Below are 130,633 nucleotides of genomic sequence, written 5' to 3'. Positions count from 1 at the left end.
AGGCTGCTGTGGCTGCATGCCTCTCTGGGTGTCTCTCTGGCAGAGATAAACAGCCTACATCCAGCCATTCTTGGTTTTAGTGTTCTTGAGTCAGTGAGAGTCAAAGGCTCCTCGAAGCCTTGCTTAGGCAATTGTAGCCTGGCGACTGGGGGGAAAACAGAGGGGCGGGTAACTTAGCATGCTGAGGCTTTATTACTTCCTCTTGATGGGGAGAGGAGGTTAGGTCACCTGCTTCAAGAGCTGTGGCGTAGTTATTTACATGAAGTGTCTAGCATAGGACCTGACAATCAATATGTGCTAAGTTCTGTTTCCACCTCTTGTTTTTCATCAGAGGTGCTCTGACAGCTGTGAAATTGTCCTTGGATAGGAATTAGGACAGTGCAGTGCAGATGCATTGATCTAGCTTCTTTTATGTCATATTAATGGCAGGCAGCCCTGGTCCTGTAGAGATGCTTTGTATCGCACTTTCAGTTGCTTGGCCCATACTGAATGACTGTATCTCCATCTCACCATTTGGAAGCTTCCTTATACATACCCTCTGTAAACCTAGGTAATGGCTGGGAATGATGCTGCATACCTTTAATCCCAGCAATTGGGAGGCAGGGGCTCTCTGTGAGTTCAAGGGCAGCCTGGTCTTCAAGTTCTAGGGCTACATTGTAAGACCCTGTCTCAAAACAAAAACTCATAGTGCTGTCGCTCTAACGTTTTGCGCGTAACTCTGTGTAGTATGTATGTGTGTGCATGTCTGTCCACGTGTGTGTCCACATGTATGACATAGCACACATATGTGTTGCCATGTGTAAAGACTAGAAGCCAAGGTCAGGAGTCTTCCTTGGTTGTTTTCCACCTTATACATTGAGTCAGAGTTTCTTGACTCTGGCTTAAACCCAGGGTTCACAGAAAGAGTGCGTCTACCTAGCCGGCTTGCTCTCGGGATGCCCTGTCTTTGCCTTTTGAGGGTTGGAATTATGGTGAGCCACTGGGCAACATTTACAGGAATGCTGGTGACTCCCAATCACAGTCCTTACACTTACACTGCAAAAAGCACTTGACACACTGAGCCTTCTCCCCTTGTCCCTGCTCTCCCCTGGCATGACTTCCTTTGTTTCCCATGTTCTTTTCTGACCTCTTGTTGTAAATCGTCCTACTGCTTCCTCCTGTTCTACTTACTGGCCCTGGAATCTTGTTCCCATGATCCTCCTTCCCCTCCCCACTAACTATCCCTTGGTGATCTCACTGAGATCTATAGTAAAAGTCTGGAGCCCTGCGCCCACCTCCAATTTCCAGATCCCACCACCCATTTATCTACTAGCTATTTCTGCACAGGTCTCCCATCACACTGAAGTCAATGTTAATATTTTCAAAGATGAATTAGTCGTCTTTTCTATTAATCTGAATTCTCTCTCCCTCTCCCTCTCCCTCTCCCTCTCCCTCTCCCTCTCCCTCTCCCTCTCCCATTCCCTTTCTCTCTCTCTCTCTCTCTCTCTCTCTCTCTCTCTCTCTCTCTCTCTCTCTCTCTCTCTCTCTCTCTCTCTCTCTCTCTCTTTTCAAGACAGGGTTTCTCTGTGTAGCCCTGGCTGTCCTGGAACTCACTCTATACACCAGGCTGGCCTTGAACTCAGAAATCCACCTGCCTCTGCTTCCTAAGTGCTGGGATTAAAGGCCTGCACCACCACTGCCCAGCTTGGATTCTCTTACTACATTTCCCATGCCAACCAACACTAAGTATCTGTACATTCACATAGGTCAGAGACCCAGGAGTTATATTTGTCTCCCTGTAGCTTGTCTGTGCTCTACACTCCATGGTCCCCAAGTCTCTGCTAAAATGTCTTCCCAGATCCTCACCTTCTCTGCAGACACTGCCCTGGTTAAGGTCTTGATCCACTCTTAGTTGACTTATGACCGCTCCAACAGGTCGATCTGCAGCCTCCTCCACTCCCTCTGTTTCACATCACAAATCCACTCTCTGCCTCCTGCCCGAGTCTTCTTTCTAATGTGAGAATCTACTTCAGTTCTCTGAAGTGTTCCACTTCTCCTTCAGGATGAAGCCAGGACAGAATCTGCCACTAGATTGCCTGTTGGGATTCAGCTCACATATGTCTTACAAGCTGGTGGTTGTCCCTCCAATCTAAAATACCAATGCTTTGCCTCATTTTTCAACTTTGGCCCAAAATGGATCTTTTTCTCTGGATGCTTTCCCTGCCCCCACCTTTACCTATGCCATTCTATATTGATGATCCCCACTGAGCCTTCAAGTCTGAAGTCAAGGGGAGCCTTCTTGAAGCTGTTCCGACCATCTAGGCTTAGCATCTGCTCTTCCATCGCATTCTCCTGCTATATTCCATTAGGCTAGTCATGGATCGCACTGCATGCCCGCCCATTTCCATAATAAATACAAGGGAAAGAAATATCTCAAATCTTTGGTCTTCAAGAAGTTCTTGGCATGTGGGTGTCATTGTGAGCTTGTTTCTGAAATGAGGGAAAAATACCTTGAAGACATGAATGAAAACCTGGTATCATCTCAAAGGGAGCATTTGTTGAAAGACCATTAAGAGAACTGAGAAGACAAGAATCGAGAGACCAGACTATCCCCTAATCCATTAGCATATACTGACGTCTTCAATAATGACAGCATAGAAAAGGACATATCTTGGGGCAGACGTAAGACCTTCACACCACCCCATTTATGAAGAACCCCTCTCCCATTTTTCAGAGTTCAGCCTGAACAAAGCAAAATTAAGACTATAATAATCTTATTACTGATTTAACTATTACAATGCTGAAATAGAAAGATTCATACTCTTCGAAGAGTATCTGCTTTTTAAGGTGATTTAGCACAGATATGGAGAATTAGTTGCATTCTCCACGAATACTCTCATGGCACATCAGAACAAACTGATACTACCTCGTGAGATGAAAGTTGTGTCCAACCAACCCAACCAGAGGACCAGAAAGAATGTGGGACTTTGGGGATCTATGGTACCTTTTCAGCCACACAGGCAATTAGGGTCCTGTCACATTTAATTCATGAAGCTGAGATCCCTGAATTATAATAATCCCAACCCAGGAGGTTTGGGAAGGTACAGGAACGATGGTGTCTCCCATACTAAGACATCTCTCTTTGGAAATTACCTTCATGCCTGTCACTCTGGCTCTTCTTCAGTTTTCCTGGAGGCCGCTGCTTGGCAAAGGTCTTAAATCCTGTGTTACAGCCAAGAGGCAGACCCTCCTAGGAGGTTAATAACCAGTGCTCACACAGTGACTTGGAAAGCTGGCCAGGACTTGAGCTTAGCTACAATAACTTAGGAAAGGCTATTTGACCAAGTTCCCTATGAGGCCTCATCTGTTCTTTATTGAAGTCTGGGGTAAAATTAAATTTAGGTGAAAAAGAATAGAAATACAATTAAAGGATCTGGCAGGAGAATATAAAACCCTAGGGGAATAAGTCATTCCATTGTGCCTTTTTCTTTTCTTATTTTTGCAGCTGCTTGAACATGCATGTGATTTCCCTTGTATATATTTCTGTATTCCCAGATGTTCCTTTTCCTTTCAAAAGTTACTTCTTAAAGCACTAAAGTTCAAGCTTTTCATCCCCTGGCTGTCACGGGCCTGACCTCTCCTTGTTGCAGTCTGTAGGAGCTGACCAAGTGACTCCACTTTGCTCTTTTAAAATGTTTTAAAGTTTGCATTATAAGAAAACATCATGTGTATACAAGGAGTTTGCAACAACTCAAGTTTAAAGAGAAAACCTAGCCTGGAGAGATTATGAACCTATTAGTATCTCAAGACACTCTCCCATTTTCCAGCTACACTGAGAAAGAATGAACTCAAGGCTGGAAGAAGGGTGTCTCCACCCAGCTTTCCCCGCTTCGACCTGGGTGGGTTGGGAAAGGCACATGGAGGCTTGTTGTTACAGCTTAAGGAACCTTTAGAAAAGCTGACAGCCACATAATAAAGAGATATTGAAGACTGTGCTCAGTAAGTTATACAATGCTCTTACTTTTGTTTGTTTGTTTGTTGTTCATTTGTGGTTTTTTTGGTTGTTTGTTTGTTTGTTTGTGTGTGTGTGGTTTTTTTTTTTTTTTTTTTTTTTTTTTTTTTTGAGACAGGGTTTCTCTGTGTAGGCCTGGCTGTCCTGGAACTCACTCTGTAGACAAGGTTGGCCCCAAACTCAGAAATCTGCCTGCCTCTGCCTCCCAAGTGCTGGGATAAAAGCATGTGCTACCACTGCCTGGCCTACAATGCTATTAAAATCTGAAGGACTAATAATACTCTAAGAATTCGGAGTTCTTGGAGCCTCAACATGCAAAGGTGCTCAAGAATTTACACAGTAGGTGTTTCCCAGTGCATACCTTCCAGTCAGCTGTCTTAAAAAACAATCTTGCCAACAAGCTTCTTTTTCCACTCTACCCAGGCTCCTCCAGTCACGGGTCTTGGTTTTGATACCCAGACAATACCAACCCATAGTGGGTTTGGCTAGACCTTCTCCAAAGAACACCTAACTTTTTCTTATTCAGGAATACTCCTGATTGGCAAAACCCCATATTAGCAGGGAGAAGCCAAACAAGAAGCAACGAGAGCATATGAAGAACAGAGGAGAGAGAGTCCTCATAAAAGGTGCAAATTCTGTCCTGAGGGCTACAGAGAGACACAGTCTCCTTATGAGAGGATTTAAGGACCAACAGTGACCAAGATAGAACACAAGACCTCATGGAATATTACTGTCCAGAGGGAGAGATGATCAGGAACAAGAAAAGATAAGACTGATAATAAATAAAATAAATGATAAATATTTCAGATGGAAACAATCCAAAGTTAGGGTCAGACAGGAGACTTGGACTACAGGGTAATTAATTCAGTGTGGTTACGGTCAAGGGTTGTGGCCTGAGCTTTGGAGGTAGCCATCTAATTACATCCACTGGGACCAAGGATGGATGCTTGCTCTTGGCAGCCATCCCAGCACTCTGGGGAAGTTAAACACAAGGCAAACCATCAGTGTAGATAACAAAATGCTTTTGAGTTGGTTCCTTGATGCTATGATTGAGACAATGACTTATTGAACCTTAAAGCACACTGATATTGAGGCCTTTCCATTGGCTGGGTTAACAGTTTCTTTAGGCCATTTTGATTTGGGTTTTCAGTCCCTAGCAGCCACAGGCACTGCTGCTAATTTAGATCTCTCATGAGCTACTATTCCCTCCCCAAAGCACTTGACCCATCTAGCCGCTTAGCGTTCTTGCCATGAGAATCTTAAAAAGACCGAATTTGTCTTCTTATAGTTCCAGGGATGCCATTTAACTGTCTGAGGCACTTCTTAATGTACCTAGCGTCTCAGCAACACTTGTCAGGTGTCTGACAGACTGAACTGAACGAACAAGTCATAGGGCTGCTTAAAAGGCGACAAACTGAAGGAGCTCCTCATCTCCCCCAAGACGTTCCGAAATAAGATTTCCAAGTCCTTTCTAGGTCACAGAAAGCTTTCACAAATCTTGTATAACTTAACCTTAACCTTGTACTACTGTGGGGAGCATTTTATCTTCACTTTATGGGTGAAGAAATTGAATAAGAAAGGTTTAGGTTGTCAAGATTAAGTTAGCATGGCACGCTGAAAGATATGCCTTCCATATACTTTCTGGATGCTGTAAATAAATGGGATGATACAGTTGATATTCAGCATATCTATTTCTAGATATGCCTGAAAAAAAATAACCCATGTGCTTATTGATCTAGAAAAATGAAGCTAAATGACTGGAAATGTCTCTGGAATCCTCCAGGCACTGTGAGGTCACATATATGTTTCAAGACCCAGGGTCACATTAGTTCCACCAAAGCTGTTTGCAAATCCAAAAGACTCATAGAACACTAGGTTAAAGACTTGGATAGCACTCTGAGAACATGACACAGTGCTAGTCATGCAAGCAAGAGGATCTGAGTTCAGATCCATAGAACCCTTGTAAGGCTGGCTGCAGAGCTTATGTCTCTAAGCTCAGTTCTCCTAAAGGGAGATGGGAGATGAAGATTAGGGAATGCAGAGATTTGGAAGTCGCTATCCTGACATGGTCAACAAAAACCAACAACAGACTCTTTCTCAAATGAGGTGAAAGCCAAGAACCAACAGTCCACCAAGGTATCCTCAGGTCTCCCCACTGGCATACATATGTCCATACTCACACACATGAACATGCACAAACATACATGTGTTTGTCAGAGTTCTCCAGGAGAGAAAAACCAACAGGGTAAAAGCTACGTGTGACAATAGAATGGAGAGTTGACAAGCTAGTGGTTACTCAATCTGTCAGGCTGGGGAGGCCTTAGCAGTTTCGACATGGTACCAGAAGCCAGGAAGTTTCTTGGAAGCCTGGTGGTCTCTAGTCCACAAAGGAAGCTTGAAAATGCTGGTCTGATCACAGCTAAGGGATCAATGGCAGCCATAAGAGGACAGATTAGCTCAGTAGCAAGCGGGAAGCCCGTGGGAGGAGAAGGCAAGATGCTCTTCCTTTTGCCAAACTCTCATCTGAATGGGTCATCTCCCAGCAAACAGGGCAGTCAAGACACTTCTAATTCGTAGTAAATTGACAATAAAACCAACCATAGCAGTGAATATACACATCCATACCACACACATGGTTTGTGTGTTTGTTCTTATAAAGACTCCTGCCATCTAATGCTAGCAAATTTTGAGCTTTTTCCATTTTGTAATTCACTTTGCCTTTAAATTTGGTTCTATTTTTGGAATTTTTTTTTTTTAGATTTACAGAGAAGCTGTGATGATAATATGAAGTTCCCACATCCTCCCATGTGCAGTTTGCCCTATTACTGATTTCTTAGCCCACAGGATGGTGTATTAGTCATGGTTACTGCACCCAAGTCAATAGATTGTTAGTAAGTAAAGATAATGCCTGTTCAAATTTCCTTATATTTTATGTGATTCCTTTATGGGCTCCAGGATCCTATGTTACATTTAGTCTTTGTAACTTCTTCATTCTTCTTGGCTATGATAATTTTTTAGTTTTGTTGCTGCTGCTGCTGGTGATGGTGGCGGTTGTGTGTGTGCATGTGTGTATGTGTGTGTTGTGTATGTGTGATGTGTGTGTATGTGTGGTGTGGGTATGTGTGTTGTGTGCATGTGTGGTACCTATGTGTGTGTGTGTGTGTATGTGTGTGTGCTATGTATGTATGATGTGTATGTATGTGTGTATGTGTAGTGTGGGTATGTGTGGTATGTATGTATGTGTGGTTTGTGTATGTATTTATGTGTGGTGTGTATTGTGAATCTGTGGTATATTTGTATGTGTGTATGGTGCAGGTATATTTATATGATGTGTATATGTGTGTATGTGTGATTCTGTGGTGTGTGTGTATGTGTGTGTATATGTGGTATGTGTTTGCATGTGTGTGTGGTGTGTATGTGTATGATGTATGCATATTGTGTGTGGTATGTGTGTGTGTGTGGTGTGTGTGGGGTGTGTGTGTATGTGGTGTGTATGTGTGTGTGTGTTTTGAATAGTGCTGGTCGGCTGTACTATAAGGTGCATTCATTTGGATTAGTCTGACATTTTTCTCACCATTAGCCAGTGGTTCTGGGTTTTTGATGAAGACTATAAAGTCCCACTGGTATTCTTCTACCGTGACTCATCATGGATGATGTTGATCTTTGTGTTCTTCTCCCCGTTTCCACAATAAGTCCTTAGGTGCGACATCACAGTGCTCAGCCCACAGTTAAGGAATGGGGAGTTATCCTCTGCATCCTTGAACACAGAGTATGTACATGAAATTACCTGGAATTCTTCTCCAGGCAGTTGGCCATTCTCCTTCGTGGGCTTGCTTTTCCCATCGCCTGTTTCTATCCACATACAGCCACTGGTTTTACTTTATTTTCTGGATCATGCTACTCAATTTGTTAGAGCTGCTCAAATTTCTCGGGCTTTGGCCTCAGGGTGCTCTATCCTTTGGCTGACTGACTTTTTAAACCATGGAGATGTTCTAATGTCTCTGTGGAGCAGAGACTGAAAGGGCATTGCTGTCCCCTGAAACTCTTCCATATCCTTTTGTGTCACATTGGTCACGTCTCAGCCTATCCCTCCTGTTCACTACCTGTGCAGTCAGGTTGACACCTTCTGCTTATCTTCACTTCCGCTGTGACAGTGACCCCTCCCGGACAGTCTAAGCAAGAAAAGGACTCAGGAAAGTGGAGCACACCCAGGAGAATCCTAGGCACCATTTAAAGTCACTTCAGGTCCCCTCACACGTGATGCTTGAGCTTCGTGGTTTAAAATTTGTATGTGAGCGAGTATTTTCATATTCTCAGACTGAGCTGGCGAATGAGCAAGCCCCCTAAAATTTGGCGGGTGAACAAAGAACAGGGGTGGGATACACAGCAGGGATTGGAGGTGGGGTGCACAGCATAGGTGTGCCAGAAAACAACTGTCTCCAACTTGATCTGTTTTCAACAACAGCTTCATGAACTTAAGCTGGGCTTCAGGTGTGAAAACATTGGCCTTTGAGAAACAAGAAAGCTTAAGATCGAAGACTTGCCATTGAGGAATTTATAGCCGAGAAGGATGAGCAACCGGTCTCATTGGGTGTCATGTGCCTCTCTAGGGAGCAGGGCTCAATCTGTTCTGTCCACCTGATTGAAGACTTAGGTGAGCCTCTTCCAGGCTGAGGCTCTCCTGTTTTTTTCTTTTAGGTCCATGTCTCTCTTGAGAACCTGTAGGACTGTCTGAGTCTAAACTTTGTGCACTGACTAAGCATTCAACACCTTAACTCATGAATAAGCAATTTGATCATACAATACTATCCAAGATTCTGGGTTGCCTGACTCTCTTGATCAGCCCACACTTTCTCCTGGTATCTTCTTTCACTCAGAAATAAACTGCCTCCGACTTACTTTGTCTCATCTCTAAATCCTATCTCTGATGGTGGCAAAATCTGTAGAAACTGGGTAGAGCTCTCCATCTGGTCTCTCTGCCTTTGAGATCTCTCCAGCCATCACCTACCTGCAACAATTTCACTTATTTCCCGTTACTTTTAGACTGTATGTCTTAACCATATCCTATTCCTTAGGAATAGTCCTAACTATCTATATGATAGGGCAACATAAGTTTCCTGTAAGAATTAAGGCATGATCAGATATTTGGGGACAGTAACCTGGAGAGTTGTAAAGCTGGAGAAGGACATACTAGTTGTTGAGGTGGGCGGGAGGGGGGGGAGAGTGTGTGTGCATGAGCACTCATGCACACATGCACACCTGTAGGAGGCAGGGAGCTCACGACACACTTAAGTTGAGAAGTAATTGTAGCAGTTCTGATGTGAAGCAGTGAATGTATGTCCAAACAGCAGCCCCTGGGACAGGATATTTAAAGTCATGTCAAGGAAGGTGAATTTAGAGCATGTGCCAGAATCACCTGGAGTATTTATTAAAATATAAATCTCAGGGTTCTGTACCCAGAGATTTTGATCAAGAGAATCAGCATTGAGAATCGAGTACTTTGATTTCTGATGACCTTCCTAATGCTGCTGCCCGTGGCCATCAGGAGACTCTGGGAACAATCCTTTATGGAACTTGGTGACCAATAGACTCTATCAAGAAAAGCAGAAGAAAAAGTCTGAAGATTTCCAGGCCCCTGCTCTTGCTGCTTAGGAAGAGACGGACAATGAAGTTTGTCTGGGACAAAAGGAGATGAAGTGAGTTCCAGATATCTGTAGCTTAGATTGCTTTTAGAACCTCTGAGAGAATGTGTCTAATGGGCAATTGGACGGATATGGTTTTAACTCTGAAAAGAGATTGAAGAGTGATTAACAATTCCCGAGGTCACCAGGGTATCATTGGTCATTACAGCCAACTTGAATGCCAAAGGAAGTACCCAGAGAGAGAGAGTGGGAAACAGGAAGAGAATGAATCAAAGGATGAGTTCTCACAGTTAAAGAAGCTTCATTTGTGCCCAGGGAGATGGCTCAGTGGGTAAAAAAAAAAAGCTTGCTATACACAGGGTAAGGATGCACGTTCAACTCCCTGCATTCACATATGAGCCTGGGCACAGCCACATATGCTTGCAACTTCAGTGTTGGAGGATAAAGATGATGGATGCTGGGAGCTTGCTGGTCAGCCAGCCTTGCCAAAACAGCCAGCTTTGGGTCCAATTTCTCAAGAGAATAAGAGAATAATCATTAGAGGAGAACACTCAGCAGCAGCATGAAGCCACACTCGCAGGCACACATCCCCACCCCACCCCCTGCACACACAGATAAATAGCATGGCATCTCAGTTTTATTAAAGATCTTCAACATCCAATAAAAATAAAATAGGCATGAATTTATACTTGGTGGCTTTAATGGAATGCCGCTCGTGTTTGATGACATGACAATATGAGTTAGTCATTTTGCAAGGATTCAAACTCCTTGTTAGGAATCAACCAACAGTGGCCTATGCTTTGTCGATGCCTCAAAGTGACTTTCCTTGATGATATTGATCACTAATAAAGTAGTCTTGGCTAAGTATCAGAGGCCTCCTATGCTCCAAGTCTATACATTTAGGGCCTGTAACTGTCACAGAGGCATGTTGGGAAACTGGAGAAAACGTGTCTCATGCATGGCACAAGACTGACCAACAGAACCACCCCAAGAATAATTGTTATTATTGCTATGAGGTCAGTTTGTAGATGAAGAGATGAAGGTAACTGCTTTTACGGTAACTGTTTCATGGTTACCATAGAAAAATATGATAACTTAACTAGAAAGAAAATAGCCTTCCTTCTTGCTAGAATAGATGCATCATCTCACTTAAATTACTAATGTAATACCTTTAACTAAGGCTTCAGTAAATGGCCTTGTAAGTGTTCCTTAGGATGAGCTCGGTCCCTCTTAGCTCAACAGATCAAAAGCTGGGCCCAGGGCCAGGGGGATGGCTCAGTTGGCAAAGTTCTTGCTGCACAAGGACAGGGACCTGAGTTTCATTCCTCAGGACCCATATAAAAATCCTGATAGGGCAGTGTATGTCTGCAGTCTCAGTGCTACGGAGGCAGAGACAGGAGGACCCCTGGGGCTCATGGGCCATCCTGTCTAGCCAAATTGGTCAACTATAGTTTCAGTGGGAGATTTTGTGTCAAAATATAAGATGGAGAGGGACTGAAGAGGTGGCTCAGGAGATTAAAAACATTAGGCCAGAGTTCAAACACTCAGGACGCAGACCACATGTGCCTATAGCCCCAGCATTGGGGTCTGGAGCTGGGCACATCCCAAGAGCCTGCTGACCTGCCAGTCTCCCTGAGAAGGCCAACTTCCAGTTCAGTGACAGAGCTTGCCTCAAAATAATAAGACGGAGAGTGATGGAAGAGGACACCCAAAGTCATGCTCTGACCTTCGTATGGGGGCCATACTGTCACACTCATTTGCATTTACCAAACACAAAGAGGGGAGGGAGGGGAGGGAGAGAGATCACACATAGAGACAAGTACATGCACATATCATATCACATATCTACATACAACACACACACACACACATATCCCTACACAAATAAAATGGAGAGTGGTTGAGGAAATTGAAGAAGACACTGGATGTGAAATTCAGGCCTCTCATTCAATTGCACATATGTAAATATGTATCCCCCATGTAAATACCCACAAAAAAATGTACACACACACACACACACACACAAATACACACAACTCCAGGCTATCACACATGATGGCTGGACCAGTTCTGACTCCACCCATGGCAGCTAGACCCGGGTGGACAGGCACAGCTTCTGTCACTTTTCTCTACAGCCGGGGGGTCTCAACCTTTCTAATGCTTTGACCCCTTAATACAGTTCCTCATGTTGTGATGACCCCCAACCCTAAAATTATTTTTTGTTGCTTCTCCACAAGTGCAATTGTGCTACTGTTATAAATCATAACATAAATATTCTTGGAGACTGGTTTGCCTAAAGAGTGGCAACCCACAGGTGGGGAGCCACGACTCTATGCTCTTCTATGCTCATTTTCTTTGGGAGCCACAACACTGCCTTTGTTTCATGTGCTATTTTGCACCAAACAAAACCCTTTCCCACCGAAAGAAGATCCCTCTCCTGCTGCCTTTATCTGTACATCCACCTCAGCATGCCGACTACCTTATCTAGTCCAGCAGCTTTGATTTCTGGGAGATCTGGATAAAAAAGCAAAATTAAATTCGTGAGGCTTGCCTGACATCTCTCCTAGACATTCGTGTTTCATTTCTAGATATTTCTCACTTCTCTCCGAGTCCTGGTGTGCTAATGAAATCCATATTCTTTTTGGGTTGCTGCTGGGCACACAGTGAGGCCCAAATGCATTTCCTAATGGTTTATTTTCCAGCTGAGCTGAACAGAATCAAAGCCACAAACCACCAAGGAGGACCCAACATATCTGAAAGAACAAAGGAAGCCATTTAAAAAGGCTAAAAATAAAACCAAATCAGATACCAGTGGGATTCTCTGCACTTGTTTTATTAAAGGATGAAAAGATTGTTTTATTATGCATATAAATGTATGGCCGCAACAAATTTTCTTATATTAAGTTATATAGCGACCACCCAGGTATTTTGGTGCTATTTTGGAGATGGCTCTGTTGGGAAAGGGCTTGCTGTACAAGCAGGAGTTTGGCAGACATGCAAAACCAGTAATTGATGTTTAGAACCCCAGCTCCAGGGGGCAGAAGCAAGCAGATTACCAGAGTCCACTCTCCAGCTAATTTAGTCCAATCTATGAGTTCTAGGCTTGCTGAAAACCCTGTCTCTAAAGATAAGGTGGAGACTGAGAACAAGGCATCTAATATTGACCTCTAGTCTCTACACAAAACAAGCACTCACATTCAGTTCACATACATACACTACATACATACATACATACATACATACACACAAATAAATATCTACAGAATATTCCCCTCATCTAACTAGTTCTTGCTTTTGCCTTCCCTTCAGCCCACACCACTTTGTCCCCAAGAACCAACTAAAAGACTAGTAAACTCATCTACATTCCCAGACATACCTTGAGCATCTGCTGTACCTCTTTCCTTTGATGAAACTCAAGATAACTGTGTCATCTGCCGTGACCCGAGGGTTTGTGGCCTGTCATTCATGTGCTGAATCCTAGCTTCTATGATGACAGTATTGAGAGGAAAGGACCTTTGGGAATTCATTAAATCTTAACAGCAGTGTCCACATGAATGGATTTCCGAGGCCTACAGGATGAGATTGGAAGGCGATTGTCCTTTGCCCTGAGCACAGGCAGAGAGAAGTCACCACTTGTGAGGAGTAGACCCTCAGCTAAGACCAGAATCCACCAGCATCATGAACTTGCATTTCCCAACCTCTAGAACTTGGAGGATTACATTTCTGTTGTTTGTAAGGCACTGGTTTGTGATATTTTGTGATAGCAGCTCAAGGGTTTCAGGATTCTCTTACTCTCCCACAGTTCAGGATTATGTGGTGGGATAGGTAGCCCCTCTGTACCCCACTGCTGCTTCCAGACAGTTTTTCCTGTCAAAACCAAGTTGAAACAACATTACACAGAGCCATTACAAACACAACTTCTTCCAGTCTGGTTTAGGGCACCTTTCTCTCCCATCACCTGTCACTTCCACTCTTTGAGTGAAGAATTTAGGACCTGCTGTGTGATCTTTGTCTCTCTGATAGCCTTGAAGCATACCAGCTGCATACCCAATAATTGGGCAATGGACTCACTGGTCTCCTTACTCCTACCCAGCTCATCTACACACACACACACACACACACACACACACACACACACATACACAGAGAGAGAGAGAGAGAGAGAGAGAGAGAGAGAGAGGAGAGAGAGACACAGACACACACAGACACAAACACACACAGATACACAGACACACACACAACATACACACACATACACACACACACATACACACACACACAAGAGAGACACAGACACATACAGACACAGACATACACGCAGACAAACACAGACACAGATACAGACACACACACCACACACACACACACACACAAACACACACACTGGGTGTTCCCTCCTCACAAATCCATACTCCTTTCCAAGCCATGATTTTGTAGTTCTCATTTTTAGACCCATCTTACCAGCAATTGCTCAACTCCAAAGACACCTTCAATCAGTGAGTTGAGCTACCCACTTGTCTTTGGTCTGAGTCCTATGAAGTTATCCATATTCTATGCTGATCTGTCAGGATCTAGCGAGACCAGCCTCTGTCTTGCCTCTGCTTCTATTTTCTCTTTCTTACTTCCCTCACAAATTGAACAGTGTCCTCGTTGCCCCAAAGCCTCTTTCTCTGAACTGGTCTCAGTGCAGACCCTAAGGATGTTTTTCAATTCAATGTACAATCCACTCTCAATTAAGAGAGGACTGTGCTCTGAGAGTTTATCGGGAGCTTGGAATTCCTAATGCTTAATACTTCCCCTGGAGAAATCATGCTGGTTTCTGCCTTGATTTCTAGTCTAATTCACAAAGACTGCTGAAGGCATGCTGTTCTTGGAAACTTCCCAAGGGCCAAAAGCCTGTCTAATTCATCCTAAAAATTTAGCTTCATAGAGATAGGACTCAAGCGCCACACAACTCCTTCACCACAATGTAACTCCAAGGCATTTGTTTCCCCCAAAACAAATCCCATGTCCTTTAGCAACCATTGCTCCAGCCTATATCACTTTCCCCTAGGCAACCACTAACCTCTTTCCAGTCTCTATAGAGTTACCTATTCTGGGCATTTTCTGTAATAGATTTGTGCACTTTGTAACATCTTATGAATGGATTCCTTTCATTTAACATCTTTTTACATTTTGTGTGTGTGTGTGTGTGTGAGTGTGTGTGTGTGTGTGTGTGTGTGTGTGTGTGTGAGATAGGGGGTGGGGCACACATTCCAAGGAGCACCTCCAAGGTCAAAGGACAGTGTACTGGCTAGTTTTGTGTCAACTTGACACAGCTGGAGTTATCACAGAGAAAGGAGCTTCAGTTGGGGAAATGCCTCCATGAGATCCAACTGTAAGGCATTTTCTCAATTAGTGATCAAGGAGGAAAGACCTCTTGTGGGTGGGACCATCTCGGGGCTGGTAGTCTTGGGTTCTATAAGAGAGCAGGCTGAGCAAGCCAGGGGAAGCAAGCCAGTAAATTAGAACATCCCTCCATGGCCTGTGCATCAGCTCCTGCTTCCTGACCTGCTTGAGTTCCAGTCCTGACTTCCTTTGGTTATGAACAGCGGTATGGAAGTGTAAGCTGAATAAACCCTTTCCTCCCCAACTTGCTTCTTGGTCATGATGTTTGTACAGGAATAGAAACCCTGACTAAGACAGATGCTTGCCAGAGTTGGTTCTTCAACCAAGTGGGTTCTGGGGATCGAACTAGGTCTTCAGGATAGTCAACAGGAGCCTGTACCCATTGAGCCATCCCAGCACCCAGAATAATTGGTTTTGTTTGTTTTTAGTTTCTTCCATCCATGTTGTATCATGTATCTTTGGTATAACTGAATCATGTATAAGGACATTTCAGACAAGAGACTTCATGTAAATCAGTAGTTCCAGAAGATAACAATGGGATTGAACAATTCCTTCCAACTAGTGGTGTAGTTGTAGTGGTACATCATGTTGCTGGTGTGTCTGTGATAATACTGATGAACTCAGAGCCACTGTGCTATCAAGTATATGCAAATACAGCCCATGGAGTTAACAACCATACAATAATATTTGGTTGATAATAAGCGACCATGCTCCTGCTTATGAACTTGTGCTATGCTTTTGTCATGATTCTAGAGTGCACTCCTGTGAGTTTTATTTATTTTTAATGTTTGGTATAAAGGAGTATGCCGTGATACACCAACATAAGCCCTATACATCTCATGATTGCTGAATCTCTTGACTACAGAAAGAGGCCACGACAACAGCTTCATCGGTATAAGCACATTCTATGATGCTTATGTCGCGATGAAATCACCCAGGATGCAGTTCTTACAATACATCCAAACATGACCGTACTCCATTACTTTTCATTACCAAATACTATTCCATGTGTATGTTGTTTATTCATTCATGCAGCAATGGACATTTGCAGCATCTCTGCTTCTTAGCTACATAAACCATGATGCTGTAAACATCAGGATGTACATTTTTGTGTCAACTTAAATTTGAGTTTTCCTAGGAGTAGAGTTACTGAGTCGTGTGGTAATATACTGTGTTTAGCTTTTTGGGCATCTGCCAAGGTGGACTTTCCCAAATAAGTGTATCTTTTTGTAGTCTTGGTAATTTATTTGTAATACTTTGTAATTTTTTGTAACACTCTGAATGTGTTGAGTGTGTTTTCTTCCCGAATTCTAACCTCCATTACTTCCCCTGAGAATTTTACCTTTAGTGTGTTTTCCCTTCTTGGTTCGGAGTTCTCCTTCATTTCTTTGAGATTTGAACAGGGTGTGCCTGAGTGTGGGTCTGCGTGCATTTCCATGTCTTGGCCTTCACTGATATCTGGCATGCGTAGATTAATGCTTGTATCAAATGTTGACATTTTATCTATTCTTTCTTCCAGTGTCTCCCTGTCTCTTTCTCTCCATACCTTCTGTTGCTCCCATTGGTGTACTTAATTGCCCTACCTGCCACCAGAGGATCTGGTGACTTTATTTGCTTTCTTCTACCTCACTGCATAATTACTCTCTATCAATCAGTCTATTAACTCACTAATTCTTTCTCCTACCAGCTCTCTTCTGCTATGGAGCCTCTCTCCAGAAGGACTCATGGTTGGGTTCTTAGAGTTTTCAGTTACAGATTTTTTCTCCTTGCTTCTTTAGGAAATGCTCTCTGTCTCTTTACTGACATTATGTTGCCGCTGCGATGTTCATCACACTTCCCCCTCTTCTGTGAGCAAGTTTGCCTTCAGGTTTTGAACATCAAAGCAGCTACTGTGAAATTTTTGTCTCTTAAGTGAACCATCTTGGCCCTCCCTGAGCCAGTTCTGGGCATCTGCTTTTCTTTGCTTTTCTTTGTTTGTTTGTTTCTTTGTTTGTTTGTTTTTGTACATTCAGGTCACGTTTCTGTTCTGTGAATGTCTCACAATCCTTTCTTGTGAGCAGGACAAACCTGAGAACCCACTGTAGCAACTCTGGGCCCTGGTGTCCCAGGGGTGGTTGTTTCCTTGGTCATTGGTTTGGTTAGCAGCTAGGCTGAAGTGCTTCTGCAGCCTATCTTAGCAGTGGAAAACCTTTGAAGCTGCCACTTGGATTTCTTTTTTCTCCTTAATTTTGACTTTTAACCAATCTAACTAGCCAAAGGCCTTATGTTTGATAATCCTAGGCCATATAATATGAAGGCTATTATCATAATTCAGAGAGCCCTACTACTTTTCTGCCATATACAACCAAGAAACCATTGTTTGGTGGCTCCCTCTGACTCCCCCTATCAGGGTGCAGCCTCAGACATGCACATGGTTTTCCAAGCTGTGAGGGGTGGCTGTGGTTTCCCAGTCTAGCTTTCTCGTATTATTCTTGACTCAGAACAGTTGATTGTCCAGGCCACTTGGGATCAGATGTTGTGATTAAGCCCTTTGTGCCATCAAGTGTGCACTCCACATTGCTGAATCTGTGGGGGCAAAGAGGAACAGCTGACACCTGTCTCACACCCTGCACTGGTTGTTCCTAGTGAGTAAGGCTCAACAGTGATCTCAGGGTCACACAGCTCATGAGCTTTTTCTGTTATTGGAAGTCCCTGTCCTGCCTGTATAGACTAGGATTCCTGCAGATGGAGGCTTTAGATTTGGTGGGAAATGTGATCTGCCTCCCCAGAGGTGAGTCCATAGCTTCAGACTGGGGAGAGGCTGCACCTCATCTGATTTGTAATACAGAATATCATGATTCGAATGTCCTTATTATTGAGACGCCATCTATTGTCTGGAGTAAATGTCCTACCTTCTGTGTCTAATATATGGCAGTAGTTCTCAGCCTTCCCAATGCTGTGACCCTTTAATACAGTCAGTTCCTCATGTTGTGGTGACCTCAACCATAAAATTATTTCATTGACACTTCATAACTGTAATTTGACTGCTGTTATGAATGTAATGAAATGAATGTAATAATGTAGATATCTGATATATAACCCCAAATGGGTAGCAACCCACAGGTTGGGAACCACCAGTTGAACGCTTTCTGGATACATAAATAATTATGTCTAACTCAGTTGTTTTTCTTAGAGGACAAGAAACCTTTATGTGCCATAATTCCAAAGATAGTGCCTCTAAAGTCATCCTATACCATAGGAGATGATCTGTGAGTCACAGGCACAAACCCCAGCCTAACCTGCCTGGACTGGGGGCGCCTCTTTTGCGGCTCACTATCTATGCTGCTTGATGAGTTATTAACCTAATAGCAGCTAGCTCACCTGTTATTGGATTGGGTGAGAATGGATGAGCTAAACTATGGAAAATGGCAAGCTCGGACCTCAGAATTAGGCACTACTATCGTGGTCATCTTGGAAACATCTGCATGGCTACAGATGACCACAAGGGGGCACCCAGCCCCATGTGTAATGTTAAAGGGCACAGGGTTTCCAAGCCATCCCAACCATGAAATTACTAGCTTAATAATCAGAGGGAAGTCGGGACAACAGAAGGTGAACAGTGACGTCACTTTCTAATGATTTCCTTCCAATTTTACACTCAGAAAAATAGGAGATCATGACCCTTCCCAACATCACTAGGCAATGCTCCCAAACTAGAATGTGAGCTAGCATGTGAAGGACCACATCTTCTCAGTTTGTGAGGTGCTATTCTCAAATACAAAGTTTCGTGAGCCAGAGAAAGCCAACAATTCCCTTAAGGAGGAATAGGCTCTACTATGTCGCTGTTCACTCGTCAAAGGGCAGTCCGCGCACTACCGAGATGCTTAACAGCCTAACACCTTGGCCTGTTTCTTTCCTTCTGCCTGAAGTGGACCCTGAGAAGGAAGGCTTTGACCTGTGGCCAAAAGATGATTAAAGAAGGACAGCAAGATATGCTTGGGCAGAGAGAGGTAAGCTCAATGGGGGAGATGTTTGAAATGGCTTACGTAGAACAGGGGACAGGACAGAAGGCTGCCCTGAGCTGAGGGCTGCCCCTGGAAAGGTTGCTATGGACAAGTACAAACACTGTCAAAGCAGACACTCTTTTTTTTTTTTTTAATTTGAAAATATGTCAGTGTTCTTTTTTTTTCAATCTTTTTATTAGATATTTTCTTCATTTACATTTCAAGTGCTATCCTGAAAGTCCCCTATACCTTCCCCCAGCCCTGCTCCCCTACCCACCCACTCCCACTTCTTGGCCTTGGTGTTCCCCTGTATTGGTGCATATAAAGTTTGCAAGACCAAGGGGCCTCTCTTCCCAGTGATGACCGACTAGGCCATCTTCCAAAGCAGACACTCACAATGCATCTAAACTGTAGAAACCTGTGACCGTTAAGAGAATTGGAAATGAAGCTTTCGTTCTAGCTGAAACTGTAGCGAGAAACCCGACTCTCCACCCATCATGCCTCCTGTTGCCTTCTAACATGCTAGAACATGGTGGCTTTGATAAAAACGGAATCAAATGTTAGAAAAAAATGCTTGGCGGCATCTCCATGTGACACAGTTTTAAAAACAATACAGTAACCCAAAGGTCCCATGGATGCTGAAGACCTAAGGAAAGGATGGCTGTGGGGAAGGAAAATGGAGCAGCTTGTGCCAGAGTACCTGCACCCCGATGTCACAAGTGCCATTGATCAGTCACGGCCCCTTCCTATACTCTTTTTATCCCTCCCTTTCTTTAGGTTCTGTTCATTTCTGGTGCTAGAGTGACCTTGGAACTTAAATCTGATCTGTGGCATTCATCTCACCTCTTATCATTGATTCTGATCACATCTGCCTCTCACTCTCTAAGGTCCAGCTTGGCTGACCCTGCTCTATATGTGAGATCACTAGCTGGCATGTGCCTGGAAGGCAACTGTCTTAGACAGAGTTTATATTCCTGCACAAACATCATGACCAAGAAGCAAGTTGGGGAGGAAAAGGTTTGTTCCACTTACACTTCCACATTGCTGTTCATCTCCAAAGGAAGTCAGAACTGGAACTCACGCAGGGCAGGAACTTGGAGGCAGGAGATGATGCAGAGGCCATGGAGGGTTATTACTTACTGGCTTGTTTCCCCTGGCTTGCTCAGCTTGCCTTCTTATAGAACCCAGGACTACCAGCCCAGGGATGGCACCACCCACAAGGGGCTGGACCCTGCCCCCTTGATCACTAATTGAGAAAAGGTTCTACAGCTGGATCTCTTGAAGGTATTTCCTTAAGGGAGGCTCCTTCCTTTGTGATAACTCCAGCTTGTGTTAAGTTGACACACAAAACCAGCCAGGACAGCGACTCATTCTGCAAGGGTACTCTAGCTTCTGTGAGAATGAGGAGGGGTGGATGACAAGTGTCTAGAGGCTGCCTATGCCGAGTTAGGACAAAGGGAGAAAGGAATGAAGGACGGGAGCATCGTTGACAAGCTAACAGTAAATGATGGTTTGTGTGTTGGATGCATTGCTAAGATATACACATCCCTAAAGTGGAAGTTTCTGAATATGTCAGGTGGCCCAGACTCACATGGTGTTTTGCTAAGATAGACTCAATGGTGTTTTTGCTGAGACAAGACCCAGGGGGGACATGTGATGTTTGGAGAGAGTATAAATAGGATTCAATGGACAGTGATGCTGCACTTACATAGCTAGCTTTGCAACACTTCATTGGCCTTAAATTTTCGTCTTCACTGATCTTCACTTTGTTGAGAGAGGCACAGAAGAAAACGTCTCCTGGCTCCCCGGCTGCTCCTGTTCATTCCCGCCAACTTATGCCATTTCGGAGGAGGTCTGGCTGTTTCTGCTCGATCATGCCCCCGCTGTTGATTCCTGTTTGCAGTCCCGACATTATTGAACTGGACTGCTGGTATCCTGACAAACAGAGATTTGAATCACCCCCAAGAAAGTACTTCTAAACAGGTCCATATCCCCGTATCCTATTTACCATCTTTTTTCTTCTACCTTTGGACAGTAGAAGGGGAGGTCAAAGCATTTGAGAACCATTATTAAAAGTGGGTTTCAAGTCTAAGCCTACACATGCCCACACATACATACACACATGCACATGCATATGCATGCATGCATGCCTCAAATAGGAGCATGCATGCACACACACACACACACACACACACACACTTGCATGCATGTGCAGTAAAGTGAGAGTCAAACTCACACCAGACTTCTAACCTCTTAGACTTGGTACTCTGTAGATTCTGAACTTCTTTGCCCACTTGGCAAATCACCCCTATTTAATCCCACTCCAAAAATCCTAGAGCGTTTCCCAGGCTTAGCCAAAAGGCATCCACTAACATGAACGCAGAAAGGCTTTTGGTACACTAACACCACTGTGCATTATTATCCCAATATCTCAAATTAGAAATTCCAGTTTATTTAGTTATGTTCAATAAATGCTTACTTAGTGATAGCTATGTCTATCAGAGACTGGATAAAAGAAAAGTATACGGGCATTGAATGTTTCAAATCACCGTCATAACCTGTCTCCTTATACCTGCATAGTGCCATATGGCAGATGTGACATGCATGGTTATCCCTCTCCTACTGATGACAAAGCCAACATCTAGTTTGACTAAACAAACCTTTCCAGTTCATCAAGGTCCAATGAAGCCCATCTCCTTCCTTAAGTTTTCTCTAAAAATTAAAAATTACTTCATGATTATGGCTATCGGTTGTCAACATCCTGTTTGCTTTGTTTGCTTTCTATCAGTATCCCCTGTAGTTCCCTGGTCCTGACAGAAACAGTGATTTTATGGACTTTTGTTTTGGTTTTGGTTGGTTGGTTTCTACAAATGTAGACAGAAAGCCAATCTTTAAGCTTTTCTCACTATTAGTAATCTACAGAGAATTCAGGACTAAATATTTGGCTTTTGAAACCATTTGGTGTCTGCTAGGATGACTCGGTAGGCAAGTGGGCTTGCCTCTAAGTCTCGGGTCCTGAGTTCAGTCCTCAGGCCCCACGTGGTAGGTTGAGAGAACTGACAGGTTACTCCCCGGCTTACAGATGTGAGGCCAGATGGAGTGTGATGGGGGATAAGATCCCTGTAGTCAGCCCCTGATTGGGCAAGATGTGAGGTAGCAGGGAAGACCATAGAAATGCCATGGAACGGCTGCTGAAGGGGCAGGCAGTGAGCAGAGCCACTGAGAGCCATGCAGTCAGGCAAGATAAAGCATCCTTCCTTTTAAGTTGTTTTGTGAGGTAGGTCGGGGTTATGACGGGAGTAGAGGACTTGTGTTGCATACACAAGGCCCTAAATTCAATCCCCAGTACTCCAAGGAAAGGACATCAATGCGTTATTAATTTTAGGTACTTTGCTACAACAGTGAGAAAAGTAACTAACATAGTAGCTTTCAGGTGGACATAAACACACATTTTACTGCCTTGGCCTCCTAAGTGCTGGAATTAGAGGCACATATCTCTGCACTCGGCTTTCAGTATGTTTTTTTAATTTGTTAATAAATTTTAGATGTTGCTCTATGACTGAGACACACCCTTAGTTCTCCATTAGAATTTCTTCAAAGTTTCCTTTGTCCTCCCCTCTCCTTTTAGATACATCATTATTCATATATGTAAATGTGTATGTGTGTGTGTATATACATATATATACACACACACACATATATATACATATATATATACATATATATGTATACATATATATATACATATATATGTATATCTCCTCACCTCTTCTTTTAGATATATCATTATACACACACACACACATGTATATATGTATGTATGTATGTATGTATACGTATATATTCATGCTGTGTGCTTGATGATGTCTCACGGGTCTCTGGTGCTCCCTGTTTATCTTAATTCATTATTTTCTTCCCCCCAGACTTCATAAGCATAATCAGCCCACTCTACAGCTCTTCTGTGCTGCAGGCTTCTCTGCCCAGCCGTTATTAGATTCTTTTTAACTCTGCAGCTTCTATTTGATCCTCCCTTCTGACTTCTGGCCCTGTATTGAGAGTCTTCCTGTGGCCGGGCTTGTTCTCAGGATTTCCCTTCTTTGAAGTTAGAGGTGATAACTGCTCTGGAGTCTGAGTTTCCTCAAATTCATTCTCTGAAAACAGGTTGTATGCTTTTCATTCCCATACCTAACAAATTGTTGATGTTGTTGTTGAAACCGGATGGTTTACCTGGTTCAATATGGCAACCATGGAAATCAGATGTGATCTGCTCTTGAGAGTTTGCTATTATTGAGTCATTGTTTGCTTCTATAGTGATGTTTCTGAACAAATTCTGAGACTTCTCCACTCAGTTTAGTGGTCAGCTAACGATTAAGTAGAGATGATCTTAAATCCAGTACACTAGCAAACTCATTAATTTAGTCAAGCATCTCTCTGTGGGGTTTTTAGTGTGCCTTCACTACCCTGCTGGAGAGTTCACAACTCTGCCTTGTTAGCCTTTACTTCCTGCTAAAGTAGGGCCTGGAGGTCAAGGTAAGAAGTTGGAACATTCTTAGACCTTTGCTGGGCACAGCCCTGCACATAAGCACAGCCTTTTGGATCTCTATAAAGATGGTGCAGTTTTTTCAAAGTCTACCATGAGCATCTTAGTCTTCAGTTTTTCCTATCAGAAGTCTTCTCAGCTTCTTCTTGTTCCCAAACGTGACCTCTACTTTAAGCAGCCCCAGTTTTAAACATTGCTCATGATTGTTTCCAACAAATGCCCCAACCTTTGCCTATCAACAGAGCTCCAAATAAGACAGGCGGATTTCTGAGTTCGAGGCCAGCCTGGTCTACAGACAGAGTGAGTTCCAGGACAGCCAGGGATACACAGAGAAACTCTGTCTTGAAAAACAAAAAACAAAAAACAAAAATCAAGTAATACGAGGATCCAGCTTCCCGAGACATGGGCATAAGGAAGAACTTTTTAGAAGGGATTTCCCTAATAGCTCATAGAATGGAAAACCAAAAACAAAACAAAACAAAACAAAACAAAACAAACCAAAAACAAAACAAAACAAACAAAAACAAAACAAAACAAACAAACAAAAAAACAGTCATCAGAGTGACGAGACAGCCTATGGAATGGGCTATAACATTAGCCAACTATTTATCTGACAGGGGGCTAATACATAGAATCTATAAAGACTTCAAATGAATCATCCAATCAGTAAGTGGGAAAATGAATGGAACCAACAGTTCTAGAAAGTACTACAAATTGCAAATAAATATTTGAAAAACTGTTCAGTACCCTTTGCTGTAAGGGAACTTCAAAATAAAGCAACAGAGGAAGGTCAAGGATCTTAGAGGAGAACCTGCTAGCGCCACTTTCCTGACCAGTGTGCTGCCTAAGCGCATTCTAAAACGTAGCCTCATACCTGCAGACAAGCACAGCTCTCACCTCTCACTAAAGAAAATTCTCTTTGCAGTGAATGAAGACCATTAAGAAAACCACAAGTGGTCATAATGCAAAGATCAGCTTATCAGAGGGTGCCAGACCCAACGGATACATCTCTAATACAATCCCTGCATCTTAGGATCAGGGGACATGGAGGAAGAGGGGACAGAAAGAATGTAAGAGCTAGAGAAAAAGAAAGTCTACAGTAAGATTGTCTCCTAGAAATGAGAGAGAAGCTACACCCACGCTACTGCAACGATATGGCTTCCTAAAAAAGACCTGAACCATGGCAACACCAATAGACATGCTAATGTGCAAGGGGGTAGGGAATATCACAAAGTCTCATCCCTAGACAACTGCAGGAAACTAAAAGCTTAGTTAGTCCCAAGGATGAGCCTTTTGATCGACTATTCAATTCCAGATGGCCAACCCTGAAATCATATACATACAAGCAACAATAAATGGACTTATTGGGTTTCATTTACATTCTTATACATATATTCTCTCTCTCAACCTCTCTCTTTCTGTGTGTGTGTGTGTGTGTGTGTGTGTGTGTGTGTGTGTGACACACACACACACCAAGAATTTGAGAGGGAAAAAGGAGAATACACAGAAAGGATTGGAGGGAGAAAAGAGAAGAAATGATGTGATTATGTCTTAATTTTAAAATGTATTTATAAAATTAAAACCCCACAAAACTATATCGAAGTTCTATTTCACATTAGCCTGAAAAGCAATCATCAAGAAAACAAACAGTAACAAACATCAGGGAGGATGTGTAGAAAGATGACTCTTCATACACTGTTAGTGGGTTTACAAACTGGTTCAGCCAGCCGTTATCAGTATGGAGGTTCATCCAACGCCTAAAAGTAGGGCTGCCACATGAACCACTCCCAAGTAAATACCCCAGTCAGCATCTCCAGAGATGCTTGTGCAGCCCAGTTTGTGGCTGCACAAGCTCTTCACAATAGTAAAGCCATGGGGCCAACCTAGATGTCCACCAACAGATGAATGAATAAAGAAAATTATGTCTATACACACTGTAAGGTTTCATTAAGAAGAATAAAAATCACACCATTTGTTTATAAAGAAATGAAGGATTTGGAGGTCGTGTTATTAAGTAGAATAGATCAGACTCAACAGATATTGCACGTTTTCTCTCATGTGTGAAATCTATACGTGAATACATATGACATGGCAATGCCCACCGGATCCACATATGGCATGAAGGTAAAGAAAAACTATGAAGAAGGAGAGGAGCAGGAAGAACAAGAGAGAGGAATGGGGGAAAGAAAGAGAAATATTATTTTCTCAGACATGGAATCTGGATTTACCTATATACACATATACACACATTCTATATCTACCCATATTTATGTTCCTATATCTATCTATCTCTATCTATCCATCCATCCATCCATCCACCCACCTACACATCATCCATCCATTCATCTATCCAATCATCCAATCATCCAACCATCTATCTACCTATGCATCTATCTATCCATCCATCCATCCATCCATCCATCCATCCATCCATCCATCCATCCATCTACCTACCCATCCATCCATCTGTCCATTCGCCCATCTGTCCAACCATCCAAACATCCATCCATCCATCTACCTATGCATCTATCTATCTATCTATCTATCTATCTATCTATCTATCTACCTACCTACCTACCTATCCATCTATTCATCCATACACTTATCCATCCATCTATCTATCTACCATAGAAGCAGAAGGAAAGGTACTATTTAGAAAAAGAAGAGGACCACCAGGAGTGAGGAGAAGGGACAGGCAAAGTGGTGGAAAGGTAAACATGAGCAAAGAACAAATGTTATATATATGATATATATATGATATACATATATCATATATAATATATACATATATATTATAATGAAACCCATTTATACACTAGAATTTCAACTAGATTTTATTTGAAAAACAATAATCTAGGCATACAGATCTTCAGGGAGCTCTCAGATAGGTCAAATAGCATCAGTCAGTTCTCTGCAGTTAAGAGTTTGGGCTGCAATGCAAATATGCTCTGCTTTCCCCAGGCTGCTAGGATACCGATCTTCAAAGCCACTGAGGTTTTGTGAGGCTTCTGTGTGGCTATTGTGATGTCAGAAGAAGAGGAACAGGGGTGAGGTCGATGTCCTAGTTGCTTTTCATGATGCTATGATTGAACACACTGAGAGAATCTACTTAAGAGAAATGGGATTGATTCTAGCCTGCAGTTCAAGGGTTCAACCCACCACGAGAGAGAAGCCATAGCAACAGGAGTTTGAAGTAGTTGGTCACGCCACATCCTCATACCTACATCCAAGAGGCACAGAGCGATGGATGCATGTTCCCCAATGCTCAGCCCCTTCCTCCCTGCTAACACAGGAAGCCATGCCACCTGAAGTGAATGGGTCTTTCCACCTTAATAATCTCAATCAAGATAATCCTGACACACATTCCCAGAGGTCCATCTCTCAGGTGATTCTAGATGCTGTCAAGTTGACTGATAGCACTAGTCATTACAGTAAGTTAACAATGCCACAAAGCTCACCAGAGCTCCCAGCCTCATTCAGAGTGCTCTACTGTGCTCCAGGGCAGCATCTAGTCAGAAAGGAATGGTCCTTATCTTAAGCAAGATCTGCCATTTTTCCATCCAGACATTTGAGCTTCTGCACTGCTACCTGAGCCAGGAGCCCTATGCCAAGAGTTGGGCAACACTGTGGGGGTGGAGAGCTCCAGCCTGTGGACACCCTCCCCACACACACACACTGCTGCTATGCTTTCTTCCAGTCTCAACAGAGTTTCGATGAAGTGTGGAGCATCCGTGAGTCCATATGCAAGAGGATGCAGAAGGCACAGGCTACCAAGAACTGGTAGTATAAATAAAGGTTCCAAGAACACAGTTTAGGGTCAAATTTGTTGGCAAGTTGGTTATGAACTCATATTTCTAATTCTTAAAATAAAGGCACTTTCCAGTTAGGATTTATAGGAAAGAAAAAGAGAACCAGGCAATAACACTTGACACCCAAGACTTCCAATAAGTTGTACTTGGGCAAGTTTCATTTTCTTTCTGTAAGCAATTACCAACATTTACTGATAGGTGGCGCCAACGAGCAGAGCCGCTGTTCACAAAGGCTTTTATTTTTTCACCCTAGATGCTGGGTGATCTTCCTCTCTGCCGGTGCTCAAGCTGGCATTTCAAAATCCAGTGCGGCACACAGACTTCTTCTTCTTCTTTATTTTTTTTTCAAATCCATCTGTTTCATGGAGAACTGTGAAACTCAGAAATACCTATTCCTAGCCAGAGAGCCATAGGAGTTTTTATACATGATAAAACTTGGTGATAGCTAGCTATGCAGTTGGGGATTTAAAAGAAGCCAGAGGACAGTTAATGAGACATTTGAGTCATGTGTCTGTAAGCATATTATACATTGGGAAGGCTTCAAAGAGTTTGGCGATTCAAGTCCTGGCCGTGTGGGTTTGCACGTCAGTATAGGCATTAGCTTGGGCAAAGGGTTCGGTCTTTCTGAACCTCAGTTTTGCAGCTTTGTTGTGATGTGATGTGATGATGACAAATGAGATAATCCACACGTGACACTCAGCACAAGCCCAGATTCTTACTAAGTAGCCCTGCCATATAAGTGCTAACGCCTACTGAAGTGAGCTTTGGGGTCTTAAAAATGTTAGGTCTTCAGTAGGGTTTCCATTGCTGTGATAATTGTGGCTTACACCTCCGCATCATATTCCATCATGGAGGAATGTCAGAACAGAAACTCAAACAGGGCAGGAACCTAAAGGCAAGAGCCGATGGAGAAGCTGTGGACCACTGCGGCTTACTAGCTGGCTCCCCAAGGCTTGCTCAGACTGCGCTCTAAAACACCCTAGAATCACCTGACAGAGTGGCCCCACCCACAATGGGCTGGGCTCTCCCACACCAATCACTAATTAAGAAGAAGGCCTACAGGCCAATCCTATGGAGACATATTCTCAATTAAGAGTACCTCTTCCCAGTGATGTCTAGGTTTGGGTCAATCTAACAAGACAACAAACAAAACGTTGCTTAATGCTGTTTACCTCTATCCAGGATTTGAGCTTTCTGGCCCAAAGACAAATCTACCCAATTATTAATTTCATTTAGTGGTCAGGATCGAGATGGAAGAAAAACAGAGACAAAATAAGGATTAGTAGAGGTTAGATTAGAATTTTGGATTGCATCACAGGATTCAGCAAAGATGCAAGGGTTGGATCCAGGGACACCCCTGCCCCTGGAGCGTCTGAGCATCCAAAGCAATGAAGAAAAGGAAACACGGTTTGTTGGATGACTCACGGTGCCGAGATAAAGGCAGAGAAGTTCCGAAGAAGAAGCCGAACTATTCCTGGTCCAGATACTTAACACACAGTAGCACATGGAACATGCACAAATGTTAGCTGTCCTCGTCTTCGAGCCGGGGGGGGGGGGTTGGGGGGGTGGGGGGGGTGGGGATCAATCTAAGAATAAAAGCAATGAAGAGGTAGCTACCTCGGAGCGGAATTCGGCTGAGTATGAGAGATTTCTAGAAGACTGGAGAGCAGGAGAAGGGAAGGAGTTTTTCCCCAAGAACCTAAGGTCCCACACATTAAGCAGGTTTCTTAACGTACAGGGCCCAACGCCATGGCGCTGAGGTTCCCTTCAGGCTCAAAGGCCCAGGAACTTGCGGTATGAGGCCCCGAGGGAAGGGAGGCCCAGGGAGCAGGGTCCAAACAGCTGCTTTGTTTCGTGGTCTTTTCCCTGCTGGACATCTGGTACTTAATGGCAATCCTCCGTGGAAAGTCAGTTGTCCTTTTATTGTTTTGTACAGCGTGTTTTCTTTTGTTCAGGAATGAGGACCGAGTGCCTCTTGAAAGAGGAAAATAACGAGAGGAAATACAGAGGATGGCATCTTTCCGTCCACGCTTTCTAATTGGTTCCAACCAGTAGAGATCTAGTCACGGCGCAAAAGGAAGCTTGGAAGCACTCAAAATGGTGGGGTGAGGGCGGGGACAACTCACATCACCTTAACAGGACACCCACATCTTTTTTTGTTCTGAGGCACCTCACAGAGGGGATTCTCAGGGTTCATTACATTACAAGTTCAGGTGGTGTAGGCCACCCAAGTAGCCTCTATCAGAGGGTGAGGGTCAATGCCTTTGGACCTCCAGGCTTTGGAAGAACACAGTTGTCCTAGAGCATGAGTTATGACCAGGAGAAGAGATATGAGGGGGAAAAAATTGGTCTCCTTCCACAGGACAACAAAACACATATAAAATAGCTATAGGGACCCACTCGGGGGCCTTTGCACAGTCTGATTGACTATGCGTATGACTCCTGGTGCTGCACAGGTCACAACCAGCTCTCACTGCTGGCCCACGATAGGAGATCTGCCTTGTCTTAACTAGGCCCGCTGTTTATGAGTAAATGTGCAGTCACATTTTAACTATCCTGTTGAAGCCAGGCAGTCCATCAACACTAGGGCTGGGACAGGGCCCCTCTATGAGCATCCTGGTATAATGAATAGACAAGGTGAGTGTAATAACAACAATACAGGAAACATCTATGTGAACATAGGAAAAAGAGCACTTACCCAGCCTGCAAGAGAGGAAGGAAGACATCGAAGTTCCAGCAAACCAAAGCTACTCAGGAGCCTAAGGGTGAAGGAGGCACTGATCTTGGGGCCTGGAGCACAGGAGATAGGGAGCCACTGGATAGGGAACCAAAGACATGTTCAGAAAAATACAGATGCTTTGTTTACTCTGAGTATAGTCTGTAGAGGAGATATTTAATACCACGTTCCTAGGAGTGGTATAATACAACGCTTCAACGGGTACCATAAAACAAGTGAAGCTCATATATTTTTTTTATAGATCAAAGTTTCAAAGCCGTCTTCTTTACTCTCTGAAGGTTTTAGGGAAAGCTCCTTCCTGGTCTCTTCCTGACTTCTGGTGGCTTTGCAGCAAGCCCTGGCATTCCATGGGCTGTCCCTGTGTCACTAGCCTCTGTCTCATCATCATCCGTGCATTCTCAACCCTGATCTCTTGGCGCTTTGTCTGTATACCCTCTCCTGTTCCTTCAGAGACAGCAGCCACTGAATTCAGGACCCACTCCAAATCAGTTCGACCTTTCCTTAACAAATCATATCTTAAGGGACCTCATTTCCATACAAGACAGGATTCTGGGCTTCTGGGTAGATTCCAGGGAGAAAAATCCATAGTTTCTATTAATTTTTAAAGAAAGATTCCCCGATGGGGAATAACTTGAATCGTTGCCTAGGTAGATTCTAATTTGGGAAAGGGACAGGGGTCATCTGTTTGTTTTAACCAACATGCTGTCACCCAGCTCCTAACCCCCACAAGCCAATGTAAGCAAGGGCTGCTATCACTTCCTAGATGATGGGTTTCTGAGTTTCCTAGGACCCTTCACCAAAATGTGCCCAGTCAGCAAGTGGAGACAGGAATTGGGAAATAGCTGCAAGTTGTCTCTTTGCGCCTCTGCCCAGCCCACCTGCTGGAGGACAAACGTTCATTCTAAGCAACTGAGGCTGTGTCTTTCAGGCTATAAAGATCTCACCACTGCAGGGAGTGATGCTCTTCCTGCCGTTCATACCGGCTGTCTGATTGCTTTCTCCTTCCATTTCAATTTTCAATCTTCAGTTCTTTGATATCTCTTTCTCTCTCCTCTCTCTCTTCTCTCCTCTTCTTCCTCTATCTCCCCCTTCCTCTCTTTCTTTCAGAAGCAGAAAGAGTGTGGAATAAACTTCACAGAATCTGCTTCCTTCTACTCTGGACACGGAAAGGCAGGGATGAAGGATCATTCAAGTCTTTCATCTGCTTGGGACCTTGTCCTAAACCAATTCCTTTGCAAGGACACAGAGCTGCCGCTTGGAGGTGTTCGTGTCCAGGGGGTTGAAATGAGCTAATTGGTAATCGCAATTAGGCCTGAATTCCTAAACACAACACTTAGGATTATGGCCTTGCTCCCAGGGACAGGGGAGCGAATAATCACCCATTTTCAGGACTTTACCATTCTTTGGGCTCATATACTGACTACCTAGGACTGACTTACAGGACAGGTTACAAAAGCCCAGGGTAGGAGCCCTTATCTCAGTCATTTCCTAAGAACTGGATCAATGACTGGTTCTTAGTATAGTTCTGACTGTTATCTTGGAATCCTCAGGGAGTGTGATGTGTGTAGTCTGACCAGGAGTCACAGAGGCGAGAAAGGATTGGAGAGTCTGGCTAGCTGAGTTCTGAAGATATATATATATCTTCATATATATATATATATATATATATATATATATATATATATACACACACACACACACATATATATATATATACATACACATATATGTGTGTGTGTATATATACACACACATATACATATATACATGTGGCTTTATATGTATACATATATATTCAAATGGCTTTGAATAAGTCATTTCTGGTTTTTGGTATTCAATTTTACCAGCTATGAAAAATTAAAAATATAATGTCCAGGTCTGAGATTTCAGCTGGTAAAATGCTTGGTATACTGGCTGGTTTTGTGTGTCAATGTGACATAAGCTGGGGTTGTCACAGAGAAAGGAGCCTCCCTTGAGGAAATGCCTCCATGAGATCCAGCTGTCAGGATTTTCTCAGTTAGTGATCAAGGAGGAAGGGCATTGTGGCTGGTGGTCTTGGGTTCTATAAGAGAGCAGGCTGAGCAAGCCAGGGGAAGCAAGCCAGTAATGAACATCCCTCCATAGCCTCTACATCAGCTCCTGCTTCCTGACCTGTCTGAGTTCCAGTCCTGACTTCCTTTGGTGATGAACAGCAGTGTGGAAGTGTAAGTTTAATAAACCCTTTCCTACCCAATTTGCTTCTTGGTCATGATGTTTTGTCCAGGAATAGAAACCCTGACTAAGACACTTGGTTTGTAAGCATGAAGATTTGAGTTCAATCCCAGAACTCATGCAAAAAAAAAAAAAAAAATCTGTAAGAATCTGGTGCTTGGGAGGTGGAGGCAGGAGGGCTCTGGGGCTCCCTCACTAACCACTCTACCCTTCATGGTGAGTTCAAGGCCAATGAGAAGCCTTCTCTCAAAATAAGATGGATGAAACTGGAGACACAGCACCCAAGGCTGTCCTCAGCATACAAGCGTATACATCTGCACTCCCCCACACAGGGACAGGTACTCACATAGAAATCCCGTGTGTTTGATTTTTTTGGGCATTTCATATTTTAATAATTTGACTTGTTAGCAAAAAGAAATATCCTAAGTATCACATTATTCTCTGAAGGAACTTGCCAAGTTCTGTTACAAGAGGAATTCAGTTATATGTGACTCATAATAGCAACAATTTAGAAAGAAATGATCCAAGAAGGCAACCAAACTCAATGATGTTGGGACAATAACTGAATAAATAGTCCACGCATGGGGAGACAGGGGCTTTACAAGATAAAATTATTTTTAAATACTATTTTACTGCCTCCTTGAGCATTTCAAACAGTATATTCTGATCATATTCAACTCTTCCCAGACCCTACACCTCCCTACCAACTTAACTTTTTATCCTTTCTTCTCTCCTACCATGTTTCTTTAAAACTTATCAAATCCAATTTGTGTTGCCCAAATAGTCTTGGGTATGGGGTCTGTCCTAAAGTCTGACGGACCAACCACAGGCCACAGCCTTTAAAGAAAATAGTCTCTCCTTCTCCCAGCAGCTATCACATGCTAATAGCTCCTCAGCTAGGGATGGGACTTGGTGACCACCTTCTCTCTCTATGTCGGAATTCTGTCTGGCTTGAGGTTGCAGTGGTCTTGTGTGTCCTGTCACAAGCATCTTGTGTTCCTATGTGCAACTGTCCTGTTGTATCTGGAAAGTACTCTTCCCTTATAGCCATCTACTGCCCTTGGTACTTTCATCCTTCCTGCCCCCTCTCCTGAGATGACCCTGAGCCTTGTGGATGTGTGTGTCGATGTTCCCATTTAGGGATCAGTACTCCACTGCCTCTTATTCTTTATGTCCTGATCAGTAACGGGTCTCTGTGTTAATTGCCATCCACCATGAGAGAGGCTCTTCATGTATGGGTTCTTCTTGAGGAAAGGATTTGTGACTATCATCAGAGTCATATTTCTTGAAAGCAGCAGTAAGCAACAGAGATTAATAACCAAGGACAATCTTTGGCTCTTCCGGAATGTCATACAGCTAACCGTTGAGCAGTACTTTGTGGGCTGACGATTGCAAGCAAGGTTCTTGGGTATGGCCCAAGGCTGCAAAAGCCAAGTAAGGCCCTTTTCAAGGAGGCCATTCTCCCATGGAGATGACGGACCTACAGAGAAAGCATTACAATAGGATGTAATACATAATATAACGTGATGTGTTAGTGATACCCTTGGCAGAAGGATGATGACGCTCACGGGACTTGTGGGGACTTCTAGACTTCTACAGGACTTCTAGAAATGCTTGGAAATCCTAGTCAAATTGTTGAAAAAAAGGGGGGGGGATTTTGAGGCCTTTGCTGCAGGGTCTCACTGCATAAAGCATGCTCCCCATGTCCCCCACTCTCTGGCCCTCCTCCCCCACTCTTCACCTCTGTCAAGTTCATCTGAAAGTCTAAGTCATTGGCCTTCTCCTTCCCAGCACCTTTTGCCCCCTACCTCTTTCCTTGTGCTTCCATCAACATTGTTGATCTTTGATGGAAATGGGCCTCTCCTTTCCTGTGTGCCTGTGTATTCCTCAGACTTCTGGGTCAGGTGCTCCACAGAAGGTGTTCGGAGTCACTCAGCTTTTTTGCCCCACCCTTGCCTGGTAGCCTGTTCTGTGACCAGCATTCCAGGAAAGAGAATACCAGCAATGCTGATATAAGATGATGGCCCATGACAAGTGACTCTAGTTCCTGTGGAAACATTAGTAATCCCCATTAACTAGGTCACCCTGCAGAAAGCAGTTTTGGTGGGGGAGGGGGATTGAGGCATAGTTACACTGGCACATAGTAGGCCTGGGACAGATGGTTCAGTGGACTTGAGCACCGGTTTCTATTCTCATCCTTACCCATCGGATCCAGGCCTTTCCAGAATGTCACCACCTGTAGTCCAGGCTACCATCACCTCCGTTGTGGAATATAACACTTAACTTGTACACATACCTCTTTATAACTCTTTCTCCATATGGCAGCCAGAGGGATGGTTTTAAAATGCAAACCAGAGCAAGCCTCCCCCTCTGTTAAAACTTTCCAAATGTTTTCATTGCTTTTAGAAGAAAACCCAAGCTTCATAGCATGCCCTGTAACCTCTTCCAAGCCTTCTTCAGTATCCCTGTGCTGGACCCATCTACATCCCACCAAGCCCTCTGCCCTGTCCATCCTCATCTCGAAGGTCTTTTCACTTGCCATCCTTGTTGCCATTTTCCCTCTTTCCTAGGATGTATACAGGACCTCTTCCCCATATTCATCAAGTCTCAGTTTACATCTCCACCCCTCCCCTTCCTGCCCCCACCCTGCCCATCTTCACCATTACAGCCTGTTAGCTCTGCTCTCTTTCAGTCTCTTCACCGTTTTTATTATAATCTGAAACAACCCTGTTCATCGCCTTACCTGTCTGTCCTGCCCAGTGGCTGCTGCATCCCTACCATCCAGAATACAGACTATTAGGCCAGAGATGATTAATAAATACTTGTTGGATGGTTATGCTAAAGCACATGTGACACATCTGAGGCCCCACAATTCTTTAGCAGAAAAACAGAGAAAGGAAAAAAAATGGCTGCATATAATAGTCTATGATCCCTGGAAAACTAAGTAGATACTGCTGCTATAGTCAATGGGCCAGTTAAATGCAAAGTTGGGGGCTACGAGAGAGTTCAGTTGGTAAGGTGTGCAGACCACAAATGTAAGGACCAGATTCCAATCTGTGGCACCCATTTAAAAGCTGGGTATGTGTCCCACACCTGCAGTTTCAACCCTGAGGCTGAGGAGACTGAAACAGAAAGATCCCTAGGATTTGTTGGCCAGCCAGTCTAGGTACTTCAGCAAGCTCCAGGTATTCAGTAGGAGACCCCTCTAAAAACATAATAACGTGAAGAGCAATTGAGGAAGACACCCGGTGTTGATCTCTACCTCCCACATATGTATGTACACACATGCACACAACGCATTGAACAAAGAATCAAAGGTACTGGTTTTAGTTTATAACTTATTCTCCTAAATGTGTTCTTAGAATCTAAAATGGAAAAGATGAGGCTTTTGAACTGGATGGAATTTTCAAATTAGTGCATTAAAATAAACCCTTGAAAGAGATGCTAAAAGCGCTTTGCTGAGACAAAGCAACCTGAACACACATGAACACACACGAACACACACACTCACACACACACACACACACACACACACACACGTACAAAGTCAGGTGGTTTAATTAATATTTTAATTAAAATCATAATTGCAGGTTGAAGACTTATTCTCATCAACATATCAGTCAAGATTTGGGAAAGAAAGGCAGGAGAAAGGAATTTGGAAAAAGTGTATTTCAGATTTTAAATCTGAGCAAAATGATAGCCGTTTATTGGCAAGTGGAACTGTACAGTATGAGGGGCTCAAAAGTGAAGTCTGTGGCTCAGAGTCTGGCACACATGTGCGCACACACACACTTCATATGCATCTGACTCTGTAAAGAGCTCCACCATGCTCACAATCCATTTAGTTACACATAGGCCCCGTTCCATCTGCATTGTTAACAGCCAGGCACCATAACAGATGCATCCTGGCTCCAGGGAAGAGTCAGATTCATCCTAATTCATCCTCTCCTGATATCTCCTAAAATGTTTAGTTCCCAACTAGATGGGTTGCTCAAACCCTCCTCTTAACTAAGTAAGATACTATGATGCCCTTAGCCAAGGTTCTGGCATGGAGTAGAGTAGTTTCCCAACCAGATCTATCCTATTAAAAAAATATAGCTCGCATGACTCCTGTGGTCTTTTCCTAATCCACAGCCTGTACAAACAACTGAAAGTAATAAACATAATTTAAGTGCTATGTCTTTCCTAATTAAAATTCACCCCAAAAGGGATTCCAAAGTTATTTTAGTCTGTGTGGCAGAAGAAGTTCCATTATACAAATCCAGGCTTCTAAACCCAGCCCAAGGGGAGGTGTGGCCGTGCATGTGTGTATCACATGAATGTAGCATAAGTTTGGGGGCAGGTGATACCAGGAATGAATAGCTGGCCCTGAACAGGTTAAAGGATGTGAATTTCCAAACAGCAACTGCTGACAGAGCCATTGGGAGTTGCTTTTGAGGTTCTTGTATCTGGTAATGTCTCCTGGAGTCTCTGACCTGGCCTTTTCTGTTGGTCCTGAAGAAATATACTTGAATGGTTTTTCCATGAGGGAATGCTGTCTGAGCTCTCTTGGGAGAGGCCCCACATGCTTGGCGAAACCTCCTTGGAAACACTGGTTGCCAGCACAGCTGTATCAGTCTGGCTTCCCCAGAAAAGATGGAAGGCAATCAGCAAGCCCTCTGCTCACCCAAGGGCTTCCTTCCAGGGACAATCCACACAGGAAACTAATCCAGAGAGTAGGCCAATAACATGGAATAAGGAGGGAAAGAAAAGAAAGGACAACTCAGAATATCAAGGCATTTTTCAAAGCTTAAGCCACATTCTCTCTGAGAGTGGGTTTGGCTTTTCAAGGGCAACATATTATTTCCGTGTGGGAGGACAGTTGTCGGAAGTCTAAAAATAATTTGGAACATGCATTTTATTTTCACAGAATTCTTCCCATTACCTGGCCATGAACCCTTGTTCTGACTCTATGAGTGTTTTTGAAATATTTTGATAAATTTGCTATCCCTTCCACCATATTGCCACTAGAAAGAAGGCAAAAGTTATATACATTAGATAAATGGCTAAGAGAGTGTCCTATTTAAAACTATAGGTGTCTACTTTACATAGCCTAGAGTCATCTAAGAGAGGAGTCTCAGCTAAAGAGGGAGTGCCCAGATTGGCCTGTAGAGGATTGTCTTGACTGTTTATTGGTGTAGGAGAGCCCAGCCCACTGTGGGCAGCACCATTCCTTAGGCATGTCATTTTGGGTTATATAAGAAAAACTAGCCAACAAGTGGGTAGCATGAGCCAGCAGTGTTTCTCCATGGCTTCTGCTTCAAGTTCCTGCTCAGGTTCTGCTTTGACTTTTCTCATTTGTGTACTGGGACCTAGAAGTATAAGCCAAATAAACTCTTTCTTTCCCTACATTGCTCTTGGTTAGAGTGTTTTATTACAACAAAAAGGAGACTAAAATAGTGAGAAAAACATGATGCTGCATGCCTGTATTTCCAGCGTTTGGGAGGTAAAGGCAGGAGCATCATGAGTTTAAGGATACCCAGGACTATACAGTGAGACCTCTAAGTAAAAAAGATAAAGGAATTCCCAATTCAACAGGGAAAAGGGTGGGAGTGGTGCTTGTCATTCTGAGGAGGTTTAGAACAACTTAGATCGTTTCAGTACCACATAGATAAGGTAATAGAATCACTTATACCTGAGCTAAAGAGAGTCCTTGGTCCACCCAGGATAGCTCCAAGGCAGCAGGCTAAGAGCTGGAAGGTGTCCAGATAAGTTGGCTTGAAGCCCTACATACTCATATGTACAGATTCCAGTTGATGTAGGGGAACACCAAAGCTGGAAGAAAAGAAGGACAAGAACAGGCTAGGTGATCAATATGGTGACTTCAGAATGCAGAGATCCTCTCACAGAGGCAGGAAGACACATGAAGCTCCAAGGAACCAATGAACACTAGGAACCCAGCCTCAAATATTCCAGAAATTAGCACAGACCTGAGGCCAACAAGCGCCTTGAAACTCCACCTCTCACTATTATAGGACTGATAAATTTCATCTGACCCCAACGCACAACCTTGAGAAAGAAGCTGAGGAGAGAGAGAGAGAGAGAGAGAGAGAGAGAGAGAGAGAGAGAGAGAGAGAGAGAATGAACGTGTGTCCTTTGAGTTGATCTTCAAAGGGATTGTGTTGATAGGAAAAGCCTATTTTAATTTAGAAAAGAAGAAATTACCTTTAATTGGACAATTAAGTTTTGAGAGACTGAAATAAAGGGGAAACCAAGCATAGATAGCTTGAGGAGATTCATTTACCCCCACATTTGAGTTGTTACATACAATTCTTGACCTAGATAGAGTCTGTCATACTAACCAGATGCAGCTGCAAACGTCATTTCCACGTGTGTTATCTTTTGTGAACTTTCTATCAAATCAAAATAGATGTTATTATTTCTATAGAGTTTTGGGGGGCTCTGGAGGAGAAGGAGGGGATAGAGAGAGGGAATTCTCAGCCACAGTAGGAATATTAGCCAACTTCAACAACATAGAAGAAAGCCATTTCAACCAAACAACGCCAGAGCTCAGTCTCCTATAGTTTCAACTGGGTGATTGCTGATGGGAAATCAATCCTATTGACACAGTCATGGGGAAGCACTACTGGTATGTAGTGGGTAAACACCAAGGATGCGGATGAACATACTCAAGGCAGTCTTCCTAATAAATTGTCTTGGCCTGAAATGACAATCGTGTCAACATGGAGACATCTTCTACCATGCGATAGGAAGTTCTGAGAATAGAAAATGGCTCTCTCATTTCAGACTTCGGGAACCAGATGAGGACCAGAGCTGGTGAACTTAAAATAATAAGAAGCCTCCAGCAATAACACCTCCTGGTCAGAGATATCGCCTTATTGGAATTTTGTTTCCAAACTTCTGTGGGGGTGTTGGAGATCTTGTCAAAGAATGGGTCCCCACAGCAGGGGAGTAGCCAGCACTGCATGGGGAGCAGCTAGCTCTTACCCTCCTCTCCTCTGTCTGGTGGAATTATTTCTAGTAATGATGCAACTTTTTAAACGTATTATTATTGGCTAGAAAGCCTTGATTTGCTTCTTCTATCCAATGTCACCTAAAAAAAATCAGGGCATTAAAATAAATAAATTTAATAAATCAGAAAAAAGAATAGTTATCACTGTGTTTTTAAATTTCTATTAATTTTTGTTTGTTCATTGTTTTTAAGGCAGTACTACCTCAGTGTGTAGCAGATGCTGGTTGGAACTCATTGTGATCCTTCTGCCTCAGACTCTCAGGGAACAGATTACAGGCATGTAACACTACCAGAGCTTTCTTGTTAGTGTATTTTGTATGTATGTGTGTTACTATGTTTGTAACATGTGGGTACATACGAATGTACTTGTGTGTAGAGGCCAGAGGCCAATCTTCAGTACCTTTCTCCAGGAACCTCTACTTCATCTTTAGAGACAGCCTCTCACTGGTACCCAAGGCTCACTGAGGAGGCTGACTGGCCATCGTGCCCAGGGATCCTCCTGTCTGCTTCTCCAGTGCTGAGATTACAAATGCCCACCCCCACACTTGCGCTTTCTATGGGCGCCAGAAAAGAACCCAGGTCCTGGCGTTTGCACAGCATGCACATTGCTATAGATTTGTGTTTATGCCTTAATATTGGTAAATTTGTTAACTGCTGGCTGTCAGAATCACACTTTTTAGGGTATTCAGTCAATGGCCAAGATTTCACAGTCACAGCAAGCTTTCCTCATGTGTGGGCAACTGGAGAACGTTCAACAATCGAAATTTCTAAAACTTTCTTTCACTAAAAGCAACAGGTTTACAAATAGGAATTTTCCAAAAAGAATTCGAATAATCATGTGTCTCTAAGATGGGCGGTGATTCATTTTTTAAAATCCCATTTCCCAATAGGTTCCTCCAAATTACAACACTCCTGGTGTCTTTGTTTTCCTTTGGGGTCTAGTCTAGCAGTGTTCCAAGTTTCAACAACTAAAATTTTCCACTAACATACCTTCAGCAGACATTGCATAATTCCGATTGTATTCTGCAAATACTTGGATAAATTTATTCTGAGAAAAGACGATGTGGTTGGATAATAAAGAATAGTAACATTATCTCATTTCGGATTACTTCCAGTTAGGCATCGTGACACAGTCCTTTACTCCCCGACACTTGGAACGTGGAGACAGGACTATGAAGACTTCAGTGTCATCATGAGCTACATAATTAATTAAGAGCCAGTCTGGGACATATGAAATCCTATTTCAACAAGACAGAACAAACCACAAATCACTTCTGAATAACAGGCCTCTGACTACCTAGACTTAAGGCTGACCCATCCTACCACCAGCCTTTGGTGTGTACCTACTAGGATGATCCTTGGTGTGCACCTACTAAGTGTGATCTCTTGAGGAGATGTTTTATTAGGGTTAGGCTATACATGCCAAGAAGGCATCAATAAATAACAGTGCTCCAAGATAAGATTCTTTTCCAAGTTTGTTGTTGTGTTTCGTGTGTGTGTGTGTGTGTTTGCATGTGTACAAACACATGTGTATGAATGGATTTAGCCATCAGTGAGCAACGTCAGCTGCTGATCCTTAAGTCTAATCTACTTTGTGTTTGTTTGTTTGTTTGTTTGTTTGGCTGGTTGGTTTTTGAGTCATGGTCTCTTGTTGATCTGGGACGTGTCATGTAGTCTAGGAGGCTGGCCAAAGCGTCATGGGGAGCTGCTTGTTTCTACTTCCCCAGGCCCTGAGATTGCAAGTACAGAATACCGCATCCAGCTTTTTAAATTTTTATTTATTGTTTATTTTATCTATTTTGTAGTATATTCTTGGGGAATCAAACGCAGGCCATCAGTCTTGCAAGAAAAACACTTTACTGTCTAAGCCACCCCCCACCCCATCCTTGGCTGTGTCTCCTTACTTAATCTTAGTCAAAAAAACAAGGGGATTTGTTGTGCATCTTTAAAAAAAAAAATCTTTGCAAATCAAATCTGTGAAAACACAGAAACACGGTTTTGTTGTTGTTATTGTTGGGGTTTTCCCTCCAAAATGATAGCACAATGAAGTAGTTAGGGTTAGATGTAATCATAGTCTCAGGCATGGAGGCTCTGTCATCAAAGATGCTTGGCATAGTTTGGGCCATGCTACACTGTGAATGGATGCACCTAACTCCATACTAGAGGAGGTTAGCGACCACAGGAGACCACCATAAACAGCCTTGAGCGGACATGGGGTGAAATTCTAAGGTGGGAGCAACTGCCGCCAACATGGGACACTTCAGGACAGTTCACAGAAAGTAATTTCAATTTATAATGAAGAGTGGGCAGGACTTAGATACTCAGAGCATACACTCCGTCCTAGAAGAGAGTAGACAGAGATGAAGGTCTTCCTGTGCTCATTTCTCAATCTGTAGGACAATAATCAGGTCACCTTGGTGCTTTGGGTCTAGTATGGGAAACCAGCCAAAGGAAAGAAAGGGTGCTGCATGAAACCCCGAGGGCTGAAAAGCCGGGCCTGTTGTAACTGTGATTGTGTGGAGCAGTGTGTAGCATTCTGCAGGTCGCCTTTCTTCACAAGCCCACAGACTTCTCATGCAGAGAGTGAGGAAAATTGTTAAGTGGAACACAAAAAGTGCACCTTCTGGTTCAAACATTATTTAACGATGCCAGGAGAGGTTTGGGATCAGTCTTTGAAACTGGGAAATGATACTGACTTTTCAGTGAATGGGTCTCAAAACCATGGCGCGTGTTTAAGATTACTGCCAGAGGGCCAGAAGGTCTCGGCTGCCATCTGGACTTTGCTCTTCCCCATCCTCTCTCTGCCTGGGGCCCTGAATCCCATCCTCACTTTCCCTGGGACCATCCCCACCTCTTGTCCCTGGGCAGTTATTCCCCTGCACACAGAGGGAAGGAAGTATGAAAGCCAGGGAGCAGAGGAGAAAGGAAAAAAAGAGAGATGAAAGACCATGATATTAAGAGGGAGAAGGACTCTCAGCCCACAAATATCTCAGATCCAAGGCTCCCACCGGGAGCTGGGAGGCCAAGGAATGGCTCCTCTTCTTTCTATACACCCACTTGTCTCCTCTTTCAAATTATATCCTGCTACTTCTAAGAGTCATCTTCATTCAAAAGGATGAAAAGGCTTTGGTCTTCTAAGAGCTCTTTCATGAGGCTCTTCTGTGTCTCCTCTTCGGCTTCGGTCCGTCTGTAGCTGTGGGAGAAGGTGACCTGGAAGAAGGGTCTCAGCGTTCTCCAGTGCTGCCCGGTGAAGAGGCAGGCAGCTGCAGACGCCAAGGGGTGTTGTCAGGAAGCTTTATCAAAGAACATTCATTTTGCCTGCAAAGTTCTGAGCAGAAAAAAATTAGGGAGAACTAGATGCCAGGTGAAGGAGGTTCATTTTGGGAAAGGTAGGCCTGTCTCAGATGGAGTCAGCCCCAAACTGACATCTCCTTGGCAAATCATACTCTCCCATTTCAGGGATAGTGGGTGGAAAAAGCTCTGGGGTGCAGGCTAGGGAACTGGCAAACTGCTTCAGGCATTCGTTCTGTAGATTATTTAGTTATGGCTGAGGACATCAGAGCATGTGCTCAGAGGGCTGGGAATGACAAGTGCCTTCCTTCAAGCCACAGGGGATGAGGCTGGATCAGGATGCACCCCTTTAGGAATAAAGAGATGTCAGGTCGCATTGCCACACAAATCCATCCCAGTCCTCAGACCTCCGGTCAAGGCTTGCCTGCCATCATGAAACCTCTTTCTTTGTTCTGCTCTGCTTACTGCCCAGGGGTCCTGGGAGGGCTGTGCAGAAAACCAGGTGAGAGATTGTTCATCATGCACAGGTCTGTTCAGACATGGTGGGGTCTTCACCATGGGGAAAGTAGCAAGCAATCTCCCTCCCCCTCCCCCCGCAGTGCTGCTTCCTTGCTAGAGGTTCATGGGAAGACCTTCTACTCCCCCTCTCTTCTCCCACCCTTTCCCAAGGCACGAGACCCTAAAAAGATAAAAGACAAACGATTTCTGGGGAATGAAACTGAATTGTATCTGTGCCTTGTGACTCATGCTCCGAGTCCACCCTCTACTTCCAAGGAAAACTGCACAGGTCCCAATTGGCTAGTAGGTTCAAGCATAGGGCGCTGGTACCCAGTCTTTTATAACTGGAAATGCTGCTCCAGTAGTGGTTTGGAGGGATCTTCCTAGAAGACGCTTTGGGGCCTGTACTCTGAATGGAGAGGTTACAGAGGTGAAATGAAGCTATGTTAGCAAAAATAAAATAAAACAAACAAACAAACAAACACCCCAAAAGCCAAAATCCACATTCTGCTTACTTGCACTATATAAATCGGGGTGCCTTTGTGGATGATGGGGTAGGAATTCCACAGTGCTTTCATTGCCACTTTGTCTTGGGGGAGGGGTGATGATCATTAGGAAGCCATCTTCATTGTTTTGCCAGTTATTACAACAAAATATTTGGTCAATAGCCACTTAGGCAGTGTCTTAGTCAGGGTTTCTATTCCTGCACAAACATCATGACCAAGAAGCAAGTTGGGGAGGAAAGGGTTTATTTGGCTTACACTTCCATGCTGCTGTTCATCACCAAAGGAAGTCAGGACTGGAACTCAGACAGGTCAGGGAGCAGGAGCTGATGCAGAGGCCATGGAGGGATGTTCTTTACTGGCTTGCCTCCCCTGGCTTGCTCAGCCTACTCTCTTATAGAACCCAAGACTACCAGCCCAGGGATGGTCCCACCCACAAGGGGCCTTTCCCCCTTGATCACTAATTGAGAAAATGCCTTACAGTTGGATCTCATGGAGGCATTTCCTCAACTGAAGCTCCTTTCTCTGTGATAACTCCAGCTGTGTCAAGTTGACACACAAAACCAGCCAGTACAATTGACCCCTTGTCAACTTGACACACAAACACATCACTAGTAAGCCTCAACCCTTACATTCTTATTCATCCCCAAGATCTAAAGAACTTTAAAAGTCCCACAGTCTTTACATATTCTTAAAATTTCAACCTCTTTAAAATATCCATCTCTTAAAATCCAGTCTTTTTACAATTAAAAGTCTCTTAACTGTGGGCTCCACTAAAACAGTTTCTTCCTTCAGGAGGGAAAATATCAGGGCACAGTCACAATCAAAGCAAAAATCAGTCTCCAACCGTCCAACGTCTGGGATCCAACTCACAATCTTCTGGGCTCCTCCAAGGGCTTGGGTCACTTCTCCAGCCATGCCCTTTGTAGCACACACGTCGTCCTCTGGGCTCCAGATGCCTGTACTCCACTGCTGCTGCTGCTCTTGGTGGTCATCTCGTGGTACTGGCATCTCCAAAACACTGCATGACCTCTTCAGTCCTGGGCCTTCAATTACAACTGAGGCTGCACCTTCACCAATGGCCTTCCATGGCCTCTCACAGTGCCGAGCCTGAGCTGCTGTGTGACCCCTTCATGCCTTCAAAACCAGTACCACCTGGATGACCCTTACACATTACCAAGTCCCACTGCAGAAGGAGTACAACCTTGCCTATCTCTGGAACACAGCCTCTTTGTGCTTTCAGAAAACACTTCCCAGAAGATGTCACCTTAACGATGCTGGTCTCTTCTTAATCACCGCTAATTTCTTAGCTCCAGCTAACCAGCATCAATAGTCCCAGTAATGCAAAGTTTTTGCTTTAGTAGTTCTGGTATCTTGTTAATCACAGCTGATTCTTCAGCCCCAGCTAACCAGAACCACAGAATCTTCACAACCAAATTAACAATGGCCCTGAAAATAGTCTTTTATTTTCCCTGTGAAATTTCACAAACCAGGCCTCCATCTTCTGCACTGTTCTCAACATTATCTTCCAAGCTCCTACACAACATCTGACAGAGCTCTTAACAACAAATGGATCTTCAAGCTGAAAGTTCCAAAGTCCTTCCACAGTCCTCCCCAAAACATGGTCAGGTTGTCACAGGAATACCCCACTCCCAGTACCAATTTGTCTTAGTCAGGGTTTCTATTCCTGCACAAACATCATGACCAAGAAGCAAGTTGGGGAGGAAAGGGTTTATTTGGCTTACACTTCCATGCTGCTGTTCATCACCAAAGGAAGTCAGGACTGGAACTCAGACAGGTCAGGGAGCAGGAGCTGATGCAGAGGCCATGGAGGGATGTTCTTTACTGGCTTGCCTCCCCTGGCTTGCTCAGCCTACTCTCTTATAGAACCCAAGACTACCAGCCCAGGGATGGTCCCACCCACAAGGGGCCTTTCCCCCTTGATCACTAATTGAGAAAATGCCTTACAGTTGGATCTCATGGAGGCATTTCCTCAACTGAAGCTCCTTTCTCTGTGATAACTCCAGCTGTGTCAAGTTGACACACAAAACCAGCCAGTACAATTGACCCCTTGTCAACTTGACACACAAACACATCACTAGTAAGCCTCAACCCTTACATTCTTATTCATCCCCAAGATCTAAAGAACTTTAAAAGTCCCACAGTCTTTACATATTCTTAAAATTTCAACCTCTTTAAAATATCCATCTCTTAAAATCCAGTCTTTTTACAATTAAAAGTCTCTTAACTGTGGGCTCCACTAAAACAGTTTCTTCCTTCAGGAGGGAAAATATCAGGGCACAGTCACAATCAAAGCAAAAATCAGTCTCCAACCGTCCAACGTCTGGGATCCAACTCACAATCTTCTGGGCTCCTCCAAGGGCTTGGGTCACTTCTCCAGCCATGCCCTTTGTAGCACACACGTCGTCCTCTGGGCTCCAGATGCCTGTACTCCACTGCTGCTGCTGCTCTTGGTGGTCATCTCGTGGTACTGGCATCTCCAAAACACTGCATGACCTCTTCAGTCCTGGGCCTTCAATTACAACTGAGGCTGCACCTTCACCAATGGCCTTCCATGGCCTCTCACAGTGCCGAGCCTGAGCTGCTGTGTGACCCCTTCATGCCTTCAAAACCAGTACCACCTGGATGACCCTTACACATTACCAAGTCCCACTGCAGAAGGAGTACAACCTTGCCTATCTCTGGAACACAGCCTCTTTGTGCTTTCAGAAAACACTTCCCAGAAGATGTCACCTTAACGATGCTGGTCTCTTCTTAATCACCGCTAATTTCTTAGCTCCAGCTAACCAGCATCAATAGTCCCAGTAATGCAAAGTTTTTGCTTTAGTAGTTCTGGTATCTTGTTAATCACAGCTGATTCTTCAGCCCCAGCTAACCAGAACCACAGAATCTTCACAACCAAATTAACAATGGCCCTGAAAATAGTCTTTTATTTTCCCTGTGAAATTTCACAAACCAGGCCTCCATCTTCTGCACTGTTCTCAACATTATCTTCCAAGCTCCTACACAACATCTGACAGAGCTCTTAACAACAAATGGATCTTCAAGCTGAAAGTTCCAAAGTCCTTCCACAGTCCTCCCCAAAACATGGTCAGGTTGTCACAGGAATACCCCACTCCCAGTACCAATTTGTCTTAGTCAGGGTTTCTATTCCTGCACAAACATCATGACCAAGAAGCAAGTTGGGGAGGAAAGGGTTTATTTGGCTTACACTTCCATGCTGCTGTTCATCACCAAAGGAAGTCAGGACTGGAACTCAGACAGGTCAGGGAGCAGGAGCTGATGCAGAGGCCATGGAGGGATGTTCTTTACTGGCTTGCCTCCCCTGGCTTGCTCAGCCTACTCTCTTATAGAACCCAAGACTACCAGCCCAGGGATGGTCCCACCCACAAGGGGCCTTTCCCCCTTGATCACTAATTGAGAAAATACCTTACAGTTGGATCTCATGGAGGCATTTCCTCAACTGAAGCTCCTTTCTTTGTGATAACTCCAGCTGTGTCAAGTTGACACACAAAACCAGCCAGTACAGGCAGGAAGGGTTTATTACTATCCCAAGGTCAGCGTTCAGTCTACAGTGGTAGGACATTCACTGGAGCGTGGGGCAACTGGCTACATTGTATCCATAGACAATGGATATCCATAGAATGGAGAGTGATACATGCTTACTCAGCACAGAGTCCAGAATCCCCTCCCATGGAATGCTGCCACCTTAGATGAGTCTTCCATCTCAACTAACCCTCTCCTCCCAGATGATTCTAAGTCATCAAATCAACAGTTGACATTAACCATCACAGAGGTATACTGGGTTTCTTTTCTCACTGAGGTGACTAGATAGATAGTATATATATATATATATATATATATATATATATATATATATATATATACATGCATACATACACATACATACACATACACACGCGCACACACACATACTTACATATGTATGTATGTTATGCTTACAAGGTAGCAATTATTTTGGCTGATGGCTGCAGAGCATTTAGCCCATGGTCATTTGGTCCTTGTGATATGGCAGGAGGAGCACCTGGCAGAGGGAAGCTTGCGTCAGACAGGTAGGGCCAGGGTTGGGGGATGATGCGGAGGTGGAAACAGAACTTCTAAGCATCCATTCCAGGGTTGTATATCCCCCCTCTAGGTCTCATCACCCAGAGGTTTTGAAACCTCCAAGCGTAGCATCACTAGCTGGTGACCAAATTCAAACCATTAGCCTGTGATGGACATTACATGGTCGAATCAAAACAGGTATGGATGGATACCAGCTGGGCTATTAATCCACTTCCTGTTCTCTGTTACAGTTGAAAGAGAAGCCTTACAAGGGGATTTAGCCTGAGGGACAGAGTGGCTAAATGGGCTCTCTGTTTCCTTGTATCCTTCCTGCTAGTCATTTGATTTTCAAAGGCCAGATAGAGGACACTAATCCTGAGCCAGTTCATTCTAGAGGCTTCTTATCTATCAAGTGAAAAGTCCAAGAAGAGGGGTGGGGGCTGGACAGTATGAGTGAGTAACGCATCTTGGCTGGGAATTTATAGATCTGCCAAGTGGTGTGTGTGTGTGTGTGTGTGTGTGTGTGTTACCAGCTAGCCAGAACTGGTTGTAAGGAACTGAAGCCCTGTCAAATTAGCTGCTGTCCAAAAGATGGGGCTGGAGAGGGTAATTATGAAGCTAAGTGTTGTATAGACTTTCTGGGAATCTGAACTTTGAGGCAGTGGGAAGGTGAAGACCTGGGAAGTCTGAGGACTTAGAAGGAACACAAAGGCCTTCAGGCATCTGCCGTTTGCTCCTTCACTGGTTGGTCGGCTCAGCATTCGAGGAACACTTGACAAACCAGAGTGTGCACAGAGATTAGCTTACTTTTAACCAGCTGTCAAATTGGTAGACCTGTTGGAGAACAAAGAATTTCCAAGGAGTGCATGTACAAGGACCCAATTTAAAGACGTTCTTGCAGCCCTTATATGTAATCTCTTTCCTGTAAATGGACCTGCTTGAAGACGTCCTGGATGAAGTCTCAAGTTGGATGTTGCTCTTGTGTGCTGTGTTGTTGGCTCCGGGACAATTGTGTCCTCGCTGCATGCGTACAGACTTTCCCATCTTCATCATTGCCTATAGATATATCCACTTACGTGACACTTTACACTGTAGTAGGCAGAGGCACCTCAGAGGTGACTTATAGCATCAGTTAGACTTAATAGGCTACAAAGGCAACACCGCACCATGTTATATAAAGAACTTGAGTGTCACGGATTTTTGGTCACTGCTGAGGTTCTGGAACCATCCCCCTTCAGATCTTGAGGGTCATCTGAGCTTATTCATATGTGGGAGTTAGCTGGGAGCATTAAAAATATTCAGATTTCTGGGTCCCAACTCAAATCAGCTTCTAATCGATTGATCTGTGCCCCTATAAGTCCTTGGGTTATTTTTGTTTACCCAACAAGAACATAGACCCAGACTAGCTTCTGAGCTCTGTGTCTATATGGCATATAGATCAGTAGTGATCTCTGTCACTTCCATCTTTAAGAACACTTTTTTATTTTTAATTTTTAAATTTTATATGTACTGATAAGTTTTGGTTGTATAAATGTCTGTACACATAAAGGTCAGAAGAGGGTACCAGATCCCCTGGAACTGGAGTTGTAGGCAGTTGTGGGCTGCCATGGTGGGTGCTGGGAATCGAACCTGGGTCTTCTGGAAAAGCAGCCAGAGCTCTTCACCTCTGAGTCAGTTCTCCACCCCCTTAGGTAAGCTTCTTAACTTGCCCAGTTGGCAATTCCTGTCATTTCTTGCTGTATAAAAATCATAACTTCATTGTATGCTTTCTATTATTTTGGGACTAAAATATTCCATGTGTGTAGTGAAGTACTTAGTATGTAAGTTATCAATAAATGATACTTTATTACTAATTAGACAGCATAATTATCATCTATGCAAACCTCTGCAAATGGTCTCTCGGTTATGGTGATAGAAACAAAATCAATTGGTAGCCAGCTGGTCACAAAAAAAATACATGAAAAAAGGAAAAAAATTAGTTTATTAAACATTTAGAAGAACAAATGAAGTTTTGGACTTGACAGCATAAATACCAGCAATATCATGGTATACAATTACACTAACCTCTTGTTAACTTGAGCCTGTTTGACAGATGCAATCTTTGTGGTGTTGTCAAAAGGATAATACCTAATTGTTATGTCTGGTGAGGTGCTAAAAAAAATTACAGATTTTCTGTCTCCACTTAAACATCCATACACAAACACACATTCCCCAACACAGATTTTGGCAAGAGTGCATTAACTGTAGTTACTGAAAATTCAGTCCATCAAGACCTACAAGTTTTGTTCATTTATTATTGACACTGATTTTTACCGAACACCTGGAGTTGAATGTGGCTTCCCCAGAGGGTTGTACTCAGGAGCCCTCAGTAGGAACCGAGTGCAATCAGAGCCAGAGAAGAAGGTATGTACCCAGGGAGGGAGGGCATCACACCTCAGCCTAGTCAGCTGCAGGAAGCCAACCCCAGCCGGTGGGGACAAGCCACACACAGAGCTGTCTGAGATCCACAGGCAGTGGCCTGAGGACCTCACTATTTAACTCTGAGGAAGTTTTGAGTTTTTCTAAAGGAATGCTAAGGGCAAAACGGAACAAACTTTTAGAAAGAGCAAAGTATTCCTTGTATTTTACACAACATCAGTCGTTTCATCCTTGGACAGGAGAGACATTGTCACTTACAACTCACGGCAGGTCATCCAGACCCGAGCTGTAGCCCTTTCGAAGGTATGTTTAGACTCAGTGTAAATTCCCACAGTAAGCTAATGGGTTAGAAAGAACCTCTGGGTTCTTTTATCTGGCTCCCCCCTCACCCGGTGACTGAGTCCCATCATGCCCTTCTCAAACATAGGCCCATTCTTCTCCTTCTTCTACAAAGGATGGTCCCTTCAAGGCCTGTTCTATTTCGAGACAAAGGCCTGGCCCAGCCATTCCTGATGTGGTTTGTGAATGACCCAAAGCACCAGTCCCTCTAGAGTTGGAGACTGCCACCCAAAGCCCTCCCATGCCCTCAGGGGAGCATCAGCAGAGAGAAACCCTGATCCCTTTTTTTAACTTTCTTTGAGAATCCATGTGACTAATGAAAAGACATGACCTGACCCGGAAGTGCTTTGCATCTGAATGGCAGGGCATGCAACATTTCAGATGCATTTGGAATGATCAAATAATTAACCATGGAAAGATGCCTACCTTGAAATGGTGACAGTTGACAATGGGACTTCCTAATGGCTATGGTCTGCTGCAGTCATCTGACCCTGGGTTCTAGCTTCTCAGGGCATTGGATGGCATTTTCTCATCTAGTTAATATCCAGGGGCAAAGAGAAATCAGCCTGGGGGTGGGGGACTGATAATTACCTACAGATAAGGCACCTGTGGAGATTCCAAAGTCTTGAGTTTTTTTGTTTTGTTTTGTTTTGTTTTGAATGAGGTAGGTTTCCTAAAACCTTTCCTGGTATACAAAAGAATAAGTTTTATTATGATCTTTTTATATCTTCTGCAGAAAACATTTGTGATGTTCTTTTGGTAAAAACAATTCCAAGAAAGGCCAGGCATGCTTTTCTTCAGCGACTACTGGATGGTTCCATGTGTCTGGGTGGGCCACAGTGCAACCCTTGAACACTTCTCTCCTTAAGTATTCATCTTTGCCCTGGCGAGCACTGTCATTGATCAGTTCTGCAGTCCCCCTCTTTTTCTATCTTCAAAAGGACCAACTCTTTGTTGTCCCATGGCTATTACTGAATTATCTCTTATTCAGTTCTATACAACATGGTTGAAGCATTTTTTTAATCTGTAATTTGCTTGCAAAATGTATTTTAATTCTCTCACTCTCTCATCTCTCACCGTGGAATGAAACAGGAACCTGGGAAGAAACCCTACAGGTCTCGTTTTCCAGAACTGTGACACTAGACAGCAGAGTGGCTGAGGGAGTGAGGAGGGGATCACTGGATCTGCAGAGAAGTCAGGTACTGTGGAGGCAGGAGACCGGAAAACATCCATGGATGAAAGGGGATTTTAATCGAGCACAAAAATGTGCCTTTGAAGAAACAGCAGACTCTCTTGACATTATACAACTCAGTGAAACAAAATAACAGCCATCTTTAAAGTCAAAACAGCTATCAAACTCTAAGCCGTACACATAGCACCGAGGTCAACCTTACACTGCGTGAGATAGATACACAGGCCGAAAGCGAACAAAATCATCTGGGGCTCTGGCAGCCACACTCCATTCCAACGACTCAGAATCCTGAAGTGAACATTTATGTGGCAGATGCTTTTCCTAAAAAACACTGGATCATCCAATAAATATTTGACTAAAACCCGTTTTGTGCTTTTGGGTGACGTTAACTGACTTCCTTCTGAGACCTAATAAGAAACAAGAAAGCGTTGGAGCAGGAGTCGTCACAGCAAGCCTCAGTATTGTCATAAAATTTTAATTTTAAGCAGAAAACATGCTGATGTGTCAGTAATAGGTTTAAAATATTAAAGATTTCAAAAGCCCCCAAGCACTCCTCTGAACAGCATTGGTGAATATATATCTTTGCTATATAATTTTAAAACACGGAATAGTTTTCCTTTTTTTTCTCTTTTCTATATATAATATATGTCTTCCAAAATACATTGTCAGTATTTATATCTGAAAAATACTGTACAAAAAAAGAACTTCCTATAATTACTCTGTATAAACATTAAACGATTTAATAATCTCTCCTTTTGGTCTATAGTAAACATTTAAATTGATCGGAGAAACCACAGTTTGTGACAACACCATCCCATTCTGAGATACACCAGTGTCTTTTACATTCATTTTTTTTTTCAGAAGTCCACTTGATAGGCGCACATATGTTCAAAAGCAAACAGAGGATGAGAAACACGGGCTCCGGAGTCATTCATTTGTGAGGCATTCAAAAGGACACCACAAGGGGTGGGGAGGTCAAGGGAGGGCTTTTATCGTCCCCCCACAAAAAATATATATTACAAAACAAAGTGGGTGAACTGAATCTTAAGTCAATCGTTTTGAATATCAAGAGGGAAATGGAGAAAGTGAATGGACTAGAAAAGTGGGAATGGGCTGGGTGTGGGAAGGGGAGACGCAAGACGAAGCACACCGTGGCAAAGGCTTCTCCAAGATGCATTATTATTATGTTTTTGGCGTACATACTGATAAATTAACCCCTCATTCGTAGGCCATCCGTTGCCCTCTGCTTCCCTGTCCTGAGAATATTCTGGTCATGCACAAATGCATTACTTGATTTTTGAGTTTTTTTTAAAAAGACAGTGAAATTCCTAGGTAGGGAAAAATTTTTCCTACGTCCACTAGTTAATACTCAGGCAGCATGCTCTAGCGTACACTAGGATTATTGCTTTAGGTACAGACAGTGCAAAACACACTCTGTGTTCTATAAGGAATGGTACTTACTTATCTGGGGTTGGTGGAATTAAAAGGAAACTTAGTAGGTAGCAGTAAGTAAATATGGGACTCTACTAAATCTAAACAGCACTTTAAATTTGAAGACAAGTGTCACCAAAACTGAAAGGAAAAAAACGAGAAAGGGTAGGGAGGAAAAGGGGAAGGGAAGTGGGGCAACCTATGAAGGAATTCAGCTGCAGCGCAGTGCTAGGGTATACGCTATGCACCTTTCCAGCATGGTAATTCATGGCTGAAACAGAAACAAGAGCTTATGGTCTTGATGACTGAGATCCAGGGTCCTGCTTCCTAAAGCAACACAGACCCTGGCCAAGTAAGATCACTAGAACATGGAGCAAGGCAGAAAGGGGCAGGAAGGGAGAAGGAAGGAGAGGAAACCCCATGGGAGTCTCCAGGGTGGAATAAGAAACATGGCACCTTTCTTGTTTGGAACTAAAAGACAACAAGAGGACTATCTTTAAACGACAAGTGTGAAGGAATACACACATACACACGCTCACATATGCACACCGCTGACCACACATGGGACCATAAGCACATATACACACACACAAACATACATACATATGCACAGATGCACACCAAAATATGAGTCAGTTGCGTTTATGCCTCTGGTAAAGTGCTGATGTCAGAAAGGTTGGTTTGGGTGTGGTGCTACCAGACAGGAAACAAGCTGTCCATCTATTCAAAAGCCAGCCCACAAAAATGCCATCTTACAGGGGCCCGTGCCTGGCCTCGTACTTGGCAAGTATGTTCTTGCATTTGCCCAGCTCCTTCCTTAAGTCAGCCACCTCCTGGCGGAGGGCCGAGTTCTCCTTCTCCAGGAATGAGGCCCGGATTGCGATCTGGTTCTCCTTCAGCCGCCGGGCATCACGGGAGCGCTTGGCCGCCATATTGTTCTTTCTGCGCCTCGCCCAGTACTTGTCATCCTGCTCATTAGTTACAGAAGGAAAAAGAAACAAGATATTAGGTTTCAGCAGCACTGGGTGGCAGCCAGGGGTGTGCTGAGACACCAGCCTGGGTTTCTTCATTTCTGTCTCCTTCCTTTTCAGCTTCTACATGTCTGAGGGTATGGTCTGCCAGCCATGGCTTTGGTCCTAGAGAAAGGACCAACCTGTCGCAACAGGCTTTGCCCAACGCAGTTGTGTGCCAGTACGGGAGAGCGGAGAGTTCAGCTGAATGCCAAAGGCTCACCACACTCCCTAAATTCCATTCCAATTTTCTTCACTTTCTTTGTTGAACTTTTTTTTAACTTACTTTAATCCCATGAGTACACATGTAGGCTTCTCTAAGTTGGGACTGTGTCACTGGAAGGCAATATGGTGCTATCTCTCAACAGTCGACACATATAAATTTTAAATTAACTAACACCCCCTTTTTAAGATAAAGTCTTACATATCCCAGGCTAGTCTTGAACTTACTATGTAACCAAGGGTGGTTTTGAACTCCTGATCCTCCTGCCATTGCCTCCTTAGCACCACCATGCCAAGTCTCTCTACAATCTATCTTAATGAATATAATGTTGCTATAGCAATTCCACCTCTATGATTTCATCTAGCATTCTCCATGTTCATAGACACAGATGCATTCTTGGTTATAAAATTATTTGCAAAAGTCAAAAATGAGAAAAAACGAATCATCTATAGTAGGGTTGATAACTACATCATCATAGTCACATATGGATATACTCTACGGATTTTAAAAATAAAGACCTGAGATGGGGTGGGGACTGCAAAGATGTGTGTAATCCCCTGTGATATGTGTAGAAACGACAGCAATCTGCTGGAGAGCATGCATGTCCATCACAGTTTGACTAACATTATACTTTACTAATACAGACATGGCCAGATGGATTTATAGTGGCTAATATAGGTCCAACTATAAGGGGGACCAAACCAGTGAGCCAACACACACGAGGAGGCTCAGCCACCCTTTTAGTTTATATCCTGAGCTATCAGAATGTCACATAAGGGCTATGTGCACTTCAGTAATTGAAAACAGAAATTAAAAAAATATATTGGCTTTCATTACTCAATGTACTCCTACCAATGGCTAACATTTAAATAATGTATTCTAATTTCCTGCGTAACTACTTGCTGGGTTTCAATTACCCTATCTGGAATTCTCATATCTTCCTCCATCATTGCTCCCCCTACCAAAAGAAAGAAAAGCTCCCTAGGTGGACTGTGGGGGATCTTTTGGATCTTCTTAATCCACAGAGGGGACGGTGCAAAACGGAATTTTTGCAACTCCTTTTGTATCATCAACTTGCTCCAGCAAATATCTCTGTCTTAGCAAAGCTGATACTTTAGTTCATATCGAATTGGTAGGCGAGGCTAATCCCTGCCCTCTCTCAAGACTCCAAGGACAGTTGGCACTGGAGGAAGTCACTCACATGGGTGAAGCTCAAAAGTTGCAAAACAAAGATCAGGATCAGTGGTCTGCCTCTGTCCACTCTCCTCAGCAGACATGCACCTTGTGTGGAGACCATGTGTGAGATGGAAAGTGTGTGAAGGCACTTCCTGCCTGCTGGTCACAAGACTATCCTTTGTTCATAAGTTGCCTCGAGATTTCTATACATTTCATAATGTGTAACGGGATCAAAAGGGCATCTTTGTAACAGCTGGTTTGCAAATTCTTCTTAGGGAAGAGGGAGCCCTTGGGGGAATGCCTGGATGAGCTTGCTGTGGTTGTTGATAGAATTTGCTGTTTGTGCTTCTCAACGCTGGTGGAAAGGGCAGAAAGGGAGGATGGCTGGGAGGTCCTGGGAACCCCAGTGACATCACACAATGGAGGTATCTGCACAGCAGTGAAGCACCCAGCTCTGATGGAGGCTCTTGGTGGGACTTGGGTGTCCTCCTCCATTCTGTCCCCCTTTATAGTTATTACCAGGAAGTTTACCACACTTGTCAATATGCCCGGGAGTACGGTTTCCAAGAACGTTCTGCTGAATGGCTGAGTCCGAATGGATCAGAGCCAACGCTCAAGGCACACGAGGGCAGGAGGTGAGGCTATATATGAGCACAGCCTTGGGAAGTGGTAGAATGACTCTGGTGTTCTGTGACAATTCTGACCAGGTCTTTAAGGGCCAATGAGTCACCAATTGACCGTAACGTAACAACTAACTCTTCACACTCAGTTCTCATTGGGAGTTCTGGCTCAGGCTTCCTAGCATTCTTATCACTTGTAAAGTGCCTTCCTCCCCAGCCTCACCTGCTCGCATGGGCAGACGAGCTAGCAAAAGACTCTTAAGTAGGAGGGAAGCAAAGAACAGAGCTGTAAGAAAGGATGGAGAAAATGGGAATGATGGGAGAAGGGATATCCTGGTCTAGAAGCACCAGCTTGCCTCCTTTCGTTTTTTTGATTGGAGACAGGGAGGCAAGAACTCTAGTGGGAATGATGGAGTTCACACTGGATCCCATGGCCCATCTTGTACCTGCCCAGAGCTGATGCCCTCTGGCTTCCCAGTGACCTTCACTCAGGGACCCACTCATCACCTACCTCTAACAGATGACACTGCCCTTTTCTCTATGGACTAGAATTTCTATGAGATCGAGTGCGGTGCTGATGTTGGCAAACACTAGAATCCCCTGAGCCTCTGAAAGCTGTTTGCCAAGTGAATGAATGACCCTTAAGAGTGGTAAGAAATAAATGTGATGTGCATTATCAGCAAGGAATACCAGTATGTCCTCATTCAGGTCTCCCTCAGTATATATGCTAACCCAGAAGGCCAGCTTCGGAGAAAAGGCTAAGCACTTGTGGGGAACAGCATTCTTGGTAGGTTCCTCCCCACTCTATTTCTGGTTTACTTGTCCATCAGTGCTGAGAGCCACACACACCTTGTCTCCCACCCACCCTGGGCTCAGTCCTCTCTGCTGAAGGGAGAGACCCTCACAGCTCTTCTTCCTGCTTCTCAGCAGCTCCTGACTTGTGTTTTGAGATTTCACCTGCAATTGAAAACCACCTCCGAGGGCAGGCACATTGCAGGAGAAGGTTCCTGCCAGCTCCCTACCCACCATGGGGAAAGGGTAGGCTTAGCCATGACAGCAGCAATACATATGATTCCAGCCCAGATGGTTCATCACGGCCTCTTTGCTGCCAAGAGTACACGGGCCATTAAGTACGCTCACTCTTCAAACGTGCAAACTTGGAGATTCTCTGAAGGTCTGGCTACAAGTTTAATCTACTCCTTGGTAGTATCCTGTCAAACCACATCCCAGTCAAGAAGAGGCCCAGGCTGAACAGGCTTCATGGTTTGGGTGAAGAGATAAAACTCTGAAATACACAGACTTAGACTGCTAAGAACTCAAGACCCTGGAAGGCATCCAACGGCAAGAAGGTACTTTATTCAGGTTAAACCTGATCCTGTGGCCCCTTAGAGTCTAACCACCGAAGCCCCGAGAAGTCCGGGTTTTCTGGTACATTTCCTGTAGACTTTGTTGGGTTTGATTCTTAAGAGTGGCAGCTTTTGATTTGTTACGCCAGGGCCCCTTGTCTGGATTTGTCACGCTACAGCGACCTGTCTAGAACCTATCTTCCTCTAAAAGTAAAGTTCCCCTCCATTCCCCTTCCTGCTTCTCCATACCCTCAACTGTAAAGTGATAACTTTGGAGTTCAGTCGTGACTCTCGCCCATTTTGGAGCAATTCAGGAGTTCTCAGAGGTGAGGGTAACAGGCATGCTTTAGATCCTCTGGGTACATCTGCCTCTTGTGTTCTTTCTAGATATAAAAAGGAGGAAAGACTGGCCTATGTTAGTTCACACGATGTCCCCAACTCTCATTTCCCTATGGAGTGTGTCTACACATGAGGCCTACTGGGGGATGGGCAATGGGGACCAGGTGTTAGGAAAGGGCTAACTGTGGTTGACTATGTGCACTCGTCTATTGTTCTCATGATTGGAAAGAAGCATAAATAGAAAAAGTCCTATGAAATGGATAACTATAAGTACTTCTATGCTGGCAGAGTTTCGGGCATATTCTGCATCCTAAGGCAAATGAATCAGAATGAACAAAACAGGTGATTCTGTTTCCCGATAAATGACATATCCCCTTCAACACAGTCCAGGAAAAAACCACCCACAACTACCTGTTTAGTGAATGTCAGATAATAGCAATGGATCCATCATCTCTACCCACAATATGTCATCTTGGTCACCCAGAGTCATTAATATGCAAGGGGAAATTCAGACTTGTTAGGTCCCTAAGGCACCCAGGGAAAAACAGTAGAGCTTACTAACAAGCAACAATGAACACTGGACATAAGCCTCAAAAGACTGCATTCCAGTCCAAGCGCCCTTCTCAAAACATCTCCCCACCCTCCATCCCCTTGCAACATTAAAAGAGTTGAGCTTGATGCATGGGCTCCCATGGGATCCCTTGTAGAGACGAGCCAATTTGCTTCCTTCGGGGACTCAACATCGCCGGATCTTTGACTGCTTCTCCTTAAGTCTGATTAGTCTCAAGCCATGAAAGCGTATTTCAGAAAACTCCTAGAGAGGAAGTACTGTGGCAGGAAGTCACGTGCCAACAAATATCCTCGGACCTCTCAGATCCTTTGTTCTGTGTGCGTACAGACTTCCAAAAACCACCTGTTTAGTTTCCCATGATCCCACTCTCCATTTGCCCATGGCCTGATTACCAGTTCCAATTTACCTTCAAATCATCGGGAATGAAGACTTTGCGAGCTTTCTTAATCATGGGCTGTGGCTTCAGTTCTTCCTCGGAGAACTTCCGTTTGCGAGGGTCAAACATTTCCTGCCCCGGGATGCTGGAGAGGGCAAGATCTGCCGGGTCTGGTTCATACCCGACTGGTACCTGGATGGTGTCAGGGTCAATGGGACTCGGTGTATTGCGGTTTGCTGGCAACAGCTGGCCTGGAAAAACACGGGAGTATTAACTTAGGGTCAACTCTAAGGCCACCCAGGTCAGAGCCACTTGGCAATTCTCTAGGAGTGTTTGGAGTCTTCACTCCACTTGTTCTGACCTTGCTGCCTTTGGTCCTTATTCATCTTCACTGTTTTTCCAAGAACAAGGCAGAACATGATCGACTCGTGTTATTATCGGGCAAAACAAAGACACATACGTACTTGTTCACAAACAGGATCAAGAAAGTTTAAAACACGCACACATTCCCACTTTCCTATCAATATGCATTGCTGTGACTAGTTGTATGTCAATTTGACACAAGTTAGAGTCAATTGGGGAGAAGGAACCTCAACAGAGATGTGTCCACCAGGTTGGCCTAGGGCAAGACTGTGGTACATTGTTTTAAAATTGACCATAGATGTGGGAGGACTCAGGTCACTGTGGCTGACGCCGCCTCTGAGCTAGTGATGCTGGGTGGTTTAAGAAAGCAGGCTGAGCAAGGATTAAGGAGCAATCCAGTAAGCAGTATTCCTCCGTGGTCTTCATCAACTCCTGCCCCTAGGTTCCTGGTCTATTTAAGTTCCTTCCCTGACGTCTTTCAATGAGGAACTGCTTTGTCACAGCAGTTTGTAACTCTAAGATACACATGGAGCATCAGCTACGCACCCAGCATGCTGGATGATGTAATGGATTGAGTCACAAGGTGGTCACTTCAGGTTGCTTCCTGGGTAAGTCACAGAGACAGACCTAGAATTAGCCAGTTAGGGTAGGGTGTAGTGGTTATAGGATGGACATCAATCTCAGGTGCATCCAGAGTATAGAAACCCATACATAACACAAAAGAGGTTGGTGGGGGTGGTGGTAGAGGGTATCCCACCGATGGCACTGGTGACCGATGGCACTGGTAGAGCTGCATCCTGAGACAGTCACCCACAAAAGGGCACTCTAGGTGCAACATGCAGATAGACACAAGTATGTCAGTGTCTGTGCGTGTTGGGTTGTTGTGTGTGTGTACCTGTCATTGTAGGTATGTGCACGTGCACACGTGTGTGTACAGAGATGCCTACGAGGCAGGAGGTAGACACTAGGTGCCATTTCTCAACTGCGCTCCACCTTCATTTTTCAAGATGGTGTCTCTCATTGAACCTGACACTGGTAAATGTTGTTACGCTGGCTGGCCAGTGAGCTTTGGGGATCTGCTCGTCTTTACCCCTCTCTCCCTCTTGGGTTTTTACATGGACGCTAGGGATCTGAATTCAGGTCCTTAATGCTTTTGTGGCAGACACTTTGCCAACTGAGCCGTCTCCTCAGCTCCCAGGGGATAGAACCTGGGGTCCTGAGCACTGCAGGCAGGTGCTCCACCACTGCGTTACATCCCCATCCATCCAGTTGGCTACGAATAGTCATCAGTTGTTGGAACCCAGAACCAGAAGACAGAATGAGTTTGGGTAAAACTACTGGAGCTGTTGGCCCCAGGTGTGGGGATATAACAGACCAAACGACACTGAATGTCACAGGAGAATTTTGAGGAGTGAAGTGGCAAACGGCTAGTTTAGAACAAGACTCTTGGGGGTAAGATGGACTGAAGGGGCCACGGGTAGAGACAGGTCAGATACAAAGCAGTTGCGGTGCACCACGCCCACAAGTAAGAGTGGCTATACGGATGCTGAGAAGGGGCACATTCAACTAAAGCATTGAGCAGATCAGAAAGGGCATAATGGAGACAACCTAACTTCTACTTGAACCCTCTACAGACTAAGCCACTGGACTGCACAAACATCCCCGGAACAATGGGTGGCTTGTGCTTCTTTGTCTTGCTGGTGAGAGTGAACTTAATAACAGACCAAATGTTTATGCCGGGAGTTCTGCAGCTTAACTTCTGGTTTCATCTGAGTTGTACAATTGCTCCTTTCATGCCCGGAGAATAAATGAGAGGACACAGCTCAGCTGCATTTGGCCCGGCTCCTCTTCTTCCTCTTCGCCAGAGCTAGGCCCCCGTGTAGGAAGAAATCTGTAGGTTTCATTAAAAATCTACCCCAGGGTGAACCATGCTACCCATTGCTTATATTGTAGCGAAACTGAAACCCTGCAAGCCTGTTTCTGAAAAGGCCTGGGAGGGAGCTTGAAAAATAAATGGCCCAGATGACCTTCTAGGTCCCTTCTCTGCTTTGAGCTCTCTTTGTGCACTGCCTGCCAACGAGGAAGCCCCCCCCCCCAAACCCCAGGCATTGGCAGGTGATGGGGTTTCTCTCATTAGCCAAGCTGCTGCATAGCTCCAACTTCTAAGGACTGCTGAGTTCTGTACTGGAGGGCGATAATACAATTTCATCCTGGAACCTCTTGTCCATCAAATAGGGATGTTATTATTCATGAAGGAAGTATCTTTGAACTGGATAACAATACTACCTAATGTCCTATCACCACTTCCTTGACCAGTTCGTAGGCATCCCTCCCTCTCTTCTCCGACCTTTTTATGTAAGTTTGTTAGGGGTGTGTGTGTGTGTGTGTGTGTGTGTGTGTGTGTGTGTGTGTGAAAGGGGGGAGGGAGAACTTGCAGGAGTCAGTTCTTCTCTGTGTACTGTGTACCCTTCCTAGTTTTATCTATCCCCAACGGAGACATCTACAACACAGCTCTTACACCAAAGGCTCAGGGAACACTGAGGAGTGGGGGGGGGGGGTGCAGAAAGATTGTAAGAGCAAGTTGACAAGAGGATCAAAATGTCTGCTATGAGATAGGGTCTTCTATAAATGGTAGGGAAGCTACACTTAGGAGATCTCAGCTGACAGTGACACCACCAACTGATCTACCAATGTGGATGGGGGAATTTTAAAAGGCTCGACCTCTAGATGAAGAGCTACAGGTTAGTTCTTAATGGCTGCTGAGAGACAGTGAATCAATCTTCTCCAGGGACTAGCAATTTATCCGATCTTAAGTGGTCAGTCTTAACCACATATACATTGGAACAACATTAAACAGTCTCAGCAGGATATACATATATGTAATATTTCCAATAATTATTTTATTATTATAATATATGCCATAATCAAATATACTTTTATATAATTAAATATAAATATTACACATATAATTAAGTATGAGGTCATAAATTTGAGGGGTGAGGGGCACAGGAGAAGTGGGATGAAAAGAGGGAGGTGTAGAAATGATAATATAAACAGAATATATATATATACATACATATATATATATGAAATTCTCAGAAAGATTTAAAAAGATAGGCATTTGTTTTGTACTTTAAAGGTAATTTTATTATATTTTATCTATTTTGTGAGCCTTTGAGAGTTATATGTGGGAGCTCATTTGTGCACATTCGTTGAGGTCGGAGGGCAACTTGTGTGGGTTGGTTCTTCCCTTTTACCGGGCGGGTCTTGGATATCAAACTCAGCCCATCAGACTCAGTGGCAAGCACTTTTTAGCTCCCTGAGCCCAGTGTTTATCCAACTCTAAAACTAAACTTCATTGCCTTCTTATCCAGCTTACACCGAACAGGTTTTCCCACCCTGTTTATGATGGTATAGAGCTTCACCACTAAGGGATTTTCCATTGTAACTGTATATCTGACATATGTACACGATATGTTCACATATCGGTATATAATCCTGTATTACAGCTATAACGGGTTTATTTGACTCACTCAGAATTTCCTTTCCTGTACAACATAAAAAAAAAAAAAAGTTGCTAACTAACGTTTTCCAAATGACTGGCTCTAATGACTAATATTGGTAAGCCTTAACATTTGACAGAACAAGATATGTCTTCATTAGAGTACTTCTTTTTTAAAAAAAAGATTTATTTATTTATTTTATGTGAGTACATCGCTGTCTTTAGACACACCAGAAGGGGTCTTCAGATCCTATTACAGATGGTTGTGAGCCACCATGTGGGTGCTGGGAATTGAACTCAGGACCTCTGGAAAAACAGTCAGTGCTCTTAACCACCAAGCCATCTCTCCAGCCCCACTATAGTACTTCTAAAGGATGTCTGTGGTTGCTCCTACACACACCACCTTTGGGGGGAGTTTCAGAATGCCTTTGTTGAGTTTTGTTTAAAATCTTCTTTGGGAGTTTTGGGTGAAGACTGCAAGTGAGCCATGCAGGCGGAGTTATCTTTACATATTGAATATCCCATTTTTATATGGGGATCTTAAAAAAATAAAGTTCAGTTCTTATAGTGGCCTTAACTTGTCACATTTTTGCTGTGTTTGTTAAATTTAAATGCTCTATAGTAGCTGTTACTGGTTCCTCTGTTTCCTAACTGGTTTTTGCTGGTATGTAGGAAGTGACAGGTTTTGAGATGCCAGGCTCAAAGCCATCGACTTCCCCCACCCCCATCCTGCTTCTAACAGTTTTAGCAAGTCTGATTTTTCTTAACGTTTTAGTAAGTACTTTTATCATCCACCTCTAGGGCTAGTTCCAGCTCGCTTCAAATGCTTATAATTCCTGCTTCTTCCTCTCAAAGAGAAGAGCTTTAATCTCACCGTATCAGCATCATCTGCATCAGCAATATGAGGTGGAATGAGGTAAAATGGGTAATCCACGTCAGTGGAAGATGCTGTGGAAACCTCACACTGTAAAACCCCAAAGGGTCACAGTCTCAGAGGTAGGGACTTCCACCCCTATTGTATTGGCAGTTGTTTTTCAAATCAGAAATAAGAACATTAAATTTCCTCAAATGCCTCACCCTCTTTATTTTTCTTAAATCGTTTTTAACTTATTCACTTTGCAGCCTGCTCACTGACCACTCCCTCCTGGTCAACCCCATCCCACCATCCTTCCTCTTGCCCCTTCTCCCTTCCACCTTCTCCCTTCCCCCTTCCCCTTCCACCTCCCTTTGTCCTCTAAGAAGGCCCAATTGAGGAAGCCTGAATCTCATTTAGAAGGGAGAATAAAATAGTCATAAGGGGCAGATGGAAGGTGGGAGCTGGGAGGGAGGGAAATGGGGGATCCAAGATCAGGTGTGCAGAAGGACATGAAAGATGGCTAGATGACCATGAAAATCAATGGAAACCTGCAACTGATGGGGGTGTGGAGGTGGTGGTGGGGACATCTCCAGGATGAGACATGGCCGGGACGAGGGAGGCACCCAAGAATCAATAGGGGTGACCTTAGCTGTGGCTCAGTGCACTGGGGATATGGAACCAGAAGAGGCCTCACCACTTTAAAAGATGTTAAGATAATTGTGTGCCCCCCACCCCGACCCTGTAGTTGTTATGTTTAAGCTTAACGTTTCTCTGAGGTTTGCTTTAAACCCTGCAGGTTCAACCCCACTAAGAGGGTTCAGCAGTCTGATAGGCATTGTGTTTTTCTTCTACTGGCCTCATGATGACCCTCATTTACAGAAGAGCCAAGGAGGATTCCAGAGAAAAAGGTAGAACAGAGATCCTATGGAAATCTGGGAAGAGACTCGAAGTCACCTCAGACCCAAAGTTGGGCTCCACTTTGGTCACCTTGCAGGCCTGCCAAAACCTCCTTGTTCCTCTTCTTTCATAAGAACGTGTCAGTCCCTGTCCAATTAGCTGATTATCTGGCCTCAGTGAATGGGGATAGCAGCAGTCTGCTCAGGTCATTGGTTTGTGTTCTTAAACTACAGCTGCATTAAAGTAACAAATAACCATTTTATTTATTATTTAGTCCCCAAAGCTAGTTACAGGGACTGCAACCCTTCTAATGTGCTCCCATTCCAGTGGACAGGCATTAGATTTAAAGCAGTGATGTACAAAGAGACAAAGACATCATCATCACTCAGTGTTAGTCCCTCAAGAGCATGAGCAGGCTGAGGGAAATCATCCTCTATCAAAAAAAAGGCCGACAGGGGTCTAGAGAGATGAGTCAGTGGTTAAGAGCCCTGGTTGCTCTTCTAAAGGACCTGTGTTCAATTCCCAGCACCCACATGGTAGGTCACAGCTGTCTCTAACTCCATTTCGATGGGATCTGACACCCAGATACAGATATACAATTCGGGCAAAACACCAATGCACATGAAATAAAAGTAAACAAAATTTAACAAGGAAAGAAAGGCTGGGAAAAGAGGATGTGATTTGTCCATTGGTCAGAAGGGACCCCTTTCCATCCAACTGGTGAAAAGCCTTCTGATCCAGAGCCTAGTCTCAGGTCTTTCTCTCTTGCCTGCTTCTTCCCTCTCCTTCATTAGTTTGAGGTCTGTTTGTTTGTTATGATCTCCTGGATCCCAGATGGTCCTAATAGCATCTTTTCCTCTCTTGGAACCTCCCAGATTTCAAGAGAAAACCACATTCAGGGTTCATAGCCTGCCTGCTTCAATATAAAACACCCTTGTTCCTGAAAATCCCTTTAGCATATAAGAGGTCCATTGGGGGACTATCATGATATTTCTGGATCAATAAGGAGAGGCTGCAATATGTACAGAGATTAAATAAAAGCCTCCTGAGTATATCCTAAAAGTGTGGGTCTTCCCAGACTTTGAGTCCAGGTCAGCTGGTGTCTGTTCTGATGGCAAAGGACACTATCTCCTTTAACAAACACCCTACAAGTGTGGGTACATTCCAGTGGCCCGAGGTCCCATCCCTCCCCGGCCCACAACATTTCCATGTGGCTTTGCAATTTCAGGCATGATCTATTTCCAAGCCTCTCTAATCTGGGCTTGTCTCCTGTCTTGCATTGGCCCAGAGACTATGGGAAGAGCGCTTTGGCTTTCTGCATCCAGGCCTAAAGGCACCATGAAGGAGCCTGTCTCTGTCAGTAGCGTGTGTGTCATTGCCATAACGCGTTTGGGCGAGCCTGCTGGAAGGACGGGCACTAGAGAGGCCAGGGGATCAGCTCAATCACCTGCTCCCCTGGAAAGTGTGGGTCCAGCTAAGGCCAGAACAGCCACTGCCTGACTCAGAGGAGTTGCACTTGCCTGAACCATAAATCCTTACTTGCGTATGTTCCCGGGTTTTTGTGACTGGTTAGCATTCTCGAGGCAGCAGATAACTGTTCCAAGAACTGAGCTACTTCAAGTGGGGATGTTTATGGTCCCAGTCCCATTGAATTGGGGGTTAAGTAGCTAACACTGGACTGAGAATGGAGACATGATTAAGCTCTTTCTAATTCCAGTTCTGCCACTTGTATATTACTCATGAATTACTTATTTCATGAGTGTACATATCAGAACACTCATGAAAAAGTGAACAAAACTAACAGCTCTTCCACACCCCATCAAAATCTGTTTGGAAAAAGAAATGATCGGTCTCACACACACACACACACACACACACATACACACGGGGGGGGGGGGGAGGAGTGGCAGAGAGACAGAGATAGACAAAGAGATGGAGAGAGATAGAGATGATCTTATAGTTCTTTGTGAGTTCTGGTCTCCTTGTATACAAAAGGATGTCAGAGTGTTGGCTGAACAGCCAGGGAGAAAAGACTGTGACAATGAATTCAACAATGTACGCAGGTAAAATGTTTAGCACAGGAACTGGAGAGAACTTGGGGAGAGGTCCATCTATAACCACAAATGTAAAAGGTACGTTCCAGGATCACAGAGACCCACTCACTCACTTGCAGGTTTGTCCCTAATTCTAAGCCATCACCATCCCTCTCCTGAACTATTGCAACCTCTGTCGTCCTGTCTGTTCTCTCTCTGTCCTTCCACCCTTGGCTAATCATGTAATATGGCAGCCAGAAGACACTCTGCAAGCAGACATTCAGGCAGGTCTGCTCTCGAAGCTTCCAGAATCACTCCATCACCTTGTGACAACATTGGAGACTCCCCTCCCACACTAGCCCTTCCTGTCCATTCACACACCCATGTACTAGCTGCCTCCGGCCTGGGTATTTAGTACAGTCCCTAGCTACAACATTCTCCCCCTCCACTCCCTGCCTGCTCCCTTGCATGATTTTTGTTCCCGCTCCAATCCTCTGATGGACTTCAGGCTCACCCACTGCCCATCTAACCCTTGGGTTTCCTCTTACTATTCATCCACACTATTACCTCCTGTAGCACTGAAACGGGGACTAGTTTTTCCTACTTTGGCCTTCAAATTGCTTCTAAGGGGTGCCTTTACTTTTCAAAAATCTGAAAAATTAAGACTTTTTTTTTTAAAGTGGGCACATTTTTCTTGGATATCTGTTTTGCAGGGAGCTGTGCTAAATGTCACCGGGGGAAGACCACCCAAGAAGTTACAAAGCAAGAAGAGCAGGAAGAAAGGGGCCAAAGGAGATGTAAGAAATGGGATGAAGGAAGAAACTGAAGAAGGGACAGAGGAGTGAATGAAAGAAGAAATGCAGATTAAATAAAAAGAGAGGCTGTAGGAGAGAAGAGAGGAGTTAAAGGCAGAGAAAAGAAAAAGACAAAAAGGGTTTTCCTTGGAGCTGGAAAGATGGCTCTCTGGGTAAGAAAGCCTGTGGCACAAGCAAGGGGATGATTTCAGATCTGAGCAGGTTAAGGCACAATAACCGAGCTGGTCCTGCACAAGCTCTGACCGCAGTACTGAGGCTGACACAGGCAGGAAGATCATTGGGGCTCACTGTCTAGCTCAGGAGAGTGAGCTGAGAGCAACACTGCAGGCCGTTCATCCTCCTCTGACCTTCATATACATATACACCATGGTGTGTGTGTGTGTGTGTGTGTGTGTGTGTGTGTGTGTGTGTGTGTGTGTGTGTGTGTGTGAACAAAAGGAAAGAAAGAAAAGGCTTAGCCTAAGATTATACTGGAAAGGGTACTCTGCTCCCCCAACAACTAAAAGCTTATTTTAAAGTTCCATGTTTTTAAGTGTCCTGAGCCTGGGATCCCGGGTGCTTTTTCTGCCTGCCTGCCTGCCTGCCTGCCTGCCTGCCTGCCTGCCTGCCTGCCTGCCTGCCTGCCTCTCTATCTATCTATCTATCTATCTATCTATCTATCTATCTATCTATCTATCTATGTGTGTGTGTTTATATATGTATCCTCCCCTCTTTTCACACACATATTCCCCCCTTCTCCCCCCCCCCCCCCCGCAAAACATACTCAGACATGGTGCCAAGAAGCATTCACTCTCAAGCCTGAAGACTAAATACAAACAAAGTCCCACTGTAAAGGTGCTTCTCATCTCCAGGCTTTTATCCAACACCTCTGTTCATGGAGTTAACAGGCTGTCAGCAGAAATAAGGGTGAGCAGTAAATCTGTAGCCCCATCTGAGCCCTGGTGTGTGGACAGCAGGAAGGGAGCTGCTCTGCTCTAACCAGTGTGAAACGGGCGCAGTGTGTCCTGGGGGCAAGCAGATGTGTGGTGTTCCCTCCCATGAGTAGTGAGTACCGACCACTGTTCGTAACCGGAAGGGTAACCAGGTGGAACCCTTGCTTCCCTCGGGCTTCTCAGAAAGGTTCGCTCCTTTGTTAAATCCCCACGTCAGCTCTCCGAGGGTGGACTTACTAGCATCCTCAGTCTCCAGATGTGGAAATAAAGGGATGGAAAAGCAGAGGCGCAGAATCAGCTCTGAAACACTGCATCATTTGCCAGGCATGCCCAACAATAGTCAGATTCGCCTCCTCTTCCTCACTCTGCAACCAGCAGATACACCACTGCTGGGGCCACGGATCCTAGTCCTGCCTCCAGGGCAAGCCAGGAGCAGCCCTGTATCATGAATAGGCTAAGGGTCCTCTGAACAGAACGGCATTGAATTATCAGCCTGCCCTGCTCAGGGACACAGCCTCTTGTTTTAGGGAAGTAACAGAGAAAGGACAGACGATGAGACTACTTACATTAAGTCACTCAAGTCAGTGGGGACTCAGGCACTAGCCAGCCAGACCCTAAATGCATGATTTCTCCTTTACCTTACCCTCTCTCACCCTGGCAGCAGGGGAGCAAAAGGAGCCCTCTTCAGATCCGCACATCTCGGGACCCAACAGGTAAGACAAGAGCTGGTCATACAAAGGGGCAAGGACAGTCTTTTGTTCCTCTCTCCCTCTGTGTCTCTGCTTCAGCTCCTCCTTGCTCTAAACCCAGAAGAGTAAACTCGTGCCGAGAGCAGGACCACATTTGACAAGAGAACCACTGAGGCGCCGGGCCAGCACCGCATCACTGTGGCCCCTCACATACAAGCTTATGTAGAGAACCTCTATGCATCCAGTCAATCCTCCCTCCCCACCCCCTGAGAAGACAGGGTTTCTCAACAGGCATCACACACCTACTGGATGGAAAGAAGTTGGCTTACAGGTCACTTCATGGGGGAGAAGTGTTTTATATCTAGAGTCCTTATGAGTAGCGTGACTGTGTTCCCTGTGGGTAGATGGCCATTCTGCGGCTCTCGTTCCCAACTAGGACCCTTTTCTGGGACCTCTTCTAGAGGAGGGAACGTTGCACATCAAAAATACAGACAGATCGGGGCTTTTCACCCACAGAGCTCTAAAGCTTCAGGCCAGTCCCTCTATAATCAAGAGTCCCGTCCCCTCACCTGCAGCCTGGGGAATAGACAATGCTGCTCACCTCCCCTGGAACCATGGGACCACAGCAAGAGGGAAGGCCCTGGGTAGGTCTGGAGTCTGAACCTCTCTCCTGCCATGCCCTTGGCTCCCATTTCCTCTAGTGCTAGCCTTGCTAAGCCTGTTAGACACTGCCGAGTGTGACCCCGTGCCTAGGACAAGCACTTTGCCCTGGGGCCGTGGATCAGAACTCAGAGTGGCCCTGACTTGACTTGGCAGCTTCTAACTTGGCAGGAGCTTGGCCCGGAGGATTAGCAAGGCCTCCCGTTCCAAGGGTATTTGTCATCAGGCCTCTTGCCAGAGCTGTCAGCAAAATCTGCCTTCTTGAACCCGCTGCGTGGTGGGACCAGAGCTCACAACCACAGCCTGGCAGAAGCCAGTCGGGTGGGGAAGGAACAGATGTTTGAACTAGAGGTCAGAGTGTGTGTGGCCCTAGGCCTTCCCGCTTTTGTCCCCGAGGAGAGGACAACAAAGCGCCCTCTAACTGCTCTTCACTAAGCTGAAAACCTCACCCAGACCCGGTTGGAGGTTGGGGTGAGGGTGTCACAGAGTGGCAGAAGCCAGCATGTAGGACTCTGTGGCTTCTCTAAGCAGTAATAACACTTCAGGAGGCCACAAATGAACTCACGGTGCCAACAGCACTGAACGCCAGCCTGAGTTGCGCTTGGGATCTTGCAGCTTCAAAGCCTCAGAGGTGGGTACAGACGCCAGATGCCATGGATGGGAAACAAGATGGCTTGCTCTCTCTGTCCCTGTCAGGCACCATTTCCCCGTCCCACACTCCACTCCAATACCTGGAACTACGTAGAGACGGGGCGAGGGTGAGGTTAAGTCCTGGGGAATAAAAGGTGAATTCAGATTGCTGGCTGGCTTAAACTTTGCAAAGTGGCCTTAAAGCAGTTCCTCTGAACAGGATCAGCCAGTTCCCTCTTCCCAAGGCTGCCAGTCCAGACTGCCTTTCCACAACTGCACATAACAAAGGGCAAGCCAAAGGGGCCAATGGAGTGAGAAGAAAGACAGACAGACCACAGTCAACCCACTAGAGAGGCCCTCTGTGGTATGCAAAGTGCTGAAGGCTGTCAGTGCCATCATATCTCCATGGAGGGGGAGGGGAAGGCTTCTGCTCTCGGCATGAACATCTAGACCTCCTTGGGTACCCACTGCCCATCGATGACCTCATTCTGCCCACCCTGCCAACCCTGTGAAATGGGTAAGGCTAAGTGGGTACATTTTACTGGTGGGAAAAAATTGAACCAGTAAGCAATCTACCTGACTCCCCCTAGGACGGGCGACCTCCTTATCGAGCCGGGAAATGAGCTGTCCCATACCTGCAGTCTATTTTCAGAAAGCGGCTCTTCCCGGTTTTTTTTTTTTTTTTCAACAGCAGTACCCACCACTAGCATCAGCACTGCCTAGGTCCCCGGAGACTCTTTAATTGCTGGAGTTGGTGGAAATGTGCAGGCCTAGTCATTTGAAACCCGCAGTTTACAAAGTGCTGCCAGGATTAGTTATTACACTGAAGGCTCTCCTTTGGGTTGGATTTAGAAAGGGGGCCGTGAAACAGGAGACCAAAGGAAGAGACGCTGTTTGCTCTCATCCACTCTTAACCTAGGACCTAAGTGCAAACAAAGGGGCCAGTGCTCTTCACAGCCTTGCCCCCTGCCGACCCCTGGCCCAAATTCAATAAAACAGAGGAAGGCAAACAGGATTGTTTGAAAACTCAACTTCTGGATAACATGACTCGCATTCAGGTACATCTGTGGCATGTCAAAGAGAGCTGCACATTTTCCCCTGCACAAGGCTCCAAGTTTGGCACCCAGAAATGAACACCCAACCCTGCTGCCCCAATCTCGTTCCTTGGTTTCCGTCCAAGAGCTCTCTGCACCTCTCCCACCCTGAAGTTCACAGAGAGTGATAACCAAGGTGCAGGTTGCCAGTCAGGCTCTCCAGTCTCACTGGCATCTCAGGCCTGGATGTGTTCGAGCCCAGACCAGCTCCAGCCTCCTGTTGACCTTCATTCACCCTTCCTGCATGGTTCCTCATGCCTGAAAGTATTTCTCAATGCTGTCTGGCTTTAAAGTTTAACATCTACTCTTAGGCAGTATGGCGAAAAGAGCCATGGTCTGGACTCCGAAGACCCTCTCAGTTACAGGATCCTTAGGGGTGACTCCCTGACCCTTGAAATATCGAGATTAAAGATTGAGAGGTTAGACACGCTCCTCCTAGGTCTAGTAACTAAATAGCAAGCTCTGGGTAGTTTCTCTTCCGTGCTTGGGGCTCTGGTCATGGGCTGGATGCAGGCCCGTTCACATAAGACTTGGACAATCAAGCTGTGTTTCTACTATGTCTTTCTGCCAGAAGCGATCCCATCCACCCACAGAACTGCCAGTGTACTCCCTTCAGGATATCTTTACCATGATCAAAAGCAGCCCATAATTTTCCAGTGCCTCTCAGCCCCAGGCCCTTGGTGGTAGGTGACCTCCGTGGTGAGGCACATGGCCCCTGCCATGTACAATCTGCCCGAGGCAAACCTTTTGGCTTTTACATCTTAGCATCTCTCTTTGTCCGACCACTAAGAAGCCCTGATCCCAGGCCTCTGTTTCCCCTTAAGGCAACTTTAGTAGAAAGCAGTAGGGCACGCTGATTTCTCTCGGAATACTAGCTAAGTCATTTTGCACATATGCCAACCTGGAGTTTGTATCACTGTAAATGACTCTTGACTTTTAAAATAACTACCAGTCCTCAAACTTGATTGTAAATCTTTCCAGGCAAGACCACAGCCATAACTTATATAGGAGAGTAACACATGCTTGGTGATAAAAGCATGTATTTACTTCAAAACCTTTTGTTGGGTGCCTACTGTAGATGGGGCTCTGAGAGCAGAAGAGGGAACTCTAGAAAACATGCAGTTTGGCTGTGGAGACTCGTAAGTACACAGGTGATTAGTGTACAGGCTGTGAAGTGATTGAAAGAACTTTGTCCAAAGAGCCAAAGGTTGCAGTTGAAAAGTTGATTGTTAATCTATGTCTTTGGAGGGAGTACAGGACATCCGGGAAGGCTCTTCAAAGAGAGCTGGCATCGGTTCTAGGCCAAGTCTGGAAACCGGCCAGAAAGTAAAAACATGAAGATTAAGCCGGGAGAGGGAACAGAACACAGGAAGCCTCCAGACACAGGCGAAGTCATACTCCAGTCAAGGAAACAGCTGGAGCCGAGGGGCAAAGAGTATGGATTGAGAGCAGAAGATATAGTTAGAGATGTTCAGATTTCCCCAGTCAGGAAATGCCGGCCAGCGGGGGAGATCGGAGCAAGAACGTCACGTGCATGGCTCTTTTCTGGAAAATGAATATTGGCACGGAGGTGGGGTTAGCCGAGGACCAGAACGGGTGAGACTCGTTACTGATGTGGGATGAGTGTGAGTTTTAGCGTGGATACCTGGATAGGTGTTATCATTCACTGACAGGGGAGATAGGCAGAATGAACACATCCAGAGGGAAAGGCCTCTAATGGCCCCATGTGCCCATGGATACCCGATGGAGAAGCCTCCCGGACATGCACCTCAGGTTTCTAGGGAGATTTAGACATCTGAAGAGCAATGTTAACCAGTTACAGATGTGCTGATTTCAGGGCCTCTCTCGGAAGAGAACAGGGCAATGAGGAAGTCAATGCAAATATCCTGGGGAAGGAACGGGGACCCTTTAGGCTCTGGCAGAGGAGGAGCCTCAGTGTGAAGTGCTTAGAAACAGCCACCAGCTTTTTAACAAGACATAAATGGAACTGACCAAAGAGAGATCCACCTGACAACCCTGCTGCTCACTAATGAGCAGTTAGCATGCCTCCGAACCAAGCACCTATGATATCACCGCCATTAAACAAGTGGGAGCTGGGCAGTGGTGGCGCACACCTTTAATCCCAGCACTCGGGAGGCAGAGGCAAGCGGATTTCTGAGTTCGAGGCCAGCCTGGTCTACAGAGTGAGTTCCAGGACAGCCAGGGCTACACAGAGAAACCCTGCCTTGAAAAAACAAAAACCAACCAACCAAACAAACAAACAAAGAAATGTGGGAAACAATACAGGCTGACTGTGGAGATTCGGCCCCCTAACCCAGTACTGGGAAGTAAAGACAAGAAGGTCGGGGAGTTTAAGACCATTCCAGGCTAGGAGCCAGAGTCTGTCTCAAAAAAAAAAAAAAAAAAAAATGAAGCCAACCAAACAAATAGACAAACAATACAACTGAACAGATTAAGTACTTTGCAGGAGCTTAAATGGTAAGTGAGTTGAAAGAGGGTATATTTGAAACTAAGGCTAACTCTACACTCCTTTCTTTCCATACCTCCACGCCCTGACACAGAAGCCCATCAGAGATCTCCCTAACACCAACAGCTAATGTCAGACAATTCTCTTCAAGCAGCACTCACAGGGCTCCTGCATAAGGCAGGACCGCTGGGGCTCTCACATGTATCTTGTGATGTTAGATATCCGCATCTCTACGGGAAGATTCCAAGATGTGCTCACAAGAACACCTTCTTGGGCTGAAAATCCTAGTTTGGTAAAGGTATCCTTATACTGTCTATTAAACCTGTATCCTTATACTGCCTATTAAAACTACGTCCTAATAATCTGATCTCATCTTTTCCTTTGTATTGTATCTAGGTCTAGAAAGTGATTTTATGGAAGAAGAAAGAATGGCAAGCCAAATGCCTACAGAGACACCCTCTATGGTCCACTATCCTGTAGGCTGTGGAAATACCACAGAATAATGGCCATTCTCCCTCTACCTATTTGTTATTGGTAATTCTGATGGATTATGAAACATGTATTGTTAGATTGTTAGACGGTATGCTTAGTCAGGCGTATGGATCTCAGAGGACAAACTGAATTCATTCTGTGGAGTACCTGAACAAAATGGTTTCCATGTGTCCAGGATCTCAAGGTGAACAATCTCCGAGGCTACCAGTCTTGGCTCTCAGTGATGGGCACGTTAGTGTCTCATTTGTGCATATGTTCAGTGCTCAAGCCTTCTTGTGCTGACTGACTGGTTATGGATCTGGGTATATGCTTTCTTCATAGCAGGTAGGACATCACGAAAAAGCAACAGCTCCATCATCAGTCCCTGAGGCAGTAGGAAAGGGAAGACTGGAGGGTCTCCTGTCCATCACAGACAGCTTTTACCTAAATCAACAGCCATGGGGATACATCTGAGTTTTACATTCAGATGCAAGCCAAGATTTGGGGGAAAGGCCTACTTGGGACTTTCTAAATAAATTCAAGTCTGTGTGACAGAAAAACTGTTTGATAGCTATTGATATAGTAAGCAGGAGAAAATGAGGGGACTTGTCAAATCTTTTTCTTACTACACTGGAAAGAGGGGTACAGACAAATCCTACATATACCTGAGCATACAATAAGTAGTTCGACTTTGTGCTATAGGTATGCCACTCTCTTATACATACATAATATTCCACACCAGACAGTTTCTTAGAAATGTGTTATTTCAGTTGAAATTTCCCAGCTTGCACTAAGATTAGCCAAGCTGAACCCATCTGGCTTCTGCATGATGCAGTCTATGCAGAAATCCTCATGGGACAAAAATCTGCTCTCCTCTTTCACGGGTATGAGGTGAGGTCTATGTGCGCCTTGACAGATAGAAAGTTATCAGCAGGCTATTGGGTCACTAATGCTGTGGCTCCCTTTCAGCTCCTCTGGCCCATGCCCGTTGGGACTGTGCATCAAATGAAGTCCCATTTGCATGGACTAAGAGCATCCCACAGACTCCCCAGACCCCTTTGTCATTCCGGTGTGTTGAAAGACACTGTCTGTCATTGTCAGTGTTGACAGTCAACAGTAACATTCTATTGGACTTAGAACTTCCTACAAAAAACCTGCATCAAAATCAACCCTTACCTAATCATGGGAAGGAGCGAATGGAAAAGAAAACCAATTGTAAGAAGATGCTAGGCTGGCGGCTTACTTTACTACCAACCTGGCAGAACGCAGAATCACCTGGGAACACAATCTTACTAAGGAACCGCTGAGATGAGGCCCTGTGGACATGTCTGTGGGTTAAGGGGGGTGTCTTGCTTGTTAACTAATGTAAGAAGACCCACCCTGAGTTGTGGGAAGCACATTTCTCTAGGCAGGGGATCCTGAACTATGTAAGACAGGAGAATGCAGCAAGCAAGGATACACATATTTATTTTCTCTGTGTTCCTGGCTGTGGATTTGATGGTTTAAGTTTCAGCCCTGACTTCCCTGCAGTGATGGCCTAAAACTTGGAATTTTAAGCTAAATAAACCCTTTCTTCCTGAAGTTGTTTTTGGACAGTTTTATCACAACAGAAGTGAAAGAACTCTAGGAAAACCCTAGGTAGTTGGGAGCAGGGGGCTGTTTCCTCAGAAGCTGGGCATGGTGACTCATGCCTGTAACCCTGGCGAGCTATTCAGGAGGTTGAGGCAGGAGGATCAGAGGCTTGAGGCTCAGCTGAGCTACATAAAAAGCTGAGGTCCAGCCTGGGCAGCTTAGCGAGGACCCGTTTCCAAAACAGTAATAGAGCTGTGCAGGTGATGTAACGCAGTGCCAAGGAAGGTTTGGTCTGGCGTGTGTGATGCTCTGGGTTTTAATCCCCAGCTTGAAAAAGAAAAGGAAGATGAAGACGAAGACTAAGAAGAAGAAAGAGAGGGAGGGGATGGGGATGGGAGAGGGAGGGAGAGGGGGAAAGGGAAGGGGAGGGGAAAGGGGAAGAGGAAGGAAGGGGAAGAAGAGGAAGGAAGAGAAGATCTGCCTTAAGGTGAAGACAAGTGGTCTGTCTCTGCTTCTCCTCTCTCTTTGCCCACTTCTGGGAGCGTGTGTCTGTGTGTCTATGAGTGTTTGTGTGTTAAGTGTGTCTTCTCTGTCTGTCTGTCTGCCTGTCTGTCTGTCTCTCTATGTGTGTGTGCTAGGTGTGTGTTAAGTGCGAACTGCCAGGGAGAAAAAGGGGGGGGGGAGCTGCAGGCTGCAAAGCAAGGGGCTTTCCAGCAGCTCTGAGGACAGACTCCCAGGAGAAAATGGTATGGCACAGCCGAAAAGGACAGGATCAAGGAACTGAAAACTGGTGATGTTTGTCTAAAACAGGGCTGCCCACAGGACAGTAACTTGTGATTGTTAAGGTGGCTGGTGTTTTCTCTGTCTCTCAATCATCTGAGTTACCTAAGCAAGAGAAAGAGGAGACCTTGAGTTTCTGAAGCTGCCAAGGTTGGCACCCATCTGGGACATTTCATACCACTACCAAAACAATTGTTAACTATTAACATCTACAAACTACTTCTAAGGAATCTGAGGCCACAACTTTTCCTTACACAAGAAAAGCATTCTGACAAAATAATTAGAAAGGAGAGGGGAAAGTATCAAACAGAACCTTGGTGGGACTTCTCTGGCGTTTGATGTTTCAATATACCATGTTTATGGATAGAGACTCATTTAATTCCATGTCTATCTCAATGGGAGTGTCCAGCTTACTAGGAATTTCGGAAGATACACATCTTTCTGTTTTGCCCAGTTCACAACCATGCATGAGATCTTGCTGCTTGGATCTCAAAGGACAGGATCAAGTAACTACCCATGGCTCATAGTCTCCACCTTGTTAGAGATTGACCCGCAAGGCTCTTAAGAACACTGAGGTCACCCCTATATCCAGCACCTCTCCCTGCCCAATCAGAAGATCTGAAAATGTGGCCTGGGCTCTCCAATTTCTTTTTCTCAATGAAAGAGGAAATAGCTTCCCTACATGCTTCTGGTGGGAGTGTAAATTAAGTTCAGTTCCTCTGGAGCCTACACATTTTGATCCAGCCTTTCCACATCTAGGAATTAAATTTTAGGTCTACTACAAACGTGAACGACGGCATCTGTGGAAGACACCAATCTAAATGCCTAGAAGCAAGGACGAACTGTAGAACACCCAAACAACGGGATTCCATGCCGCTGGCAGATCTGTATGTGCTAATATGGATAGTTCTCCAACAGATATTAAAGAGGCAAGTTGTACCACAGCATGTGCCAGGTACATGCAAATATACATACATATATTTTCATATCTCCAAACACACAATATACACCCACACCCATATATATATATATATATATATATATATATATATATATATATATATATATATGCTTACAGAATCAAAGGAACTCTCTGGAAGAGAATGCAAGAGACTGTAGGAAACTAGTCTGGAAATAAGACTGTAAGAACTCAAGCTATATTGTCATACACTTCTGACTTTAACAATGATGCTTCCTTCTTTTGTAATGGAATATTTTAAAACAAAAATGTCAAGAATTGCCACTAGTCATCCTAGTGTAGAGCCAAAGTGAAGAATTACTAAGGTGGCCAAAGATGCCTCTGCATCAAGGGCTCACAAACCAAAGCCTGCCTCCAACCACATTATACAGTGATTTGCCTGAAGGTGGCGCCACCGAGGCAGTCACTGAGGTCTTTTAAACTTGTTATGGCCAATTTTTCATTAACCCAAATCTTTCTGCCATTCTGAAGTCTGCATTACTTATGTCCCCAAAGCATTCTTCTGTGCTACTGCTTATAACACGGGCATTATAACATGGGTATTATAACACAGGCAGTTTACATGCACAGAGGTCATATGCATTTACTTTTTTTCATGGAAATCTACAAGCGATTCCATGCTTCCCAACATGAGGAGATGCTTCCTGAAGAGTTGGCAAGCCAGCCCAGGTTCTCTCTCCCTTACTCTTTCCCGTAACCTTGTAGCTGATTTACTAACCACCTCTTTATCTTATTCCAGGGTCAATTTCACAAAGACTGGCTGCAACAAACCACGTGGGGCATTTGTTCTTTTGAATTTGTCCAGACCTTTGGCCCACAGCAGGCAATAGCAAGGCACAGGATAGTCCAGGGCAAAAGCCATGAGCTTGCCTGTCTTCCCACAGACACTGACTCTCTAGAGGTAGGTGTGTTGCCACAGCAACTTCTAAATCATATCAATTATGCCGCCCCTAACCTCCTAACAGCTTCTTTAAACACACCACATTTGAGACACATGTTTTGCCACCCTGAGCGTGCTCACACAGGTCCTACACTGTACCACAAATTCTTTCCTCATGTGGATAAGGGGATTCAGTCAGGTTGAGGATTAACCATCACTTTAATATTTGGGTTGGTTCCCCCCACTACCACCACCCAATTCTTCTGTCTGTCCTATAACACCCTGAATGCCCCTTGCCTATGATCCCCTGGTGCAGATTTGGTACTTTCCTACAAATTACTGGCATACTGCTAATACCAGTTGAGAAAAATTCATTAAGTCACGTATGAAATCCTTCCTGTCTACTGCTACCATTTTTGCTTATTCCTCAAGACACAGTTGGGGGTGGGTCTGGGAATCGCCTCTGCTAAGTCCCTCTTTGCATAGCTTCTTTCTACCACTGGTCAGACTCCATTTACAATAATTTATCTCCTTTGCCCCTCATGGGCTTTATCAGTTCAAAGGATGACATCTTCCCGATCTCTTGTGACTGTCGACACGTAGCTCGGTGCATGGTAAACAGTTGGCTCTGAGTAAATATGAGGTCAAAAAACGAATATGAGCAACTCAAAAATGAACACTCACAGGCTATAGGTTTCCATTCCTTTTCATTGTTACTAAGCCCCAGGGGAGATGGCATGGTAGCCATGTCTCTGAGTTGAGAGTAATACCTAAAATGCACACACACACACACACACACACACACACACGTGCTTTTGGTGGAGGACAAGGCTCATGAACCATCTTTTTTTTTTTTTTTGTACTTGTTTTTCAAATCCAAAAACTCACATGGGAATGGGGAATGGAGGCTTCCATCTGGAGAGAAGCAGCGAAGCCCTGCAGAAGGAAGCTGTCACATTCCTTGAGTCCTCACCCGGCAGCCTGACATCTGGTCCACACTTGGGGGGAAAAGAGACCACATCCTCACAGGCAGAGCTATTTTTGCTCTCTGAGCTGCCGAAGCCTCATCCACTCAGTACAACTCGCCTTATACACAGGGAGGGAAGGAAACTAATATTTACCAATGAAGGCTCTGATGCCTTGTGCCTCCTCCCGTAAGCATCTCGGAAGAGACTACTTCATTCGTGTGTATCTGGGAAGAAAGAACCTAGGTGTGCCTTGGGGAAACAGATGGGCAGGAATACCAAGGAAGTGCTTTTATCTTCTCCCCATAGCTTACTGAGGGCTAAACCCACAGATGACTCCCAGCATAGTCAGATATTCATGTGTGTGGCTCCCTAAAGACATATGTGCACGTGTCTATACAAGGGGAACGTATTCATGAAAGATGGAGGATTTTATGCCTATATGCAGGTATCCACTGCTGCATGGGGCAGTGGGGCCTGGGACTTGTTTGACTTTGCTGGGAGCTGTACACAAGCGGCCTCAGAGACACAGCATCATTCGTGTCCCTGACTCCTGCTGGGCCTTTCCTATCCATTGCTTGTTTGCTGACTTCTGCATTCTGAGGGTTTCTCTGCTGCTCGTATGTCAGAAGGAATGGAGGCTTTGAGAGTCATACCAAAGCACAGAATTCACTTTTAAACTAAATCTTCATGATTTAAACATAAACCTTGTGTTTTGCAAGCTGGTCTGGTTGTCCTTTAAAATTAGATACCCTGGGAGCTGGTTAAAGAGAGGCTAGGTCTCTAGAGATGCAGCCAGTACAAAACATATCTTCCTCTCTGTCCCTCCACATTCGGGCTCCCAGATGCTAGTAGCCACCATCCCATCCCATGGGCACAGGGGCACCGATGGCTCCTGACATTCTGCTATCTTCTGCATGCAAAGAGCCCTCTCCTGAAGAGTGGAGGAGGCTGTGGTGGCCTACCATAGAGCTGCAGTACCAGATGGTGGTGTTGAGTCCTATCCCATCCCTGCCGGCTAACTGCTGCCTATACCATTTGTGCCCCCTTTCTCTGGGCATCATCTGTAAAAGGACAGTGATAACAGTACCAATCTAATACTAGTGCTACGAGTGCCCAGGGGTGGCTTTGGAGTTTAATGAGATAACACATAGAAGCTGTGTAGCCTAGGGCCCGACCTATCATAGGCATGAAAGGAAGGGATGGCAACTAAGGAGCTGTTGCTTTTCTTCCTGCTGCCTGATAGAAGGGCAACATTCAGATCAGAGGGTGCACAGCTTCTTGCCAGAGTAAGGATTTCCCAGGCCGTGGGGGGATGCCTTGGGGGGGAGCTCTGTCCTCCATCTGCAGAGCACAACGGTGACCGGCTATTGTCCAGTGTAGTCATCATGCCTACTGGACCTTCCACTGCCATCCTAAGGACACTTGGGCAAAAGCTGCTCTTGTGTCTCGAGTCTGCACTGGGCCCTTCTGTGAAGTTAGCTCTGCTTCTTTATACATCCACTCCTCTGGTTCACTGAGAAGAGGGTCTCTACATATGGCTCAAGACAAGAGTCTTTCTGCATCCCATAGTGAAACACAGAAGAATTCCAGGCCAATCCGCCTCTTGCCCTTTCACACAGTATAAACAAAGGGCATGTAGACTTCCACAAACTTAGCTAAAACTGGGCTTGTTTATTGATAAAATGGAAGGGCAGGTATAGGATAGATTAAAACTCAAGGAAACAGAGGTGGAGTCATTGCAGTTTGGTCTTCAAAATGAAACACGTTTCTTTCATAAAAACTAAAGTTCTTAAGGCTGGACCTGTAGTTTGATTCACACGGGTCTGCAATATCGATTGGATAATGTTATGATTCACTTCTAGCTAGAGGTAAGAAGGCTATTCCTCTCTTTAACACACAGATAAACCGAGGCATGGTGAGTATGGGAAAGACTAACAACTCTGGCATGCATGCACGGGATGGGATGGATGGCAGGCTCCGAATGGATAGATAGAGTGTAGGGCACTGGGAAGATGCAGGTAGCTCTCTTACCTAGGGCAACGCTGCAGTAGTGCCTGGTCTGATTGTGCTGTGGATTCTCTTCAGCAGTTCTGGTTCAGGGGCAACCGGTGACTGGTGTGGGGAGACTCACCAGTTCGTCAACGGTCAAATCTCACACACAAAGAAGCTGCAACTAACATGTCTGTAGAGACATGCTTACCTTCATCTATTAATCAATGAAATGTAACGTGATGGTGTGTGTGTGTGTGTGTGTGTGCAAGCCTGTATGACTGCACCAGCTTTGTATATGGATATTAGGGGTACTGAGTTCGTATGCTTCTGATACAAAAGCACTTTACCAGCTGGCTTTGAAAGCATCTAGATCCTCTACTCTGAAAGGTCTCTTCATTCTTGCCCGTTTATACAACCAATCACATGAAAACGACACAGAAGAAAAGCAGCCTGTGAGGGTGCTGTGAGTGAAGATCCCTAGAGCCTGTCACGGCATCAGCTGAGGGAGGCTACACTTGGCCTCCTCCAAGACTCACTGGCTAAGCTGTACCCACTACGTCGGAAAAGAAATCCTGCCAGCCCAAGCATCTGTTTAAAGTCATTCTGACAAAGTCGAATCTTTGAGACATCATTCATTCATTCAACTAATGTTTCCTGGCTTCTTATTCTGGTGGAAAACAAGCGAGGAAGTCTTAGTGATAGAAACCTAGTGACAAAAGAATTGACAACATCTCCTTAGGAAGTGTCCAGAGCTGTGGGTACCTGGATCAACTTCCACAAATCCTTCCTTATACAAAAGGCAAAAATCCCGTGAGCTTAAAGTTTCCCAACCGATGAGAGGAAAGGCTCAACAATCAGGTCTTACAACCTTGACGACTGAATCTCTTAGTCCAGGCATAGTCTTGAATAATAATTGTCCTAATGTTACAAAGATATACGCTGTTATTTGTAAAATGAAATTACATACGGAAAACACTCCTTAAGTGTGGGGGGGTAGAAGTCCAGAGTCTTTCCCTAGGTGTCAAACAGTAACTAGCCAGGTATTCATTCACCATGCCTAAGATACTGAGAAATGAATCCACACAGTCACAGTGGAAAATCGACACCTGATGTTGATGAAGGTGACCGACTCTCCATTCATTCCTTCAGAGACTTTGCCAAGCTCCCACCCACCCCCAACCTCCAATCCTCCACCAAAAAAAAAAAAAAAAAAGTGATGGTTTTGCAGTTGGAGCTCACAGTGGCAAAGTACATGCTTGCGATGTATGGAGCTGTGTGCTTAATCGCCAGCCTCCTCCAAAAAGAAAACAGGACTTCAAACTATCCCAGTCGGATATAGAAAGGGAAGGGGGCGTGGCTCTGAACTCCCGCTAGCTATTCCTCAAGACTTGCAGATCTCTTGGAAGGTGCAAGGTGACTTCATCTCTCTGGTAACCTTACCTAACCTCCCCATAGTGCTATCCTGTGAAGTAACGCTCTCTCCCCTCCCTGCTGAGTGTGTTAACCCTCCCTGCTGAGTTAGCGCACCCAGCAGCCAGTGTGAGAACCTGGCATTATTTTTAAAGCAAATTACCAACAGGTTTCCAGGCGGTGGATGGGTCCCTGTCACCTGCATTCTACAAAGAAAGCAACAGTTTCAGCAGGAGCTGACCGTAGGAAGCTGCAGCCTGGCTCTGAGGGTCTAGGCATCCTCTCCAAGCGGGGTGGGGTCCCAGTGTCTATTTGGTCCAGGAGGCAGCAGCCGGAGAAGGGTCTCTATGCCCCCATCAGTTGCCGCTTGGCCACACAGTATTGACAGAAAGCCCAGCCTTCCCAAACGTCAAATACTAGAATGAGAGCAAAGCTTGATGATGGGACAGAGGGATGATGATAAGTACAAAGTTTCTTTTCAAGAGAGGGCTCTAGCTCATTAGGAAAAGAGAAGTCCTGACTACGCCAGCAAATGTTTCTTGTTACATTCTAATCTTTCTCAAGGAGGTTCGAAATTCCCAAAGCAACCTCATTGTTCAACCTCAGGTAGGCTTCAGGTCGACTTTACAAGAGAACAAGAGGAGGCAACAGGGAGAGATCGAATTAGACTTCCTGTCTCCTGAGCCCTCATTTTGAAGTTAGGCATTTTGTTTTACAGAAGGACGACTAGTGAATGTGGTTCCGGAGAAGATGGAAGTGGGGAAGGGAACGGTCTGGAAGGAGCAGGCAGGGTGATGCAGAGGGCTAAAGAACACCGGGGTTGGAGCGGTGGGGGGCGTTGAGGGAGGGGGCTATAAAAATAGACAAGGAAGAGAGAAGGGAATGGAAGAGGTCTGTTTGTTTATTTTTCTAGCATTTGCCATTCCAAAGGCTCGCTGGAGTAACTTCCTTCGCTGGCTGGCTGAGGCCCAACCTTAGGAAAGTCTCAGATCTTTTGGAAAGAAAGATTTGGACAACAATGTTGCTTTATCTAGGAGAGTAGCTCCTTTGCCCCTGAGATGCAGAAATTTGCTTTTGATGTTATTACCCTGGCCTTAAGTTTCTCCATCCCTGGCAGCCCAGGGCTGTGTTCCCTGCTTTTGCAGGGCAGCTAGGGACAAAAGGGGGCTTTCTCTCTGCGGCTGTTGCTGCCTTTTCCTGGATCCCACTGCTATCTGGGCACCCTGAAGATGCGAGGACAGGGAAAATAAAACATGTTCTGAAGGTCCTATCTCCTGACACTCATGAGAGAAAAACAACACTTCTCTAACTTACTCCCCAAATAGACACCACCGGGGATGTTCTGCCAAGGAGTGATTCGAAAGTGTGTTCCTAAGTGAAATGTAAGCTTGGCCCAGTGCCCAGCCCTCTGCTGTATTTTGCACAGAGAGCTGCAGGCTGGCGGACCAAAGAAACACATTGCTCTCCACGTGACTGCAAAACCAGGCAGCCCAAGCAGATTTCTTTGTGTTAATAGAATGTGATCTCTAGACTGTACATACACACTGACTGCCCTGGGAAAACACGAAGGACCAAAGAAACCCAGGGCCCTGGCTAGCAAGAGGTGATGGTGCTAACTAAGCCATGACATGAAGGTCTGGGAATTGTGAAATGAGAACCCAGAGGGGAAGACACATCGGGGGGCTCCAGAGAGTGTTACTGAAGCAGTCAGGGGTCACCTACAGAACCCCATGAAACATGGTGTTCACGTGCTCCCCCAGCCCCCATGATCCCCACATCCAAGTCCTCAATGGACACTTTCTCGAAGTTTATCCATAAGACTGGAGTTATCTGTTGCCCAAACTGAGATGATCCCTAACATGGTGAAAGACTGACTGCAGGTTACAGAATTTATTCTGACCTTGTGTATGGTATGGCCAGTAAATATCTCTCTGCTCTTTCACCCAAGGGAGACTCAGGCAAAGGTGGTCAGCTTCTGCGAGGGAGAACAACAACGAGATCTACATCATGAACATCCTAAACTTCGGAAGACTAGAATTTTCTGGAACCTACCTTTCTTTACCACCACCACCACCACCACCACCACCACCACCCCACCCCCAGTTATCACCATGGCTTTGACCTCTACAGACCTCTGATGGGATGGAGTGCTTGGTGTTGGGGGAGGGGGGCTGTCAGTCTACACGTTTGGAGGAAGTTAACAGACTGAGGAGGGAGGGGGGACAGCAGCCCCCTTTGCTGTACACTGGGCCTACTTTCAACATATTAGATTTCTAATTGCAATGCCTTTCAAATTTCACAGCACCCTGTGGTCAACTTAAATCCCCCAATTTGCAAAATGTGTTGGTTGAAACAAAAGGTGGAGCGGCAGGCAGCGGGACCCCAGGGCACATCTGAACCTCTCAGGGGCTGTGGCTAGAGAATTTGGAGCTTTCTATGATTGTCTGTGAAAATCTAAAGATTCAACAGGCTCAGACAAAGCTGTCCCTCCATCAGCCTCCCCTCTTCTGAGTAGCCCAGTCCCAGTGCTTCAGGCTCCCTGAGCAGGCAATCAGCCATAACCAACTAATTAATCAGCAAGATCAGATCGACTGAGTTGAAGAGCACCTCGCAGACCCAGGTGAGCCTTCACCTGGGTTAATCTGCAAACGGACTAATCAGCCTCGGGATAATTGAAAGTTAATTGTATGCAGAGCTCAAGTGCAGCCACTGGAAAACACAGGAAGCTGGAGGAACAAAGGAAGTCAGGGGTTACTCTGTGGGTGGGTGAGGTCCTTCGTAGATTCTTCATAGACAGTGTGTGGCCTCTGGCCCCTTTTCCCAACACTGCCCGTGAGCACGTTTCAGAATCCACCCCTTGTAACACAGTGACCAGAAGCCCAGAGAGCGTGTAGTAAAAGCACAATAGAACACAGGTGTAGACATCCTATTGGTACCTATTCACAGGCTTAAAGGAAGATGGCTCAGAGACATTTGGCTGGCTATGAAAAACACATTAAGAGCTGCAAAAAAGCACTCCTCACCCTCTCCACTGGTTTTTTTGTTTTTGTTTTTGTTTTTTAAATCTGAACCACTCAACATCACTGGAGAAAGCAGATCAACAGTACAAAAGCATAAATCGCATTCCAGAGCTGGAAGAAACAGACCTCAGATGCTCTGCTCCTCGGCACAGATAACTGAGAGGCACCCCCATTTTAAACAGACTGGCAAAGTCTCCAGGGCCATCACTGGATGCCTACCAAGGAACTTGTGTCCAGGGAATTTGGAGTCATGACCTCTGGCCACAGCCCGGCAAGGTCTGTGGTCTGTGGTCTGTGGTTGCCTCTGCTGGGCCAGGGGGCACCTTGCCTGGTCGTCATTGGAGTTTCTGTGGAATTACATGGTAGAATTCCCAGCTTTCTTGATCTTGCAGCTCCTGTCTTGTGACTGTGGAGCTGGATCAACAGACTTCCTTTCTTCCATTCTGTCTGCTCACTTAACTAGAATGAGCCTCCCCCAAGAGAATAAAACAGAACCTGCCAGAGGGTTGGAAAAACATTTTTCCAGGACACCGGAAACAATACTGGCCCCAATCCTTGATCTCCTGCCTGGTGAAGGGTACATATCCCTAAAGGAGCTTCCCAACCTGCCTTGAAGGGACAGCACATATGTGACACTGGTCCTGCCACACCTAAGCATGGCAGACATTACTAATTAATCCCAGAACTCTTTCCATGGATCAGGGCTGAGCCTCATCATCTTTCAGGATGACATTCTAGACTATGAGCTGAAACTTACATCATGAACAGTCCCAGAAAGCCGGCATCCAGACACACCAAGGAGCTAAAGCCCAGATGGAAAAAACTTGTCATCAAAAGAGGTAGCTGTGGCCTTGGGGGTGTTTCACACGCACACCACTGTCTTGTATGCTGTCTGGCTGACAAACCACTGCTCACATAGCCAACCCTCGGAGTAGTGATTCCAGACAGATAAGTGAGGTTCGGAGTCACTCTGGAATGTTGAAGGAACCAGCGGTTCTCATGCAGAATCAAGAATCATTGCTTTCAACCCATTTTAATTGTCTGCCTACCTCAAATGGTGTCAAACGCCTGGCACTGACGCTTTCGTTTTAAACACCATAATCTCTTATGAATGGCAGGCGGTCAGCTTCTCAATCCACCTCCTTGGCACCATGACTCCAGGAGGCTTTAAAAAAACAATTGTGTGTTTTTTTTTTTTTTTTTTAGCCCCATGTTTGAAAAAAAAAATAGTGTTCATAGTTCCTAGGAGTCTTAACACACAGAGTCATAAAGCTACAACCAGTACCTTCATTTCACAGACAACAGCAGTGGGGACCTTGAGTATAGCGGTCACCTGTCCCAAAACACACACCTTCATCCTGCCACAGCCCCTGCCAAGCCTAGCTTGGCTGACTCCAAGTCCTTCATTCTTCGTGGCTACAGCTACCTTTGAAGTGGTTTTGTCACACGTTTTCCCTGTTGCTGTTTCAGATCCCGTAGAAATAATAAAGCCAGCCCAATTTGAACTTTGCATTGAGTTTTTGTTTGGTCCACTTTTTAATTGGCTATCTAACATCTGTAACACATACACGAGGACAACAGACATTGTTCTCATTTTATAGACATAGAAGTAAAACCCAGAGAGGTGCTGTGGTGGTTTGAACAGGTTTGGGCCTCACAGACTCCTGCGTTTGAATGCTTGGCCCATGGGGACTGGCACTATTAGGAGGTATGGCCTTGCTGGAGGAAGTGGGTCACTGTGGAGGTGGGTTTTGAGGTTATATATGCTCAAGCTACACACATGCACACAGTCCCTTTCTGCTGCCTTTGGATCAAGACGGAGAATTCTCATCTCCTTCTCCTGCACCCTGTCTGCCTGGACACTCCCGCCATGCTTCTTGCCATGATGATAATGGACTAGGCCTCTGAAACTGTAAGCCAGTCCCAATTAAATGCTGTCCTTTATTACAGTTGCTGGCCATGTTGTCTCTTCACAGCAATAAAACCCTAACTAAGACAAGTAGCTAGCATGAGAGGATACTTGTGAACTAGTCACATGGGAAAACTACACATGCCATCTCTTCATTGTCCCCAAGCAAGTATTGGGTAAGTTGTGAAGACTCAGCCTTGGCAGCCTGCAGCGGATACTCCAAAGCAAGGAGCCACAAATGCATGTTAGAGAGTCTCATTTAAACATCTGACTCTGACTTAAAATGACAGTTGCAACTCCTAAGTAGGCACAGCCCCAGGCTGTTTCACGGATATCATGTTTAACGTAACTTAACCCTCATGGCAATCTTGTGAGCAGGCCACCATGTCTAGATGAGAAGACCGGGGCTTAGAATGGGATCAACATTTCACGGCTTCCGGCAAGAGCTCTGATTTCAAACCCAGTCTAATTTGGTGGCATAAGGGTCCAGACGAGTGTGTGGACACTCTTAGGACTATGTTTCCCTGGATGGCTTTATCAAAGCTTGATATTTCTGCTTTGATAGTGATTTCATCCTGATTGCCATGGTTTCTGGCCACTAAGGTATGCCCAATTCATTTTTAAGCTGCCTGTAGTCAAGATGGAAGGGCTGATGGAGAGTAAAAGAAAACATATTTTGGTAATGCCATCCCATCATTCCACCCTCTTAGGAACAGACTAACTTCTAAGAACCACTATTATGCTTAGTATGAGTGAGTTCTCTACAACAGTGGCTCTCAACCTATGGTTGGTGAACCCCCAGAAGAGCATGGAAAATGCAACTATTTACATTGAAATTCATAACTGTAGCAAATGTTACAGTTATAAAGCAGCAACAAAGATAATTGTATGATTGGAGGCCACTACAACACGGAAAACTGTATTGGAGGATCACAGCATTGGAGGGTTGAGAATCACTGCACCAACATTTTACATGAAGTCCTTAGCACTCCTCTCCCCACACACACACACCCCAGCTTAAGTGTGTCATGGAGAGCTACTGGACTACATGGCTTAGTGGATGAAGCACTCAGTCTTCAAGCCTGAGGACCCAAGTTCAGATCAGTAGTGACCCCATTAAAAAAAAAATCCTGAGAGGCACATCAGCCCCTCTTGAAATGGGACCCACTGGGCAAGTTGATTACCTAAAGTAGCCAAGCTGGGGAGCTCCAGGCTCAGAAGAGACCCTGCCTCAGCAAAGTGGGGCCTAGCAGACTCACCATCAAAGAGACCAGAGAGACTTCAACCAGTGGCTGATGGGAGCAGATGCAGGGCACTACAGCCAAACATTAGATGGAGCTCAGGAGTCCTGCTGAGGATTGGAAGAACCAGAGGGGTCAGGGACACACCAGAACACAGGATCAACTGACTGGGACTCGGAGGAACCTGGGAAATCAAGGAACCTGTAGGGGTGTGGCCTAGGTTATGGCTGAATAGCTCAATGATCCCAAGGAAATCCTAACTGCAAGTGGGGGTGGGGTGGGGCTGTTCCTGACTCTTTTGCCTACTGTGGAACCTTATTCCCTCTACTGAGTTGCCTCAACCAGTCTTGATGTGACATTATATGCCTGTTCAAATTGTAGCTTGTTATGCTGTGTTTGGTTGATGTCCCAGGAAATGGAGTAGGGATGGGGGGATGGATCTGGGGAAGAGATGGGGGAGATTGGATGTAATATATGAGGGAAGAAATTTTTAATAAATTAAGAGTGGTTGAAGAAGACACCTTGGTCAACCTCTGGCCTCTACATGTGCCTACACACACCCACACACAGAGAAAGAGAGACAGAGAGAGACAGAGAGGGAGAGAGAGAGAGAGAGAGAGAATGAGAGAGAGAGAGAGAGAGAGAGAGAGAGAGAGAATGAGAGAGAGAGAGGAGGAAGAAAAGGCCTTATGCACATGGCAATGATTCCATACTGTGTTTAGCTGATTTAAATTTAGGAGGCTGGTACCTACTCTTTTATAAAAGAAGAGAATGGGAGACAAGCTCTGGGCACTTTAGCTGGGATGAAATATCAATCTTAAGAGGGGAGCACCGTGTTAGGTTTGATGCCGCAATACCATGTGACTTGCTTGTTAGCCTTACATCACCCTACTTATCCACATGTATAGCACATGACAGAAACCAAGAAATATGACAAGACCCTCTCATCTCTACTGCGGGAGGAAAACAAAGACGGTGCTTTTCCTGGTCACATTTCTGTCTGTCTGGGTGCTCCCCAATAGTATTTGAGAGGTTCCTAAGAAAGGGAGCAAGGGACCAGTGGAGATGCTGGCATTGGAAACCCATGGTTCTACTTGGTATTCCCATTAAGAGTGTCACAGCCCCCACCCAACAAGAGAGCAACCATCTCCCTCCTTTGTGACTCCAAGGTGCCCCTAAAAGGAAGGCAGAAGAGAATATCCCATTATCTTCCATCACGTTGAAAGGCTCAAGAGTGAAGAGACCCGGACCTCTCTCTCCTGTCTACACTCTGTCAGATGGCAGGGTAGAGGACACAGAGAAAAGTTGCAGCTGCCAACTATGCTGATTAGAGGAACTCCTCAGGAAAGCTGGTGGTGTCTGTGAAGGGCTAGAACTGCCAACGTGTGCATCTTTCCACAGGTGCAAATGCACTCATGGTCACTCGCAGCCCCTTCATAAGCCTTTCCTCCATATATTGGCCCAACTGGTGTGGAATAGTATCCAGCCAGCATCTCTCCTGAACAGCTGCATTCTCCCATGAGAATCCATAGGTAATGATGGGGAAGTGGGGAAGAAAGATAGGGATTGTAGAGCACAAATCAGGAGTTCTGGAAGTAGCTATTTCCATTCCCTTACAATGCAGGAAATAAAAGGCAGAAGCCTTACACTGTTGGGGAGCAGTGGAGGCAAGGGCAGAAGTTTAACAATCCCTTCTTCATACAAGGGGAAGACGGAGCAGATGCTCTGACAGATGAGTTTTCATTAGCAAAATTCAAGACAAAAGCAAACAAACAAACCACTGTCTCTGGAAATTGTCTATGGTGTCCTCTCTGATGACAAATCACCTATTTAGTTTTAATGTACTTACTTGGCATTTTGGAATAGAAGCAGAAAATGGCATTCGAGGGGCAGCTGGAGATCATAACGGGCAAAGGGGTAAGTGCAATCACAGAAACAGCTGTATCCGGTGGTCTTTGACCCGACTAACACATATGTGAGGTTAAGAACATCAATGTAGATGCCCCTGCTTAAAGTCCTTAAAGGCTACTTCCTGCTCTGGCAAGTCAAATGTGGCCCCCAAATTATGTTTTCATAGTACCTTTCTTTATAAAATGGCAAAGGAGATGGCTCAGTGGGTAAAGCCTTTGCTATGCCAGCACAAGGTACCAAGCGAGTAATCCCAGTACCCACAGGAGAAGTCAGGCGTGTAACGGACACCGGGACCACAGAAGCAGGAAGACCCTGGGACTCAGCGCTCAGCAACTCTGGCAGAATCAGTGACCTCCACCCTCACTGAGAGACCCGGCCTCAAATCATAATGTAGAGAGCAACAGAGGAAGGTACACACATATACATGTGTATGTGCACACAGAGAGACATGGACACATGTACATACTACACACATACGAAAACAAAGAATATAAATTCTTTCAGTATCATTGGTCGGAGAGCAAATGATCATAAAATCTAAGTCAATGCGATGCTACAGCCAGATAAACTGGAAGTCAACAAATGAAACAGACATAAGCAGGCTGAAACATTTCCCTATGCCTAGTTTATAAAATACCCACAGCTACAGTACACCCAAAACATCTAAGGGATCGAATAAAACTGGATACTATTAGCTGGCCTTCTCTAGCTGGGTGAGTTTCATTCATAAGCTAATAACGAAATGTACTTTTATATTGATCAAAACTTTCTTGTTGGGCGTGGTGGTGCACGCCTTTAATCCCAGCACTCGGGAGGCAGAGGCAGGCGAATTTCTGAGTTCGAGGCCAGCCTGGTCTACAAAGTGAGTTCCAGGACAGCCAGGGCTATACAGAGAAACCCTGTCTTGAAAAACCAAAAAAAAAAAAAAAAAACCCTTTCTAAAAAGCATTCATTCCCATGCATGTTGCTGGCTATTTAAACCCTGGATTCTATGAAGAAACGTGACACTCATCTTCCCTGAAAATGTGGGTTAGTATAAAGACCTCCATTGTAATGAAACCAAACCTATGCAGTTTGTATGAAGTCCACACTGCGGAGCCGGCATCTGCAGCAAGTCTACCCAGGCCTTGTTTCTCCCCACAGTCTCCTCTTTCTTACTTTTCTACCTTTTCCCCCTGGGATCTTTCCAGGGCTTTTCAGCAGCAGGAGAGCTCACTGTGTAAAGGCACTTGCCAAGTCTGACAACAGGAGTGTGTTCCTAGGGCGAACACGGGAAAAGGAAAGCTACCCTCTGACCTCCAAGCGCAAACTGTGGCACACAGTAAATGCTCACGGGCTTGCATGCAGCACACACGCGTGCTCGCGCACAATAAAATTGACTTAGAAAGCACTTCTTCCTCTGGTTCACAGTTCTCTGGAACAAAAGACAAGGTATGGTCTTAAGCCCTTGTCATAACGAATAAGGTGAACTGAGTCTTCATTGGCAAGAACAGGGCTTTCTTTGCCCACGTCCTTAAGAGAGTTCTATAATTCCTTGGGGTATGGTGATCTCTATCCTGGGTAAACTAACTATGGTGTACCTGGGTGATCTTGCTCATCTGGTTTACAAAGGGCTTCCTATTGGTCAGAGCCCCATGGCATCCTTTCCCTTACTGGCAAATTTTCTGTTTTCCTTGATCACTCAGTTCAACTCAAGAGCCATTTGGTGTGCATGACTGGACAGCATCCTTAACCCTTCCTACTGAGAGTGGCAGGCTTTGGGCCTGAGTAAAGTGTTTATCTCACAGACATGAGGATCTGGGATGCATCCCCAGAATTCACATTGAAAAAAACAAAAAAACAAAAAGCAAAAAAACAGTGGTGTGTGATTGTAATCCAAGCATTGGCAAAGCAAAGACAGGGGGATCCCTGGCCAGCCAGTCTAGCAAAATTGAATTGATGAGTTCCAGGCCAACAAGAGACTGTCTCAGAGGAGGTGGACTATATTCATGAGGATGACTTCTGGGCTTGTTGCCTGACTTCCATCTTGTTGCACACAAACACACACACACACACACACACACATACACTTTTTAAAAGTGTGGCAGCTCAAACAGACCTGTAAGGAGACCTCTGTCTGGGTTCCTCAGCAAAGACATCAAAGCAGACTGCTACCCAGAGCTAATTAGAAGAGCAAACATCTCTCTTCCCCACTCAAGGAGTTCTGCCAAAGCGCTCATTTCTGCCGATTCATTTATGCAATTCCACTCTGTGCAAGAACATTCTGTCACAGAAGAGTTAGTGTTGCAGGTCCCATGAGCATCTTTCTGGAGCCCATACTCATTGGTTTTTAGGAATCTCAGGTCTATGAGGGGAGAGTGGAATGCCAAGGGGTTTCCATTAGACGCAGACCATACCTCATTAGAAGACCTGCACATTCCGAAGCATTCTTGCATCAATAATAACAATAAGAAACATTGCAGATTCAACTTTTAAAAATGAACCCTTTAGGGACTTGGTGTGACCAGTCATTATTTTTTCAGGTAAGAACATGAGGCTGGGGAGCTGGCGTTCTCAGATGGCAATGATATCTGTTAAAGTTGGAGAAAGAATGTGAACATCTTGGAAAATTTTCATATCTATAGTCAGTCACAGAAGTTGTGCCCACAGCATGCCAGTGGAGACGTATGTGCTATATGACGTCTTCTCTGGTAGAGCCTGGATTCTGCCAACATCCCTGAGACTGTCCAGTGTATGCAGCGGGAAGGGAAACTGTACAACTGCCTTTCATTAGTTGATTTTTTATTTAAGGAAATTGGTTTTGGGGTTGTCGTAAATCTTCCAGTCTCCCGGAATGCCACACTAGTGTGCAGACTCATTTCATGTATGTACCATTCAGCAGCTATCTCCCATCTCCTCGCCTCTCACCTCCCACCAAGCCTCCTTCTCTAGCAATCCCTACCCTACCTCCCTCATACATATGCAGGCTTTAAGCAAGAGGTACATTCATTCTGGTTTCAGAGAAGGGAGCAAACATGAAGTAGTGATGATCCCTTCACTTCTGAAGTAAAATTAATAACCTGGCCAGAAACTTGAATAAGTATTTTTAGCTTGAAACTACTGCTACAGTTAATCCTTATGATCAAGGACGGCTTGTACCGTTCAGGCAATCGCTCCTCCAACACTTGCATGGACACACACACACAAACACACACATACACACACATACACACACACACACATATTCACACACAAACACACACAAATAAGCTCATGAATATTGGTTCAACATACTGGTTTGCAAACCTAGTGAGCCGTATAAAATAGAGGCATTTAAAAGCAATGAACACTAGTGGGCCGAGTTTATTAAAATCTATTTTTTACTCCTATGAGGCCAGCTCTGCTTTTGGACATTTAAATTCTAAACCATTCAAATCCCTACAACTATCTCCCCCACCAGAGAGTGCTTCCCCCAATCACCAAAATTACGGGCTTTACAAGTGAAACTTAAACCCCATGTTTTCAATTACTTCATCTCGATCAATCAGAACATTGTGTTGTTTTTTTAAAAAATCTGTTTGATGTTGGAGGAAGAGTTTACTTTCCAAAATAAGGAAATCCTAGTTTGCCAGAGGAAACTATTGTCAAGTTTCTAAAAATGTTTCCCTTCTAACCTTGAACCCAAATAGAATCGTTCACACACTGTTTCTCTGTTCGTGAACCTCCAATGGCTCCCCACTGCCTCCGGAACACAGCTCGGCCTCTGAAGCATGGCATACATGAAGCTGCCTTTATCACCAACCACCACGGAACTCAACCCTCTGCACCAGCCACACTCAGTCTGTACCTCGATGCCTAAGCACACCGTGGGCTTCATGCCTCTACAGCTCTGTTCCCCACTGCCTACTCTCTCTAACCTGGCTCTCTTACTTCTTTTGCCCCCAACTCCCCTCTGCCACTGGGTTCAGCAATTCCAGGAAGTCAGGCCTGGGGCACCCTTGCCCTAAGCAATGGCTGCTCCCTTGTGAGCTCTGTGAGCAAGGGCTGGCACCAGTCCCTTCCATAGCTTCAAATGTTTTCCGTGCCTACGAAATGAACGTGTCACCTCCCTCTTTTCAATAGACACCTGAGGTCTCAATAAACTGGCCACTTGGCACTGAGAACACAGTCTGTCCTGGCACTTCTCTGTGTGCCTGCAAGTTTGAACTTCCCTCTGAAATGGCCACCCTCTGTAGACACCAAAATCCTCCCTCCCCTCATCTACCTTCCCCCACGAGCACAACAGAAACAAGGCAAAGCCAGGTGCTATTTCTGGGCCTGTCCATTCTGCTCCGGGGATCTTACACCCTTCTCTCTTCCAGTCTAATCCTTTAGCCCTAGAGAAAGGCGGCAGAGCTGACTTGTGGGAAACGCTGGTGTCTCTCCTGGGCTTTCCTCGCATAAGGAAGGTTCAGGAAGCCCAAGGATGTACACCATCGAAGAAAACTGGGAGGGGGCTTATCTTTTGAAATGTTAATAAATGGTTTTGCTGGTTGCCAGGGAAAATCACCAAAACTCTCCTTTCCCAACATCATAAGACGCCTCCTGACTCTCTTCTCTGCTGGGGTCAAGCGCCCATATTAGAACTTACTGAAAAAAAAAATTAGGCTTCGGCATTGAAAGGTTTACTAGCGAATAGCTCACAGGAGATAAATCTAAGCAAGAACTTCAAGATGCCTTTTGTTTGCCTGCTTCGGGTTTTAATCCCGTGAGTGAGGACAGGTCACCCAGAGGCTAGGGTGGGGGCCAGGTAACCAGAGAAGCTGAGGAGAAGTCCAGCCCTGGCCCTGAACTCTGGTCAAGAGGATGGATGGTTATCAAACCTCTCTCAGTCCTCTAAAAGAGTGACAGCCCCTGGCAATTGGGAATACTGCTCGCAGTGGCTGTTAGGGGTACTTCTTGTGCATGAGGCTCTGTGCTTATGCACTACCACGCACTGCCTCACATGACCTTACCAGCTCTACACAAAAGATCCTATAATTATTCCAGAATTCCAGATGGGAACACAGACGCTCCCATCACTTCAATGGCTTACCTGAGAGCAAGTGGGAGCCCAGTAGTGTTCATATCAGGATTCATACTTGGCTCTGTTGGTGGGAGGCCAGACTCTAGAAGCTATTGCTGCCTTGGATGCAGATATTCACATCTCAACCCGGGACATCCCTGAGACGCGAGATGTATGGTGAGCTATCACCTATCTTAAGAAATGTAAGTTTATGGTAAAAGCGGGTGTTCTTCGGTTTAGGTGAGGATGTTTACAGGGGTTATGAATGTCAAACACAAGAAATGAAAATGGTTAAATATTTGCATGCCTGATCTTGCTGAGCCCAACTCCGTACCACAGTCCCTCTCCACCCTTTGGTTGCTGCTAATGCATTTTTCCATCTTTTTGCTTCCTCCGTCTTCCTTCTCCCCTTCGTTTTCACTGCTAAGACATAAAAAATGATTCCTGGGTAGAAGTGATTAGCGCTAGTTGGAAGCGAGGTATCAGAGACACATAATAAATCATCGCGGTCTCCTCACCCTCTGGGGCTTTGTATTAGGATGTCATCCAGGCTGTCTCCCGACTCCCCCACCACCTCTTCCTCTCCTCCACCTAATTCTGTCTTTCTAGTGCTATTTTTCTAGTCTGGTAGGCACAGCGCTGAACTGAGAATGCTCTGCCAAGACCCTTGGCAGCAGCCGGCCTCCAGGAATCCTGCCCACAGCCACGGTGCAGGAAAGAGAGGAGATGGGGCCTCTGAGAGGCAGGCCAGAGGCCAGGCTTAGGGGCTGGCTTGGATGCTGCCAGAGAGAACAGGTTTCCCTGGCCTATCTCTTCCTCTGGAGCTCAGCTTCCTCATCATGCCAGGGTCAGGATTACAACTGCTCACTGGCACTTGCTATAATTCTCCTGGGAATAGAAGGAAGAAGGGAGGGGAGAAAGGGAGGGGGAGGGGGGAACAAGCTAGCTAGCATGCCACCCAGAGTGGAGCAAGCTCCACAGGACATGGCCACGTGCCTGGAGCACACAGTCCTGTAGGCAGGCTGCCAGGGTGTCCACATCTCCCAGGAGAGCTGGGGGTGGGGGTGGGGGGCGGATGCTGGGTTCTTTCCCACAGGCAGAATAGGAGTCTTTAAGCCAGGGGCAATACTGCTAGGTTAACATTGGGAAAGGAGGGAGAGAAAGGTCAGACCTGTGACAAGAATCATTGCTGGGCAAGCTGAGGGAGGGAAAAAAAAAAAAAAAGAAGCATGTCCTATTTTTGCAGAGGGAAGAGGACTCGATGAACAAATCCCAAAATGGAGAACGGGGACAGGGAACCCAGCCATTTTTTTTTTTACCCTGTCACTGCTCTCATAAGGACAGTGAGCTTTCCTGTACCGGAAGCGACACTGTATCTTGCCGCTTTTTATCCTGTTTAAGCCTGATGAAACTCCACGGAGAGGATGGCATTTGTAGCCTCCATTCTATTGCTAAGTAAACTGAGGCTTGGAGAGGTTAAGAAGCAGGCATAAGGGGCTGGAGAGATGGCTCAGCGGTTAAGAGCACCCTGGCTGCTCTTCCAGAGGTCCTGAGTTCAATTCCCAGCAACCACATGGTGGCTCACAACCATCTGTAATGGGGTCCGATGCCCTCTTCTGGTGTGCCTGAAGATAGAGACTGTACTCACATTCATAAAGTAAATAAATCTTTAATTAAAAAAAAAATAAAAGCAAACACAAAATGAGCTAGCAAGCCAAGAGTGAGTCTAGCATGAACATCTCAGCCTCCTGTCCCCAAGCCTGCATTCCTATCACCAAGATGTCTTGCTTTCCATTTTCCTCCCCAAATATCTCTTGTCACAGGCAAGGGATTGCTATTCTGTATATGTCAGCAACCAGGACATAAGAACAGGAGAAGCCTGTCCCCTCCCAGGACATGGTAGACAAGATAAGGAAATCTAAGAGACTACATTTAGAATAAACTGGTCTCTCTCTCTCTCTCTCTCCTCTCTCTCTCTCTCTCTCTCTCTCTCTCTTTCTTCTTCTTCTTCTTCTTCTTCTTCTTCTTCTTCTTCTTCTTCTCTCTCTCTTTCTCTCTCTCTCTCTCTCTTTCTCTCTCTCTCTCTCTCCCCACCCTCCCTCTCTCTCCCTCAGGATTCCTTTGATCCAAATGCAGTAGAAACTCCTAGGATTCTCGATGTGGTATAGATCTCACCATGACTCATGGGGATCTCAGCTAGCAGGTGGATATGTGCTGGGCGGGAAAATAAATGACCTGCAGATCCTTAAAGTGAGCTTCGCCTGTTTTCCTCTGTGGGACTTCCCATGGTCCTGAATCCACCTGCACAGAGCTTCCCCACATCATTAAGCAGATCCCACAGCTGGAAATCCCCTCCCATGTCCAAGCCCTACCACCAAGGACAGTAAGCGGGAAGAGGACACAAACTCCAGGCTGCAAACCTACAGCAAGTACCCCTGTCCCCATCTCTCACTGCCATCTGTTCAATGTCCTCCTCTTCCTATGTGTGGCCACATGGAAGGGTTTTCACTTTTCTGTGTGCCTGGCCTCCATCATAGCCCAGTCCCTGGGCTCAGAACTGAAAAAGAAACCCTTCTCAATTCTCAGTTGAATCTGGGCCTTAAAGTGGCAGAGCACCCAAAAGCTATTTAAACACACACACACACACACACACACACACACGAAGAAATGGTTTCAAATCCATCTTTATAAGCACAGGGTTTAAAAATATCTCTGCCTTTGTCTGCTACAGATGACTTTCCCTAAAGGGACAGCTGTCCTTAAAGCAGTCACTCAAGTCTTAGGGCAAACAGATTCTTATTTTTCCTAGTACCCAGCATACCACCTCCAGGAGCATGCTCTCCCCACGACCTCTGATACAATCTGACATGCAAATGCCAAAACCTACAGAATGAGTCTTACCTTCCTGCTGGTCTGGGAAGAGCCAGGGTGCTGCACTCAGACACCCTGGAGTCCCTGCATCCAAGACCCCCCCCCCCCACCCTCCCCCTCAAGGACAGGACAACCCGTGGCATTATCCCCACCAGAGCCTTCAACTCGTCTCTAGCATAGGTCTGTGGGAACATTTTCATTTCTGTAGATACTGGGTCATTCTTTGATCACACACCTGCATGGAGGAATCTGATCTGAATGTGTAACATAGGGAAAGGGTCTCTCTGGGGGAGCAGTCATGATACATGGTTTCCAAGATGCACAACTATGCTCGCCTTGCCATTCCAAGATACCCTTAAGGTAGACCTCATTCTGCATAACTCTCAGTCTGGCTTCCCACAGTACCTTTCACCCAGACAGGCAGCACTATTGACACAATGCTATTGAGCATAACTCAAAAGCCGCATACTGAGCAAGCCGTTGAGGGCAAACGTTTGAACTGGGAGGCATTATTATCCCCCTGGTTACCCTGGTAACTCCATTCTATCCCCTAAAAGCGCAGAACACTCTTATTAATATATGACTTTTTTTTTCTTGGCAACCCAATGTCTCTCAACTGTCTCAAAACATTCGCCGTAGATTATTATAGGGTATGAAGAGCCTTTCTGTAGGATAGTAGCCTAAATTAAGTCTAGATTTTGCTTGACCAAGGTGAAGGTCCAGGACATTAATTCTCAGCTAGGAGTGATTTTACTCCCCTGGGGACACCGTGAAGTGACTCAATACATTTGTGTTTGCCACAACTGGGTTGTGGGTGTCCCTGGCATCTAAAGAAAAGAGTAGACGTGCTCCTTAACTTCCTTTAGTCCACAAGGCCACACACCACAAGACTTACCCTCAAGGGAGAATGCCAAGGTTGAGAGACCTCAGTTGAGACTGAAATCACAGTTCCCAGAATGCCCCTGGCTACATCTGTGCTCTTTCGTTCTGAAGACTCCGTTTCCGCAAGATTCACTGAGAGTTTCTACTGTGGTCACCCCTGTGAGCTATGCAGCATGGTCAAGAACTTTCACCCTTTTCTGGCTTGTTTGAGATAACACATCCATCAAGGGCCCTAAAATTTCATTTCTCAGTATAATCTTTATCATAAGCAATGTTGTATGAATGACAGAATGCAAATTTTTTTAATCTATTGGCATTTGAAAAAAGAGCTTTGATTTGTTTTTTTTTCCTGCAGGAGTATCACTTGGTTTTCAATTCAAAGAACAAAGCCGTGTTGCAATATTATTCTACTACATTTTAAAGAATATTTAAGTGGAGGGCTTATTTTCAGATCCTTTGGTATCTTCTATAACTTAATAAAATGCTACTCAGACACTCTGGAGTCCCTTGCTACAGACAGCAACTCTGACTGGGGAATCAGCATCACCTGAGTCATAGACCACTCTGGCCTCTAAGGAGCTTTGATAAATGACTGAGCCTCAAGTTGGAAGATCCTACTTTTTCACTTTCAATAGGAACACCCTAGACAATGCTCACCGGACAAAATCTCCTATTGTTTCTCTCCAAGGGAGGCTGAGTAACCATATCTAGTGGCTTCAGGAAGTTATTTCATGTGACAAGGATGGTCATACAAGTAAAAGTTAGCGACAGCTACAACCATTCAGATGAACAGACCACCCGAAGCTAGCCATCTGACCTTGGCACATTATCTATCTTTACCAAAATAGCCCCATCAAATCGAAACGATATCTACCTATTAAAGGGGAAAGTGAGGCTCCAAGAGGTTATGTCATTGCTACAGTCACTTAGATACTCAATAGGATGTAGGAATGCCGGTGACCACTCTCTGGGACTCTGCTCCCTCCCCGTGACACATCATTACATCTGGCGTGGAGAGGCTATGTATTTTGCTAGCTGCCTCCCCCAGTGAAGAAACTAAAGACATTGACACTACACATTCCTCGTAGCAGGTCATCTAATTCACATCAAGAGGGTGATGTCGCCTCTGGGGATATCTGGGGGCTAAAGCTTCATTCCAATAGAGCCTGTGGCAACTAAAGTGGATTTTGGAGATGGCGTAAAATAGATTTGAAAGCCCAGAGTTCTATGAAAGGGTGAACTTGAACTCCAGGTTAACCTATTAAAGTAGGGGTTCTCTTCCTCCCTCCTCTCAGTTCCTTCCCAGTTCTGCGTGTGACAGAAATTTCTGCATGAGGGCACAGAGTTCAGCAGAAACTGTGAATACAAGTCTCTCATTGTCCTGTTTGCTGTCTTTCCCTGCAGCTAAGCGCCTTCCGATCAGTGACCTTCCTGTCAATTTATCCGTATGAATCTTTGTTCCCGCTACCTGTCCATACAATGATCTGTCTTCCTGCTTGTTTTGTGCTACGGCGTATGAATGATATGGATCCAGGGCTGCCTTAGTCTGGCCTTACCCCTGCCCACTTGGCAATGGGTTTTTAAAGCATAGTTCTTTCCCGGTGATGTTTCTATGTCGTCTCTTTCAACATTCTTCGTCATTTATTTGTGTATATGTGTGAGCCCATTTGAATGTGTGGGGGGGGGTGGTGGAGTGTGTGTACATGTGGGTGCATGTGTGTCTGAGTGGCCTGGGCTGGCTGTCCACCAACCCCAGAGATCCTCTTGTATCCACCTCCTTAGCACCAGGGTTACAAATGTGCCACCATGGCTGGATTTTTATGTGGGCACAAGCCTTGATATGGGATGACACTGAAAACCATATAAAGGAAGATTGGCTCACAGACACAGGGTGCTAAGCAAAAGGAGGCTTAGCCTCAGGCAATAGGAAGACCTGCATTTACTTACAGTCTTGGTCTGAGTCAATGACTGAAGAAGATGAAAAAGGAAGAAAGAAAAAAGAAAGGAAGGAAGAGAGAGAAAGAGAGAGAAAGAAAAAGAAAGAGAGAAAGAAGAAAAAGAACAGCCCTGCATGTCTACTCATAGTGACCCCTTTAGGCCAGAGAAGAATGGATATGAGTTAACTTTCTGGGGTCTACCCAAATTATCCAGCGAGATTCTATTACCCTTGTGTTTGGGGACCAGGAGAAGGCGGTAGGAGATAGGATAGATGTTTGTTTTACATTAACCCATTAGCCCATTCATTAACTCCAGGCTGGAGTATCACAAACTATATAGCCTTCGAATCAAGCACTCAGAATTCCCCTGGGATTTGGTTAAAATGAAGTCTGGGTTCAAACCCCAGGCACCGAAAACATCAGCTTCTTAAGGGCAGGTCCATAGAGTATTCTAACTGGCTCTGCAGGTGAGAGCTACGCATGCTCTAAAGGAGGAAGGCTCCTCAGAACAGGAAGAGAGGGCTCCTCTCTAGAAATGTGTGTTAAGATCTCCAACTCTTGCCAACCTCACTCGCCCCACTTCCGCCTTGTCCCCCACATCTAACACGAGTGAACCTTCCAGAATTTACCTGGTCTGATGGGGCTCTGCATACAGTTCGGAGACGGGATGCCCGGGTGGAGGGGCGCTGTGGCCCGGCTGCTGAGATCCATGACCGAGGGCGCCGTGGAGGAAGCTGGTTGCAAGCCAGGGGGGTGAGGGCTGTGGTCGTGCTGCGACGGACTCGGGGGGATGCCATTCTCTGACAGGAATTCCTCCAAGTCCATGTATTCCAGCTGGAAAGTATCTCCGTCATAGGGAAGGGTTTTGTCCCATAAGGTGGGTCCCAAGAAGGCGGACTGGGGGACGGTCGGGCTGCTGCTCTCATCGTCCAGCTTCTTTCCTTTGTCTTTTTCTTTACTAAATGCTGAAGAAGAAAAAGGGAAAGGTGAGCTTTGTTTTTTTAAAAACAGAAAAGAAAAGGGGTCAGTCTGTCACCAGCCTTCCTGCCATCGGTTACAAAATGACTTCTGGGGGCACCGAGGCCTCTGGCTGCTGTCTCTGGTGGATCTAGAGTTTCGACATCTTCCTATTTACTTTGGAAAGAAAGAGCTTTCTGGTCTGTAGGACAGGACGGGGCTACCGACTGATCTGGAATGAAAACAAGAGAATAATCCTTCCTTGGTGTGTTATTTGAAGGGATAAGTCACCGAAATCTATACTGGGAAAATAACACCGGAGAGTATATACAAATGATGGGATTTTTTTAGGGGACCACCGATAACTTGGTATGATTCTACCTTTCAGAAAGTGATGACTGCAAGAATCTGAGGTCATTCCGACTTACAAACCAGGGGATGCAAGCTTAGTCTTAGTAAGCAGTCCCCGCCCCCACCTTTCCTTAATACTGTGTTGTTTCTGCGTTATTCCTTTCCATGTATTATCTCAATAAACTTGCAAGCCTACAATTATCCCCCATTAACAAGGAAGATAAGGGTGCGATCTTACCATAGAAGGAGACTGGGGGAGGGGGGGACTGGCCGGGGTGATAGGGTAGAGGTGAAGAACTTTCGAACTCATCCATTCGCTTAGAACCCTCAAGAGGACTAAGTCTGTTTTAGAAGGTGGGTTCTTTTTCCTTTTCCCCCAAACATTTAAATATTACCTAATTTACAAAAAGAAAGTAAACATTTATGCACCCCATCACAAGGCAGTACTACAGCAAAGGTGCTGGGTTCTACTCTCTGAGGGCAAGATTGCAGTTATTTCCTGCATGGAAATACAGCACCCCCGATTGGTCTTTACCGAGCTGTCTGCATTTTGCCAATATTCAGGTGTGGGTGGAATCAGGGATTACAGAATTTGAGTTTTGTTTTGTTTTTTTTTTTTTTTCATTAGAGAAACGTAGCCCCACCGCCACCCATTGGAATCTTCAATTCCTCCGCAGTCTCATTAGAGTTGGGCTTTAAAACATCGACCACAAAAGCCTATCGCATCCGCAGATTTCTCCCAAATGCTACTCCTTAAGAAACAGTGCGGGAGGGTATTGGGGGTGGGGGGCGGTCTGCACGCGCAATCAAGCACCAGCAACTCTCGCAATGCAACAGGCGTTCTCTCCCAGGGAAATTGATGCAAACACCCCGAAGCTATTTCCAGCCAAATAATCTTTTCAAGATTTTATGCAGGAGCAGCATAATTTGCTTCTGTCACTGTGATAACACCAAAGGCAAGAAACTGCACCGGCCCAAAACACAAACCCGTTCTGGCATCAGATGCGTTCCCAGCTAGGTCTCACATGCATCTACTCCCCCCTCCCCTCCACACTCCCCACCATACCCCCCCCCCCTACCGTCTCCTCAGCTCCAAGCCACGGTTGCCTAGAGAAGGTTTGAGACTTACCAAGAAAGGGCTCAAGCCAGAGGAGGCTCCTGCACGCGGTTACACGTGAGCCTGCTCAGCTCTCCCCTCCCACCGGGAAGAGAGCACCGGGAAAGTGTCAGCGCTGGAGGCGTGCACCGCTTCCCGCCGACAGACCACTCCCCCCACCCCCACCCCGCTTTGTGAATTGCGGGTCTGCGGGAGAAAGCGCCTCTCCGCTCATGCCGCGTGAGTTCACAACACAAAACAGTAACACAATCCGAATATTCAGGCTGCCGCCGAGTGAGAACCCCCATTTACTTTGACCCCCCACCCCCCTGCCAGGCTCCAACCAGCCACCTCCCGCCCTTTCTCCTCTCCAGTCCCAGAGACACTAGTCTCCCAGGCAAGCGCACACCCTGTCACTCAAAGCAGCAATCCTGACCTGTCAAGTTCACCTGTCACCTGCGCTGCAGGACAGACCTAGAAAGGACGGCGAGGTTCCCAGCGCTATTTCAAATGTTGCCCCGGAGGGATCCCCTTTGCATTGAGGAGAAAGAGGGAGTGAGCCTCCCAATTTCACTAAGGCAAGGCGAGGGAAAGAAAGATGCTGGTGCCCTCCCGGCCGACTAGGGGGGTCCCTGGGAGTGTAGTCCCTTCCCTGAGCCCAGCTGCCGAGGCAACGCTCACCGTCTTCAGGATGAAGGGGGAGCTTCAGCGGGTTCTCCAGCAGGGACCTGAGCACGCCATAGGGAGGCGGGATAAAGGTGGGGTTCAAGGGGAGCTGTCGGGACATTTTCTCCATCGTGATGCACTCAATTGTCTTTTTAAAAAGAAGGCCAATCGCCGCCCCGAAATGTTGATGAGCCTTTTTTCCTCCGTCCTTTGCCAACCAAAAGTACTCGCTTTAAAAACAGTGCAGACAAGGAAGAAAAAAATCACTTCTGTCTTTGTAAATACATCAGCATACAAATATCAAAAAAAGAAAAAGAAAAGAAAAGAAAGAAAAAAGAAAAAGAAAAAAAAACTTTCGTGTTCTCAATGCCGACAGTCCAGGGAAGGCGCATCCAGCGCCGCGGACTCCTCCGACCCAGTGCAGGATGCTTTCTCACCTGCCTCCAACACTCAGTCTTGCAAAATGTTCAAAATTGCAAGGAGGGGAGGGGGGGAAAAGGAAAGAGAGAATTTTTAAAAACGTAGACGGCTGCAGATGAGCAGAAAAGGCAAAGCGCGGGCCCCGGCCCCTCGCGCGAGCACCGCAGGCTGTGCTGTCCCGCCCCACCCCCCTCCCCGCCGCGGCCGCTGCTCCCCGCGCTCCGCGGCCCCGCGGCGCCGGGCTCAGCGCATCAGGCAGTCCATGTGCCGCTGCCCTGACAAGAGTGACGTCAGGGCCCGCACCGCGCGCCGATAGGCGTGCAGGGGCGGGGCCCAGATCTGCCCCGCCCATCCGCCCCGCCCCCCCAGGGCTGCGTGTGTAGCATCGCCGCACGCGCTGTTTTTCCGGCCCTTGCGGCGTTGGTGGGCTGCGAAAAGCGCAGGTGCCAGATTTCCTGCTTCACTCACTGCCTTGCGCTGGGAATAACTCGCGCTAACTCTCACCCTGATTCCTTTTGCGTGCGAGCCCTTCCTCCCCCGCCCCCCAGAGTGAGCAGAACAATGAGAAATTCGTGTCAGTGGTTTGCAATGTGGAAATAAATTGATTTTAAAAGAAAAAACAAAAAGATGGCCAAGTGGCATTCTGGACTTAAATTAACACCACCACCACCCCCCCCCCCCCCGGCGATGTCCTGGCTAGCAATGTTTTTAAAGCTCCCCAGGACAAGTTTTGGATAGACTTGAAGCGAATGACTTCTGGATATTTCTCCTCCTCGCTCCTGGTGAGCTTAGTACTTTCCTTCTAGCCCCACTGCATATCCAACCTAAAATATCAACTTTCCTGAATTCTAAACAATGTGCAAAAACGAGAAATGGAGACAGGAGCTGCTGACTGAAGTGAACTGTCTCCCACGCTGTCCGAGGGAATTAACAAGACAGACATTTGCTTGCAATGGAAGGATGGCAGGAGAGACTTACACACGGAATGAATATTAGTATTTAAAAGACCCAGCATGGCTGTAATTGGGCTAACTTAGAAGGTCTGAATACTAATTAAAATAAATTTGTAAACTCTTTGTTAAAAGATTAGGGGAATCTTGTTTGTGGCTGCAGCACATCCCTCTGGCCTATTGGAAGCTGTGGAATGGCCAGTTTTTTGACCTTGGTGCTGAGGGTGTGGGGGAGAACACCGCGATGGAGTGGATGGATTGGAATGTAGGCATTCTGCCTCACCAGGCAGGAGAACTGAGACACATGAACCGAATCTCCACACTTCTCTTTCCACTTTCCACCCCCCACCCACCCACCAATTACACATTTCTATCCAGCACTAAGTCCCCCTGTCCCGTGGAGGAGCATGTGGGATGGTTTTTGCAGTACTGATGGTTGAATGTATGGCCTTATCCATGTCTAGCTAATTCTATATCGCAGTGAGCTGTCTCCTCAGACCTGTGGGGACGGGTCTGCAAGAAGCTTTTCAATGAGACAGAAAGGCTTTTGCGAACATAGACTGGGTCCCTGGGGTGCAAATATTACTGGGATGCCTCTCCCCCGCCCCACTACCAAAAAAATGAGAGATAAGAAAGGAGAGAGGAGAAATCTAAAATTCAGGAAATTCCGGTCCCTGGCCAAGGGCACTGGAAGTTCATGATAAGTAGCCCTGACTCTTTCTCTGAGCAGAAGTTTCCAGGTAAATGGACAGCTGGCCCCGTGGCCTTCATTTCCTCCTGCTAACACCTGGGCAAAGTGAATGGTAAGATGACATTCTGAGATGCTCTTGTGATGCCAGATCCAGAAACATGAGCCCCCAAGCCTCTGGGGTGGATGTGGTGTACATTCAGTGAGCACCACTGCATGCCATTGACTGGGCTGGGGCTGGTGTGATGGATAGGACCTGGCTATACCAGGGAAAGGCTGCCCTAGAAGCAAACAAAGCCTGGACTTCAAAACCCAGTAACAGAGAGAGCTGATGTGGGCATCTGTTACTGGAAGGAGAGTGCAGAGAAGCGCCTGAGGTGAGCTTGGAGCCAGTGGTCCCCTCATGAACTCCCCAACCCTTTAGTGGGTTTGCTTCTCAGAAAAGAAGAGACTCGCTGGAAGCTGAAGAGATTATTCAGTGGATTAAAGTGCACTTGGGTCATAAGGATGAAGATACAAGCTTGGATTCCCCTGCATCAACATGAAAAGGGAGGCAGGGAGGGAGAACAGCCTCCAGAGCAGCATGGGCCTGTAATCCCAGCACTGGGAAGGTAGAGATAGGGAGATCCTAAAAGCTCACTGGCTGCCAGCCTAGGCAATGAGTGAGCTAGAGTGAGTGAGAGACCCTGTCTCAGAAACAGAGAAGATGCCCATATTAATCTACACACACACACACAGGAGAGCTTCCATGCTCTTTTCAGAGAGAGGGGGAGCTATCATCTCCTTAACTTAATTTCTCCACCGCCCTGTGAACCAATCCACAAGATGAGGAGCAAGCACACTGACTGGAAACAGGTGAAGATTCCAGGCATAAGAAAGGAGGCCAGTGTGATGATCCATTAGCACAGCCCCAGGGCTCCATGTTCAGAGTTCTCTGCCTTCCCTCTCTTCCCCATGTTTCCACATAGGAAACTCATTGATTCAAGGAACCTGCTTGCCTGGAGCAATTATTGTCCTAACCCCCAAGAGAGCCTAAGGCTGTGGTTTTGAAGTAGTTCTCATTGTGGAAAATAAACTGGCTTGGTGACTGACTGCTCAGTCCCTTGAGAAGTTGGTTCATGTCATTTACTTTCATTGGTCTTGGTCATCTCTGGATATCGGCGACCTGAAGCCCCATTCCCTTACTACATTGACTCCCCCTTCCCTCTGTCTTCTCTACCTCAAGGGTGTGACGAGTGTTCCAGAATTTTAATTATAGGAGAGAATCTCTCATAAGCAGACTTCCTGGAACTCCGTCTCTTCCAATGCTTCAGCTCTTGTTTCTGAAATGTTCATTCCTTGACACACATATGTAGGAGCTGTGATGTAGGGATGCTCCCCATCATCTTGGCATTGTGTTCCCTTGTGGGTTTCTGTGAGGCTCTCCATTTGCCAGGAAAGGTGGCCCTTGAGTCCTGAGGCTGATTCTTAAGTGAATGCAGAGTGGCAAATCACCATGAAGGTTCACCTGCATCTACACCCTAAGTTACCAGCAGCACTTGTCCATTTTCGAGCTCCTTCCATGACATGCTATTGTTTGTTTTGGTTTGGTTTTTTCCCAGACAATTCCATAAAAAGATGATCACCCCAGTCTTCTGTTGGCTGGGTGCTTGCATGGCTCATCTTTCTCCTTCTTCTTCTCCTTCTTCTCCTTCTTCTTCTCCTCCTCCTCCTCCTCCTCCTTCTTCTTCCATGTAGTTAGTATCACGGTCTCTCTCTTCTCAGTTGGCCTTCCTTGAATGGTTTTCTCAGCAAAGTAGATAAGCCCCAACATGCTGTCCCTGAAGCCTTTACTTGCCTGATGTCCCATCATTCAAAATTAGGGGTGTGGCTAAGACTGAGTCAAGGAGGGAAGGGAGTACATAGGACATGGAGTAGTTCATTGGCAACAGCCAGAGGATCTATTTATCACATCTGGCTATTCTGGTTTCACATATGAAGGCATCAGGGAAGTAAAGAAGCACTTTACTTGGATCCTGTGGCTGCCAGTTCAATGAGTCACTAGTTGAATGTATGGCTTGTTGGCCATTCTAAGCAATGATATATGCAGCTTCATATGTGAGATGCAAAGATAAAGCAAACTGAGCTCAGTCTCAGTGTCCTACGCTGGGTATAACCACAATATCCGTCTGTCTTCATTCATGAGGTTCATTTCTGGGCTGCTCTTCCTTCCTGGCCCCATCTCTGAGTCCCGATGGTCAATGACTGGGCATCCTTAGAGTTTGGGGGACTTTGCTGATTCTCTTTCCTCCAACCTTTCAGTGTGTGGTTCAGAGAGGGAGGAATGGAACAGACCATAGAAAGCAAGGTTCCATGCTGGCTGTAAGGCCCTCTTCTCTGGTTTTGGAAATTACCCTTATGCGTGTACATACAACCAGTGGTTTCTACCTGTTGTCCTTTCAAGAGACTTAACTGTACGGATCAGTAGGAATGACTTGGGGCCATGCAGAGGAATGTGACAGGGCAGGTGGTGGGAATCAGCCATCCTGCCTCTGAAGGTCTGCGGAGGGTTTGTCCTATGTGAGTAGTGGCTATGCTTCAGACTCCTGACAGCTGTGAAATTTAGCTCTGTGCACAATGCCTGCCCTGCTCCTGTGTCCTCCCAGGGCCTGGGAACCTGTGCATTGGGAGGACTGCCCTAAGATTATAAAGTGCATTGTACAGTGGAGCCAAAGCTCTAGATGAACCTGTTCAGCCTGTTGCCAATTTATCCAGGGAATTAATTCCACAGTGAAAAGCATTGAATTGCCAAAGCAAGGGTCCTCTGTCCTTTTCCCTCTTCCAGGGGCCTCCAACTCACCCCAAAACATTGAAAAGGACAATTATAATTAATCAACTTACCTATGAAGAATTTATTCTCTGGGCTCAGTAATATGCAAACCGAAGAAAACAAAATTAAGACAAGTACGGGGAACTCTAGATTCCTCTTCAAGAATGACTAGACTTCCCCATCCTTTCCCTAAGGCCTGTGCTGCTCTGGTGAACATCAGTGGCAGATAATAGGAGAGATATAAAAATACAACACTCAGTATGGGAGTATTTAAAGATAGTAGAACTTATGCACGCATGGCAGAAGACCAGGGAATTGTTTAGGAGAGAAAGAGAGAAAGAAAGGAAGAAAGGAAGGAAGAAAAAAAAGAAAAGAAAAAAGAAAAGAAAAGAAAGAAAGGAAGGAAACATATGTAGCAAAGCGAAAGGAAAATAATGTAGTGTAGTGTATCCCATGGAGTGAGAAGACAGTTTGGGGCCAGGTGTATTGTACATTAGTACCTGGGTAACTGCTGTCACTAGGGCACATCTTAACAGTACATAGTAACATCTTAGCATGGAGTAGGAGGAGCAGGAGGAGAAGGAGAACAAGGCGGCGGAAGCTGCATCTTTATCATGTGCCTAACCTATATTCTGGCGCAGTATCAATCTCTAAAACTCTATCTCAGTCATGGACTTGTCGCACGGCATAGCGTATCCGGCACCGTCGTCCCATGTTACAGACAAGACAACGAGGCCTAGAGAAATGAGCAATGCTATTTTCCCGTGGCTGGCTAGCACATGCACAAGTTGTGAGCTGAAAAGAGCTCTGCCTGACTCTAATACACATGGTCTCTCCCCCTACCTGGAGAACAAACGACGTATGGCCATTTAATAAACCCATGAAATTTCCAACTGGTTCAACTCTTGTTCTGTGACCTTGGATAATCTATCAGATCTCCATTTTGTTTTTGTTTTTATTTTCTGAGTGAAATATTAACAAATGTCCCTTTCCCATCAGGCTTGTAGCATCACTAGGAGACTAAAATGCTAGAGGGTATAGTCTAGTGCTTAGGAAACTTTGAAACTGGGAAGATATAAAGCCATGGCCTACAGTCACAAAGGAGCTCAAGACCCTCCATTCACAGTGCCTTCAAGTCAAGATCAATGGTTTGCTTCATCAACATCATCACCATCCTTTATGGCGTTCCTGGGGTTTTATGTGAACCATGTCATGAGTGACCAACGGACATGATGCCTATAACTGGTGTCTTTGTTGGATCGTTGGTCATCGCTTCCCTTATTACAGGCCAGGACAAGCTGGTTTAACTCAGACACGTAGCTGTCCCATGTGCAGCCAGGTTGGCCTACCACTGCTTTTCTTTAGACCAGAATTCTTTCTAAGGAGCAGGCCACTTATGTTGAACTTCAAGCAATACTTAAAAAGAAAGTAAAACCCTGTCCCCTTGTCAGTGGGTTGCCTGCCCTCTAGGGCTGCTCTTTGTGAGAGCTCTTTCCACTAAGCACGGAATCAGAGCAGAGGAAGTGACTGGAACGACCTTAATGACGTGAGGCAGTGCCAACCAGGTGCCCAGAGTGTTGCTGGCTTCTCTCTAGTTGAACAAATGTGTGGATGTGGGCATTCCTCACAGGGACCTGGACTGAGGAGAGAGACAAAGGCAGAGAGATCCTGTGTGGCCTGAAGTGGTTTAGACCTTTGGACATATGACAGACGCATTCTAAGGTTACCATCTCCCTGCTCATTATGTCTCTGGGGCATCACCCAGACTCTACACCATGCAAGAGGCAGCAATTCCTAAGTTTTAGCCTCCCTCTGCTTTATGAGGCTCCAAGCACACCGTTCCCCATCTGTTAATGCCAGGCAGAGAACATTAAGATGGATGGGCTCTCAACAGGACTGCTTTCAAGACGACAGCCAGCATCATGGTCTTACGGATGCACACACCATCACTGGAAGGCATTTCTGGGCTAGGCATTCATTGGGCCCCCAAGGATTGGAATAAAGGCTATAGACTTAGTCATAAGGTTCCTGTAGTCTGGCAATCTACCATTAATGGCGGGGGGTGGGGGTGGGGTGAGGTTGGGAGTCGGAGGGGTGGGGGAGGGAGGACAAAGGAGAGTCAACTCTGAAGACTCTGACAGTCTTCATAGGGCAGCTGTGGGGAAGGCTTTGAAGATAGGAGTGGGTTCTGGGGGCAGGAAATGGGAAGCAGGATCACTCAGGGTAGGCATGTGCAATGGTACAGTCCCAAGTACAAGCTTTTCAGCTTTCTGGAAGACAAGGTTTACCTGAGGGAGAAGAAACTGAGGACAGTAAGAAGCACAGCTATGGCTTGTGACCCTCTGTCCCATGAGGCACTCTGCTGAAGGTGTGCATGCTACATTGTCATCTGTCTTTAAAGTAACACTGCAAGTCAGCTACCAACCTAAGGCAAACTGGCTGATGCAATGCAGGGCGAATATCAAAAGCTTCCTCCAGCCTTTGCATTGCCTTGCTGCTTCCCTTCCTGCCGCTTCCTTCTCTCCCTGCAAACTCACCTGAGATACACACTGGGGCATGCCACACCCCCAGTTCAAGAGTTCCTTATCTTTGGATTCCCTCCATTCATGAGAAACTTCTTTCCCTTGGTTGTGTGTGTGTGTGTGTTATGGATGTGTGTATGGCATATATGTGTGTGTATGTATGTATGTATGTATGTGTGGTTTAAGTATGTGTGTGTAGTATTTATGTGTGTTTATATATGTGTTTATGTATATGTGTGTGTGGTATATGTATGTGTGTGTGGTTGTATGTATGTATGTATGTATGTATGTATGTAAATGTGTGGTATGTGTGCATATGTATGTGTGTGGTATGTAACTGTGTTTATGTATATGTGTGTGGTGTGTGCATGTGGGTGTGTGTGGTATGTATGTGTGTGTGCACTGGCCACAGGGCAACACTGGATATCCTTCCTTGGGCCCCCTTCATCAATCATGCTTGCTGAGGCAGTGTCTTTCAGTGTCCTGAACCCTACTAAGTGGACCCCAGAAATATTCTTTTCCCTCCCACCAGTGCTGGGATTAGAGGTGCGTTGCCACCATGGGCAGGTTTTCATATAGAGTCTTGGAAATTGAACACTTATGCTTGCAAGGTGAACACTCCATCAGCTGAACTGTATTCCCAGCCATGGGAGTTGCATAAAAGACGTGTGATCATGGCTTGAAGGTCTAGTTATACACAGATTCTACTGGGGGTGGTGCCAAAGTTTAGGGTCATCTGCCTGGGTCCTGTGCTCACTTGGGGCAGATCTGTTTATAGAAGGGATGTTTTCTCTCACTCTCCAGTTTTAACTGTTCTTCCTTGGCCACCTCTGAAGGAACGAGAACTCCCAGGAGAGTCAGAGACGTTTGTTCCTTCCTCCTTTGCCTGTCAGTTCTTCTCCACCCCTGAGGGTTAGCCTTGTTTGTTATCAGTACCTCCCACATTCTCTATTGTGTCTCCAGCTTGGGTTTCTGTTTACCTGCGGGGGCTTAGTCCTGACCATTCAGCTCTCCTTCCTTATCCCTTTCTGAACACGCCCAAACACATAGTTTCCCATCCAAACCAGACCTGCTGCTGTGTTTGTAGCCTAGGGCCTCCAGTTGCTGACCAGTCAGCTCTGACGTAGTTACAGAGGTCCAATAACTAATAATCTAGGTATCTCATACCACTGCCTAATCGTCTTGGGTATTTTGTTAAGAAAATGGCAGGCAGCCTGTGAAATTTATATTTTTATTTCAAAAACACCTTGCAGCACTGAGCTACGTGAGTTCAGAGAGACCAATGGCATACTCAGTTTCTCTTTTCCAGTCCTTGTCAAGCCTGATTGTTCCAAAGTCCTGAGAAATACTACAGAGTGCAGATCTTTGGGTCTGCTGCTTAAAGAGTCTATTTTGGTCTGGCATAGGGTACATGAGCTTTTGAAAAATATACAGTCATTCAAGATTTATTTTATGTGAATGAGTGTTTTGTATACCTCTATCTCAGCACAATATATAAATATGTATATGTATATATATGTACATGTACATATATATATATACACATGTATACATATGACCATATTATATATATATATATGGTCAGAAGAGGGCATCACATTCCCTGGAACTGGCTGCAAGCTGCCACGTGAGTACTGGGAATCAAACCTGGATTCTCAACCTGTTGGGTCTCGACCCCTCCAGGGGTCACATATCAGATAACTTGCATATCAGAAATTTACCTTACAATTCAGAACAGTAGCACAATTATAGTTATGATATAGCAACAAACATTTTATGGTTGGGGGTCACCACAACATTAAAGGGTCACAGCATTAGGAAGGTTGAGAACCACTATTCTACAAGAACAAGTGGCCATCTCTCCAGCCTTGCTTGAAGATATGTCTGAAAGCCATAGAAAGCTTTCTTTTACAGTTTTGAGAGCAAGAGGTCTAAAATGGACATGTCAACAAAGACTTGTTTCCTTCCAAGGTATAAGGGACACTCTTGCTTTCCCTCTTCTGGATCTTGAACACTTGGTATTTTCTTTCTTAGTCACTGGCATCAGAAAAGTTTTAGGGGAGGTAACATCTCCCAGCCAAAGACATCAAGCCTATGACATAGCAAATCTCTGAATGAATAAACAAACGCAAAGCCACGGGTGGAATCTTCTCTTAGTTCATTCAGGATTTTGTGTGTTAGAAGGTGAAAAAAGATCCCACCAATAGAACACACCCCAACCCCCACCCCCACCTCCAGAGTCTTTCCAAGATACTTTAACAATGAGATTATGATTCTCCTTTCTCTTCCAGTGCCTTGGTCACTTTTCTTATTCTGATTCAAACCAAAGACCAAGGAACTGTACTGATACTGGTTCTTTCTGCAAACGTACAGGCAGCTCAGCTTCAAGTCAGCTATCTGCCTCGTCCACAAAGCCCCTTTCTCTGCTGTTGGATGTTCATTTCCTGTGTCCCTAATCCTCCAACTATCAGTTACAAATCCTTTCCTTGCTGTCTCTCCTGGGACAAGACACAGTTTACCTTTTGTAAATCCTCCACTTCCTCCTGGAAGGCAAGGCCAGGTCCTAGGATGTTCTCCAGAAGCTATGACCCCCAGATGCCCTCCAAGTCAGGGACTCTAGCCCAAAGCTCCCTTCCCACTGTTAACTCCAAACTCAGGCCTGGCCTTGGTAGCAAAGCTCTGGCCAAAGCCACCTCTGAACCTCTCGCTGTTCCTCTCCCCTGCCGTTGCCTCCCTGCGGTGATTCACTCTTCTCGTAGAGATTTCAGGGATGAATCTCACATAATCTGGATGGAGTCTGAGAAATGAAATCCAGAGTATGGACTGTAAACAACACCTCCCTCCAGCAGTGGTGTGTGTGTGTGTGTGTGTGTGTGTGTGTGTGTGTGTGTCTGAGCATGCACACACTTGCGGGTCCAGACTGGATGGATGTTGATGTTGGGAGATGTCAACCACTCCCTTCCACCATGTCTAGGTGTTACACACAAGCTGGGGATCGGAACACAGGGTCCTTACACTTGCCCAGGAAGCATTTACCCTCTGAGCCAGCTCCCCAGCCCTGAACCATAAGCAGTCTGTATGAATTTAGAAACTATCACACTCTTGTCCCATCTGTATGATGTCTGTTCAACAGCCGGCACTTTGGGTAAGCAAACCCTAATTTTACAGCATTGGTGGTTGGGGAAGCGTCAAAGTTCTTACCCTGGCTGATTTAAATTACTAATGTGACACCCTTAACCGGGGGTTGGGTGTGTGTGGGGGGGTGTTGGGTAAGGGAGACTCCCACACCAAAGTGTGAGGCTTTTCCTTTGGACAGTTTCCCAAGAAAAACCAACCTCAAAAACATAAACAACTGTGGCCCACTCTACTCTAACCCTGAAGCAGCTGCACTGCTATTGTTGCTGTGGATAATGTTGTTGTTGATGATGGGTTTTTTTTTGGGGGGGGGTTGTTTGTCTGTTTGTTTTTTACCTATGTTTAGATGGCCAAAGATCTTCCCAGCAACTCCCTTCAACTCTGCTGTGAGCGCTTGAACAGCTCCTGTCACATGAGATGACAGGATTAAGTTGGCTCTCCTTGCCCAGCCACACCTTTAATTTCCACCTTCCTTTTCTATCCCCAAGTCTAAAGCAAGCTTACTCAGCTGTTGAACAAATACACCGGTTGTTACTTTCTTCTTCCTTGATAGTTTACTGACGTTTAGTTGGCATATAATAAACCATACGTGCAATTTGATTCGTTTTGACATCTGTCTACACCGCCGCCGCCACCATCACTATAATCAAAATAGAAAAGGTCCACCCTGCCCCTAAAGTTCTCCGTGCCCCTTTCTGGTCCCTCCTCCCCGTGCCCCAGGCCTTCAGTCACTCTATATTAATTTTCATTTTCCATATATTTCTTACCTCTGCATGTAGCCTGCTTTATGTGACCAGAAGTGCATGTGGAGTCATTTTTAATAGTGCTGTGTGTAATTACCAGGTTCTAAACTGAAAGTGTGAACAATAATTCTCAGAAGCTTCCGTAACAGCTAGGGTATAAAAATGAACGGAGCAGGACCCTGAATGAAGATTCTTAAGATTCATGACTTGGGGAATGTTCTGGTGTGTGTGTGTGTGTGTGGTGTGGTGTGTTATGTGTGAAATATGTATGTGTGCTGTGTTTACCTATGTGCATAGGTATGTGCGTATATGTGCGGCATGTAGAGGCCAGAGATCAGCCTTGGATGTTGTTCCTTGCGAGGTTTCCATCTCTTTCTTTGATATGGTCACTCACTGACTTTGAACTTGCTATTTTGTTAGGCTGGCTGGAGAGCAAACTCCAGAAATCTGCCTGTCTCCTCTTCCCTACGTGCTGGGTCTGCAGGCAGTCATGATCACATTCACCTTTTTAATGGAAGTTCTGAGACTAGAACTCAGCTCATATCTACAAAGCAAACAGGTCACCCCGTTGAATGATCTGCCCTTCCTTTCTTCTTGCTCTCTCTCTTTCTCTCCATCTGTCTTCTGTTTTTTATTTACTCGTTGATTCATACATTTAAAAAACATTAAATTTGTTCTTGAGTGGCCTATGTCCAGGACTGAAGTGTACCGAGGTTCCATGAGGGAAGAAATCAGGTGAGTTTTGTTTATCAGCTCCATCCAAGCATAAGGCATGCTCTTGACTCTAGAAATTGTTTAATAAACATCAAATGCTTGAAGCACCTAATTCTTGGTTTTCTTGAACCACACAGGAAAGCTGTGCTGGGAGGGTGTGTGCAGACATGAGGAAGGAAGAGGGAAAAGTCAAGAACAGGCAGAGATTGGTCCAGAATGCTTAAGGTGGGGCTCTACTCCTGTGCCAAATACAGAGTACACATTGCTCTTTCCTACAGAAGCTGAGTGTTGGCTCTAGAGACCATCTACCTCAACTCTAGGACCCCATATATTCAGACAAAGCAACTGGAGCCCAGTGTGCGCCAAGCCATGAACAGAAGTAACAGAAATGTCAACCTCCAGACTCCTACCCACAGCTGTCACTCCTCTCTCCCATTGTCACTGGCAACAGTTAGGCAGAGTGGGGACAGGGCTGGAGCTGGGAGATCCCAGACATTGGCCAGATACAGGCCTGGAAGTGAATCCAGCTTTGCAACCATTTTGTTCACTATTCCTAATCAAATAGCCAATGCTTTCAAACCCATTTCCCCATCAATGAAGCTAGGACCAAAATGGGACTCTTGAGAGAGTAAAGGGAATATTGCATGTGACACACCTGTCTCATTTTGGTATTTAGCTGAAAGTCCATTGGTTTCCTTTTTCTCCTGCAGTTTCAACATCTGTTGGGAGCTAGGTAGAGTCGAGCCTGTCTTCCGGGTCCCATGCACACCCTAACTAGGACTCTGATCATCGTGCCTTTTGATTGATGAGCTAGCAGCAGGCTTGACATCCACGGCTTTAGCTATCTATGCAAAGCACCCATGCCACATGTTGCTAACACATCAAGCTTCTGCCCCTGTGTGCCTACCGCACTCATTCCTTTAGGCGCTCTGAGAGGAGTGGGGAAATCAGCTGCAGATTGGACAGAAAGCTTTCCATGACAGCTGTTATGCACATAATCTATATCCACTTTCCTAAAGAGCTGGAGCCTTTTAAAAGTCAGATTATAACACAACACCTCCTGACACACATGTCTAGTGAGGCTATCCTTTTAAGAATATTTTTTTTTCTAATGGCACATATTAGGGCCCCATTGAAAACTCAGCTACACTGATCTCAGGCGTTAAAATCATGTGCAGGGGCGGAGAAGGGAACTAATCTCCTTTTTATCTTGTCCCAGGCCCTTTATTGTCTTCCTATGAGAGAGACACAATCTTCATCTAATTAAGAACCTCAGATTTCACTGAAGTATGACAAGGAATACATCATTTACACAGAATTGAAGATGCTGTGGCCACAAGATTCTGGATATCCTCAAGTGCCAATACATAGCAAATTTGTTTCTTTCTCGTGTAATTATCCAGAAATACACAGCCTGGAACTCTGTAATGATGCTGACATCCTCAAGATGGTGCTTCTATTTCTGAGTCCAACATGGCAACCATTTTGTTACCATTGTGCAGAGGCAAAGAAAGGCAAGGCCTTTTCCTCCTCCTCCTCCTCCTCCTCCTCCTCCTCCTCCTTCTTCTCACAATCCAGAAATGCCACATATGATCATCATTCACATTCCTAAGGGGCAGTGATTTGAAGAACACAGAAATATTTTCTCTAGGTAATAATCTGAGCGTAAATGGTTCAACCCCTCCACAGAGCCAGGAGTTCTGGTTCTTCTCCGTCTATCATCCACAGGCATTGCCATCACCTGCATGGCATACAGCAGCATCCTCTTTTGTGGGTCCTCACTGCAGCCAGCACCTGAGGGAAGAGTCAGGGCAGTCTTCTTCTTTTAGCAAGTAGAACCTCACCACTGTCCACACCCTCCTGTTTCTGACCCATCCATTCGCCAGACGTTAATGACACGGCTAAAACTTGCTGTAAATGTAGATGAGAAATGTGTCCAGCCTAAACTGGATCATTCCATTACTAAAGGAAGAAGAAATTTGAGAAAATAACTCTCTGTCATAGAAACCCATTGTTGGGCTATGCGCAAGGCAGCAACATACTGTGATTTATCCATCAGCAGTTGCTGTGGATACTGTGTAGAAAGGGTTCAAATGAAACAACGAGAGCTTCGTTGCATGTGTGACAGCTAACACGGCAAGAAACAGTCTGATTCAAGATCCATTTTGAAGTTACTTTTCGAAGTTCCTTAGCAGGACTTTTAAGAGGTTGTACCCAGACTGTGACAAAGAAAAACTATCTGGGTGAATGGCTTCTTCTGGTCCTTCACGGTTCCACAGAAGCAGTGACATCCTTTGATCTGCTGCTTTGTGGCAGGCACACCATTGCACCACCCTGAAATCCCTTCCTGGAACTTACCTCTATCCAACACGAACTTATTTAATTTCTATTTGCTTAATTATTTTCTGCCTCTTTCACTAACAGCCACGCTCCATGGAGAGGAAACTTCCTGTGTTGCTCGTTATCCTAGTCTTGGCTTGTTGAACAGCCTTTGACTCCTGGGGATATGAGAAGCAGAAGACAACTTTACTTAATATTTGCTGACTCGATAAAAATGTTGAGCGTGTTGAGCTGCCAGGTATGGAGGAATATGTCTGTAATCCTAGCATTTTAAAGGCCGAGGCAGGAGGATCAAGCGTAAAAATCTAGTCTCTGCTATACAATGAGTTTGAGGCCAGAGTGGGCTACATGAACAAACAAAAAACCCAAAATAGTGTTTCTGAAGATGATAACAGAATAAATATTAAATAACAATATGAAAATGAGATTGTCAGGATTTTAAGCATTCCAGGCTCTCAGACACTTTTTTAAAAATGGTTAAATATTGACCAATATAGTCATATATATTTGTGAGACTTGTCTTCTAAAGATCTATAAGCACCCGAGTAGAAGAGGAGAAAAGACCAGAGGCTGTTTCCAGAGATTTAAAGAAAAATAAGTGTGAGCCCAGAGTCACTCAAATTATCAGTCAACCACATAGGAATGTTGGAAGTGCTTCACTCTTGTGTTCTATGTTCCTAGGGCCTCTGAGCATGGTTAGGGTGTGTGAGGTTGTGTGTGTTACCAGTGAGTGCTAAAATGTATCAAACCTAAAATAAAATCTGAACATCTTAACTAATGGTGGTCATTAAGTGTAGTGTAAATGCTGGAATTCTTAGAAGGGAGGTCACACAATGTAAACACATAACAGAATATACGTTTGACTGCTTTTCCTTTGTGTGGTTCTGCTACCAGAAAACCCTAAGTAAACTATTTCAAATGCCCATGGTTTGGTTATGATTTCAAAGGTTTAAAATACCTTATTAATTGAGCTACTCCCGGCTCCTGGAAGCCTGTCTCCCAAGAAGTCTGTTTCTCTTCTCTCACTTGTTGTCTGAGATCTCCATCATCCTAGCTGTTCTCAGTTCGCTTCTCCCCTCTCTGGGTCCAGTGTGACGCTGAGGTAAGTCTTGACACCATGATCAGAAATATATGGTGCAGTAAATCTTCTCATCTGACAGCAAGAAAGAGGAATGGCAGGACTGGGGAAAGATACCTCTTTCATGGCATGCCTCCGTAATTTCCTTCTTGCACTACACCATCTTCTATATGAAATGTGAGTGTGTGTGTGTGTGTGTGTGTGTGTGTGTGTGTAAACTTAAAGGAGAAAGGGTTTAGTTCACAGTTCAAGATGGAAGCAGCTGGTCACATGAAATTTGCACTCAGAAAGCAGGGAAATATTAATCCTTGGCTCACAGAACAGTCTTGCCCACAATTAAGATGGGCAGTCTCCATCTCAATTCAGTAATCAAGAAACTCTAGGCATACCTTGAGGGAGTTTCCCCAGTGACTCTAGCTTTGGTCAACCTGAAACCACTAATAATAAAACCAAATAAATAACAGGAGCCAAATTTCTCTAAAGCCAGACATCTGAGGGTTGTTTTGCCTTTGTGAAGTATCAAAACTTTTTAAAGGTATTTTTTTGTTCATTTGCAAGATAAGAAACTTCATGTAGGTCAATTATTTCAACCAACCAGCTATGCTCATTTTAGGATGTTATTTAATACAAAACATTTATAATAACTGTATGCTTATTGCAAAAGATCCACTTATAAAACACTTCATTTTCCCTCCATTCCAAATTTCTGAAGTTATGATCACAATTATTTCTTTCTGTTCCCACTTGTGTGGGCACACTAAGATTGATACAGAAACTTACTCCCAAGCAAGTTCAATGCCTAAGTATGTTAATTCTTTAAAGATCTGAATGGTTTTCTACCCTACAACTTACAACTAAGTACAGTTTAAAGCCACTTGCCTTAAATGTATCATTAAGTTCTGTAAGAACTGGTGGTCTTTAAGTGTGTGTCTCATTGGGAGGCCTTTCTCCCATAACAAAAAGAAGTTTTCCAAATCAAAGCAGCCAACTCATCTCCACTGAGTTGATCTTGTGCTGGTCCTTCTGTGAGTCTAAACTTTCCTCAAACTCAGGGTTCCCCTGTCTCAGCCTTCCCCGTGCTAGGATCACAGGCATGTACCACCATACTTAGTGGTTTTGAGTCTTCAGTGATTTCAAATGGAACTGAATTTACAGCTACCGTGTAATCCAAGGATGTTCTGAAGTGTTTAGTTTGATCCCAGTGCAAATGTCATATGCACGCTGACATTTTGGACCTCACCTATGGAGAGACGTAGACATCAGAGCTGGTACTTACGTACAAAAAGGCCATTCAGAATTTTCCAAATCTCATTGGGTTCCTTCAAAACTCATCTCATTACGATGAAACCGTGAAGCAATAGCAAACAGCTTCTTTGCACCTGCCTGATTTTTGTAAGACTATATTGGTAATGATTTGAATCATTGGAGAATATCTAGTCCACGTTGGGCATTTTATCTACAACATCCTTCTTATGAACCTCATAATAACCCTGCCATGGAGTCTGCAGATGGTCAACCTGCAGGTAAGCTCAAGGAAGCTCAGACATCAGAACAGAGAGAAGCAACGGATATGAACTAACATGGCCAGAGAGAGCTAGAAGTCAGCTCTGCTGCATCTGACACTAAAATGTCTTCTTGCTCTACTGCTCTGATAGCTGGGGTTGGCAAGAAAACAAGTAACTGTTTCTCAGTATTCTAAAGAGTGTTTTCTTCTCTCCTTCATTGTTATTTTTTTGGACTCCTTATATAGCGACCAAGATGTGATGCTGACAGAATTGAAAGGGAGAATCTGTTAGATTTACAGTTCAGCAAACAAATACGATTTCCTTAAGTAAACTCTCCGGGAGGGCTGAAGGGATTGAGCCTCCTGTTATTTCAGAGTTGTAATTGCAGAACGTACCATGGTGACTCAACAGGGAGCATTGGTTTCAGACACAAACTTTTGCTGTGGCTTAGAACACTTAGCTCTGTGGCTGAGCATCACACATGGTTTCAGAGATGCTGGCTGGGTTTGCCGTAGCAGATTAACATTCTCCAGATTACTTCAGTTTATGTCTAACAGACAGCTAAGGCTCCTACTGTGCGCCTTAAGAAAGACATGTGTTGTCCCCTGTTGTTGGCAGTACTGGAATTTGAACTTAGGACCTCATATACTCTAAGTAAGTGCTCTATAGCCAAGCAACAGTTCCAGCCCTGAGTTGTTTGGCCCTCTTGATTAAAGAGATATCTTTCTATTAATGTGAACTGCACTGGGCAAGAGATGATGTTTTAGAATCACTGAGGGAAAGAACATTGGAATGATCTACTGACAATGGAGAAATGATGGCTTAGGCACAGACTCCCAGTTCTGGGGTGGTGGTGGTGGGCAGCACTGTATTTGCAGATCTATCCACACATGCAGCCCCTTCACCAGCCTTTTTTTTCCCTCTCTCTCTCTCTTTAGGAGTGGAGTCACGAGCAAGTGTATCTAGCAAATCTCACAAATGAGTTTGATGGACATCCTTGGTGAATGTCCTCTGAGACTGAGAATTTCCTTGTTGGGATGTATCCATGGTACCCTGGTTAGCAATAATAAATTACTTTCCTTGGCTGCCTGGCTCCCATCACAAGTAATTTTTCTTTCTTTCCTCATTTCGGTAAAAAATATAGATTTACACAATGAAATAAAGACCATCATACAGTGAAAACTTTGATCTCTTTTGAAACTCAGAAATATTATGAGAATGTTTTCATTTTAATCCCAGGTATGGGATATGGGGGCTGCTTCAGATTGTCCACAGCAGCTGGCCATGATTTGCCTCATGCTCTAGCAGGGGCTTGATTTTTCCAGCTGCAGATAGTTTCTGTGACAGTGTGACATTTGGGATTCTGGGGACTATTCAGAGGGTACATAAATGCTAGGGTCCCAAGAGGAGGGGCGGGTTGCTGGTGGATTGTTGTTGTTTGTTGTTTGTGGTTGGCTGTGGTTTGTTAAGTGGTTAGTCTGCAAAGAAGAAAAAACAACAAGAAGAAATTAGATATCCTGACAGGAAAAGATCAAACTTGCTCCAAGGACCTATTGCCCCTTATCAACAGGAAGTAGTCTAATGATAATACCATCGCCCCCTTTTTGATCCCTGACCTTATTCGGGGAGTTCTTTCTTTTCCTCTCTATTCATGTTTTGTCTCTTATCTAGGGTTAGGGGTTTGTGATGGTTTGTATAATCTTGGACCAGGGAGTGGCACCATCTGGAGGTGTGGCCTTGATGGAATAGGTGTGACCTGGTTGGAATAGGTGTGTCACTGTGGGTGTGGGCCTAAGACTCTCACCCCAGTTGCCTGGAAGCCAGTTTTCCACTAGCAGCCTTTGGATGAAGACGTAGAACTCTCAGCTCTGCCTGCGCCATGACAGCCTGGATGCTGCCATGCTCCCACCTTGATGATAATGAACTGAACCTCTGAACCTGTAAGCCAGCCCCAATTAAATGTTGTTTTTAATAAGACTTGCCTTGGTCATGGTGTCTGTTCACAGCAGTAAAACCCTAAGACAGAAGTTGGTACCAGGGACTGGGGTATTGCTGTGATAGGCCTGACCATGCTTTTATTTGAAAGAATGTGGATTTTTGGACTTTGGATTTGGAACTCAGTGGAATGCTTTAAATGGGGCTTAATGGGTCATCCTCGTAGGAATATGGAAGACTTTTTTGCTGGGAGTAATTTGAACTGTGTTGACCTGGCCCAAGAGATTTCAAAGGAGAAGAATTTCGATATGTGGCAAAAAGACTGTTTTTGTGGTATTTTGGTGAAGAATGTGGCTACTTTTTGCCCTTGTCTGAAAAGACTGTCTGAGACTAAGGTGAAGAGACTCAGATTATTTGCATTGTCAAAGGAAGTTTCAAAAAAGCCCAGCAGAGACTTTATTCTCTGGTTAAGTCTCACAAAGAGAACTTTGAACAAGCATAGCAAGTTTAGAAAGGAAAAATATAAAACATGGTTCGAGTATTAAAGGAATACCAGGAAGTGAAATGAAGCAAAATACTGTGTTCTAGGAGATAATGGATTAAGGGAGTGGGACCTTGGGGCAAGATCCTACCCAGCTAAATTTAGAGCCAGGCATGGTGGTACACACCTTTAATCCCAGGACACAAGCATGCTGATCTCTGTTTTCAAGGTCAATCTGCAGAGCATGATCCAGGATAGCCAAACTTAGGCAGTGAAGGGTTTGGAAAACAGAAAGCCAGTGACAATGTAATAGTACAAGCGGGTCATGTTCTAATTCCTGTAAGCAGCAGAACTTGGCAGCTTCAGCCATGTGGCTCTGGCTCTAGAGTTAAGAATGGAAGGGACTACTGGGACAACTGATGCTGGTATCTGGAGCTAAGACATTAGCAATGATTAAGAAGAGACCAGCATCAATGAGTTGAAATCTGGGAGTTGTTTTCTGGGAGCACAAAGAAGCTGTGTTCCAGAGATAGCCAAAGGTTGTACCTCATGCTGCAGCTGGACTTGGTAATATGTAAGAATCACCCAGGTGGTACTGGTTTTGAAGGCATGAGGTGTCATGAAGAACAGCTGAGGCTTGGCACTGTGAGAGGTCATGGAAGGCCATTGGAGAAGATATAGCCTCAGCTGTAGTTGATGGCCCAGGACTGAAGTGGTCCTACAAAGGATTTGAGGCTTGGCACCATGAAGAGAGTCCATGTGAGGCTATTGGTGAAGCCTAGTTGGAGTGGAACACCCCAGTGTATTGGAGATGTCAGTACCATGGGATGATCACCAAGAACAGCAGCCCTAGTGGAGTGGATCAACCTGAGCTTAGAGTGCTACAGAGGGCAGAGCTGGAGAAGTGATTCCAGCCCTTAGGAGGAGTCCAAAAGATCAAGTGGAATCACAGACACTGAAACATGAAGCTGTAACATTGAAATTGCCTTGGAGACTCAAAGATGTTAAAGATGACAGAGCCATTGGGTACATGCTGAGAAAAGCTGCTAACAGGGAGTGGAACCATCCCAGGAGAAAGCAGTTTGTTGCAGTCAACAGAGATAAAAAAGGAGTGGAGATCTGAAGTCTGCTTTGACATCAGCCATGGAGATGCAAAGTTTGGAGTTTGCCCAGTTGGTTTCCTGCCTTGCTTTGGGGATTACAGTCCATTAGTTGCATGAATCTCAGAAGAGGCCTCGAACTTTGGACTTTTACCATTGTTATGAGGACTTTGAAAGTTGGGCTAAATACATTTGCATTATGCTATGTTTAAGTATGGCCCCCATAGACTCATGTTTTTGAAGAAGTCTATGGGGCCAGGGAGTGGAATGTGATGGTTTGTATATTCTTGGACCAGGGAGTGGCACCATCTGGAGGTGTGGCCTTGATGGAATAGGTGTGACCTGGTTGGAATAGGTGTGTCACTGTGGGTGTGGGCTTAAGACTCTCACCCCAGTTGCCTGGAAGTCTTCCACTCTCAGCTCTGCCTGCACCATGACAGCTTGGATGCTGCCATGCTCCCACCTTGATGATAATGGACTGAACCTCTGAACCTGTAAGCTAGCCCCAATTAAATGTTGTTTTTATAAGACTTGCCTTGGTCATGGTGTCTGTTCACAGCAGTAAAACCCTAACTAAGAAGTTGAAAGAGTGATATAGAAATGGTAGAAGAAGAATCCACAAAATCTCAAAGCCCAGCTACACCATCAGATCCACAAAGATAAGAGATTTGGACCATTTCATTCTCGTAGACACACACAGTCTGCATGAATATGGGACATGGTGGGGGTGCTTCTTGGCCACTTGCATGCTGGGAGAGGGTTTGGGAAATAATACAAGAGGCACTTATTAGCAAAGCTCAACAGAGAAAACAAAATGTTTTCTTTTTATTCAGTACTATGACGAATGGGTCAAATTGGAGACCATGAATACCTATGGCTTCATTTCCTGTGAAGAGAGATTGAATGGAAGCGATTTCAGTGTCACACAGGTCATCCTTACAACTTACTTAATTCAACAACCAATCTCAAAATGTAAGCCAAGCTGTTAGTCCTTTTGAATATGCTACCTTACCGAACTTAGAAGCCACACACAAATAACTGTTTAGCCACACTCAGAATGGAGAGCCCACTGCTCAATAAAACACCAGCAGTCTGGCCAAGTAGTGTTAAGTCAGAAAGGACAAAATGGAATCACAAGTTCTATGGCATCCATAGAGCAACAATTGAGGAGTGAGACACTGGGGTGTCCTTTCCATTTGCTCTACTGACACCAACAGGAATTGCTCTTTGAGAAAACATTTAGTGTTTGTAGGCTGGCCAAAACCTCACGTGCTGTTTGTTTTTTTTTTTTTTTTCTGGATCTATTCTCAGATGAGGCCTTTCTAAGTTCACACTCTCTTCTGTCTCCAAACCCTAACAGAAGGTAGAGAAGGTAGTTAAGATACGGTCTGTGTCTGACAACAAACAGCACATCTTATATTCTTAATATCTTGCTAGATGTTATAAGCTGAACTGTGTTGTTCAACGGATATGGTCAAGTCTTTGCAACATTGCGTGACCATATTCCCAGGGAGACATGAACAAATATTTACTGAGCCCCAGACAGGGAATTAATAGTAGACCAATTTAAGGACACAATGATTGTCCATTTTGATGAACCAGTGGGTTTTATGGGGGTTACACACAGGAGTATGTATGAGGGTTACTTACAGAAATGACTGGAAGACAGCTGGATCACTAAGGCCCACCCCAACATGGTGATACTTCATGAAAGCTAGGCAACCTGCAGGCAGGTCAACAGGTTGGAAGTGCCTTTCCTGACAGCTCAATTGGTCTGAGCCTTTTCCAGGAGGCTTGGATAATTGATCTCTTTCTTCTAGGTAGTTCCTCCTCACAGCTTGGTTGCTGTGGGAGAGTCTCTCAGCAGTCCTTGCTGCTCATCTGTGGTTGAGGAAGGAGGAAACCCATGAATCTGGAGAGTTTCAATGGCTTCACAGCACTTTGTTCTAACTGCCCCCCAGGAAAACATGGGTATGCTGTACATGGCCTTCATCCGCATGGAGGAGAACTTTATCATGTTCGTGCTCAGAAAGAAAAAGCCAGTTTTATTCAGTTGACATGTAGACCAGGGCACGGCATCAGGGTGACTTTGTGGGCAATAAATAACAACAACAAAAAGATCCTACAGATGGAAACAATAAATAGTATGTGTTTGGCTCAACTGTCTGTGAGTGTAGTTTGATGGAGGAGTGGCCTTCTCCACCCCTGCTTATTAGGTCAGTGGCTGGGCTGTCCTCCCCACCAGAGCAGGAAAATGACATAAAGAACTATCCATGCTTCTTTGGCCTCAGTCACAGACAAAGTATAGGGCTAAAGGAAGCCCCGGAACACTGCTGCCTTAGCCAGTCATTGTAAACGAAGCAGCAGCAACATGAGCAGCAATTCACTGGACACTACTGTATGCGCCAAGCCAGCCTTTTCTAAGAGCTGTTGCTGCATTCCTTCCAAATCCTCATATGGAGAACAATGATGTGTGAGGAGAGATGAGAATTGTGCAAACAACTTAATGGTCCACCGACAGATAAAGGGATAGGAAAGATGTGGTCTGAGCATCTGGTAGAATAACTCAGTAACATTTAACAAGAAGGAAAATCTTCCATATGAGAGGACGCAGACGAATTGAGGACGTTACACTCAATGAAATAAGTTACTCTCAGAAAGGCACGTACTTCCTGGCTCCACAACTACCAAGCGTCTACAATGGTATAGAATCTGACCGGAACTGGTAACTAATGAACATGAAGTTTTAGGTAAGTGAGATAGGTAATCTCCAGAGAGCTGTCTTAGAACCCTATGCAATGGGAATGCACTGAAAAACTTAACATTTCATATAACTGATGAATTTTATGTCAAGGGTCAATTTTATTTTTATGACAATAAAAAATAAAAATAATAAAAGAAAAAAAAAACCTAGAAAGAAATAAAGAGTGATAGGCACTACCCTGCCATACTGACTCAGGTTGTCCACGGCAACCCCTGAGTCTGAGGGGAGGTAGATCCCTCCATGCCCTCTGAAAGCACAGGATGGATGGATAAACAAGATGTAGAACTGACGTTAGGAAAATGACCATAATGTGGACCACAGCTCGAAGTTGCTCCCATGTTCCTTAATGGTATAGGATGTTGCAGGCAGAAATCACACATTCAATGACATGTGGCTCCTTTAGTGGTATTGTTATCTTCTGTCACAAAGGTCTCTATGTAGCACTGGCTGTCCCAGAATCCACTCTATAGATCAGGTTGGCCTTGAACTCATCAAGATCAGCTTGCCTCTGCCTCCTCTACTGGGATTAAAGGTGTATGCTCCAAATGTTCTTTGAATGCCATACTATTTTCTCTTTGTCCAGGGACAGGGCAGGCATGCCTGGGTTTGGAGATTACCAGATGCTTGCCCAGCCTTCTTCTCGTACATTGCCTAGATGCCTTTGGGTCCCCTGGAGCATCCCTAACATTTGTAGTGGAAAGTTAAAACAAGTCTGCAGTGTTCTCTGGGTGCTCCTGTGCTAAAGGCTTGGTTGACAGCCTGAGGTGCTATTACCATGGACTAGAAAGGAGTCAGATCTTGGTTGTGTGTCCTTGAAGGGCTCTGGGAAATCATATTCTTCCTTTTGCTTTCCAAACTTAGGTCCTAACCCTAACCAGCTGTGTGAGGTGAACAGTATCCCCCTCCGGCACCCCTAACCTTAAGGTACTATTTTTTTGTTTGTTGTTATTTTGGTTTTTTTCAAGACAGGGTTTCTCTGTATAGCACTGGCTGTCCTGGAACTCACTTTGTAGACCAGGCTGGCCTCGAACTCAGAAATCCACCTGCCTCTGCCTCCCTCCCAAGTGCTGGGATTAAAGGCCTGTGCTACCACTGCCTGGCTTAAGGTACTATCTTGCCACATGCCAGCAAGCCCAAGTGACCATGCGTCTGAAACTTTGGAGATGGCAAGCCACAAATACAAAATTTTCCTTTTAAGTTGATTCTCTGCAAAAATTTGTCACAGCAATAGAGCGCTAACACATCTTGTCACTTGTTTGGACTTTGGGGGGAATCTGTCATCTCTGTTATTCTTGATTCACAACAAGGAGTTCATTCTACTTGCACCCCCTTTCCAGCCCCCCAGTCGTGATTCCCAGTATGGATTAAATGAACTGATCAGACATTTTTTTCATTGTCCAAACTTAAGCCTGATTAGCCTTGCGGTGGCTCACAGAACTCAGAAATGCCTGCATTGTGATTTATGACATTCTTATAAATCTCACTAGCTCTAGTGGATTTTTAATAAAGAACTGGCAAGTTACCACTTGAATGCTCTCTTATACCTTACAATAATTTAATGCTAATGTGTAAGAGTTAACAGTAATACTCAATATTTGCTATTTTGGTACTACTTAAGAAAATATTTGACAGCATCTATCAAAAAATTAGCCAGGCAGTGGTGGCACACACCTTTAGTCCCAGCACTTGGGAGGCAGAGGCAGGCAGATTTCTGAGTTCAAGGCCAGCCTGGTCTACAAAGTGAGTTTCAGGACAGCCAGGGCTATACATAGGGCTGAGGAGGTAGCTTAATGGTCTACTCCTTGTTTAGTTAGTATAAGTACCGGGTTCCGTCCTCAGTACTGAAAAGGTCACAAGAAAATTGCACGTATTTTTCATGGCAATCTGACTCACAGGAGTTTCCTAAAACCAAGGAGAGAAACACCATGGCCATGGTGTTTCTTTTATAGCCGGCTTAGAATCACAACCACATAAAGAATATACATTTCAGCCATGCGCATGGCTAAGACAATTCTAGTAAAAACTTCCCAGGGAAATATTATGCAACCATTAGTAGTTCTCTTTGTTTGGAACACTTTCCCACCCCCTCTGCCTAGCGTCTCTGCCAGCTCACTCCCACTTAAGCCTTCAGAACTCAGGGTACCCACCCCTGCACTTGGACGCCCCTCTTCCCCTACTTACATAACTCCTGGGCACACCTCAGTCAAGAGATTTATATAGCCTGCGGCATGGTAACCCATTGATTTGGCCTGTCAGCCTCCCTTCTGGATCGCACTCATTGAGACAGAGGTAGCATGCAACAAGTTCAAAGTCAGAGGGAGAAGGCGAGGGAGGAGGGGGTTGAATGGGAGGAGAGCAGTGAACAGGATGCAAAGTGAATATGTAAAACATAAAATAATAATAATAAATCAGAGAGAGGGCACAGGAAGCAATTACTTCGAATGCGTACCATTTGGCTTCAGCTGTCTAAGAACTGGGTTCACAGCCCACATCCACCCCTGTCATAACCCCTTCTGCCCATCACCCGCCTTCTTCCACAACCTCCTTCCTATAGAAAGGGGAAAGTGTGCTTTGGAATGGGAGTATTCTGAGGTTAGTGGGTGGAAGATTAGGAAGGGGGACTGTGAGACATTCCTGCAAAATCCCATTAACCTCTTTTGTATTTTCTTTCAAACTTTGTTTACCCGAACGTAGGAGTTGCCCTCAGGTACTGGGGCAAAGGATTGCAAAAGGGTCCTTGAAACTGTTTTCACTTCAAGGTGACCCAGGTTTGCTCTTTCCTTGCAGAAGGTGTTGTAGATGGAGACCAGTGGAGTCAGCCTGCCTGTGACATGAGCTCCTAGGCCACTTTCCTACCCCACTC

The 130,633-nt window shown here is 45.1% G+C and overlaps 1 protein-coding gene across 6 annotated transcripts; it reads right to left on the bottom strand.

Annotated features, from left to right (window-relative positions):
- Positions 1–49,653: 49,653 nt before the first annotated feature.
- Hlf (HLF transcription factor, PAR bZIP family member) lies at positions 49,654–105,272 on the bottom strand. Of its 6 annotated transcripts, XM_085829675.1 has the most exons (5): positions 104,602–105,272; positions 102,146–102,481; positions 84,623–84,697; positions 58,763–58,983; positions 49,654–54,039 (listed from the first exon to the last, which is right to left on the bottom strand). In XM_085829675.1, exons 1-5 carry the CDS (start codon positions 104,714–104,716, stop codon positions 53,824–53,826), a joined length of 963 nt encoding a protein of 320 aa, XP_085685801.1. In that variant the 5' UTR covers positions 104,717–105,272; the 3' UTR covers positions 49,654–53,823. The 6 variants fall into 6 exon arrangements, with proteins under 6 accessions (XP_085685801.1, XP_021032953.1, XP_021032954.1 ...); XM_021177294.3 differs by lacking the exon at positions 84,623–84,697 and having other exon boundaries at positions 49,654–54,042; positions 104,602–105,267; XM_021177295.3 differs by lacking the exon at positions 84,623–84,697 and having other exon boundaries at positions 104,602–105,263.
- Between the last annotated feature and the right edge of the window lie 25,361 nt (positions 105,273–130,633).

Source organism: Mus caroli, unplaced genomic scaffold (genome assembly GCF_978045245.1).
Source record: "Mus caroli unplaced genomic scaffold, Mus_caroli_1 scaffold_13, whole genome shotgun sequence".
Lineage (NCBI taxonomy): Eukaryota > Metazoa > Chordata > Mammalia > Rodentia > Muridae > Mus > Mus caroli.
The sequence above is the reverse complement of the archived record's forward strand: the minus strand, read 5'-3'. Positions and strand labels throughout refer to the sequence as shown.

What these genes read in the sequence shown, in the direction of transcription:
- Hlf (XM_085829675.1), bottom strand. Translation starts at nt 104,716, where the DNA reads ATGGAGAAAATGTCCCGACAGCTCCCCTTGAACCCCACCTTTATCCCG. An exon ending in CCCCCTTCATCCTGAAGACG is followed by an intron (nt 102,482 to 104,601) that starts GTGAGCGTTGCC and finishes TTTCTTCTTCAG; the next exon opens with CATTTAGTAAAGAAAAAGAC. An exon ending in GCAGAGCCCCATCAGACCAG is followed by an intron (nt 84,698 to 102,145) that starts GTAAATTCTGGA and finishes TCTCCCTCGCAG; the next exon opens with AAGCTGACCACCTTTGCCTG.